The sequence below is a fragment of the Tyto alba genome, unplaced genomic scaffold (assembly GCF_018691265.1).
Source record: "Tyto alba isolate M040663 unplaced genomic scaffold, T.alba_DEE_v4.0 Super-Scaffold_18, whole genome shotgun sequence".
In the NCBI taxonomy this organism is placed as follows: Eukaryota; Metazoa; Chordata; class Aves; order Strigiformes; family Tytonidae; genus Tyto; species Tyto alba.
In genome coordinates, this window is record NW_024881280.1 from 31676822 (window position 1) to 31786244 (window position 109423).

Consider the following 109423-nt stretch of genomic DNA (forward strand, 5'->3'; position numbering starts at 1 on the left):
CCTCCACCTGGACTCTATTTCCATTACCTGACTGCCAACTGTCCCAACACATATAGGAGTTCCATGTCTTGAAGAGGTCTACCCTTCTATGTAATTTTTTAAAAATTGTATAACAAATCCAGGTACATACACCCTCACTCTTTTATGTATTTATTTATTTGGGAAAACAATCTAAACAAATCAGATGGGGGGCAAGTTTGATGAACAGCATTCTTTAAACTTCAGCACTTTGTGTAGTGGCTACTTCTGCACCATTTGCACCAAGCCTATGAAGTGGGATTCTTGTTCAGCATGGTGGCCTGACAGGAAAAAACAGAGAGGGAGAGAAGCACCCTAAACCAGAGGAAAGAACTCATGCCACCATTTAGACAGAAGAGGCCTCAAGACTTGCCAAGGAGCTGTCATAACAGCTGCCATAAAAGGGGGGCCTTGTGGCAAGGGGTACCAGATATGGTGCCAAGGCAGACAAGCTCTCCAAAGAACACAGCTGCTTTGTGTTTACATTCAATGTTTTAGCTAAAGCCCGCCTTATACTGTCTTTTGGTATTGTTAGATCAATAATCATAGAATCATCATAGAATGGCATGGGTTAGAAGGGACCTTAAAGATCACCTAGTTCCAACCCCCCTTCCACAGGCAGGGCCCCCTTCCCCCAGCCCAGGGTGCTCCCAGCCCCGTCCAACCTGGCCTTGAACCCTTCCAGGGAGGGGGCAGCCACAGCTGCTCTGGGAAACCTGGGCCAGTGCCCCACCAACCTCACAGTAAAGAATTTCTTCCTTATATCTCATCTAAATCTGCCCTCTTTCAGTTTAAAACCGTTACCCCTCATCCTATCACTACACTCCCTTATCCAGAGTCCCTCCCCCCCTCTCCTGTCCCCCCTTTAAGTACTGGGAGGCCGCTCAAAGGTCTCCCCAGAGCCTTCTCTTCTCCAGGCTGAACCCCCTCAACTCTCTCAGCCTGGCCTCATAAGGGAGATGCTTCAGCCCCCTCATCATCTTCGTGGCCTCCTCTGGACCCGACCCAACAGCTCCGTGTCCTTCTTACGTTGGGGGCCCCAGAGCTGGACACAGCACTGCAGGTGGGGTCCCACAAGAGAGGAAGAATCCCCTCCCTCGACCTTCTGGCCACACTTCTCTTGATGCAGCCCAGGATGCCGTTGGCTTTCCGGGCTGCGAGCGCACGTTGCTGGCTCACAGTCAGGTTTCCATCCGCTACTACCCCCAAGTCCTTCTCCGCAGGGCTGCTCTCAATCCGCTCATCGCCCAGCCTGTATTTGTGCTTGGGATTGCCCTGACCCATGGGCAGGACCTTGCACTTGGCCTTGTTGAATAGGTTTGTATTGCTTGAAAGTCGCACTCTTCAAAAGAAATTCAGTTGGGCACAATTCTCCCTAACAGCATAAAAATTCTAATACTATAAATTCATAAATGCATATGCCTTTTATGACATGGGGCTTATTTAGATTATCATTGTTCACTGGGTAACATAGCTTCCTGCCCCAAAATCCCACCCTGCAATCCTGGATCCCTGATGAACAAGAAAGTTTAGTACAAGCAGGCACCTTATATGTCAAAAAAGTCAACTTGATAGTCTTTCCTGACTCCATTCCCCAGCCTTCACTAAAATGCTCTCCCTTATTTTCACATACAAAGTGCAAAGCACAGCAGCATTTCTAATGCACAGCAAATCTTGCTTAGATACCTCCATTCTTGTTATTATACCTCCACCATTTTTTAAAATCTCACAAACACAGATGCTGGAGTCATTTTATAGCCACTGGGGACTAAAGAGTTCTCTCTAGAAAGAGGTTTCATAAGCCAGAGTAGTAGAAGTTAGCCCAGGTGTACTGAGGGCAAAATCAATAGTGGTTTCAGGTGAAATTTTGGCTACCCTGCTATAAAGTAAGAAGCTGCCAGAGGGATTGACCACAATTTGTAGGATCGCATCAGAAGATGTTGGGGCCTGGATTGGGGTGGGGGAGAACAAGACGTAGTAGGCAAGTGTGTCTTGTCAAAGGATCTCACCTACTCAATTTTGAAAGAATTCGAAGCTGTGTTCTTTGTTAATAACCTCCACTGGCTATCAGTGCCAACAGACCCAAAGGGATGGTTTACCATCACTCCATTATTCTCCACACAGCTGGGGAAAGGAGAGCTTCCAGGTGTCACAGACTTTTCTACAGTGACAAAACTCTCATGTTGCGGGCTAATATTGGTGCTTTGGGAGTCACATTTGTGCAGATTTCCAGAGGACTGGCACCTACAACTGCTATTCTGCTGTCCTTTCTGATCCTCCCAGGTTAGCCTGGCTGTTCTCACCAGTGCTGGCTGACCAAGTCTCTAAGCATTTTCACTGTGTGAAGCCACTCCAGAAAAATATCAAGCTGCCTGATTTTAATTTCATCCTCCACCACTATGGTGGTTATCAAGCTAAAGATTTTTCCACTGCTTGGGAGGCTGTTTTGCCAGAGCACTTAGCAGTAGCAGTCCGAAAATGTGCAACAACCCGAGAATTATACTCTGGCTAATGAAAAAGAGGTGACAGAAGATGAAAAAGAATTGGAATTGTAACCTCTGCTTCAACACCCACATGACCATAGGCTTTAGTTTGTATCACAATCCATTGTAACATCATCATTAATGCACTGAATTTGCTGGTGAAATATTTCAGCTGGTGGCAGTTACCCAGAACACCATGAACATATTGCAAACAAGCTCTGCACTAACTATGTAGAGGCACCATTTTGCAAGAGAGGAACTCTAAGTCCTATTACACAAAGTAGTATTGAAAGACACGTTCAGTGAGATATCGAGACTAGATACGTTTTAATGTGGAGAAGGTGTTGGCTTGGATGCACTTAAAATTGTTATAGGCTCATAACAGCATATTTACCTTCTTAGTACCTTCATACTGTCATGACTATGTTTACATTCTGTTGGTGAAAGACAAACAGAACATACATTTGTCTGGAAAAGCAGACTTATCATCTCTGTAAGAATGCCAACAGATGCGGTAATAAGTGTGCTAAGATGGAGATATTTAAATATTCACCTGGAACTTTAGGACAGAACATGACGTAACCGTTACTGCTTGAAATTTCCCTTCATATAGGTATGATAAGAGCAGCTGCTTACAAACTGTACAGTAAGAAAAAAACACGTAATACTTCTTAGTTTAAAGATTTGCAAATACTGCTTAATGCGCTTTTCTTAAATGAAATGCAAACACTCACTAATAAATTAATGAAATTCTCTCTTTCAGGGTAACCATCAACTGCTGTTAACATCTCCATTCAAACACCCGAGTCATTCTAGGTCTCCGTGCTGATCTCTGGTACAAGCCTCTAGCACAGGCTTCAGAAAAAGTGAAACTCGGGTAAAGGGCTAGGTGAGTACTTAAAAGCTTCACAGCTACAGTGAACTGGCTTTTATCTTCCACCGAAGACTGTAACAACAGGAGCCCTCCATACAGAAAAGGATGAAGATTTACTTTCAGTTGATTAAATTGAGATGAAAGCCGCCCCCAGCCGCTGGCCTCTCACTTGAGCTGAGCACTCTCAGCGCACACCTGAATGAGTAACAAGGTGCTCTCCAGGTCTGATGCCAGGGTTAACCATCAGGTGCTTTTGTCACTCAGCCCACCTCTGACAATGACTTTCCATTGCCTTGGATGAGTCTGTCATTCACCCAGGCTTAGAGTCTCTTTCTGTAGGGACTATAAAGGAATATGAAGAGACCAAAAAAGAGGAGAACTGTAAGGGATACCTGCTGTATCAGGCAGGCAGCTCAACAGGCAACTGAAACATGAAGCTTATTACTAGAGGAGCATAAGCTATTAGTTTTGGTTAGACTAAATAAATACTGACAATAAATGGGACTGACCGTGTGAGATCTTGAAGCACCAGTCACTCTCAATTGCCCAACACAATCCTTTCCATTATTTACATCCAAAACCTAAACTGTGGGGTTCAAGAACAAGCAAAGAATATGTTGAACACTTATGAAAATAAAACCACATAAGATTATGGTTGAGAGACAAACCAGTGTGCAAAATCTTCAAGCAATAAAATGTTATGAAGTAGCTAAAGACTAGGTGATTGAAGTATTCTAGAGAATTAGAAATAATAAAGCTTTAAAGAACAAAATGAGTTTTAAGTGATAGAAAGAGGAAGATATTGATACTTTAGTAGGAAAGTGGGCGTTGTGGTTTTTTATAATGTATGCAAACATTTCTGTGACTAAGAACCGATCAACCCTCACATTATATGGTTGGATGTTTTACATGTATGCCTCTTGCAGTACATTTTAGAAGTTGGTAACTATGAGCCAATTCCTAACCTCTAACAGGACACATGGAAGAGGTTCCTAAAAGACAGACACACGTGTACAGAAACTTTTTTTTTTTTTTTAATTAAAGCTTAGATTCAGCAAATCTCAAAAAAATACCCTCTACCACTCCCAAACCTCCATCTTGACCTAGGCAAAAAAGCTGGGATCCTTTGGGAAAGGGGGAAAAGGCCTAATCTTAACTGTGTTCTTTTTGTGTTTGTTTAGTAAAAGAAAGTTATGGTTCAGGAAAGTCTAAATATAGATATTCCCTGCTGTGCACAGTTCACAGTCTAAGCAAGATAAGCACAGCCTGGGAATCTCAGAAGAGATCAAAATCTCTTTAAAGTCATTCTATGGTATTATTGACTTGCTTCACAAAGGCACCACAGAAAGACAGATAATTAGTGGAAATTTAAAAGAAAAAAAGTGAGTATGTCATTGCAACCTCCTCTCATGTGGATAGAGCTGTCACTCCCTCAGGTGGTCAGATGTTTCTCTTGGAATATCTATATGGAAGGAAGGAGGAACAGTGCATTGCTCTAATGAGTGACCTTCAGAGAGGATTTTTTTTTTTACTTTTTTTTTTTTCCTGAAATGGTTGAAAAGTAACTGTTTTAGGCCAAGTGACCAGAGCCAGCATTTCTGGCCTGCAGACCCCTGGTTGTGAATCTGTTTTTCTTTTTAACGTGGGTGAATTTTCAGTTAACTTGTTTACATAACAAACGTGTTGGCCGCAGCAAACTCAGCATGGAAATTCAATAACTGTTCCTTTCTGGCAGTATGAGCAGACTTTAGCTGAAATCATGGAAAAGCAGATTTCTCAGAAGTTGTGGCATCCACAACTTCACTGGATAACCTGTTCCAGTGTCTCACTGCCATCACAGTAAAGAATTTCTTCCTTATCTCATCTAAACCTGCCCTCTTTCAGTTTAAAACCGTTACCCCTCATCCTATCACTACACTCCCTGATCCAGAGTCCTCCCCCACCTCTCCTGTGCCCCCTTTAAGCCCTGGGAAGCCGCTCTCAGGGTCTTCCCAGAGCCTTCTCTTCCCCAGGCTGAACCCCCCCCAACTCTCTCAGCCTGGCCTCATAAGGGAGGTGCTTCAGCCCCCTCATCATCTTCGTGGCCTCCTCTGGACCCGACCCAACAGCTCCGTGTCCTTCTTACGTTGGGGGCCCCAGAGCTGGACACAGCACTGCAGGGGGGGTCCCACAAGAGAGGAAGAATCCCCTCCCTCGACATGCTGGCCACACTTCTCTTGATGCAGCCCAGGACACGGTTGGCTTTCCGGGCTGCGAGTGCACGTTGCTGGCTCACAGTCAGGTTTCCATCCACTGGTACCCCCCAAGTCCTTCTCTGCAGGGCTGCTCTCAATCCGCTCATCGCCCAGCCTGTATTTGTGCTTGGGATTGCCCTGACCCATGGGCAGGACCTTGCACTTGGCCTTGTTGAAGTTCATGAGGTTTGATGGACCCACCTCTCAAGCCTATCAAGGTCCCTCTGGGTGGCACCCCTTCCTTTCAGCATGTCAGCTGCACTGCACAGCTTGGTGTCATCGGCAAATCTGCTGAGGGTGCACTCAGTCCCACTGTCCATGTCCCCAGCAAAGATGTTAAACAGCACTGACCCCGACACTGAGCCCTGAGGAATGCCACCTGAACATCAAGCTGTTGACCCCGACTCTCTGAGTGTGACCATGCAGCCAATTCCATAACAACCGAGTGGTCCATCCATCAAACCCATGCCTCTCCAATTTAGAGACAAGGGTGCCACGTGGGACAGTGTCAAAAGCTTTGTACATGAAGCTTATATTCAGCAGTAACTAATGAACAAGATGCATCACTGTAATGAAGTTTAAAAGTTCAGTCTAAAATGCAAATGCCCTCCACTATAAAAGACTGTTCTTCAGAGGCAGTCTGACAAAGGGTAATAATGTGTAATTCTACCTTTGGCAGATGTTGACCATGGATGTTTTGGAGAATGAGATAGCTATTCCATTTGTCAATATCAAAAAGCTTGTTAGAAAGATGATAAATATTTCTAGAACCAAGAACAAAGTATGGCCAGTATTTAGAGAATCTGGATAACATGATTGCCTGAAGCTTAACTCAGATGTGCCTGCTGCTAGAGAAAGGATTTCAGGAACAGAGAATTAAGATCAAGGTAATTTAAGGTCCCAACATTTCAAAGTATAAGAAGCAAGTCAAAGAAGGAAAAGATCACCATGGATTACACACAGCTCACTGAATACCTCCGCTTCATGTGGTCAGTGTAGCCAAAACAAGCAAACATAATATTTCATTCCAAATGAGAATATTAAAAAGTGGTTTACGTGCTCCCAAAATACTGAATGTGCTAACCCTCGTAAGAAAACAGATGTTTCCAACACAGAACTTCAAAGAAAGCCAACAGTAAAAGCAAAATAACCACCTGAGAAAAAGAGAATCAGAAGACTGTAGCTTTACCTTCAGAAGAAAGAAACGTTATAAAATACAAAATAAGTATTCATAAAACATAAAATAAAGCATGTGAAATTGAAGCTAAGGGGAACCAATCTTTCTGACTCACAACAATTCATAAGATAAGAAACCGATCAAGTTATTACACGACAGGATACTATGAAATTCACTGTAACTACATGTAGTAAACACAACCACTACAAGCTGCAAAAACACTGGGCATTCATTCACTCACTGATAAAAATTCACATGAGCACGATAAATGTTGTTTTGAGAAAAAGAAGCTAAAGGCATTCCCTTTTCCCAATACGCCCCCTTAGTTTTTTGTGTGTGTTAGTGAAGATTCACTGAAAACCTTTTATCTTCTGTGTTTCTTTAGAAAGAGTTCTAACTCTTCTTGTAATACATAGGGGAGTTTGCCCATCTGGAGCTGAGGGCAGATGTCATGTGAAGCTTGGGTTTCCACGTGTGTTTTCTTTCTCCAGTCAAAGCAGTGGTTCTTCAGTTTGCTCTTCTGTGCCCTACATTTTAAGTTCAAGGAAGAGACGGGAGCCTATCAGGGTCTGAAGAAGGGCTTCCTTTCTGTCAGTTGTCTTCCTTCTCCATAAGCCAGCCAGTGAGCATTCTCAAGGAGCACTGTGCTTCATCCCTCACTCCTCAGAAGCTTAGCCCTACCATAAAACTAGTCTAACCCTCTTGGCTTATGGTTAGGTATGATCTTCATAGGACTAAGCACATGGGCTCATGCCCTGTTCTCTTCCTTTATGCCAGTTTTAATCCCTGGAACACGAACACATACGGACTCTGTAGGGATCCCAGATCTCTAGCCAAGAGTTTGTTTTAGAGTTAGGATCAAGAAGAAAAAAATCTGGGAACATGGTGTTCTTGGTGAACCAAAAATCAGTGTCCTACAAAGTGGAAGGTAAATGCCATCTTGAGAGAAATGTTTCTGTAGTTAGATGCTCACTTCGTCATTACTTGTCAATAATGAGAACCTACCTATGACTACGTTAAATCAGTATCCAACCAAAGAACACATGGTGCCTTCTGTCCTCCAGCTTCTGCTTTTCTACCTTTGCTTTTTAGCCAAAACCTAAGACTAGTGAAGACCTTCCTTTAACACTAAATTATGAAAACTTTGTTTAATCAAAAGATTACAACTAACCCTTCTGTTCCCTATTGTCAGCCCTCATTTGTCCTATGTACTTTGTCAGGACCGTGACTGCCCTAATAGGACTTAGCAGCCCTAACAAGCCTCACCTGCCCCTACCCATGGGCTTGGGAGCCCCACTTAAGGTGATCCCTGGACCTTCAGTCCCCACCTGAACTATGTTGTAGCAGTATGGCTCTCCAGCTCAGCCGTGACAGTGTCTAGCCATGTTCATCTGGATCTGGACTTACAGGCTGACTTCAGTCTTCCATTATCAATACGGACCTACCTGGCAATCACTAGGCTATGTCTGACCCCAGCTATCCTCACTGGACCTGACCCTAACCTGTGGGCTGCCTTCCCAGCTTGACCTTGGATCTGCCTCATTTGCCTGATGATCTGGACTCTTGGCTGAACCTGATGTGCCCTGCTTGCTTTGCTCTGGTACTGTGGGACTGGGTTCTGGCAGCACGGCTCTGCCCTATCAGCTGTGTTACCATGCTTGGCTCCTGCCCTCTGTGGAGTAGCCAGCCCTCCCTGCTCCTGATGCTCTTCTGTTTTACCTTCAAAATAAACCTGGCATTTCTATACCTAGTTTCACAATCCCTACAATAACTCATGTCAAAACAAAGTGAAATGCTCATTTATTTTTTTTAACGCTACAAAATCCCATTATTAACTCTCTAATTCTAGGCCTGAACATTAAATGGTAATTCTTTTTGATTCAACAGACTTCTATCTTCTCCTCCTCTTTGCAACCTGAATATTACTCTTTTGAGTCTTACCAGGCATATGCCCCCATATCAATACGGATAGTATGAGTTGTTTGGCCTTATTGTTACCAGCCCTGATGATCGGAATTTAGCTTGAAACCCTTGTGAATCTAAGAACAGATGCTTCTTGTTCCACTAATTTTGATATTACTTCCCCCCCCCAAAGGCTGATGTTAAAAAAAAAAAAAACAACAAACAACAAACCAACCAACCCCTGAGCTATTTGCTGTGTCCCTTCCTATGCTGTCCCAAAGGTTAAGTATAACACTGAATTTATGCAAACTGAGATCTAGTCCAAAGATACTACAAGTCACGCTGTCTGGTGTTATGACTTAGCTTTCAAAGACAGCTTGTGTTTGCTACAAGAACTCCATAAATTTTTAAAATCTTTCTCTTCATAACCATAACTTCAGGCCTATGATTAACACAGAAGAAAAGACCCATAAATTAAGCAAGTTAAATCTTAAACCATCCTCCCTCTCCAACTCAAACCCTGAAGAGGACAGACTTGTTAAGTAGGAATAAGCCCCGAATTTCACTTCTTTTTCTTCAGAATCTTAAGTGCAACTGCAGACTTAACATGTATCAACTGCCAAGCCATATATTCACACAGTCACATTAATTCTGACTGAAACCCTTCTCTTTGACATCTAGATTGGCATTTTCAAGGAAACAGGCTCCATTTCTCATCATTACCTTTAGCCCCAATATAAGAAGATGCAATAAAGCAATACTTGAATAGAAGGTTTGTAGGCTATACAGAAGCTACATTCACTTCTAGATCAACTGGGACCTCACCACTTGTAAGGAGAAAAAGAATGGCATTTAGTCAAAAGCAGTGTCCCAGGGATAAGTAGCTGTAGGTAGTTATTCATACCTACATCTTTCATCAGAAGTACACTAACAATTTATTTCAACTTAATGAAAGAAGCATGATGAATTCCTCATTCAACTGATGTCAAGTGCAAAACTTCTGAACTGGGAGTCGGGGTTTCACCTGGCCTGCAAAAGGTTGGCTTTGCCTGTGGTGTTGAGCACCATCTAGTGTCCTCACAGTGGTCAAGGAGCTACACTTTGAGCCCTTAGTTAAACGAGCCAAAGCAAGGGGAAAAACAAACCAACCAACCAACCATGGCTTAAGGTGAAGTTGCTCTGTGCCAGGGAACTTATTTCTGACTGTTGTGGGCTCTCAACAGTGTCATTTTTCTCGAATGACATCAGCAGCACCGTGTGTTTAGTTATCAGCAGTCCTGAATGTAATCCAAAACTCTAGTTTATAATATTTTTTCACTGAAACACCAAGCATAGCAGGATAAGGTACCATAAATTTAATTTTGCAGCAGCTTTTATATACTGCCTCACAAGCACCTACTACATCTCCCAAGAAAAATGGCAGCAAATCCGGTATGTATATTTATTTACACTCAAACAAAATATCTCACTGCTTTAGCATCTTTCATTTATTATCTGACATCCCTTTTAAAATTCTCTCAGCCTTCTTTTTAACTACAGTTTGATGTGTGTCAATTGTGGTCACCAGTCCTTCTCTGTAACTTTAGAGGACGGAATTCAGTGCTGACTGACAAGGAGTTGGTTATTCCCCCTAGTAATAGAGTTAATGGTCAAGGTTTTGATAAATCAAATGCATTTGAAATCTATTTTGCTCATAGTTGATTCAATTTGTTAAGCAATTCAGTAAGAAATTACAGGAACTCCCACAGTAGTTTTCTCATAAGTTCACGATACAAGTTAGTAATTGATTTTACATATAACGCTATGCAGTTAGTGAAGTATTTTGACTAGCACGGGAAGTACATGTTAAACAGTTACTGAAGTGAGACAAATGTTGAAACACCTTCCGCACAAGCAAACTTTCCAAACATCACCGTGGTGCACTTCAGTGAACTGTACACATCTGAACAAATCAGATTCGCTTGGTCAATTTGGATGATCTTTTGGCTTCTTTGAAGGCTTTTTTCCCGGTATCCTATTTCCCAATGATTTAATTCGAAAGAAATATGCCAGTAAGACGTATCTATGAATGAATATGTAGTTTTTAAAGTACACCTGTGCCAGCTGTTGGACACTGCTGCACAACAGAACAGCCTCCACCGGCGTTTCCCTCACCGCACCTGGCTAACGCCGCCACCTGCCACAGCGCAACCCTTGGAGCTTCCCTTCTCCTCGAGGGCCCGCGCAATTCAAACCAGCGGCCTCGCAGGGACGGCGCGGTTACAGGCGGCCGCCGCGCCAGGGGCCGGCCGCTCCTCCGCCGCCACACGAGGCAGCGCTAGCGCTCCAACCGCGGCGGCTCGGGGCCGGCGGTAACCGGGAGGTGACTAAGGGGTGCGGGCAGCGTCCGGCGGCCGCCGCCATTTTCGGCGAGGCCAAGCGCGCCGCGGAGGCGCGCGGGCCCGGGCCAAGATGGCCGCCGGCCAACCCGCCCCGTCCCGTCCCATCCCGCCCCGGCGCGGCTGCGGCCGGAGCGCGCACCGGAAGCGGTTCTCCCCATGCCGGAAGCGCCGCGGTTCCGGGAGTGGCGGCCGGGCGGCGATGGCGGCGGGCCGGCAGCGGCGCGGCGGGCCGGCGGGGCCCTCCGCTTCCCGGCGCGGCGGCGCGGGCTGAGGGGAGCGGGCCGCCTGCCGCCGCCCTCCCGCTCCCTCCTTCTCCGCCGGAGGAAGGTAAGGGGCTGCCGGCGTCGGTGAGGGAGCCGCAGCGGCGCGGGGTCCGAGCGCGGCGGGGGTCGCCAGCGGGCGGCTGGCGCGGGAGAGCCCCGCAGCACCCGCGGAATGCGGGGTGACAGCCCTGATAACCAGCGCGGGTCTCTCCGAAAGCTACAAGGGAAAAATAGTGCCTCGAAACGGAAAATAATGATGACAAAACTCCAGGCGCTCCCTCTGCCTCTTTCGGCGTGACCCAGAGCCGAGGCTCCTCTCCTGGCCGCTGCTGCCTAACAAGGGAAGGAGGAGAAACAGCTGATGTTTTACCATCTTAAATCTGCTGCAGTTTTAGTAGTGTTTGTGCCTTCGGTACGTGCATTCCTTCTGAAGATACATTTTCTCTGAAGGTGACTACTTGTTAGTCGTCTCTAAAATGCTTAACTACTAGAAAAAAAAAAAACAAAACAAACCAAAAAAAAAAAACGGGCAGGGACTTAGCCATTAGGTAAACATGGACTCTGGAATTTAAGTTTTTACCCGGTGGGTGAAAAGCTTTTTACACGTTTTTCTCGGCTGCCCCCCTAAAAGTGTTAACTCGGTGTATTAAAGGGAAGCATACCGTTAAGTTATATAGACGGATAAGCTAAACAGCAAATTGCTGTCACGGGCGTAAGTTATGGCATTGCCAGGTATTTACTGTCACTGTATGTTTCACCCTTTTAGCCACCATAAATGGAGCAGTGTGAGGGCCAGAACAACTTCTCCAGGGCTACCCTGATCAGAGTCTGTAGGGTCAGCATTGGGGATATCTTTCAGCTACGGAAAACCAGAAAGGCTTTCCAGGTTGCTTACCAGACAGAATAGGCTAGCTTCAAGAAAGGGCATTTAGAAAGGTGTAGTGATTTTTTAAATCAATTATGGTAAACTCTCTTATAAGAGGGTATTAATATACTCTTATATTAATAATTATTGTTATGTATGCACAAATCATCCTTAAAAAAGCATTTCTGCCAGGTATTTTTAAAGCCTGATATATTTTCTTAAAAGTGCACTGATTTTATTCCTCTTAAAAATTGATTTTACTCCTCTTAAAAAGGTAGGAAAGGTAAAACCCTGACAGGCTGAAAAAGCATATTTGTTAGGAGAACTCTCTAACCAGCTGCAGTGAAGCAGTGGTTCTCCCTGCCCAGCCCAAGTGCTATTTTGAGGGAAGGTGGTGATGACTTCTTGGTTTGAGTGGACGTACTTCGTCTAGAGGGTTTGTGACTGGTTTGGAGAGTGTTTCAAGTCACCTCACCCATTCCGCTGGCCAGAGATCTTAAAGCAGCTGATATCAAGCCCAGTAGTGTCTGGTGCTTCAGTAATTTGTGCTTCTTCTGAAAACTACCAGTTGACTGGTGTCTGGTTCTGCACAGAGTCAGTTAACCCCAGTACAGGCGTTCAGTTCCTCTCCTCCAGAAGGCACACTGCAGCTGTTCACACAGGTAGAGCAGAAGTACAGTTAGGTGCAAGTAATGTGCTTATAGTATCTTCATGTGTGCAAATGGGTACGAGTACATACCTTCTCATGTTCAAATTGAAAACATCCTTTTATGTGGTTCATAGATGGGCATACAGCTGGAGCTAAATAAAGCTGGATGTTGCTGTACTGCAAACAAGCAGTGATGTTCCTGTTACTGGCTAGCTGGAAACACGTTTGTCTTGCAGATGTCAAAGAACTTTACGAACTTTCTGTACTTATAGAAAGTCTCATAGTATCCCCACCCTGCGGCTAGAGGCGCTGAGGGCAGATGGGGTAACTAACTCACCCAATTCATGACTTCTGTTTTATTCACTCAGTACTTGACTTTGACCTGGTATAACTTGATAGCTAGCAGCCCCTAAACTAGCCACAGCCATCGATCGAGCATTGTATGTAATTACCATTAGCCTGTTGCTGGCATAGTAATATGATTTTCTCTGACGTAGAGAGAACTTCAGAAATTGATGTGTGTGCTGTTTTACTAGTGCGTAATGAAAAGTTGTACAAAAACCAAGCTTCATCTATGTCTCCTCTTTCTTCAAGCTGTACTGAATGTACATGTTGTCTTTTGTTCCAGGTGCAGAGCATGGAGAATGATGAACTTCCGCCAGAGGATGGGATGGATTGGTGTGGGGTTGTACTTGTTAGCAAGTGCTGCAGCTTTTTATTACGTCTTTGAAATCAATGAGACTTACAACAAACTAGCACTGGAGCACATTCAGCAACACCCCAAGGAACCACAGGAAGGAACCACATGGACGCACTCCTTAAAAGTACGACTGCTATCCTTGCCTTTTTGGCTGTGGACTATAATATTTTTAATACCATATTTACAGATGTTCTTGTTCCTCTATTCCTGTACAAGAGCTGACCCCAAAACTGTTGGGTATTGCATCATTCCTATCTGCTTGGCTGTAATTTGCAATCGTCATCAAACATTTGTGAAGGCCTCTAATCAGATCAGTAGATTACAACTGATTGACACTTAGATCAATTTCTAGTTTCCATAGCTGTTTTGAAGCAATTGCATATGCCTGATCTAATCACAAGACTGAAGTTCTGAGTGAAGGCTGGAAAGAGCCTTTTCTTCCAAACCGTTAAACAATGAAGAGAGTGACTGTTTTCTATTTAAAAAAAAAAAAAAAAAAAAAAAAAAGTAACTACAAAGGTTTTTAAATATGGGTCTATCAGAATGGCCAGAGTGGGAGAGCCCTGTGTGACACTTGATGGAAGTATTCCTCATTTTGCCTTAATGATGCAAAATTGCAACACTCCATCTGAAACGTCCTGTGGGGAAATAAGTTTCTGGTCCATGACTTTACTCCTCTGTGCAAAAAAGTGATTTCATATGTTTTCCCTTGGAGTAAAATCAAGATGATACTTTTGTGGTAAATGTAAGAGAAAAAAATCAGAACATGATTATAAAAGCTGCACTTAACACAATTCTTTGCTTTTTCTTTTTTTAAGTAATTAATATCTACATCAGTGATGGTTTTTAATGATTTTTTTTTTTAAATAAATAAATTTAGTTATAGGAAGCAAAGAATAAAGTTTGTGCGAACCTTTAAAGGGACAAAGGTACTTTTTTTCTGTGGCAGCATACTGTCTTTCAGTGACCACAACAGTACCATGCTGTAGGAGTGAGGAGTGGCAAAGGCCTGGAGGCTGGTGCTTTAAATTCTTTTCCTATGATGTCAAAAGCAGATTATGCTGTCATTGGCCTCTAGTCTGCACAAAACTTCATTTGTGTTTCCTTTTCCTATCTGTGGAAATCTCTGATAAAATTACAAGTGATTGGAATTTACTACCGTTCTAAGTTCACTCCTGACATGATGCAAACCCGTGTTCTGGAAGCACTGATGTACTAGGAACAACTTTGAATTTGGGAAAGTAACTGGTATTAGGTTGGGGGGATGATACAGACAAGGTTGTAAGACAGAGACAACTGTGTTTCTTCCAGAAGTTAGAAGTAAGGCACCTTCTTATTATTGCAATGAATGCAGATTTCTTCAGTCATACTGAAATTCCACTGAGATTTCTTACCATAGTTTCAACTTCTGTTTTTCAGTGGTATTTTGGCATAGCATTTAATTCTAACTTCTAGATTGTGTGTTTTGAATAATATCGAATCTGTCCTTTCTTCTTGTCCTTTTTTTTATTTCTTCTTAGAATAACTACATTTTTGAGCCAGCTGTGATGGAAATAACCTTCCAAAGGTGAAAACGGTGCAAAATACACTCTTCAAAACCAGTAGGCCCAAACCAATTATTAACTGAAGTCCTCGATGGGAATTTCAATCCTATGTGATTGTCAGTACCTAATCATCACAAATGCTAATCCATTTCTGACTACTTTAAGGGAATCTTGGAGAATATCTGCTTGCTCTTGCTTTGGAAAGAGAACACTCTTTTCAGTGTTGGTATGTTTAAGGATGGTAGTTACAACACCTTAAACTTTCTGTTTGCATTTGGAGATATTTTGAGACACTGGTTTCACATGCCAGCGTTGGTGCTAGCACCTGGAAACAATGTAGCCTTCACAAGAAAGTTTTTCTAAGTGCAATATAAAAAGGAGGAAGCTGCCATCTCTAATATTGTGGAGTAAGAATAAACTCTTGAGTTCTAGTATCTTGGGGAGTCAGAGCTTTTAAGTTGTGTTGTTTCCTAACTTTAAAAATCACCATCCTATTTATCTATAAAATAAAAACTTTTCAATGTTTATAAACAGAAGTCTGTTAATGCAGATATATATCAATACCTTTATTTTTTTTTTTTTTTTTGCATATGTCTGTTTAGGTAGCAGTGCTAGCAGTCAGCTGCTGTAGTTTACTCTCCAGTTCTCCCTTCAGTGTGTTTGTTTGGTTGATCTTTGTTGTCCTTTTACGCTCTGTGCCCTAATTACTTGTCTGTAGCCTGAAGTTTTGGGGCTGGATGGATGAAACTGGATCCCTTTGTGTAACAGGGAGATACCTCTGGCTGGACTGAGTTGTTAACTTGATGCCGTACTTCTTAAAATGAGCAGTTATGTTGTGTCTAGATGGAGTTATTTAAAGAAGAACGACATAAGAGGAAGCATCAAAAATAGAAAATTACAGGGAGAACTGCTTAAGCTTCTGTTGTGCAAGCATGTGGCTGTTAGCAAATTCATCACTGATGCAGTGAGCCAAGCTGTTGGGATGTGGAGCACGTGCTGGGCGCAGCGGTGACTTGCAGAACGGAGGTTTGCGTGTGTAGACTTTTCCATCAGAAGCCTGGTTTTGGATTAAAGCTGTTGACAAGCATGAGCTTTACAGATAACTACAGAAAGACACACAATCTAATTCAAGCAAATGCTGTGTCTGTAACGATTTGAGCTTGCGTGGAAGGCAGCAATGGAGAGAATTAGTATAAACTATTAACGTAGTGTGTAGGAATACCAGACAACAGGAGTAGGAGAGGAGGAAAGCTAGCTCTGCTGGTGCTTGGCACCAGTGGATCATCAACAGGTGAAGTTTCACTCACAGAGTAAGTAAAGGAAAGTCTCTAAAAATTAGTGACTACATTGTTTTTTACTGTAGTCTTTTAAAAGTAGTGAAATAACTTTAAGCTTGATTATCCTGGAGATTTGTAGATAGTGTCAAGGCTAATTAGTTCTCCGTCACAGAAGATAACTGCCTGTAACACAAACTGATGTAACCTACCAGCTTTTGGGATAATGAAGCTCAAAGAAGTTTTACAAGCTCTTCAAAGACTACAGTACTTCTCAATTACTTCTTGATTGTAAATGACAGATAACAGTGCAGTCTGTTTCTACATAAATGGCATTAATAAAAGATGCAAGACTAGCTTATATTAGAACTTGCTCATGCAAATCTGTTTAGTTCTTTTCACTGAGTGGGCAGGAAAGATGAATTGCTACAACTTCCACTTAGGGGTGGGAAAGCTACTTTTACCGATACTCTTGCTGAATTCATCTCTGTGCTACCTAACCTGGATTTCTTTTTATTGTGTTTGTGTCACAAGAGAAAGCTTCGTCAGACTGCTTGAGCATCACTCTTGTGCAGTCCGAGTGTTAGTTTCATTAGCTGCTTGACCTTCACCTGACAGTCCCTTCCTGTCTCAGGAAAATGTCTGCCACATTTTTTTAACTGCTGCTGAGCCTGTTCGCTTCCTCCTGCGGGAGAGCAGGTCTGATGAAGAGCGTAACGTCAGGCTGCAGCCCTTCAAACTTGGACAGAAGTAAGTTTCAGTAAAATGTGTTCCTTATGAAGCATATTTCTTCCAGCAGTGAAGTAGAACTGCAAGCTTGATTTCTTTTTTAATTAAAAACATGAGGATTGACTTATCCTTGGAAGAAAGTTTATGGAGGATACCTGTTAACTCCCCTTATTTTCTCTTGCCTGGTCCCTTGTCTTCTTGGAAGGATGCTCTCATTATTCTATTAGTTTCGAAAAAAAGCTGCTTTTCGTGTGCCAGTCTTGGATGAGAACCTCTTTTCTACGTATGACATAATGTGTGAAAGCAGTTTAATAACTTCATCAGATAGATCATTTGTAAGAACTGATTCATCTTAGCTCTCCTTAAAGCTAGCCCTGTGGTACAGGTTTCTTCTGGGAAGAAAGAACATGCTACATCCATAAGAAGGTACTTCTGCTCAACTCTCAGTCCTCAAAGCCCACGACTAGCCCAGTAAATTTTGGCCAGTGGATGTGCCCAAAACCACTGCTCAGTTGTTTACACTGCTGAGTGTTAACCTAGTTACCATATATTAAACCCCATGGTATGTCCTAACTGCCAGATCACTGTGTATTTTAGAGAGAACGTGATATTTGTAGTAACTTGTTTATAAATTAACTTTTAAGCTAGAGTGAGTGGGAATTACACAGGTGAATGGGTGAATCTCATTCAAACCCTTTTAATAAAAATTATGAGAGTGAATCTCTCTTTTAGGAACTAGGAAGGCTCTTGCACTTTTAGACAATGCCCTGAGTATCAGCTATAATGGGTTGTCCCCTTGTCCTCACAGAACCATCTGAGTGCCTCATAAATCATACTTGTGATTTTAAACTTCTTGTTTTAAAACACAGAACGCTGCAACCTGTTAAATTCCGGTGTGAATTTAACCTCAAAGTTGTTTGAACCAGCAAATTCAGTATTTCAAGGCAGTAACAATAGACTATGTCACATAATCTCAGTCTATGTGAAGGAGAATTGCTTTGACATTTTTGCTGTTCTGTTTTGCAACTAGTAAAAGTAGTTGTTCCATCTAAATACTACCAAGAATGTAATTCAGTATCTCTCCAGCTTTTTTAATTCGTTAGAAACATAGCAGCATTCTCCCCCTTCACTGGTAAGGAAAATGCATATAGTCCCCTCTGGCTAGTAAAACCAAGTTCTATTAGTAAGACAGATATACAAACTATACTAAGCAGTGCAGATGTGGTGAATTGGGCTTGTTCTGTGCCAGCCTGATGTGGTTAAAGTACAGAAGCACTAGCGTATCTCTGAGAAGAAGAGTATGCCATCTTTCTTCTGTCGAGGCTTATCTACTCTATCTACAACGCAGGGGCCACAGTTGATTATGGCATGCATAAAAATTCATTCTCTAGGACAGCTTTGTAAAAGTCATTGCGAACTTTTGCTGTGTTCTCCACAGACATAAACCTGAGGTTTTTCTGTCTTCAGAAAAATTTGGAGCCTCTCCCACAGCCATGGAAAAACTTGTATGCTTCTCTGACTTGGTTGCTTGGAAAAAGGGTGCCACAACCAGTGAGCAACAGCATCTGGTTCCCTCTGTTTTTTTCCCAGTTGTTTGGCTAGAAGGACAGCACAGGAAGCAGTCCTGGGGGAGAAAGGGGCTCTGCAGAAGGGGTCGAGAAGACAGCTGTAGGGTACGTCCTAAAACAGATATGGAGAGGGGGAAAGGAAAAAGAATAAAAGACCCATCACACTAAAGCTTTCTGTGCCTGGTTACCTTGCAGCAACTCAGAAAAATAAAGTTCTCTGTTGAGTTAGGGCACTAGTTACAAGCCAACCTACAGTTTATAATTGTGTAAGGCCTCATGAAACTCCAGTACCCTTTTCATTGTTTACAAGTTTTTGTGGAAACAATAAGGATTATAAATGATTCTTTAAAGGCCACTTGAGTGGTTGTTCTTAACCCAGTGCTCACTGACACCTCCTGAAGCTCGGGTGCAGCAGTCAGTGTGTCCAGGCTGACAGAGAAATGTCTCCTGTTACTGGCGTATTACCTGCATTTACTCCTACACTAATAAAGTTAGGATTTGTTGCTTTAGACCGGAGGTTTACAGCCCATGGTGTTCCAGTGGACTAATTACACAAAATTTATATATAAAGGCCACAAATTCATCCTTGACGTTAAATGTTTTTTAGCCATCCCACAGTTCACACCATTGTTGGTGTGTTTAGGGACTATAGTCTGGAGGACTCGGGGAGGGAAGAAAGAAAGAAAAAAACCAAAACGCTGCTCTACAGATGTAGCTCTACAACGAGCTTCCAAAGCTGCAGAACAGAGCTCATAACAGATGTCATCACTTTAGCACCAGTCATATGAAGGGGCCCTTCTGATATATCAGGCTCAGTTTTTTGTACCGAGTCTTGCCTTTGATAAGCCACTTCCTTCAGTGCCACTTCCTTCAATAAATTATCTACCCTAAAACACTTTAACCATTTTATCACTTTAAGATTTTGCAGCCTGACGAGAATTAATTTGTGTAATATTCTCTTACCCTAGGTCCTCAGCAACTGAAGTTCCCTAGTCTTCAGAGTTGGTCTTTTCTCCTCAGTTATGCCTCTGTCATATCTGCTAACAGAATAACGGCTGTGTGAATTTCTTAGAAGAAGAGGAGATAAAGATGTTTAAAATAAGTTTACTGGACCTCTTTTTTTCCAACACCGCCCCTACCCCCTATTTCAAACAAATGCAGAGCATTTTGTGCTCATAAAAATTCATTATTTATTCTGATACTTTGTCCTCCACACACAAGTCTCAAGATTTGCTCAGTTTCCATAATACATAAACCTATGCCAGATGAACACATGAAAAGGGGGGGAAACAAGCTTTTCACCCTATTAAATGTTATTTAATTTTTTGCTAGAGAAGACTCTCAAGCTCCACAGTAAACACTATGCACTGGCTACCAAGAACATTTTATGCCTGTTCACAGAAGCATGCATCAAACAAAAACTGGGAATTCAAGTAACATATGGGAAGCATGTTACTTAATGACATTCTACATGCCGCATTATCAGAACAAGCAACCTTAGCAGAAAGATTGGGTTACGCTGATTTATAGCCAAGAACTGTTACACACAGTGTACTCCTAGGTGCTATTCGAGTATTTATACATTCTTCCTCTCTAAAATAAACTACAGCAACCAGCTGTGGCAGGTGCACCCACCCTGACAAAGATGGGGCTTCCTGGCTGCTGAGACATGGTGAGCACTGATTCCTTTTTCATGCCCTCGTTCTCAGGTCGTTACAGTAACCGGGGCCCTCGGCCCATTTGGGCTGGGACTGACCGGATTGAATTTGGCTCGGGTATAAATGGAGCCCCCCGGGGAGGCATTTTGAGCCAGCCCTCTTCGGCTGCGGTCGAGGACTCTCCCCTTGGGTCAGGATACCACCCAAGGAAACTTGTCAGGGTTGAGAGCCCTCACTTTTAGGTGAGTGAATGTGCGTTTTGGATTGTCATTAAATCTTAGGAATTCCTTGAATTGACTATGCAGTAATAGTTTTCCTCTCGTGGACATTCGAATCTGTTATTATTGACTGCTGGAGTGCCAGCTGATAGTACATAGATTTTAAATAGCTGTCCTGTTTGAAAGCCTCTGCAACACCAGGGTAGAACCCTACTACGTTTCCCCCAGTTTCTGCACAAGTTTTGTTTATAGAAAGCGTCTCAAAAAATCACTCTGCTCTTATTTTTAGGAAATGTTAGGAGTTCTGCATAGGCAGAATATTAAGCTGTGATGTTCACTTTATTTGACTTAGCTACCAAATGAGCCTAAAAATCAACCTGGATAAAACTCAATGATGGATGAAAGCGTATGTTGCCTAGTGCCAGAGAGGAAAAAAAAAAACCCCACATTTGGAGAAAACAGGCTTTTAATTGTGGAATACTGAAGATAATTATCACACAGACTCATCACTTTCTTGGCAGTCACAAAAACAGAGAATTTTTTTGAAACCAAGATTCCCAACTCTTTCAATCTACTTTGCCTATGACCTTTTCCAGGAACGTAATTGATTGATGGGTGACTAAAAGAAACCTTTTAGATGATAGGCAAAAATAATCTTCTGTTGTAGGATTGTACAGGAATGGACACAGTCCTACTGGTGTTTTTTTTTTTTATTTTGAATATAGTGGTCTTCTACTGCTTTCCATACAAATAAAAGTTGTCTTGTACCATTTTAAGATCCTATCTCCCAGAGTAACTTTCCAGATTTTTTGACTCTGAAAGTTTAAGTCACACGAAGAACTATTACGACTTGGGAAAGGTCACTGAAAACGTACCAGTCAGAAGGCTTGTGAGCACACTTTTATATTTGTCGTTTACTCAGCGGAACACTGGTGCCCTGTAAGCGACGCGCTGCTAACACCCAGGCGCGTCCTGTCATTAAGGCTCCGCATTAAAGCGGCGTCGGGACCGACGTTTCACTTCTCGAACCGGAGCAGAAGCTCCGCAGGCGCCGCCCGGGTCCGAGCGGGCCGAGCCCCGGCCCGGGGCGCGCACAGCCCGGCCGGCCCCGCCTGAGCCCGGTGTGTAACGGCACCGTCAGGGCCGCTGAACTCTCGTCCGCTTTGGAGGCGGGTCATCGGCGCTCGCCTTCGCGTCCAGGTTGTTTTCGTCTTCGCCTTCATCGTCCTCCTCCCCGTCCTCCTCCTCCTCGTCGTCGCTGTCGGCATTCCCTGTCAGGGTTGAAGCGGGGCGCGGCTGAGCGGCCCGGGCGCCTCCCTGAGGGCGCGGCCCGGGCGCCTCCCTGAGGGCGCGGCCCGGGCGCCTCCCTGAGGGCGCGGCCCGGGCGCCTCCCTGAGGGCGCGGCCCGGGCGCCTCCCTGAGGGCTCGGCCCGGGCGCCTCCCTGAGGGCGCGGCCCGGGCGCCTCCCTGAGGGCGCGGCCCGGGCGCCTCCCTGAGGGCGCGGCCCGGGCGCCTCCCTGAGGGCTCGGCCCGGGCGCCTCCCTGAGGGCTCGGCCCGGGCGCCTCCCTGAGGGCTCGGCCCGGGCGCCTCCCTGAGGGCTCGGCCCGGGCGCCTCCCTGAGGGCTCGGCCCGGGCGCCTCCCTGAGGGCTCGGCCCGGGCGCCTCCCTGAGGGCTCGGCCCGGGCGCCTCCCTGAGGGCTCGGCCCGCCCCCCCCCCCCCCGCCGCCGCCGCCGCCACTCACCGCGCGGCCGCCCGCCGCCCGCCGCCTCCCGCTCCTCCTGCACCAGCGGCGCCAGCAGCTCCACCACCCGCTCCTGCAGCTCGGCCAGCGCCCGCCGCAGCCCGCGCAGCTGCGCGCCCTCGCCCTCCTCGGCCGGGTACGGCACCCGCACCGACCGCGTCTGCCCGTCGCGCCCGCGCAGCTCCGCCACCAGCTCCATGGCGCCGCCGCCGCCCCTCCCCCTCCCGCCCCATAGGGACGCGCGGGCCGCGGTCACGTGAGGCGCGCGGTTCCGCTTCCGCTGGGGCGCCCCCTGGCGCGTGCTCCCCGCCGCGGCGCGCTCGCGGCCTCGCGTACCCGGCCATGGAGGCGGCGGCGGCGGCGGAGGGCGCGGAGCCGGCGGGAGGAGGAGGAGGAGGAGGAGGAGGAGGAGGAGGAGGATGCGGCGGCGCGGAGGAGCCCGTGGTCTCCTTGGCGGAGGTGCTGGCGGAGAACGAGGAGCTGGAGAAGGAGGCGCGGGCCGTGCTGGGGGGCAGCGACCACGAGCGCTGCAGCTACTCGCAGGTGGGGGCGGGGGCGGGGCCGGGCGGGCGGGGGAGGGGGGGGGCGGGGCCGACCGGGACCCCCCCCTCCCCACCCCCCCAACAAACCCCCGGCATCCCCTATAGCCCGCTCCGGTGTTCCCCCCCCCCCCCCCCTCCCCACTCGCAGGGCGCGGTGAAGAGGCAGGCGCTGTACGCCTGCAGCACCTGCACGCCGCCCGGGGCGGAGCCGGCGGGGATCTGCTTGGCCTGCAGCTACGAGTGCCACGGCACCCACCGCCTCTTCGAGCTCTACACCAAGAGGTGCGGCGGCGGCGGCGGGAAGCGCGCGTGCGCCGGCGCGGCGCGAGGCCCCGCACGCGCCCTGGGGCCGGCCGGTCTCTCCCGGGCCGACGGGCGTGAGGGGAAGGGAAGGGAGGGCGGCCGGGGGAGCGTCCCGGTGCCGGCACCCGGACAGAACGCACCGCTCCCCGCCACGCAGCTGCGGGCGGGTCCACCTCAGCGTGCCCCCCGATTTACGGAGAAGCCTCGGGTGCCTGACCAGGAGGCTCGATGGCCGTCGGGGGCCCAGCCTTCGGGAGCGAACCCGTTCACGCTCCAGCCCTGCCAGCACACGCGCTCCTGGTTCCCGGTGCGGTAGTTGCAGCGCCCGGGGCAAGCTGTGCCTGCCGCGGTCTCCCAGCCCAGCGCTGTTGCAGACGACGGTTGGCAGAGATCCGCTGAGAGGAGCGTGTGGGAGGGTAAGGCTGCGAGACCCTTTGGCCGGTTCTGACCGATGCTGTCGCTTAAATAGCTGCAAGAGTATTTTTCTGGCTCCTAGTAAAGTGCTGGGAATTGTTACGAACGGAAAAAAAAAACCATGTATTTTCAGTTAATAAAAACCCTGAAGTGCTCTGTTTTTCTTTCCAGGAACTTCCGCTGTGACTGTGGAAACAGCAAGTTCAAAAATCTGCAGTGCAAGTTGCTCCCAGTAAGTTCAGACGTAGATTTCATGCATACGGAATCCAAATAACAGTTTGGGGAGGTTGGTGCCTTGCCTCAGCCGGTGCTGACTCATGCGATGCCTCTGCTTTTCCCAGCAAGTTAAACTAAGTGGGAGTATTACAACAGGAGATAAACCTGTTGAGGGACCAAAGGGAAATGTTGCGAGGAGACAGAATGTTTGATCCTTGTCACTCATGAATGCAGCAGTTTGGCATCCATGATGAGTGTAATGCCAGAAACCTCTCCTGGTGCCTGCACTGATACATCTCATTAGCTTTAAGCTGTCTTCAGGAGAACCTTTTGGGCTGCAGTTTTGCACTTGCATTAAGGAAATGTAAGGTTGTGCTGCTGTCAAAGAGACTGTTCCCTCCCCTTCTTTGTGGTGCCTTAATCTTTATTGATAGGTTGTCACCAGAACCTACTGGCGGGGTAGTTTTTTGCTCTGCTAAGCCCCCAGTGCTTTCATATTTGGTGGACATTTGGGGCTGGTCAAGCAGTTGGTAATCTTCTGGGAAGCAGTGACGGGAAGCTGCTTGGCTTGCCTGCAGTGCTGCTCCCATTCCAAATGTAGAAACAGCAAGTGCTTTTGTGGATGCCCGTTTTGTTCTGGCAGAATTGGGATGGGTCCAGAGCTAGTCAGCCTAAGGCTACAGTCCAGTGATCCCTGCGGAGACACCTGTGACAATTTTAAGATGTTCCTGTTTCTGACTCGATGAAATGGATCACGTGGTTGTTCCTCCTCCTTCAGTTTGGTGCAAAATCAGTTTATACAGGTTAGGTGACCTTCAGCAGCCGTCCGTTAATCTGGCTGACTTCAAGGATGCCGGGTGCGCGCGTCGCCCGTTCTTCCTTCGTCAGAACAGTAGCAGTAGAAAGCTTTTTGTAGTAATATCACACATTGTCACAGCTGTTTCTGCAGGGGCCATTGGTGGCTTTAGGCTGCAGCTGTGTGCCGTTCCGAAGCCCTCTGGCTGCAGCTGTATTTCTCTAATGGCATTACCTGTAATTGAATTTCAGTCAGCACGTGTCGTAATTTAGATAATCCTCTCCTGTAGCGTGAGGCTTATATGACATGAATCGAGTGGAAGCTCAGCGGTAAGATTAAACAAAGCTGGGTTTGGAACACGGTTTGGATCTTTAAAAAAAGATGGAGGGCAAGGCACACAATAAATCTACAGACGTTGCTATAATGGCAGCAGGCAGGCGTGGTTGCTGATCAAAACTCTTACATCCTTTTAGATGAGCAGTAGCTTAACAAAAACCACAGTTGCCATCTGTTACAGAGGTGGAAAGACTTTTTTTCCCCTTTCCTTTTGAACTTCAGTATTGCCTGCACAGCCTGCCTGCTGCTCTCAGTGTAGCCTAGGTGTCTGCATAACAGCTTTCTTTTTGGATCATCAAGCTGGTGACTGTAATGATTGCTTTCAGGAGTTAAAGTGGAACAGGAATTGGGTTTTTCTAGATTATAAGTCTTTTCTGTCTTTTGTTTTTCACCACATTGGCTATTGAGACATTTTTTTTTTCCTTTCCTCCCAGGAAAAGGGAAAGGTGAATTCAGGAAACAAGTATAATGACAATTTCTATGGATTATACTGTACTTGTAAAAGACCTTACCCTGATCCTGAAGATGAGGTAAATACAAAACCCAGTAGTTATCATATATGCAAATGGTATTTATGCAAAATATTGTGCAAAGGGTGGTCGCTGAGCTACTTTGCAGGGAAGATCCCACTTTAAGAAATCTTAAGTTCTATATTGCTTTTGGTTGTCATGTGCTGTATAAAGTAATTGTTCTATGATTTTATTTATTTATTTATTTATTTAATGGAAGAATATGGCTTAAAGACAGATGAGGAAGACAAACCATCATTTGGACAAAATGCTGCTGCTGCAGTCTTCCCTGCTTTCCTCTCTAAAGTTACAGAGTTCCCTTAGGGGGTGGGTTTCTCATCACCTTGAGAAGTGTGGCAAGGGCAGAATAAACACATTGCACATGTTAGGAGAGATCAGAATCTGCTGCCTCCTGCCTGCAGCAGTGCTGGGCCAGGGCTCCTGGGATGGGGAGAGTCTGTCCTGTAGCACCGGCAGTCAGAACACTTTTTCTCTCTCTGAAGTGTTAAAATACACCACTTGGTTTGCACAGGCACGCTTTTGTTTGCAGTGATAGAAATTAAGTGTTTCAAAGAATAAGAAACTCACAAGTCTTTCAAATACCAAGAAGTGTTTCGTAAACTCACCTCTCTGAAGTTCAGAGAAAGCTAAACATTTCTAAAGAAATCATTAATGATTGTTTCATAACAAAGCAGTTTGTACTGTACTGCGTTGTGAATAGTTAGGATTCTGGCATTGCTGCATGAACCTGATGGCATAATGAATACCAGTGTCTTTCTTTTGCCAGGCTGCCAGTTCATACTTTTCTGTTTATGGGAAAAAAGTTACCAATGGTGTTTTAACTTTTATCAGCTCTTTTGTGTGAGAATGTCTTGCTCTACTGGGAAAACCAGTTTTGTAATAATAAATGGGAATTTCCACAGTCTTGATACGACAAATTACATATGCTGTGGAACTTCAGGGAAGCAAACTGACTAATGAAGCAGTAACCACTTACTAGTGGCAGCTCCCTGTAGGTGGGTGGAGAGGGAGGTGCAATTCGCTTGAGCAGGATTTGCATACCGCTGCAGTCTGAGGCTTGTGAAAGAGTCTGGAGGTTGCTATTAATGCTAATAATATGACTGTTCATCTAGGTTCCAGATGAGATGATCCAATGCATAGTTTGTGAAGACTGGTTCCATGGAAGGGTAAGGAAACTATAAGTAGCAGAATTGCCATTTGCATAGAAATAAGTCAGTGTCGGTTAAGATTGTGCGGTTATTCTTATTTGGGAAGGTTTTCTGTAGTTCTCAAAATATTATTACCTGAGTTCTGAGGTATTTCTTTTCATCCTGTGCAAAGGAATATGAGAAGTTTAATCTTGTATACTTCTGTCCACTCCAATCCCCAAAAACCTAGGAAGAGTTTTACCTTTTTGAAGGTTACCACTGCAGAGTAAAAGAACAACTTTATAACTGTCTCTTTAATTGGAAAATTCTAATCAGTACAGTTGGTGAGAAAAAGGTTCTTACTGAGGCACATCATCATCAACTGCCTTCATTCAAAAAAATGCTTTTTAAACTGTAACTCCTTTAAGTAGCAAGGGAAGGATCTGTGCTGTTGGTTCCTGACTACGAACTTTGGGGAAATCTTTTAAAAGCAGCTCAGCACTTCAGCGAGTGCCCTACCTAATGTGTAAGCATTAAGGATTCAGCCTCTTGTGCCTTGAAGGGCATGGGTGAAATTCCATGTTTGAAGTTACAGGATCAAAGAATTAAAAAAAAAAAATTGGCTTCAATTATGGCTTCTGTAGATAAACTATAGATTCTTTTGGATAAACATACGGATGAAGAATATGGTGCTGCATACTGTGAGCTTTGCAGGAATGGTTTTCAAAAGAAAGCCGCTAAGTGCTTTTAATTGCCTAAATAGTTCTCACTGTTTTCTGGAGAGCTTTGGGGCCTAATTCTTCCCAAGTTCAGTATGTGATCAATATGAAGACTTATGCTCTCTTACGTGTAAGGAAGCAAACATAAAAAGTTATTTAAGAGAGTTTAAATGTGCCGTGTGCAAGAGGTATGTTTAGGACCATTTCGAAATGAGATGAAGATTGGACTGAGATTTCTGGGTATGTAGAAGGCGTAAAAGGCTGTAGATATAGAGAGAATTACTTCATTTTTGTCCCTGGAATTTTTATCAGCTCTTTCCAGTCTTTAAATTATACTGATAATTATTGTAGAAAGTTAGCAGGAGTGCATGCTTGTGCTGAAAATGCGATGGGAGTTGATGTTTTACTTCCTCTAAACCTAGAGTTGAGTCTGTTAATTTGCAGCAGGTGCTTCACTGCTGCGTGCTTGTTTCTTTTCAATAGCATCTTGGTGCAATTCCCCCTGAAAGTGGAGACTTCCACGAAATGGTGTGCCAAGCCTGCATGAATCACTGCCATTTCCTATGGGCTTACGCATCACAGTTAGCAGGTAAAGAAAATTAACATATCCGAGCCAATATTGCGTTAGCATGTATTTCTCATACAGGGTTGATTAATGACATAATACTGTTAAAGTGGTTGGAGAAATGACATTATATTGGACAGTCGCCTGCAGCAGTGGGACATGCAGGGCTGCAGTAACTGTTCTGTAAAAAAAAAAAAATGCAGTTCTCATTCCTAAACCTTAATTCTGTGGTGCTCGCTCTTTTATTTATTTTCTTAAAGAAGTACTTAGCACGTAGATAGCCGAAAATTTAATACTTGTCTCAAGGAACTTAATTTCTAAACTGGATCAGGGAACTGAAGAGCCATCCTAAGGGAAGCAGCGAGGCAAACAGCTGAGTGCAGGAGGCTCTGAGCAGCAGTGAGTGAATGATCGAGTGACCTGAAACGAATGTGTACGACCTTAATCTGAGCAGAGCTGGGGCTGTGCTCAGGACACGTGTCCCCTGTGGTTCACCAGGCCTCTGTCTGCTCCCTCCTCTGCAGGATCAGAAGGGGAGATGACTTGGTTTCTGGGGAAAGACCTGGTTTCACATAGTCTCCTAAATGTTGCTTATATCAACTGGTGATTGATCTCTTACGTGCCAGAAATTTCAGTGGTAATTTTCAGGGTTCCAAGCTGGCCTACCCGGAGTTCTCTTTCCTCTAATGTAAATACAGTAGAGAATGGGGGTTTTTTGTTTGGTTTTGGTTTTCTTCCTTCTAACCAGCTATGTTTTTAACAAGTTAGAAACTTGTTCTAAATAAGGAAGTGGTTAATGTCGTTAATCTGTCGTGGAGTTTCTGGTGTGTGTGTGTGTCTGGGGAAAATGAAGGACTCTGCCACAAAGTCAGCAAAAAAAGTACTCAACAGCTGCTGAACCCATGATGGGTGTCAAGGACAGTCATCTTAGTACAGAACTAACTCAAATTGGGATGCCCTTTTCCCTCTCCCAGGGCTTAGATTTTGGGAAGCAGAGTATTTTAGGAGTATGAGAGGTGAAGAAGACTGTGGTGAAAGAGGGACTGGTTTCTTTGTACACCTGGCTCACTGTGTCTTTGGGCAGTGGTAGAGTCTATCCAGGGCCCAGCAGTGCGAGGGGTGTGTCTGGGTGCTCTTTGACACTGGGCTGTGAAGCAGAGAGGGGGCCTGTGGTAGCCTGCACCTTGTCTGGCACAGTATCTTCACTTAGGTGGGTATGTATCTTCCAGTTCCTGCTCTGACCAAAGTGAACTCTCTTGAAGATGAAGGGGTTGTGCTGAAGGTTGAGGAAAGTGAAGAGCCGAAAAAAGAAATAAAAAAAGAAAGTGGAGTGGAACACCAAGAAACGAAGGAGGAGAAGCAAATGGAACGGTTTAATGAACCATCCACTAGCTTTGGGTCTGCCTGTCCAGAGGTAAAACGTACCTTCTGTTCTGTCCTGTACATCTTTGTAGTGATGGTAGGTGAAGTGAAGCCCACCTCTTCCTGTATAGGTTCAGCGAAGAGGTAAATGCTTTCAGCCCGTTTCCGTGTGGCTCCTCGGTCACTGACCCTTCAGACGCGCGCTCTCTGGAGCGCGGCGGGGGCTGTGGGACCTGCTTGTAGAAGTGGGTGACAGGGGTGTAACATCTGTTTGCAGAGAGGTTATATCCATCCCTTCCTGTGTCAGCCACCTGGACTTTACACTAAGGAAACTTCTGAGTTTGTTCTGGTGCAGAGGTATGCTGCATTCGCACGATAGTCCAGCTGGGATCTCTTAAATATTTATGGCTATTGCAGTCGGTTTCTACAGAAATTTCCAGTGGAAACTGCTAAAACCACATCAGAATCCTCATGTGGCTGAAACGGTAATATGGTTGTTTATAAGAATAAATGTGTCTGAGACAAAAGAAAAAGCTTGCAGAGGGAATGTGACATGCTGGAAAGAATGGAGTGTGTTCGAAGTGACGTGGTAGAGCACTGAACACTCATTTTAATTCAGGTAGTGACCAAGAAGGAGGAGCCAGTCTGCAAGCTGAAAGAACTCCAGAGCAAGCGATTTTCCAGAAGAGATAGTGCCACCTTTTGGCCATCGAACTGGAGAAGCAAATTATGCACCTGTGAAGACTGTCTGGTATGTTTTTTCTCTCTTCATTACCATCACTGACGTGGGGGAGGCAGGGAGGAGCTCCCAGAGAATCCCTGAAGAGAAGCTTATAGATAAAATCTGTGTAAATGTTCTTGCTCTGCATATAAACACCCCAAAAAAACCCTCTACCCCACATAAAGAAACAGACTGAATCTTTTGGAATTAATACAGGACAAAGGAGCTTCTAAACATTTGTACGTTCTTTGCTGCTTAAATCCAGCATTGCTTTGGAAGTCATTATGGGGAGGTTTCTGAAACGCTGGATACAAAATTTACATTATTGTCTTGATTGTTATTATTTGTGATACTGAACACAGCAAAGATTGGGGGAGAGCATCTCCATCGCAGAAGTTTTGCAACGTAAAAGTAAATTTTACTTTATTCTCCAGAAAATGTATTCCGAGCTTGAAGTCCAGTTCCTGACAGATGAATGTGACACCGTCTTGGCTTACGAAAATAAAGGTACCAGTGACCAAGAAACAGAGAGGAGAGATCCTTTAATGGACACCCTGAACAGCATGAACAGAGTCCAGCAAGTAGAGCTCATCTGTGGTAAATACAACGTCGTTTTTACAATCTGCTTTAACACCTTGACTGAACAGTTGCCCCTCAGAGATTAGTACCAGGTCTTGCAGTGTGGTGTGTCACTGTTTTTGAAGTAGCACGCAGATGACGGTACAACAGACCACACACCTCGGTCGGGATCGCTTCTAGAGAAGTTTGGCCTCTCTGGCCTGTTGTTACGGCGTTAGTAACTCACATCAAGGAACTAGTTGGTGGGGGAATTTTTCCTCTAGTTAACATCTTGGATACTGGATTGCTAGTCATGTCTTGTGACGTGAATATTTAAACGCTTGGGGATCACCTGAGCAGATATTCAGAGGCATAGGCTGGTCTGCTAAGTTATTAGGCTTCTCATGTCTACCTGGACTTCCCTTTGTTTTTATTATTATTGTTCATTACTTGTCCCAACCTAGATTTGTCTCAAGTAAACCTAACAAAGAAGAAGAGGAAGTAGAACAAGTTGTCTTCTTGAACCAGGGTTAAACTAAAGCTGGATATCTTCTTGTGTTTTTTTTTTTTTTTTTTCCCTTGCCTTTGTTTCTCCATCCAGAATACAATGATTTAAAGACAGAACTGACTGACTATCTCAGGAGATTTGCAGATGAGGGAACGGTAAGGCGCAACTGGCAGAATTTGTTTGCCAGAAAATGTGTTTTAAAGTGCTGTTGAAGGCGGGTTGGGCGTTGAATACTATGCTGCTGTGTTAGAATATTTTTTTCTGGTCTCTTGGAGTTGCTGGTACTGCAGTAGAAATTAGAACCCCCCAATTTCATTGGAATTTAAAAGTTGTGTTTCCTGATGACATTGTTGAGAGATACCAGGGACCTTAGAGAAATCTGAAGTACTGAGAGCAGTTATTAAATTTAAATGAAACTTCTGTTGCTCTAGGAAAAGTATGCAGGAAACAAAGCTCTTAACCTTTATGGGTTTTGGTAGATTGAATTTAAGCCCTTAGGAGAGTAAGGACCGACTAAATATTGGCAAACAAGTCTTGTCCGTTGTTTTCCTGAAGGCATTTGCGTGCTGTCATTAATCAACTTAAGCATTTTGTTGGCTTGTTTGCTAAATGGCCTTGCTTAGATACATTGTAAGGAGTCGGAAGTGAGCCAGTAAAAATGGCGCTTTGTGTTAATTTTTCTGATGATCCAAATGGTCAAACCCAGCAAAAATACCCTCAGGAGCTTTGCTGCATGTGCCTGTTCTGCCTCCGGGGAGCTCGTTTCTCTGTGTGCTCTTGTCACAGAGCCCGGGCATTAATCATCTCACACGGGAGAGCCGTTGTGCTGGCTGGGGCGGGGAGATTTCAGGATACTTGCTTTTATACGCGTCGTGTATTACATGTGGGAGGCATGCAAGAAAAAAAAAAAACCCAAAGGGTGGTTTAATTGAATTCTGGTACCACAACTTGGGTTTCATATGGCTTCCCCCCAGGTGGTTAAAAGAGAAGACATTCAGCACTTCTTTGAAGAATTTCAGTCACGGAAAAGACGACGGACTAACCGGATGCAGTACTACTGTAGTTAGATCGCGAGGGCTTGGGTCTGAAAGGAACCGGGAGACAACAGTCACTGGCAAACCGAAGAGGCTTCTCCTCGAAATCCAACTGTCCAAGAACCATCTTCACTCTGTCTCATACTTCCTTTATTTAAGTAGCCACTAAATCGTGTTCTTAAGAGGCATTTAGAGGGATTTCGGCACCGCTCGCCTTCGGTCCTTACTCTCCTAAGGGCTTAAGGAGGCTGGCCGGGGCTCCGGGGGAGGCTGGCTGCCCACCGGAGCCGCCTGCCGCCGCTCTTCCTGCGGGAACAAGGGACGGGGCCGTTTGCTCCCCCCATCCGAGCGCCCGGTCGCTGCCCGGCCCCACGCCCCGGGGAGCAATGAGAAATCAGAGGTCATTAGGCTTGATGCGACAGAACTGTGCGCTCTGGTTTTATAAAATGCAAACCCTTTGGTTTTTAATATTGTACAGTGATGTTTTACATGCAAAAAAACTTGTCACGTGAACTTTATCCGCTCACTAGAATATAAACAAGAGCCAGGAGGAGGTGCGAAAGTACAAATGAAGCGTTGGTGGGTTTGTTACAGGACTTCTAATGCGCTTTGATTTTTAAAAACTAGCCTACTGCAAATTATTGTACTTCAGCAGTGTTCCTGAAACCACTGCAGCAGCCTGGCGTTTTGCTACAGTATGGAATGTGTGATCTTTTTATAATCACTGTGATAATCGTGGAAGAGGAGCTCTGTCACTGACTTTGAAGAATCTGCACTTAGCTACAATTAAATAATGACTTTTCCTGACTTTGGAGGCTAATATAGTTTTTAGGTTTTTTTACCCACAAACCCTAACACCTCCTACTTTAAGAGTTTTAATTTTTAACTAACTCCTTGACGTAGTTGGAAGCTTTCTTTACCATGGGGTAAGACCCTGCTTCCATGTTAATGACTTTTAAGAAAATCAGACCTTCATCTATCATTCTCCCTATTCCTTGTTTCTGACCCCTTTATTTACAACAGCTCATTCTAGCGTAGAGGCTCAGTTCATGGGTTTGTTTCATGCACAAGGATTAGCTGCTTTTAAATTGAACCCTGGGTAGTGTGCGTGCTTTTTTTGTAGCAAATGTTACGGGGAGTGTAACTGCATATCCAGCTCAGATATCTAAAAATTAAAGAACTCTTCAACCTGAACTGTCTGGGTTGTTTGAAATGGCGCTGGAGGGGTTTGTTTCCACCCAGGCTCGGGCCAACCACAGCCGGGACCTGTTGGCCCTGGGGCCACCATCCACCTTGCGGGGGCCACAACCCCAGGGCAGGTTTGGGCAGGAGCAGGGGGTCCCCTCTGTCCCTGAAGCAGGCGGGGGGGGGGGGGGGGACACTGCCCCAGGCTCCGGCTCCGAGCTCAGCCCTGTGCTCCCCAGCAGAGCAGGACCCCGGGCCCAGGAACCAGCAGCAACATTGCCGAGAGGGGAGAGGACAGGTGGGGGAAGGTTTGTGAACCAACTGTGGGATTTCCAGGAGCGGGAGTTACTGCAGGGGCGGCGCTGGGCCTCATGGGCCTGGGCCTGCAGCCTGGGGGTTACTGAGGGAGGCAGCCGGTTCCGGGCCCAGCCCGTTCGTGGGCCCAGACTGTTCATGGGCTCAGCCCAGTTGTAGGCCCAGCAGGCTCCTAGGCCCAGCCCGTTTGTAGGCCCAGCAGGCTCCTAGGCCCAGCCCCTTTGTAGGCCCAGCAGGCTCGTAGGCCCAGCCCCTTTGTAGGCCCAGTAGGCTCGTAGGCCCAGCCCCTTTGTAGGCCCAGCAGGCTCCTAGGCCCAGCCCCTTTGTAGGCCCAGCCCCTTTGTAGGCCCAGCAGGCTCCTAGGCCCAGCCCCTTTGTAGGCCCAGCAGGCTCCTAGGCCCAGCCCCTTTGTAGGCCCAGCAGGCTCCTAGGCCCAGCCCCTTTGTAGGCCCACCAGGCTCCTAGGCCCAGCCCCTTTGTAGGCCCAGCAGGCTCCTAGGCCCAGCCCCTTTGTAGGCCCAGCAGGCTCCTAGGCCCAGCCCCTTTGTAGGCCCAGCAGGCTCCTAGGCCCAGCCCGCTCGCAGGCCCGGCCCCCAAGTGTCCCCCCTGGCCTAAGGCAGGTGTGCTTCCTTCCCCAAGGCTGCTCCCGCCCAGGGGCAGCCTCAGAAGGCGGCTGTTGCGCTGCGAACAGAAAGCCAGCAACGATAAATTAAAGTTGTCTACTTCAGGAAGTTGCTCCGAAAACTCATCTTGCGGGCTGTGGGAACGAAGGTGTCAACAATTAACATTTAAGCCCATACAATGCTCCCTCTCCCCACCCCAGCCCCACTTTGTGTCAGGACATAAACCACGGAATTTTGCTGTTGTACCAAGTGAGACCAGCCAAGCTTTCCCGCTGCCGGATAGACACTTCTAAACTCACGTCCTCTCTCAGAAGTGGGGAAGCGCTTGTTTCTGTGAGGATTCTGCTGGCACAGGGTAATGGCAACTGGAGAAAAGGCGGGCTGGGTACTTGTTGGAGAATGGCTCAGAGACAAGGGTCCTGAGCCCACCGAGCAATTGTATGATCAGAGCCTGCTCTAGCTGCTGATGCTGGGCCTCACTAGGGTTTGCCTGCAGCTGCTGATACAGGAGGAATGTCAAGGACGCTTCAGCCCTGTGTACCGTGGTGTGTCGAAAACAGGTTAAGGGGAATTAGGAATAGTGGTCTGAGAAACCTACTGTTATGGTAACGGTGGTCTGAGAAACATTGTGTTAAGGTACCGTCGTGTATTGAAAACAAGTCAACAGGAATCAGAAATAGTAGCATGAGAAACTTAGCTTACAGCACAAGCTTCTCATAACACTAACTGCAAGTAGGTGGACTGTGCGAATACGACCTTTAGAGCTTAAGCCAATCAGCTAGTGACTAGTAGGCATAATAATTATCATTGTCTGTATAAATATATGTACCCTGGACCAATAAACACACACATTGATTGATGCTCTATCTCCCACCCTGAACCCGTCTCGGCGTGTCGTTCGTCCGCGGCTCCGCAGGTACTTACCCAGTGCCCTCGTCCAGCCGCTCCGCAAGCACCTCCGCGCTGAAGGGCCCAGTCCCACGTCCTTGGCTACGAGCAAACCCTCCTGCCTTTACCGGGGAATGGTCTCGGCCCGTTAAGCTCCAGCCAGAGGAACTCGCTGAACCATTTCACTGAAGTGCTCTTCCTTTTTAACAAGCTGCTCGAACGGTGCCCTTAATCCTGAATTCCTCCTTTCACACTGGTTTGCATCATATCCTTGATGTTCAATTTGGCATTATTGTGCACCTTGGCTTGTTTTGGTTTTTTTTTTTTGGCCTCCAGAAAGAACAACCCTTGTCAGGTTTTAAGAGCCTTGACTGTTAGAGGGCACCTCCATGTTTGTACTAACCACGCTGTTCCGGGCGGCTGGGGAGGAGGACAGCTGCTACTTGGAAAAAGCCACGCAAGCACTTTCTATACAAGCCATTTATTTGAAATGCCAACTATACGTAGGATAAAGTCAGTGTTACATGCTTCTCAGCAACAGTAGAAAAATAGAACCAGTGAAAACCTTTTTACAACTGTAATGGTACTCAAAAGAGAAATGTATTGTTTTACAATGCATCACACAAGACTAGAATTCAAGTTTGGAGGTACCTAAATAAAAATACTATTTTTTTTTTTTTTTAAAAAACACTATGTACAATTGAAGCGTAAACAAGTTTTACAAAGTACTGGTTATGCAGGTTGTAGAAAAAACACTTGCATAGGACATGAAGTCAGTTTAAGAAAGTTTTCTGAGCCTTTAGCACTGAAGGCACTTGACTTTATACCAATAACAACACGAGGACAAGAAACAAAACCGGAACGTTGCTGAAGGCAGGGCCACCTTCCGGCAGTACAGGTAATTACAGAAAGCCCAAATACGGTTTTACAATTTTCTCTCTCAGCTGTTCCCTGCATTTGGCAGAGCTCAGCACCACCTCTACCACAGAAGCATGTAATTACTAGATGAAAGAACACCGCCTCAAACAGCACGAGTATTCTTCCCAAAAAACAAACAGAACCACCCACAAAAAAAAAAAAAAAAAAAAAAAAACAACAAAAAAACCCAACAAACCGAAACAAAAACCACAAACCCAAAAAAGCCCCCACCAAGCCCAAACCAAAGAAACCCATAAGACAAACATTTTGGACATTCCGGGACCAAAACCCAAGGCTTACTTACAAGTACAGGTGGCGACAGCCTTAACTTTCAGAAATCAAACTCCTCAAGAACAGGAAAAATACAACAAGAAACTGCCAATCAGCACAGCAGTTATTAATACACAACTACAGTAACTCCGTGGAACAACAAAACATTTCAAAGGAAGAATCTGTTTCAGAAATTAAGTTATTCATCCATATATTATTAAGAGGAGGGGGTCAGGGAAAGGGCAATAATAGGTTTTTGCATGTTGCTCACTAAATGAAAGTCTGAGCTCTCTAATAGAACAAGGAGCACAAGTCTTCCTCATTCAAGAAAACATCATGTTCATACTTCTATCCTCAAGCAAAATATAGTCAGTAATCTGTTATCTCCATCAAATTTACAGGAGGAAAAGATGTTGATTTCCAGCCTAATCAGAAAGTGCTTCATGTAAACAAGGAGCTTCTGCACCAAAGTTTCAGTAGACAGAGAACAAGAAGTAGCAGGTAGCCCAGGTACGGGTTCTGTGAGTGAGATGGAGTATGAACACTGGCTTCTGAATAAAGCTTCCATGGAGAACAAGGATGGTCTCTCTCCCCTCCCCTTGCACATCCAACTAAGTAGGAAATCCTACACTGGAGTACAAAAACACAGTTCCAGCAATTTGACAAATCCTTCTTTCCCACCTCGGAATCAGCTGCTGTTTGCCGCTACCTTCTTCCCAACTCAAAATATGCAAGTGAAAACGCAGATTGTCTACATGGCCTGATTGTCTTTGTGGCCTCAGGAGGACTTGTCTTTTCCTTGCACTAACTTCTGAACACTTTATTCTCTTTTTTAATACTGCTCAGCTTCTGAGACTTCAGAAGCAATTTTGTATTCTAAAACGCAGACCTGTTCCCCCCAGAGGCATTTCTCACCAGCTTATTCCAAAGCCAAAGCGTTTCATGAATTTCCCTCAAGCCATAGCCTCGAAACTTCTCAGTCTTCATCAGCCACACCCCCACAAATTTCAAGCTTAAAAAGTTAAATCTGTAGATTTCAGCCCCATCTCTGCCCAGGCACACGGTGCCACAACAAACTATGGTAACTAAAATAGTTTTCTCAAAGTACGTCTATTAATTTTAGGTAAAAATAAATTATTCAGAATAGTAAGTCTGAGGACAGCTAGGACTTTTTAGTAATTAACCTACCAACATACACATGACACAGATGCAGGGAGTTTCGGGGGGTTTGTGTGTGATGGATTTAACGCTACTAGTGCTGGTGAGCGCGAGACCCGAGGGTCTGGTTAGAGCCACGCAGTCACAGCGCTGTGCTCCCATCGTCAGGGGAAACTCAATGAACCTCAGTCCCTAACCTGCAGCAGCACCGTCCCCCCCACTGACACCTCCTTGCATCTAACCACGTTCTACACCGCAGCCCCGCAGAAATACCAAATATTGGTGATGAGGCCAGGAGCAGCAGGTGTCTTGACTGTGGTCAAAAAAAAAAAAAAAAAAAGGCTGACCGAGGGAAGAAAAAAAAACCATCACCAGCACAAAACCATCTCCCCTCACCCACAAGACATCACCTGTGCAGTTTAGCTGAGTTTCTCCTCCAATCCTACACCGCACCTTCTCATGGCCACATCTCAAAACGGAGTATCTGCAGAGCTTTCACAGAAGCAGGAGGCCTACAGATGCGTGTGCAGGCGACACTGGGATTATTGGTTCAAACACCCATATCTCCGTTTACCTAGAAGCTATTTGGTAGCTTGGAAATGGAATATTCAGATTATTTCAATAACGCTGTGGTGGTGTTACCAGGCCTTGCACACTTGAACGAAACAGGCTAGGTAGGGATCTGCCATCAACTGAAACTAAAAGTCAAGTTGCAGCAAGGTTTCTGTTTAAATAGCGTTAGGCATTTTGAACTGCAGGAAACAACTCAACTGAACCTTGAAGTAGGCCTCAGGTCACACTTGGGATTACAGTTTTCTACTACGGGGAAATTCTTCATTATAGAAACCGCATTTAAAAAAAAAATAAAAATAAAAAACAAACAAACAAAAGAAAAAACAACAAAAAAAACCCCAAACAGGCCTCTAGCAGCCATCAGCACACCGCGGTGGCATCAGATCCCTACCCTGAACGCAATGAGTCCGTGGTAAAAACTGCATGGGAAGTGCTTAATGAGAACCGTCACCCACGGTGCGTCGCTCACCCCGGCCCAGATCCCTGCCAGGCCCTCTTCACATCCCGTCACGAGGCGAATCTCCTTTCTGTGCTTTAAAAAAAAAAAAAAAAAGCAAAGTCCGGTAAACCGGGAGGGTAATTGAAGAGCGCTAAAGCTTCGCGCGTTTCGTGATGCCTGAGCAGTGACTCTTCGCTTTGATTTCGCTCACAGGACGGCGGCAGTTTGGGACCCGGGAACGTTTCGGATCGGGTGAGGAACGCTGAGCGCCGGCACCCAGAGCGAAGCCCTTTTCCAGTCGGAGGAGGCAAAGCAAGGAGCGGGCACCGCGGCACCTCCGCTGGGCACGAGCCCTCTCAAGCCAAGGGTTCCCCTTCGGGCAGCAGCAAAGACACTCTGCCTCGTCTTCCTGACGCTCCGGGATTTAGCAGGAATCCTCAACTCTGGTCTTCACGTACCCCCACGTACGGGTAGCTGGAAGAACAAGTTACTGCGAGAATTTGTACAGTATTTCTAGATTTATTTCCGCACGGGCAAATGAACAATTCCAGCCTGTTTAATAAGTGCTTCTGGGTGATCATAGAGTTCTCCACGGTCACAGCTGAACCAGAAAGCAAACAGGATCAGACTGTCAGATCCCAGTGAATCTCACTGGGATTTGGACGCCTAAATATCCCCCCTGGACTCAAAAAAGCCCAGTATAATTCTTGAAGTGGGCTTTTTATGTAACGAGAAGACCAGCTGCCAGAACTTTTCAAACAAAACATTAGACTGGAGTCTTGCTGTAGTTGTAAAAATCAGGAAGATTTCAGATCTAAATGAAGAAAGAAAAAAAAAAAAAAAAAAAAAAAGGCCTAACTAAAAATGTAGTATTTTCATGTGCTGTTCTTTGGAATTCCTATAATTAAAAAATAAATGCATTGTTACTGTCTTCATAAGAAAATACATTTCATAATGTGCAACCCAATGCACATAGGGAGTTGGCAGGTGAAAGGGAGAATGCAAAAGTATGAAAATACAGTCCTTTAAATGTGACAATAAAGTTTAACATATTAGTACAAAATTAATACACTAAAATAGATGTACAGGTGCAAAAGGCTACCAGGTTGCAGAAAAAAGGTACCAGCTTTTTTTTTTTTTTTTTTTTTTTTTTTTTTTTTAAAAAAAAAAAAAAGGCTGAATTAAATTTGCTCCAAAAAAAAAAGGTCTCACAAAATAAACCCAGAAGCAGCATTGAAAACGAACCGGTAACATGCTGTCTCTAATAAAGCAATGTATGTACAAAAGAGGTGAGCGAAGCTGAACTTATCTGCTGGCATGAATGAACGTGTCTGACAGAAGTCAGGCCGAAAGTCGCAAGGAAGGGGGTGTTTAACAACTCTTAGGCACAGAGAAATAGCGGAGGCTGCTTTCACAGGGCAGACTTTTTATACAGGAAGTCTGGTTTGTTTGGAGACCTCCTTCCCCTGCTTACTGCATCTTCCCTTTCCAACTCGGCATTCCTCTGTGCCCCGTGTTCCAGCGGCTCGGCATCTGCCGCTCTCCTGCCGGGCCTCTCCTCTTGCATGTCGGAGGCGTACGCAGGGAGCGAAGGTCTGTTGGAGGTTAGCCCATAGGTTAAATCGGTTTCCATTTTTGTTCTCCCCCTGATGTGAACGGGGCCGTTACCAGCGTTTTCCTGGGTCGCCAACGCCAAGTCCAGTCGCTGGGGAGGTTGTTCTAAGACATCGAGGTGTATCGGCTCGTTCTTTTGCCTGTGTTGGTGCCCGTTCTGGGAGAGCAGGTATTCCCTCCTAGAATCCTCTTGCTTTTTAGGAGATAGCTGAGAAGGTAGATAGGCTGGCTTTAAGCCACTTGGTGATGCCTTATTGTGGCTATACAAATCCGGGCCAAAATATATGCCTTGTGAGGGCGAAGGGCTGTGCCTGTTGGGTGCTGGAGTAGAGGGTCTGCAGGCAGCATTAGAGAAGTCGTAGAAGTCGGGATATTCCTGCTGATTTTCTCGAGCCTCTATTTTTGGCTCTATTGCATGTTTCTTTCGAGAAGTGGGCATGTGTCTGGTCTGAATACATGAAATGTGCTGGGGTGGACCGGGCCCCACCTCTGTAACCGTCTGGCTTAATTCTGTGTCGACCGTGAGCTCCGGTAACCTTCGGTCTTTTAAAGACATCGCTGACACACCCATGGCGATATCTGGCATCAGTTCATTTAGCAAGGGCTGAGTGCACTGGAAAAGAAAATAAATTGGTTCGTGGAAACAAAGCAAAAGCTGAACACAAACCGTATTTAGGACAGGTTCCGCAGTTCAAAATGGTATTTTCCTAAGCTAGTTTTACCTAGACCAACCAAGTTTCCAACACTGCTCAAAGAACACACGTATTCTCCTACCTTCACCTTCCTGCTAGCTAAAGATAACTCCTCTCCTTCACGAAGCTGTTGTGCCACAGGAACAGTGGCTTCTTAAACGCATCTTGTCTTGAACACGCAGCAAATGACGCCGTACTGTTAAACTCTCAAAAGGTAAGCTTGCTTCGAGCCACTTGCAATTATCAAACAAGGCAAGTGCAGAATTTAACAAATGGTTTGTTACAGCGCACAGTTCCAGCGCAGGGAAGCCATGAAGCATGGATTTCGTCTCTACGGATGAAACCCTTCTGCTTGCATTTCATATTTGAAAGTAAATTAATTTACTTTATACACGCCTATAAGCAAAACCTGCAATGACACAAGCATATTACAGCCTTCCAGACAGAAGAATTAAAATTTCTACTTGTAGTTGTCATTTCTAAAAGCAATTTTTGTAATCATTGATTACTAGTAACCCACAAATTGCAGAAAGAATACAGAACAAAAGTATCACCCATATTAAGACTACGCTTCTCCTCGTGTTTTTTATAGAAACATTCTAGCAGAATCATTTCTAATATGAAAAAGATCACTATTTGGTTTCCTTAGTAAACTCAGTATTGATCAAGAGAGACAGACATGATACAAAACCCATCCTGCAACAAACGATGGCAAACAATTCTAATTTGAAGTTAAACATTTTAACCTAAACAGGAGTGCAATATATTTAGGACAGATGCTAAAGGGAAAAAAAAAAAAAAAAAAGAAAAAATCCATCTTTCTATTTAGAACTCCAGATCAAACCTGCATCTAAAGAGCAGGGTTCCCCTATGGCAACTGTGCACCAAACCAGTTTTTTCACTGCAGAAATAAATTACCAACTTTTTTATTTAGCCTTTTATGTACTTCTCAAAGCTCTGTCTTTGTGCAGTTCCTTACAGTTCGTTGCATCATGTTGTAGTCCAGCAACTACAGTGATCGTCTTTAAATGCTCCAGTGAACCCCTTGGTATTTGAATTACCAATTTCTGCTTGCCTATTAATTTTTAAATCTTTTTTACAGCTGTAAGGCCGCCTTCACATTCTCCACAGGTTCCCTTCAGAGGCATTTGTTTGCTTCAGCACTACTTACCTGCGAATAGCCAAAATACCATCACTGTTTCCACCCGCCCACCACAGCATGCAGGCCACTACTGAAGCTGACTCACGCTTTGTTTTACCGCAGAGTGAACTGCGCTGTTTCAGATTTACGAGCCCCACTCGCCCCTCCAAAATGTTCCTGCCCCTGGAACATTCATTCTCCCAGGGAACGTCTTTGGGATGCAGAAAGCCGACAGCCAGCTTGGTAGAGAACACTCCTCCTACCCAGTGAAGATGCCCCTTTATTTAACAAAGCCGAGTTACTTCATCAGAAGAATTCTCTCCGGCTCCTCTCTCTCTAAGCCGTTTTGAGTGGCCAGGGGTAAGGAGAAGAAATCATGCTACTTACTACTTGTTTCTCAGCTGCCATCACTGCCGCTGCTGCGGCCACCGTTTGCCTCCCCAGACCTGTCGTGGTGTTCGTGCAGTCAGGAGGTGCCGCCTTCGCACTGGGCAGGTAGACAGGCGGGACGGCTTTGGGAGCAGTTCGGGAGTGAAACAGCGAGTGATTGCACGGGTAAGAAAAGGAACGGGAGGGATGTTGAGTTGGCACCCTTTGCTTCCAGCCCACTTTGAACTGGTTATGAATAGGAGTTGCTGGTGGGTGGTAGGGAGGCGGAGGAGGGGGCAAGGGTGGATGGAAGGCCACAAAAGAGTCCAGTTCTGTAAACATGGTTTCTGCAGTGGGAGTGCTGTTAACACGACACCGTCCAGACTGTCTCATTGTCAGGAGTGGGCTTTCATCCCCAAATCGCTCGTCAGGAAAGAATTTGTGAGGATTCTGCAGAGGGAAAACCCAGCATGTAAAAAAAAAAAAAAAAAAAAAATGAAGTAGGAAGTCATCTACAAAAATCTCCTAAACTAACACGCATTGGAACTAGAAATCTGCTAGTACTGTAACAGGCTCGGTGTGCCACCTAAAACCTCACTGACACTCGAGGTGATTACAGCTACCACAGAATAAAGATTTTTTTTTTAAAAACAAGACAAGAAGCATCAGATTCACTGTGCGAATAAGCTGACTAACAAATGCATTTGCTTTTACAGCAGCGTACAAACAGCAGTGGGATTTCCAATTTCCCAGACCTGGTATGTACTATGCAGATCTACCGTATTCCTTCGGACTTCTTCTCCTCTCTGATTCAAGAATAAAACATAATCTAGATTTCTAGTTATGGCTTGACTACTGTCATCAACTGCCTTTTTGGCAGAGTGTTTCTGTTCCCCAAACCTGTGGCAGTGAGAGCACCCTGAATGGCAACAACCCTTGAGAAAAATATTTATACATTGCGCTTATGCATCTACAAAATCACACACGTCAGATGCAGCAGGCTCACTGCAGTTTGCACCCGGACAGTTCTAAAGTCATGCAGACATTTCAAAGCATTTTTGCACCTGCATGTGCACACGCAAAGCAGCTCTCTCGCTGCAGACGACACATCCACAAGCAGGACAGAATCAAAGCATTTGTGCTCTTCCACAGCAATTTTTCCTACCTGCAGGAGTTCAGCAGCAGCGTCAGAAAGTCCAAACTCCCGCAGCACGCGAATCTGAATCTCGTAACTGACGGTGGCGCCTTCTCCACAGTTAAGAGCGTACGCTCTCTGCACCTGCTCAGTATGGCGCAGCTCCTGCAGCCGTTTGATCATCTCTTTTACAACGAGGAGATTGGGAACTGGAGGGGTAACAGAGAACGGAATGGGGATAATACAGATTACTTTTTGAACCGTGAGTCAATAAGTTCGATTGCAATGGTTAGATTTAATTCTGAAGGGGGGAAAAAAAAAAAATAAATCTAACATCAGGCTGACTTGGCTGTTTATTTTATTTTTTTTTTTTTAAGCAGCATTCTGCCAAGAACAGTTCAATGTACACATGTTTCTTGGAGCGTCATTAAGTCACATGGAATATCACATATATACAAATGGTAGAGACATAGGCCATATTTCCAGCTTCTACTAGAACGACCCACAAATACAGCCTTCTTTGTAAACCCCTTATGATGCAGGAATTTCATGAGTTGAGGTGGGGGCAGGATATCTTAAATAACAACAGAATGTTCCCTCATGAATTCTGTGGACCAAGAACTCATTGATTTTTTTTTTTTTTTTTTTTGGCATATACTTCATACTTCTAGCAGAATTCTATAATCACAAGACCATAATACTAGTATGTAACTACAGAAAGAGCATTCTGAAAAAAATTACACAAACTGTAAGCCAACATAAACCTGTTAAAATTATGTTGTTTTATGCAGCCATATTGAAATAATTTTACAAAAAACCTTTCCAAAAGGAAATCATGTATAATTTGGGGTATTTATCCTGTTCCAAAACATTCTCATGCCACTTCTTGCTGCTGTTTGACAATGAGTGATATTTCTCTGTGGTCTTTCTGTCTTCAGGAAAATGTGCATAAGAGAAGACAAATCCAGATCTCTGAATACGTTAAGTCCTGGCATCTGATCCTTTACCAGCTTTACAAGTGTTTTATATATTACCATGACCAGATGTCCATAATGAAAGCTCATAAAAATTAAACGGATCAGACAGCAAGAACAGTGTGAAAAAAAGACATTTGCACTACAGAGAAGAAAACCCAGTGCTGTGCAACTACAACTGGTCCCAATTTTGCCAAGTTTACATTGGTACATGAAGGATAAGTGTAAGTAGTGCAAAAATATTCTTCCCTGCCCATTGAGTTCCCGTACGAGGAACAAAAACCAAACCAAACCAAAAATTCTATACACAAGGCTTGGAAATAAGTCCTCCACACTACCCTCCACACACTGCAATTGTTCTGAAGAATCCTGGTTTAGCAGCCAGATGTTTAGCTACAACCAGCAGTTTGCTAACACTGAAGAAAAAAAAAAAAAAAAAAAAGAGATTTTAGAGAAGTTCTCCAAACTAGTAGCCATAAAAATGATCTACATTTTTCATTAATAAGTTACCTTCTCAAACCCAGGTTTGTAACTATTATTCATGTGAAACACATGGAGGAGAGGTTACATATATAAACCCCACAATTTCCTCAAGTCAGCTGCAGGATTTCTAATTCAAACTGAAACTGGAAAATACCCAAGGAAACCCAACTACCTGCACAATCTAGCCTCAAAGCAGAACAAACCTCAGCAGAGGTTGAACTCATTTTGCAATGGTGTTGCAAGAAAAGCACTAAGACAGGCTGCCCACAGCATTTCTGCAGATACAGCCCACAGGCAGTGGGTACAAGGAAGATGTAGGCGACAGATGGAGAATACCTAAGCTGTAAAGAAATCCCTGTTCTAAGAGCCTTGCCTAAGGGGCATGGAGGTGACGTTGCCTAGCTCTCCCTCCAGCAGCTCCTGTGCTCCAGCTATGCTTTGGGATGGATTCCTGTACAAGTTCTAGGTTTGGTACGTGCCTGAATCTTCTCAGATTAATTGGGCTCTGTCTACCCTTCCGAGCCCAGGGTGTTGGGCAAAACAATCAATTCTTTTACTTAATTACAGAACTAAGCACAGCAGGGAGTTCCCAGGACACACCACCTGTGCTTCAAGTCATGGCCAGACTCAGAGTTCATATCTATGCTCAAATCAAAGGGCTGGCAATAATTCCTACACTGTACAGAATCAAGCTGTAGTGGAGTTTCAGACTGGGCAACACGATGTCTCATGTTTCCCAACAGAGCCAGATTTTTTCAGAACACGAGAGCTTTTGCCAAACACTGGAGACCTTTGAGAACCTGTTTCCTTTCTCAACCTCTTTGGAAACTAAGATGGAGCAGAGTGTTACCTTTGTCACATCTTATGATGAAATACTTTACGTTCAATTCAGTGGTTATATGCTTTTCTGTAAATGGGGAAAAAAAAGTCTGAGTACAGTAATGTACTGCTGAGATGCCACAGCTGTAAGTTTCTAAATAAACAACTTGTACTTTTGTCAAATAACAGAAGTTTTCAGAAGCTCCTTTTAGGCTTTATCAAGTCTCTTCTCAAATCACAAGAAACCAACAGGTCAAAATCCCTTCACAAACCTTCCGAGAAAACTTACTGCAGTGTTTAACTAAACAGTATTTCAAATCTTCCTAACACCTCAACTTAAGTTCTCTCGCAGCAATTTAAACCTATTATTTTTGTCCTGGCTCTAGCATTGGTAAGAACAGTTTATCTACTTCTTTCAACACAGTTGACTGAAGGGAGACATAACTGATATACAAAGAGCTTATAAAATGGGGAACGGGGAGTGGTGGAGGGAGGAAGGTGACTTTTCCTGGTGGCACGTCATCTTTATTGCTTTTCTACAGACTCCTGAACTGATCCGTATCTACTGAAATACGATACTTGGATCTAAAAACGGATGCCAAAAGTTTATGCAAGTTTAACGAAAGACTGCTTGAGCTCGTGCATTTAAAATTACCAACTGAACAGAAACACCATCCACCGCAGGACATCTCTGGGCTGCAGATAGTTGAAGAACACACAGAATTTTACAGGCAATTATTTTATGTGCTTTTTCTGCTACACCTTCCTGATGCATTCACTTCTGGCGACCGCCGGAATGAGGATACTAGACAAGACAGGCAAATCCTTAACCGGACCCAGCATGGCCATTTAAAGGGCTCAACACAACGCCCCACCCAAGACCAAAATTACTTCACGTGCCTTGTGGCATGTTTCTTTTCCTATTTTAGCATGACAGTTGCTCTTTGTGGAATTGTATAATATTGCCTTTCAGGTTTTTCTCCACAGTTTCCCTCAGCCACCCTCTGTGCCCACCGCTGGCTACACCTCCATAAGCACAACGTTTCCCACCTTCTTCACTGCATTTAAACTTAACCTTGGCCACTTAGCTGTCTAATCCCGTCCTCCAAAACATCCACTGACTCTACCCAACTTGTCATTAGCTGCAAGTTTTGCCAGTGTATTCTCCATGCACGGTGAGTATTCCCACACTGACGGGGGAAAGGTGGGAAGAGCTAGATGCTTTGGGCATCCCACCAGATACCTTCTTCCAGTTTGACACCAGAATGTCAAGTGTGTAAATGACAAAATATACTACAGCAGTTTTATGACTATATTTCCCTGGCTTGCCTATGGGGAATGTTACACCAAGTATCCTGAAGTCAAGACAGGCCATATCTACTTCCACCTATAAAAACTTACTCTGCCACACAAAGAATGAAGTTGGTTTGTCTTCAAAGGCTAAAGTGGATTTGGTAAACTGAAAAAAGGTGTGTTTTGAGTGCCTGCTTCCAATATTTTTCTGGCAAGCTGAGTTAAGCTGACTGCCCTACGAGTTATGCTCCCCTACTTTTTGTTTTTACAAGAAATCAGTATTTTGTCATTTCCCAGCCTTCGGGATCTTACCCATCTTATACAACTGTCTGCAGAAAACTGAGAACCACTCTGAGAACACAGCGCCAGGCTCCAACAAGTGTTCCACAGTAAGTTTAACCAGTCCAAGGTTTTTCTAATTGCTCAGCTGAGGCAGGCTAAAATACAAGTGGCTTACTTTCCAACTAGCTACTAAGCCATCAAAAAATAGTTAATGTCTTCAGGGTAGACCGAAGGAAAAGGGACTACTGCTGGGTGGGAAGCAGCCCAAATGGTGCAGTACTGCTCTCCAAGGCAATCATATTATTCAAGAATTCACATTCACCCTCCCCAGCCCCGAGCCCCCACCCACTCACACAAGAGCAATCAGCACTGCAAAGGACCTTGCAGCCTTACCTGGGATCTCATTGGCTATAACTGAAGGAGGACTGGACTGGTTAGTGCTAACTTGCTGGTGGGTAATCATATGACAGCACTGCGGCACCGCGTTGTTTACCATGTAAAGGGTGTCGGGCACATTGGACATTCGGACCATCCGCAAACGAACCAGATCGGTTTGTTCCACCATCATCTCATCCAGCACTGACTGCAACGACAGCCACCAGAGCCCTCATGAAGGCACTGCGTACACACACCCACGGGACCCGCTGCAAGCACAGGCTCGAGGCCACAAGCCTAGCAACGCCTACAACTTTAACTTTTCCAGGTCCCAAATAACATCTGGCTTTTCCCGCAACGTTTTCTATTCCATTGTTCAGCCGTGATCAGAGTTGAGTTTCAGAACTAAGAGCAGGCAGGTGAATAAAGTTTGGGAAGGTTGCTTTGTTCATTTTGTACCTGTCAGATCAGAAGTAACCTTCTCGAGGCCAGACCCTCTCGGCTCTGCCTCAGACAATTACTGCCTACAGGTCTCAACTCTGTGCCACTGAGTAGAAGGCACTAATCTGAAAATGAAACATTTCCCTCAGATGTCTTAAAGAACAGAAAGCGATTTATGCATACCTTTTAAAGATTCTCATTTAATGTTAAATTAATTTATTTCAAAAAGTGGGACGCTAATGAGTAAAAAAAAGAAAACAAAAACCAAAAAAACAGAAATCACTCATCTGCAATTTTTGCATTTCACAATAATTAAACAATGAATAGGAGTATAGTTACCAGATAATAAGTATGAGAGTTCTCCCTCTAAGGTTAAACAGCTAATTATGCTTTTAAAAATATTAGCAGCATAATATGAGACTAATAGAAACAAACAGGATTCCTGACAAGGGGGAAAAAAATTTAGAATGCACTTTTTACTGTTACTACTAAAGCACTCCCATCCCATATACCTGGAAACTAAAAGAGTCAAAGCTTTTATCACATGTTCTTGAACACATTTTTGTTAGTTTTAACAATGCAAGATACAAAGGCAAGATTTTAACTGGCTAGCCTTCCTTTGCTGCTTTAGTGCCACCTGGTGCTCCCTAACCTCTGTGCCCAAAATACAAAGTAGTTTTGTTTCTCCCCTCCCCCTAAAATAGGATATCAACAGTAACTTACACCCTTAGAAAAATATTTTCTCTCTTAGGCACAGGGTGGAAGCTCTGAATTCACCCGAGTAGCGGGCAGAGTCTGGTAAGTGATGTGGATGTGCACAGCTTCACTTAATCCTCTTGTTCTGCAGTCACCTGCACTGCTGGGACTCACGAGCTCTCGACTAAGTCAGAGCTGCCTTAAGTCGTGGCATTAGTTAGCGACCTAGAAGGCTCCCATCCTGTCAACCAGCACATGGCATGTTTCTGCCCCACACAGACACATCTCCACCCTGTCACCAAACATCACCATCAGAGGTGCTACGAGATCTTCAGTCTGATAGTCCTCATGCAAGATATTAAACAGGGAAGCTACTGCCTGAGTGGGACACAAAGGACTTCAGTCAAATCAGACACAAGATATTTATTCCATTTTGCGGAGGATCGAAAGAATTTTGGGACATATTCAGATTCAAACAAGAAGATGAAATATCAAGAGTCCTCTGCCGAGTGGAATAGTAGTTCTCCACCCAGCTCTAGTGGGAGCTGGGGAGCCTGAAAGACCTGGCACCAACGTTGCTGACTAGCTGCAAACTGGGACTCTCAGGCTCTCACCTTGCCATCCGCCTGCCAGGAGGGCTGCCGAGGAGCTGGGCCGGCAAACTGGCTGGAAACCAGGGAGGTTTCCCTCAGAACGCTGCTTTGTTTCCGGTGGAATTTCATCAAGATCTGTCTCGCAAACATTTCAATTTCGACAAAAAAAAATTTTGTTGAAATTTTTCTGACCAGTTCTAGAGACTTGAGCCTGATGATCAATCTTGTAAGTCTTGTTAAATTGAAAATGTTAGTATTTTAGGCCAGTACATGCAAAGAGAGACAAAACATACCAAAATCTTTCCCTGTTTACAGAACCCCCTGATGACTCCAGTTTAACAATATTCAGGTGGTGTTAATGATCATTACCTTAGCCTCCTCCACATACGGCGAGAACAGTCTTGGCCGCACATAGATTCCAGCATTTTTTTGTCGCAGCCAGGCATTTGACTTTCCACCTTCTGATGTTGGTAGCATGTCTGAAGGAGGAGTACTAATCAGGCCCCTCTTCATCTTTAAGAATCAAGAGAGAGTTTTATGTTTTTTTTAAATCTGGGAAAAACTTGCAAGAAATGCATTTCTTACGCTGAATTCCTTACACCACTGATTTTTCCTTAGCCTTCCGACAGATTTAAAGAATAGAAAATGTCACCAGAAAAAGTTATACACGTGTTGCTCTAAGTGAGAATATTTTAGGAGATAATCCTTTAAAAAAACAAAAAAACAAAAAAACCCCCAAAACAACAACAACAAAAAAACCAAACCAACAAAAAAAAAAAGCCAAACCACAAACCTGAACATTGTAGAATCTGAAGTACAAAGAACCTAGAGATAGTATTTGTATGAGACTACTGACTTACTGCATCACTCAGTACTTCACTATTCATGGGTAAAATGTGCTCGATGCGGACAAAAGGTAAAAGTGGAGACAGGATCTCTCTCAGCTCCTCAATGTCAAGATCTCTCCTCTTCACACCTCTTTTGTTCACACTGTGAGCAGTACCACTGAGTAAATTAGGCTCTGTGGGAAGGAACAAGAAATATTAAGTTTACATCAAAAAGTGTAAATAGGAAAGCAAGAGTTACAGGGCTTATAGGAAGTTCTAGAAAGGGAAAGAAAATTCTCACTTTAAATCAACAGTGCTTATCAGCATTGTTCGACAAAACTATTTCACACCTTAAAATCTGATATGAAGCATCCATAGAGACAGGTTCAGTTTATAGGAGCATGGGTCATTTGCATAGCTGTAAGCCAGGGCAAAAAAAAAATACAGTGTTTGGGGTAAATGTTTATATAGCTCTATCAAGAGCTACACTATGAAAACATGAGTATCTTGTACCCTGCTAGCAGTTCCCCCAAGGACTCTCTTCTGCAGCAACTCTCCCTTTCCCCAGCAGTTTTCAGAAACTTACTTTCTTCAAATTAAGGCCTAAGTGTCCACTGGGATAAATTATTCTAGCCTCCTTCTGTAACCCACCTTGTTAACAGCTGTGTTGGGCCCATTCAAATTGCTGTCACGGTCACAGGATACCTGTGTGTGCCAAGAGTGGGTATCTTCCTAGAGGTTGCAAGTTGAGAACTTACAGCAAACCCAGGTCATACTCCCTCCCCAGTTAACTACCAGCACTTGTATTTTAGGTGTTCTGCCCAATCTGAATTTCACTAGCGTCACAAAGAGGAAATCTGTCTAACATAACCATCTTCCCTTTAGTTCAGACAGCCCAAGTTTTGGCCACAGCCTGTTACAGTTTCTGAGTCTTTCTGGTATTGGACACTGTCACGTATTCAGAGCTGCAAAATCAGGAGGGTCACTGAGGAGTTTAGACCAAATTACTAGACTAAATTTGGCCCGAATCTGACAGAATTTGGCATAGGTCCGATTTCTGCTTTTGCTTATCATGTTATCTGATGATCCCAGGCATGAGAACTGAGCCGTTTACCTACTGAACTCCACAGACCAGGAAGCTGCATAATTACTTGAAACGAGCAGCTTCTCCCCCAGCCCATGTCTGTTAGTGTTTAGCTGGCTCCATTATGTTCCGGTGTGCCTTAAAACAAACACTTAGAAAATCTGTTTTTGAATACAGAAGGTTAATACTTACTTGGGTCACTAAAAGCACATATTTTAATTTACTTTTTGTTGCATTTCATACAACATGTCCATGACACAGCAGTCATACTGCAAGCAGTAACAGTGGATTTCAAAACCGTGGCCAGCGCGCCAAAGACAGCAGGCACACCAGCACTGCTCTGTTTCCACACAGGCACGTTCCTCCCTTTCTGTTTCTCTCGTCCTACTATCTGATCGACTCTTCACAGTGGGGATGAACTGCTAGCTACTTGCATTTATTTAGGAAATATATATTTAACTACTTCCCATATCCAACACATGTGAGATTGCCCTTCAAGTTACCACCATAGCAATAATATGCATCCGAGATAATAAAAATACATTTGCGACTACTTTAGGAAAAACACCGATGCCACTTGATGGCTTGTTTCTCACCACCACAGATTTCTGTGGGAGGAACACACTCAAACTGAAGTGAAAGGTTGACACAGTAAACTAAGAATAACACTACTGTGAGAAGCCTGCGTGAGCACAGGAAAGTAAAAAAATACTGCAGGGGTTTTTTATTTGATGAATTAGTTACAAGAAAAATAATTCTGAGACAACAGGAAGTCAACCAGACACAAAAATCAACCGTAGAGGTTGGAAAGATCTTGAAATTTCATCCTGCCACAACCACCACACCCCCCCAGGCAGGGGAGAGCAGGTTGCCCACGACGACATCCAGCTGGGTTCTGAACACCTCTAAGGATGGATACCCCACGGCTGTTCTGGGCAACCCGGTCCAGCATCTGATCACCTTCACAGTTTCTTGTGTTTAAACAGAATTTCCTGTATTTCAGTTAATGCCTCGTTTCCTTTCATCCTGTCCTGGGTGCCAAGAGAAGAGTGTGGCTCTATTTTCCCTGCTTCCTGCTATTTTATAGAGTTTGCTAAAATCTCCCTTAAGCCTTTTCTTCTCGAGGCTAAACAATCCCAGCTCCCTCAGAATGCCTGCGTTCTCATTTTTTTAGAGACCAAAAGCTGCCTTTATTTATTTTTGACCATACTATGAACAAAAGTAGATTATTTTTCCTTAAGTTACAAATTACCCACAAAAAAGAACTTACATACGTTTTAGTTTGGTTTAGCACTGTGTGGCTTAAAGGATCCTTACCTCGATCTGCTATTCTCTTCATCAACTGGTGTTCTCCCCATTTAATCAGATATTTAAGAATATCTTGTTCACTTGCCTGGTAGAAAGAGAAAGTCAGCAATCTGTATATGCTTAGTTTAATGTCACACACACAGAATTAAAAAAAAAAAAAAAAAAAAAAAATCACATACACAGGTCTTTTACAGCTATAAAGAAACACAACTGTACCAAGAACAAAATATTTGTACTTTATGATCTGCTAAACCACTCCTCCAAATATTTTAAGGTAGTACTACTGGTACATTGCCACTATGATTTCTAGATCCATATCACTTGCTGAATCCCTAGGAAGAGGGAAAAAAAATTTCCACAGAAGGAAAAGATTGGTCAAGCATGAAAATTTACAGGTGATAAATTTGAATGATCAAAGTTAATTAAAAGGGGCAATTCTAACACTGGATGTTTTGATCTCTTGTTTGACATTACAAATTTAGCATCTGCCGAGCTCAGAAAGCTATGAAAATAATCAAATCAACTAAATTATAATCTCGGTGAAGAGAAAGATTTTCAGTAATACTATAAACAAAACAATTTTGCTTTGTTCCTATCTATATACATGTGCTAACCACTCAAGAGTTTTAGAGAAAAAAAATCGGGTACTGAAAAACTGAAATTTATCTACATCATTTCTTAAAACCTAGGGTAGCAAATTTAGTCATAATACACACTCTCATGGAAGATAAACAGTACTGTTACTGTTATTATTGAAGTGTTTAAAGTAAACAACATTTCTTTTTTTTACAAAGACACTTTAAATAATCTCTAGCACTTTATACTTTAAAAAAAAAAAAGTAAGGTAAAATTGGAATGAATATAATTTTTTGAAAAAAAGAATCCATCATCTTTAAGGTATAAAAGACTGGGCATCATTATAAAGTTATCTCCCCTGAAGAGAAATGGCAGCAAAAATCCACAAGCCTTCTATTAGTCAGTATGGTTTCCTCTCCCTAAAACCACATAGTTACTGAAGAAAAACCGCAAAAAAAAAAAAAATTCTGCAATACTTCTCAGGAAAGATATTTTTGTGTTTCCCCCGAAAAAAATAAATTAAGCCTTCTGAACAACTACTAATTTATTAGCTCCCACTGCCCCCAACTAGGATGTACATTGTTACAGCAAAACTACTACCACCACGTAATTTTACAAAACACTTAAACATGCAAGTCAAATGTTAGGTTCACAAACGCTTCATTTAATGTAATTTGCAGCCATTTCTAAACTATTATTAGGCTTCTAAGAAATAGCATATACTACCAGTTTGGGTCGTGTTACAATCCAAGAACAAAAGAGTTTTCTTAATCACTACTTCAATGTCATTTTCTCCATTTTATAAAAAGAATGCTTAGTGTGCATACAAGCCCACTCTTGCCTACAATTTAAAATGAGCTTCTCCCCAGTGCTTCTAGTGATGGTATAACACACCCTGCTTCGAGCAGGACCGGCTGTATTTTACGCTGCAGGTTACCTGTAAATAGTCAGACTGGATAGCTGTGAGCAGGTGGTCCTTGCTCAGTTCATAGAAGACATCTGAAGTCATGACCTGGGTGAACTCCTCACAGAGGAAATGCAGCGCTTGCCGATGTACCCACTTGGAACCGTACGGCTGAGAGCTCCACTTCAGAATGGCAATTAAGGTGTCTAGTGAGATGCTCTCAGCAATAATATCTTCACAGCCTAGGAAACAAAAGCAAAAAATCGATGATGTTGTTACAAAGGCACTCTGATCCCGAAGGAATAATACGCACGGCTAAATCTGTAATAAAGAGTTATATGACCCCTGGTGAGAGCAAAAACAAAAGCGCCCTACAGACCAAAGCTGCAAATGGGGTTAAATGCTGACTGAAAGTATAATAACTTTAATTGTGGTTTAGGATTCCAACTATACAGTCATTTACCCTTTAAAATCCCATGAAACATCACGCCTGCTGGCATGCCTAGATGAACAACTGGAAAACTAGTTCAGCCCTACTAGAACCTCCTTTCATTAGCTGACTGTTGAACGCCTTTTAAAGTCGTAGATTTGAATCTGAGTCATTACGCTTTGCAGCAGATCAGTAGGAGCCTGTAACTTCTACTAACAGGGGTGGGATTTTTGCCCGTATCACGTCTGCACGTGGACCCTCCTCAGAAAGACCATGCAGAGGAGCAGAAACAAAAGCTGTCACGTACTGTCAGCACTCGGCACGGAACGAGGGCAGCGAAGCATCACGCTCCGAGTCCCGGGGAAGGCAGGAGGCAGCGGGTGGTTGCTCAGGGCCACCACCGTGGCCTTGGTATCAAGCGAGGCACGGAGGGTGCCAGGACAGGGAGCACCTCCTTTGACAGGGAAGCACAAAGTGAAGCATCCGAGAAGCAGATATTCTGACTCCTGGCAAGTCTGCTACAGTTTTTTCGTACCCACCGCGGCATTGGGATTTACTCTTTCACAGAGCACTTGTCTTCTAAAGAAGAGAAGAGGGGGGGATATTTAAGTCTCTTAAGGGAGATGGAGCAGATTTGGGAGAAATGAGGTGAGGCATACTGTGGGAGGGCTGAAAACATGGCTACTTGGGGTTACTGAGTTAAGGCAGTACCACAGAGCCGGTAACTTCAAGTCTCCAACAGCACTTATTTCACTCGTACATCTGGTTTACATATACACAGAATACTATTTCTGTTTGTACTATAAAGATAGCAATTTAAAGGGGAAAAAAAAAAAAATCCTATTCTAGAATTACACATTCCAGTCTCAACCCGCTACAGCCACAAAATTACAACTGTGTTTATGCCCATGAGAGATGCCTGGACAGTTCAGAGCAGAATGCTTACACTGCAATTATTTTACTTTTTACACATCATCCTTTTTCTCTTAGTTTCAAGCATATTTAAAAACTGAACTTTGACAGTTGTTTAGAGAACTGCAACTCATTACTGAGCTCCTGGACTAAGCTGAGTAAGAAAGCGTTTACCACGGTAATCTTAATGTTTGTCAAGACAAAGATCAAAGAGGATCTCCTGATGCTATACATTTTTGAACTGGTTGCATACATGTAAGACATTATCAGCAAGTAATAGAATTCAAAGAAAATCTTACTTTTCTACACAGGTCAGCATACAGAATATAAGCATTGACTCCATTCCCTGTTGCAACTAATAATGTGAAGGATTAAGTAGCAACAAGTGAACACGCCACTTCAAGCAGAAAGGTATCTGTCAAAGGAACTACTACTTAGGAGCAAAGTCAGTGAAAAGGGAAACTTTACCTTACTGTTTAAAATGAAGATACTAAGAAGCAACAATTTAAACATAAGGCAGGTTGCAAATTTACCTGTCCTAGTAAACACATGTATTACTACTTAATACTAATTTAAAAGCCAGCATGGTAATTATGAGAACAATATTCCACCGCTGACATTTTCTAAATTTAAGCATATATAAAAAAAAAATACAGTGAATATAATACAGTCAGTGCTCAATGAGAATTTTTGCAGCAAACTGCAGGAATATGTTTGAATGTATATATAGTTTTGGAAACAGTTTTTATTTTCTATAGGAATTTATGAGAATGCTTGTCCCCACAACAGTAATAAATTTTACACCAGTTCATACTTAAACCAAAATCCCCTCAGCAAGCACGTCGATGATTTTTCACATGCTCAATTCACCTGAGGAAAGGAAGGCCATATATCAATGCAGCCGCTGACAGAAGGGCTTGCAAAAGCACACACGTTTTTGAACCATGCATTAAAGGCAGAATTACACTATTCATCCCAGGTTAGACTCTTCATTTGCTTTTGACAAAGGGGCAAGCCTTGAGTCATGTTTCAACACATCTGCTTTGTCCTTTATTGCTACTGAAGTAATATGGCACTTCTCAGAGCTACCTTACCGTTACGTTACATATTATTATTAGCACTACAGGTAAGAAGAGGTACCACACTGACTCCAACCTGCACGGTGAGGAGTAGCCTAAAGTGAGCAGTGAATATGCAGCAAAGATTGGTTGGAGGCACTTGGAACATCAGCCTGATCATCACGGGTACAGGTGAGAGCAGAGGAGGAGAACTGCTCTGAAATACACTCCTTGGGTTTTGGTACACTGCTAGATGGGGGAATTCCCTGGAAACCTGAAGGATAAACCTCACTCGGAAGTTTTAAAAAATTCTAGTCGAGAATCTGAAAAAGTGTTTAAAAAAAAGAGAACCAAACCTACCTTAAAAAAAGCTCAAAATACTTCAGCATATCTTAGAAATCGGAGCAAATGAAGTCTGAAGCTTTCCACTTCAGGATCCATTTTTACTTATATTAGTTAATGCTTGACACTGTATTTAACTTTGTCGTGTGAGTCCCTCTTATCTTCCCTTTTGGGGCTCAAAAAAGGAAAATGTTAAGTTAGCAGCAAACCTGGCATGGTGAATGAAAGCTCAACTGTGACTAGTTGCAGTATGCTTAAAAGAAGAGTTTGCTTCACCGAATAAGAAACACGGTGGTTTGAAACAATTCTTTAGGGTCACCTGTTGTGTTGCACCAAGTCTCACCCTGCTAAATCCCAATACAACTTCGTGAACGTGATTATTCTGTTTGCACGCAAGCTGATCTCAGCAGATGATTACATCCCCCTGAAGTCTAAAGATTACATGTAAGGACTGCTCCATTTCAAAGGCAGTAAGTAAACCAGAAACCAGTCACGAAGAAACTCAAACCGTAAGAGCAAAGAGACTTATCTCAAAGTGAATGCCATCCACAGTATTTCATCTAACATTTATTTTTGAAACAATAAGGATACCTGCCCTCTGCAAAGACAGAAAACTATATTTCTGTGAGAAACGCAGTTCCAAAGATCTGAGCAACACTGATTTATAGGAATAGAACATCAGCTCAGTCTCAATTCTTCCGTCAAATCCAATTATTGTACAACTACTAATAACATGACATCATCAGGTGAAAAGCTCATTTAGGATGCCTAGCAAATGAAACAATCCTCTTCCCCAAGTAATTTTATCAATGGGTCAGAACTGTGGGATTATTAAAAGTATTCTGAAGTAAGCATGAGGTAATAAAGTGTTTTCTGAACATCTAAATAAATTGGGGCAACCCACTTCTAGCTATGGAAGGACTCCAATTTCTTTTTCTCTTTGGCACAAGATTTTTTTGCTTTAACAATCAGCCACTTGGCAAAAAATGCAGTCATCTAATAGCCACAATATTGTTCTTCACAGTGGAATAAATGCATTTTTCTCCTATGAATACTATTTTAGAATATTCAGGCAGCAACAGCCTTTCCAAGATCCATTTGCAGTGCCCTAAGTGCTCTACCACAAGCTTCTCTGTGCGTTAGTATCTTTCAGATATTCAACTGGGAGTCTAAATAAGTGAGATGACTGTGACATTTTGGACAAATGAGGCTATTTCATGCACTCCTTTTGCTGGATACCAGTAAGTCCTGCCTACAAACCAGTCTTTTCTTCTTCCCCAGTTCTCTCTCAAATGCAGTTCCATAGCCCTTCCAAACAGAAATAGCTGGAGTCCACGTTTAGTATGCTAGCTAATAGCTTGGGATTTTATCAAGACAGTTAACAGAACTGCTAAAGACAAATTAAGTGCCTTCAACAGTCAGCAAAAGTGGAATTAATCAGTTTTCACTACAAAATTGTTAGTTTGATTTAACTCATTCTGCGGCAGAGACCTTTCCCCTAAGCTTTTGCAAACCAGGGGAGCCAAAAAAAAAAAAAAAAAAAAAAAAAGGAGTAAGAATTCATCTTGACACTGAACTGGAGACTAGAAGCTATTCAATGTTTTCTTAAGTTTGCTGCACTAGGCGAGATCATGCTGACAATCAGTGACCATACTTTTTGGAAGTGGTGGTACGTAGAGAACAGTTCAGAGGCATGACTTGGAGCTGGTCTGGGCTGCAGCACGTTTGGAAGTTCCACGAGCATCCTTGCCGGTCTAACCAAGCTTCTGACAGGAAGAGAAAGGAAGGGAGGAAGACAACATTTGTTCAGCCCCCTTCCCGTGTCTTACAGACCCAACGCTGCAAACACATCCTGTACGTGCTAAGGATCTTTGGGAAGGCAGCCCGCACTCACAGGCTGTGGGAGCACTCATGGAAGCTAACCGCCTTGTACAGCGGTATTAAACCAGACTGTCATCGTCTCACACTCCACATCTCCTGCTCTCCTGTCACACTGGTGCTTGGGTGGCCCCTCAATGAATGAATCGATTTCTGTCAATCCTGCTTACAGCAACATTAGATCCCCAATAGCATAAACCCTACTGACAGCACAGAGAACAAGAAACAAAGGGGACTAATGCAGGAGGCAGGGCAGCGGTACCACTTCTGACAGCCAAACAATCTGTCAGATCCAAATGACCTCATACAGCTTGAGAGACATGGCAACAGGAATTTAGGTTCTCCACAGCAGGAGGCAAAATACCGGTTACAGAAACAGTAAAAGCAAATCAGAAGACTCACATAGTACAAACAGGAAAATACATCTTTTCAACGGGTTATCATATAAGAAGCAACCGCAACAACCGCTAATTCCCTATAACCATATTGTGAACAAGGGATCTTGTTCGACATCTGTCTTCTGGATGCAGGCTGACTTTCCCAGTTATTAACATCTATTGCCTCCTGACAGCACCATATTCTCGGGTCTTACAGGTTTCTAGCATCTTGAAGTGCTTTTCTTTTCCTTCTCTCGGAATGGTTTAAAAAAAAAAAATAAAAATCTTTTAAAGGAGATTAAGTTAATAGTTAACTGATGCCAAAGCCTGTAACTTGCAGGTGCATTATTTTCCACAGTTTAGAACTCTGAAGCGCACAAGTTTTGGTTATGTGAAGGTACAAAACTATATTGCAGAAAAGAAAACAAGACCTAAGTAGCACTGGAGATAAAGAAGGGCTCAACGGGCATTAGTAGTGGTCAAACGCTGCTGAAGTCTACTGGTAAGTTCAGTGTCTATTAAACTATTTTTAATTCCTCTGCTGATTGTTCTAAGCACAACAAATTAAAACGTTCATGCAGTCCTATCCTTGAAAGGCTGAATTTAAAGGAAGTATATTATGGCAGTGTTAAAGTATATAGTATTTTTTGCTTTATTCAAATACAACACTGATGACTCTACAGTACTTCAGATTAACTGTCAAAGCAAAAATAAAATACGATATGAAGGTTAGGGTCAGGCAGCATTTTGTGTTATGCTAACCATCCTTCCACAGTGAAAACTCAATTACATCAAATCCAATGCAGCATATTAGCCAGCCATTTGAAATATTAGGGAACAGACAAAAGAAATGCAACTTGTGTTATTTAAAAATATTTTCATTTACAATATGGTAGTTATAAAGCTCTTAAGCTTACTAAGACATTAAAAGCTGGATTTTTGAAGTTGTAAGTTTAGCCAGAAACGTAAGGTAATTATTACACGTTTAAAGCATTCAATATTTGCAGCAAGAGCTCTTGAATTTTTTCTCTCCCAAATGATGAAAATTAATCTACTCTTCTGCTTGTGCCACATACAAAATACATGAATTTAGGAAGCCTGAAATTTCATCTATGTCTTTGGCTTCTTGCAGCCATCAGTTGGTAATGGCCCGTGACTGGGCTTCAGCGCTCCTTGTGAAGCACGTTCAGCAGCAGCGGCAGGCAGCATAGCTGATCCAGCTTAAACAGAAAACAATTGTGAGTCAGAAACAAAAAGCCGCTAACTCAACCAGAACAAATCAGAGGAAAGAACTTAACATGGGAACAATGAAGGGCTGAGGGAGGAAGAGCTGTTGTTTGGAGGGACCGCCACCAGCCACCGCTGTTCAGTATTTAAGCCGTATACTTCCTAGAACACAGATGGCTGAAAGAAAAACCTGAAAACGCTAACCAGATCTGTTTCTCTGCAAACTGTAACAGCGCAAACAAACTGAACGCACCCAGTTGCACAGCTCAGTCCAATTCTTTATCCTTGCATCTAACCATGGAAAATTGCTCTCAGGAAGAAGATGCTTTCCACTTCCTGTTTTCTACAGTCTTCGTACTGCTCAGGTTTTATATTCATTTCAGGCTTGAGTACAAGTGGAATCATTGTAAGCAGACAACAGGTCAGATTTACGTTCATATTTACTGAATCATACCCAATTTATTTTAAAGTTCCAAGTGCCAGACTAGTTGCTTTAAGCATTCCTACTGCTCTAATCTTCCCACAGTACATTTGTGTGTATTTAATACTGCTACTGTGGGCTTCCTGGCATTTCAGTATTTCAGTCCTGCTGAGATCAAGGGTACTTTTGATGTCAGGCCATATCTGCCTTTAGATCAAAGGGTGCAGTACTGAATATGGCTTTAAAATAAAGTTTCTCAGTTCTTATTCTTGTCAAAGGTAAAATCAACACTTAAAAATAAAAGGAAAGCAAAAGGTCTGAAATTAAGGGGTTTTTTGTCAATTTTACTTCAGAAAACTTTTTGAAATCAGCAGGCAGAAAAGATTCCCAGGCAAAACTATCTAATAGGTTCCCAGTATCTAAAAACCTATAACAGAAAAAAACCCCGTACCACCACCTCAGTGAAACTATTAATAACAGTAAACAACAGGGCCAAGGGGCAGAAGAGGATTAATATATTTAATATAGCCATCTAATAAAATTAAGATACCTGCAGTCAGACTCTGAAACAGCAGTGGATGTGACAGCACAGTAGGACTGGAAGGGGGATTATTTTAACAACGTGTGATGAGCAGGACTAGGGAACTGATCTGGTTTTAATAACTGTGCTACAAAAGAGAAAGGGACAAGTGATTTTTAAACCATATCTTTGTGAGTCAATGTGTTAAAACGATTGCACCAGTACTGTTGACAGAGAGCAGCAAGGTAGCATGAAGACACAAAAGCAGGAGCAGAGTGCAGAAATATGCAGGCAGAGCACAGAAACATTCCACTAAGGGATGTGCTTGAACATCCTGGAGAGGGCTCTAATAATCCTCACGGCCTCTGTGAAAGCAGGGAAGAGCTTCGCTTTCTGATAGTTAGCAAATACTGCAGCACCCCTCATAGCAGCCTCAGTCCTATTAGGTACAAATGGGTTTCAGTATGATCAGCTCTATGGATGAGATATGCTTGCCGATTAGTTCATTTATTCAAATTAGTTAATTAAAAGATCCACTTCAGTTTCTCTTAGAAGATGTGACATTCATTAGTTGAAACAAATCAAGCTGAAGGCAGAATAAATTCTAAATAAAGTAATCTTACTTTACTTGGACAGTAAAAACTCATAGCATGTATCCATACTATCGCTGACTTCATTACAGGGAAACCATCTATTAAAATACAACAGTCAGAAAAAGGAGTATCACTGTGTTAGGAATGGGAAGATTTCCAAGGAAAGAGTCAAAGCTAAATCATCTGCTGAAATTGAAGAAAAATTACAACATCTGGATACTTAGAAAGGTCCCTGAAGACAAATCAAACTAAAATCTGTTGAAAATAAAAAGTTGATCAGAAGTTTTAAAAATACATCAACTTCATTTGACACTCAGTTACAAACACCCAGCCAAAACTGAGTAAAAGCAAGCAAAATGAGTTGGAAAGAATATCCAGGCTTACATAAAGTGAGCCCAAAATATTTTCCAGGAAACCAAGGAGATAAGCTTTAGTAAGTTTGCAATTGGCTAGCATGAGTGAACTGAATCAAAAAACTTGAGCCAGGGGGTGTGGAAATCTAGAGAGGAAACTTAAGACGTTAGCTGCTGCAAAAGCTAACTGATGGGATCGGTCAGAACTTGGGCAAAACTCGACACCTGCAGCATAACAGAGCTAAAAAGTCCTATCAGAGGACCGAGCTAAGAGATTTCAAGAGAACTACCTGCTCAGTGGTCTCCAACCTACACAATGCTGTGATTTCCTGCACCACTCTGCATAACATCTAGAAGTTGTAACAGTGTCCAGCACAGAAGTATGCTAGTTATGAAATCGGGGAATGGGAAGGACACTACTGAAACTAAGATCTCTCATCTACCTCTTGCTAGGTACTACAGTAAGGGAGGACAAGGTGTTACTGTTAAGTGTCAAAACAAGAATGGTCGTCACGACTAAAACATGTTGTTAAGTGATTTGTTAGTCAAGTGCAGACATATAGTTTTCCCTGATCAAATAATCTTCCTTTTAATTTTGATTATAAGATTATACCAGAACAATTCTTCAGTGGCAGCACGGTACCAATGACCTAAACATGAAATCAGCAAAGTAAGTATGAAACTATTAGATACTGACAGCACCAGCATATATGGATTTTCTAGAGAATGCTTACTGCTGTCTCCTGTAGCTAGGGAACACAGCACCAATTTATAAAATCCTAATTAGTTCAAGTTAACATCTAGAATTTCAGTAGCTGAAGGGGTGCCAAACTCACATTTGGTAGTATTGGATAATATAACAAATTTCAACCCTTGCCTGATTTTACTGCATTTCTCCCATGTGTATAACAACTTCCCCACTCCCCACTTTTGTGGTCAGCCACAGATTTACCAGGAAAAGAAGCAAAGACCTCTGAAGGCCACTGCATCCCTCTACCTCCTCCCAAAGATCACCCCAAAACCACTACAGCTCTGGTTCATCCAGAGGGGCACCAAGACCGAGCGTGCGCTGCTGCACTCACTGGTTCCAGCCACCCGAGCGTGCTGCCAAGGTGCTGCAAGCCCAGTGCAGCTCCTGTTTCGGCCTTTCTTCTTCTTCCCCTAGAGATAGTGTTGGGGGAAAACCTCCAGGGAAAAGTTAAGATCTTGTCACCGCTGACTCAAAAAATATATAGTCCAGAGTCTGTAGTGCATTACTGAAAAAGAGTGCTGGTTTAGGACACACTGATACAAGCATGCTCAACTTAAAGCAAGCAGAAATAATGAAACTCAGCATCAAATAAAACATCAGTTCTGGTTTTCAGCATTTACTAACACTTAAAAAATAAAATCCATTTTCCTATCTATAGGTCTGCCTGTGTTTCCCTGTGAAGTCCTCTATCATTGCTTATCCGCTTTGATACAACTCACACTGCTTCATCAGAGCACCTCCAGTCACAGTTGTTCCAGTTCAGGTTTCCAATCTGAGGGAAAGAATTATACCCTGCTCACTTATGAAACAGGGCATAATTATCCAGTGTCTTACTGAGGGCTTCATTCACAGTTTAATTCCCTCATTAGTATTCCCTGGGCACACTAAATCCTTTTAGCACTTGTATATGTACATGCACCAAAACTGAGAAACTGTATACTTAGATCACCTTTTTAATTTCAACTCATTTTCCTTTCTTGCTTTCAGCTGACCTAGGGAGTTGTCTCAAGTACTTGCAAATATTGTATAGGAATTAATGTAACACTGTAGTTAACTGCAGTGAAACTTCTTGCCACTTCTGCATTCCATTCAACATTAAGCTTCTAGGTGTACTTAGAGTGGAACAACAAAAATACAAAAGATGCAGAAATACTGGAGAGGGTCCAAAGGAGTGCCACAAAGATGATCAAAGGGCTGGAGAAGCTAGCCTGTGAGGAAAGACTGAAGGAGTTAGGTCTTTTCTCCCCAGAAGAGAGAAGGCTTGGGGGACCTCACCACAGTATTCCAGTACTTAAAGGGCAGCTACAAACAGGACGGAGGATTTCTCTTCACAAGGAGCCACATGGAGAGAACAAGAGGCAGAAGGTACATGTTGCACCAGGAGACATCTCAATGTAAGACATCTTTTACAGTGAGAACAATCATTCACTGGAACAACCTCCCCAAGGACACAGTAAAGTCCCCATCACTGGGGGGTTTCAAGATGCGATTGGAGAAGGTACTAGATAATCTCATCTTGGCTCCCTTTCCCACCAGAGGTTGGGCCAGATGATCTTTCAAGGCCCCTTCCAACCTGGGATCCTCTACGATCCAATAATTCTGAGGCTAAGCACACCTCATATGCTGCTACAGGAATGCAAGTCTCAGAAAACTCATCTCCTCTGTTTTCTACCAGTTTTATTGCGGTAGGATCATTTCAATTTTCAGCATCATCTGAAAATTAGTTTCCTAACAACAACCTCTATGGAAGATAAAACAGTTCTGATTAGTTTCCCATATCTTCATCGCTCACAGTTTGATATAACTATTAGGAGAACCCGTTATAAGTATGATCTCTTCCTGCAGTGCTTGAATCTGCATTTTCCTGCCCACTCTTTAAGAAGTTTCCTATTTTACTGAAGTCTACTTGATAGTTTATACTATAAAGATTTCAATCTTGTCAAATTTCACTGGATAGCTAGAAGTTACAGATATACAGATCTACTGTAAAAAGTTATTTTCTTAACAAAATAAACTAGCATAAATCATGTTGGTGATCTCAGCAAATTCCATTCTCAATTCCTCAGCTCAAAAGTAAAATTTTCATCCCCCACCAGCAAGGCCTGAGGCAATTGCTGCATCCCATTATATGGCCAGTATTATATCCCAGTATAATATGACCACTAAATAGCTCAAACACCAACAGATGAAAGAGCAAGCAAAGCTCCTGCCACCACAAGAGGTATTATTAGTTCACTGGTCAGTGCTCTGACACCTCAGACTGCAATAACCCTGGCCAGCCTCCATGTGCAGGAAGTATGTTATCGAGATTTGAGTGATCTTCAGGAATAACGGACAGACCTCAAACTTTCTAAACTTTAAGTCTGAAAATACTGACCGCCCCTGCCTTCAGTTCTGTACATCAAGAGGTGGATACTAAAGACCTAGGACTGGTGCAGTTAAGCCATTTAAATTTACCTTCCAACAGCAAGATTGCAGGCTTGGCATACCCACTTTGATTTAAGAAATAATCGTTCAAGTTTACAGTTTTTTTAACATATAGAGTCACTTCATAACAAGTCTAAATATTTCCTCCTCTCAACAAGGCTCCTCCCCCTGCTTACACCCAAGAAGATGTATTACAGATGAAATTAGATAAAGATTATAAATATCAAGACCAGTTATACATATTTGACAAACAGCACGCTTCAAGAATGACATTCAATACAGTTAAAAGCTCTCACATGGCATTTCTTCTGTCCCTAGAAAACACAGATGCATTCTCTACAACTCACAAATGGAAAATAAATTCCTTTTCTTAAAGGAATTGTCAGCCACTGATAGCAAGACTCAATAGGCATACTGACACTGCAAAATAGCTAAAAACCCATTCTAATAAGGTTATATATTCTACAGCAAGGACAGTATTACATACCTTGTGCAAGCATGTTAAACTCCAAGAACAGTGCTATGTGATAAAGCTCCATAGCTTCTTCAGCCCTAGTCATGCTTAGTTTTCCTGCTACAAGAGCCTGAACTTCACTTAAACTGCCCACTGAAGGGCTAGAGTGCAAAACTGAGAGGTCCACCACATCTGTATACATACAGTTCAAAATGACCTTAGCATATTTTTTTGGTATGATAGATTCATCCAATATAATTCTAGTTGGAGTTCGTAGAGTTCGGTCTGTGATTTCTTCACCAGTTCGTATCCTCCTCTGCAGCAAGTGACGAAAAAATGGAGACCGTGATGAAATAATTGCTTTGTGAGCTCTGAGCTCTTCATCTAGACAGTTCTGACTTCCGCCAAAAGTTTCAACTAAGTCAGAGTTGGATGAAAAGCTAAGAACCACATCGTAGTAGCACATGTAATCAAACAGTGCGCGCATGTCCACATCTAAAGAATTTGGCGTTCCAAATTCTTCACTAAGCTGCACAAGGATATCAACATTTTGGAATCTCGAATCCTCCATTCCAAACTCGCCCGTATAAAGGTAGTGTAACAAAGCAGAGAACATAGGCATATCTATGCCGGCTGTGTTGATGTCCATTATTATTTCTGCCCCATACTCTGGTGAGGAAGAAAGCAGCGTCTTAAAAAACGGACATCTTGCCGCCAATATCGCACGATGCACAGGAAAACAAGTTTCTTGAAATATTAAGTCTACATCAGTACAATATTTGTACTGATAAAGTTCAGCCATGTCTTTTTGTAGCGTCCTGGCTTCTGGTCTTGCCAAATTAGCTTGTAGATAAAGTTCCTTTAAGGCTGACGTCCCTTCATATTCTTCCACTAATGCGTTAACATCTCTGACATCCCAGCCTGAGAGGAGTTCACGCATCTGCTTGGCATGATCAGCAGATCGGCTGGATTTCCGACGCTTAATGAATTTCTTTTTGAGGGTAGCAAGGCCAGAGGTTTTCTTTTTCTTGTCTTGAGGTTTCTCATGGCCATGGTCAAGGCTATACAGCTTTGACTCACAGCCATAACCTTGATGAGAGTAGGATGATGTCCCTGAGGGCAAAAAGGAAAATTGAACACGTTTATTCTTTAATTTTTAAAGGAAGGTCCTAAACATTCCATCAGTGCCTCTGCAAGTTACAGTTTTCCCTTCTCCTCAGACTGGATAGTTCAGCAAGTTGGAAACATGACTGAAGTCTTCTCTAGCCATTAACAACAAGAAAAAAATTTTTTTTTTTTTTTTTTGCATCTACAAGGTTTATTCTTCCCCCTCCATCCCCCCCCAAAATATACTCAATTTTAAGATCCAAGCAGTGCCCTCTGATGTAGCTCTGTAGCACATGGCACACTTCCCATAGCAGGAGGAGAACACTGTGGTCATGTTACAAGTGTCATTATATTCATTATAGGAAGTGAAAAATACAGGCTTTTAAAAAATTTCTATGACCTCAGTGAAATGGTAGCACCTCCCACTTTCAAAGCATTTTTCAAATTCTATTCTTCTGGCATTAAATGTCATTTCAACAAGAAAAGCACACCTGGCATCAGATAGTTATCACAGTCACAAGAAAAAAGGAAAAAAAAGAACACAGTACCAAAACATTTGGGGAAATTGAGGACAATGAATTCATTTTCAATGCAAATTTAACAAAAAAGTAGAAATCCTGTCATATGATAACCAAGTAATGCCAGCAGCAGAACACATAAAATGGGCTCCTTTCCACAGAACTATAGATGCTAATTTGTGCATACACCCTACTTAAAAGAATATGGGAAATATAAGTTTTACTGTGTTATTAAAAATGTCCTTTGGACAGAGCATTATACAATTAAAGTACACATATATAATTATTTTTTCCCCTCAAAATTCATTTATAGGGAAGTTATGAACCAAACCTGTCATGAAATGAAAAATGGCTTCCCCTCAACACTATCTGTTACATACCTGACTTGTTCTGTTAAATGAACTTCTGCTGATTGACACTTTGAGCCTAGCTGCACATACGCTAACACCGATAGCAATTTAGTAAGAAAAAGAAGATTTAGTCTTCGTTTCTAGAAGCAATGGAAAACCAAAGTAATGTTTTAGTAAAAAAGTAGCTAAAACCTAAAGTTTAAACAGAAGCACGACTCTCACATTAAAGGGTTATTTTCTAATTTAACTTTACATAATTTTCACTCTAAGCCAGGTGGTGAAAAACCTCTGACATGACAGGAAAAGGAGAAAAAAAAAATAATGTACACAAACCCAACTAGTACTTCCAGACAAAAGAAGAAACCAGAACAAAACATTTCTAAATGGGATACTGATTAATAACAATCACAGGTTCATGGGAAATAGTATTTCTCCAGTTTCTGTTATAAATAGCTAACGTTTCCATTTGTATACTTCTGTAGCTTCACTACTTGTTGCCTTTTTTGGATCTTTAAGTTCAAAGTATATCCAATCACTAGAGTTTGTGGGGCCTTTTATCACTTGTTCTAACATTGCTCTCTTTCAGTTCTATTTGTTTCAGGTAGATTTGATGTGATGTTACTCTGACAGCGATGTTAGGGGCCAGTCTGTCAAAACACAGTGCTTTTAGTTACCATTTTATTTCAGGTAAGTATTTCTTGACCTTTGAAAGACAGGAGCAACTCAAAGTTGTATTGAGAGCACAGCAACTGCAGCAATCTAAGATTGCCTCAATAATTCTAAGTAACCTTATACACTGGCTTTTATACCAAGCTAATTAAAACTCCCCCAAATCATGCAATACAATGGTTTTACAATTCACTTACTAGTGAAAGCTTTGGGAAGGAACTTTGCTTTCTTTGAGGAAAGACCTCCAACACCATTTCATCCATGCTACATTAATCAGGCAACATGCTATTAATGATATTGAAATTTCAAGACATTAAAAAAATATATCAATTTAAATGAAGAGAACAGCAGCAACTCAAGACAACTTCAACAAAGAGGCGATGCTGCAAAATCCACCATAAAAATTGCTTCCACATGCTATTCTAGGTATTACAAAAGAAAAGCAGATTCAGCCTCCTGCTGATAAGAGTCAAGCCTAAAATTTCTGCTCTGTTTAAAGAGTATCAGTTACATTTCACAATAAAAGTATAACTACACTTTGGTCACTCTATAATGACAGCGTGTTCCAAGAGAACATGCCAGCTCATTTCTATTTGAAGTATTTTGGATTCTAATGGCAAATTTGAGTATGCAGAATATTCTCTTACATTCCGCTAAAGAAAAACTAGGACACCACAAGTGTCAGGTTTTTTTCTTCCCTGAAGGCTGCCATGAGGTATTACTTGCACTGAATCACCATAAGATGCTAAAACACCTTTCAAATCTTTGCGTTCCCAGAGCTATTGACAAGATTTACCTTCAGAAGTACTGCAAACAGTGGTATTAACCCTAACAAATAGATAAGACATTGCTATAGAAGTGCCACCACAGAACTGCTTTTTGCCAGAGGCAGAAGTAGAGATGCACCAGCATAGCCCTGCTGGGTTCGTAACAGCTGGTGGCTCTGTGTCCCTCAAAGAAAGAATTTTGAAGAGACCCTTTTGACCTGCCTGTATGCCTTCTTAAGGCAGCAGCATTGGAAGCAGGAAACAAATTTATTCCCCACTTCTACACTAAAAGGCACCAATCTATTAAATGCTGTTAAAAAGCAATAGCTACTTCATGCCCCTAGACCACATCTAGCTTTGAACAGATAAATATTTACAAGGAACAGATGACTGCCAAGAGAAACTACTCGGGCACTTGACAATGATGGGATCTGTCTAGTCCTCTGCATGCCTACACATTTTAAAATCTAATTATAGAGCTCTACTTAAAAATAAACATCTTGAACAGATGTACCACCCTAGAAAATGGTGCGAAATCCTCCTCCTGAATACTGTAGACAAAAGCAGCAAGGAGATGACTAGTTCAGCCTTTGCTAAAACAAAAGTATTTTCTACTGTAAGAGCACTGTATTATTTTTACTGATCTATCTCCTTGTCATAAACTGTAAGCAAATTCAGCAGTAATTCAACTAACAACAGGAGCTTATCCTATGAAACTACTGTCCTTTGCCAGATCAGTTCTGAGCTTCTAATGTTCATCCGACATTTACAATATAACATGGTGAACCGCTTTAATAGTAAAGCAGCATATCTGAAACAAACCCGTATTCCCAGGAACCGGATTCAGGCCTAAAGCAACTAATATATATATTACGCAGCTATTATAACTCTAGTCCCCGTATTTCCAGTTCTACTTTGGGGCAGTAAATAGATCTAATGCCTTCTACATTTAAAAAAAAAAAAAAAAAACAAACCCACAAAACAAAACAAAAAAACCCACACATACACAACCAAAAAGTAACAGTTGATTTAACATTAAAGCATCATTATTCTGACAAGTGATGAAAACATCATCTATCAATTTTAGGATACATCTCTCTTCTACTGAGACAGCTACACAAACCAATCATCCAAACAAGAATCAAGATGAGAAAGAGCCAAACTCCACAAAGCGGAAGAAGAGATGTACACCTGACATAGATTGCACACTTACTCTATTAGCACACTCGAGTAAATGCCACTATAATATCAGATTTCAGGAAGAATTTTAACCAGAACACTCATTTGCCTAAGATGAGACAGCCACAGACTTTTAGACCTTCCTCAAATAAGTCTCAACCACAATTTTCAATAGGTAAGGGGGATCAGTAGATTTATGGTGACATACTATATAGCGGGTTTCTATTTTGAATTTAATAAGGAAGAGCATCAACAACACCTTCCACATACCAAGTAGAAAGTTCCTGGGGAATTTAAGGAAGCCTTTGGAACTCCCCCCTCAAACCTGCTCAAAAGGTGTTTCAGCAGGCAGATCTGCCTGCTTTCAAGTCTATAAGGGCTTCTCTTCATTTAATATAGTGGCAGATAAAAAAACCACCAAGATATATAACAACTTTTTGGCGGTGATTTTTAGAAAGTGTATGCATGTGTATATATATATACACGTATAAAACTGGGACAAACCTTTTACTGCTGTTACTTATAATGTACTGAAAATACATAAAGCCTTAAGAGGGACTTTACAGCAAGGATATCCAATATGTTAGTACTAAAAGTTTTTCCATGACATGGTATGACAGCACGTGCAGAATTTTTAGCCCAGAGCACAGGTCTTCATATGTAACAGCTTGTGGGCCATCCTCTACTCAGATCTCCAAAAGTTAGGAGTATCACAAAAACTAAGACGAAAGAGAAAAATTACAAAGGAAGTAAATTTTTTCTCTGCTAAGGATAGCACTGTGCTTCTCAGTGGTGGTTAAGAAAAGAAGTAACACTGAATATCAGTAACTACTTACCCAGTGTTGCAAGCCAAGGCATAAAGGAGGAAAGTGTTTATAAAGTATTTATATTATTTACCGCTAAGATTGTTTTTCAGACTGTCAGGGTTGGGGGTTTTTTAAGCAAGATTTAGCTTCTCAAAAACTGCATTCTTTCAGATTCATCACATAACTATTTATTATTCATAGTGTGACAGTACTTAGATCTACAGTGAGGTCTTTTTGCACTACACTGAAAAGCACATAAAGGTAATACCTGCCCCAGTTACGACTGGGATAAAAAAAATAATTTCTTAAGGGCACTTCAACACTCACATTTCCTGTTAAGCAAGGTCCTTGCATGCAAATAATACTGCTCAGACAAAAATACCCCCGTTCCCCATTTACAGGAACAGGACAGGAGAAAAAGCTGTCTTCAAGACTGCATGTTACTTTAACCAGTTTATTATCAGAGACATCCCTTCTAGCAATAAGGAAGTCATTCACTCAGATGCAACACCAATACTACAATGAATACTGATGATCAAGAATTTATATGCTCTAATGAAGTTTCACAGAAAATCTGAGGAAGGAGAGTAGAAAGCAGTGGACAGTATTAACAGACAGCAACTGCTTTTGAACTGGGAAAACCAGCATGAATGCTTTAATTATAAAAAACCCCTCCACTTTCTTTAAATAACCTGGCATCCTTTTACTAGCAAATGGCAGATCAACACATTGCATACACAGGCCAAACAGATACTGGGCAGTAACAAATTTCATGCACGATTGAGCTTGAATGGATTCAAACTGGTGACCTAGAAAATAAAAACTCTGCATAACGTTGCTGCAAGCAAATCAAATCCAGTGCATACACAATCCAGTAAATCATTTAAGTGAGTGACAAGATAACTGAAAAAAGTTACCTATGAACGTCTGCTGTGCCTGTGAACTTCCCCCTACCCTTGGGGAACACGAGTGAGGGTAGTTAGATGCATTAGCACCCATTTTCTTCAGTCACTCAGGCATTCCGCTTGCTGGCTCTTCAATACATAATCCCATAATCCTTTATAAATCTTCAATCCCAGGTCCAGCATTCTGTTCCTCCATTTCTGAAGAACAAAAACACCAATAAATTACCTGATTTTTCAGTAGGTATGATGGGATTTAGATAAAATAAAGTCAGCCTCCAGCGCATAGTATTTTCGTAAATTAAAACCTCAGACATTTCCAAGACAGCTTTTTATTTGAAGGATTAAACAGAGATCAAACATATATATTTTTTTCCCCAAATAATTTGTAATTTTCCAAACCATTCACAAATTACTATGATAAATTGCAACAAGGAACAGGATGGCTTTCGAACTTTTAGCTAAGAAAACTTCAAGTAGGAATCAGTCTAGTCCAGGTATGCTCCTTTAAACTACACCAACAAGGACTTTTTATACAAGCAGATATATTTACACATTGTTATAAGAATCCTAAATTGAATTATATGGACTGAGAAAGCAGCATAAGCCTCATCACTGCTTTCAGCTGCGTTTTGATTTCATATAATTTACATCCTTCTCATTCAATACTACTTTGCAAGTTTAGACTAATACCTAGAAGTAGGTTTATAATAGTAAAAATAAGGTGTCTAAGCATTCATCTACTATTTTATTAAGCATTTGAAAATGTTTTAGAAGGACGGTTCTGAGGAAATTTGAACAAGAATTCATTGCTAAGTGTACAACAAGAACATTTTTTCCTATATTAACAGAATTTATTCCTGTATTAACAGCGTTAAATATTAATACCACAAAATTAAAGTTACCACAACGAAGAACTGCCTGTCAACTGAACACACGTGCCCCCATCCAAAACATATGCACAGATATGAAAGAGATATACAAAGTCTATATTAAGAATTTTTTAGACTCCATTCAACATTGTGAGTGTAGCTAAAGTCTACTGCGTTGTCACAGGTGTACCTAGATCTGCTATATGCTCCCAGCTTTATCTCCTTTGCCAGTACACTTCTGCCGTGTTAAATTGGACAAGTAAGTGCATGTGTTTCAAGGAAGCTGCATCACTGCTCCAGTCTCTTCTCCCTGCTTTGATAATCTGTTTATTTCTGGCATGAGGAGTTCAGAAGAGGGAGTTCCTATGACACTGGGGAGGTGAGATACGATTCTAAGTGGAGAGGGACACCTGGCCTCTTAGCCACAAACGCAGTATGTAAAGCACATCCTGGGGAGCAGAAGGTGAGACACAGGCCTGCAAGGAGAAGGCTGCAAATTGCTGTAGGCACGGGGGTGGGGGTAACAAGTGCCCCAGGATTCAGGGGCTGGCTACATGAGAAGGAAGATTCGAGAAGGGTTTGGAAACCTGGCTTATAGATACGGGTATGAGAAAAGGTGAGACACAGGCATGGGACTGAAGCATTGTGGAAGTGTGACAGAGTGCATGAATGCCAACCATCTGATGCCTTAGAAGATTCCTAAAATCAGGCCTTTTGACATTTGCGGTCTATGCAATCACATGTTTTCAAAAAGGAACCACAACACTCACCCTAGGTATGAGGTACAGGGAGAATCACTGCCCTAGAGAGCGCGTGGCCCAGGTCTGCCTCACACAGCTGAATTCTGCTAAGGCAGGAGACCCAGCCAGAACAACACTGCAGCTTTCCTGGAATTATATAAACCAACTTGAGCCAATCTATAGGCTTGCAAATGCAGAAAGGGGGAGCTCCCACACCTGCCCTCCCTAGCTAGGTGGCAGTGCCTCCTCAAATGCATATATCCTGCTGATTTTCTTGCACTTGTCTCTACAAAGATTCAGCTTGCTACACATCAGGAAACAGAAAAATCAAATACCTTCCTAGAGGAATAGTGAGCCTGCTCAGGATGAACTTAGAACCAGAGCACATGCAAAATGGGCAACATCACACTAGCAAACCTCCTCAGCAAACACAAGCTGTTGGATCAATTCATGTAGCCAATGCATGTACTCGTTTTCTTCCGGGTGCAGAAATGTTTGCTATTCTAAGATAACCAAATCCATAAGGATGCAGACCTCTTCTCCATACATGAAAACCTCCACTGATTTAAGAGAAAACACTTAGAAAATAATTTCATTAGGACAGCGACACTCCAAGTGATTTGTATACCCACACAGAACATGTTGCTTAAATGTGCCATCCATTTCCAGATGGAAGTAGTTACATTTAACACAAGCTTTGTGGAGGTAAGAGTCACCTTTCAGTTTAAATACCAACCCTCTCAACAAAGAGAGGCCAGCATCCTGAGTAGATATCCCAACAAATTCCCTTTTCTCAGCTAAAATTGGATTTGATTCACATGGACCAAGTCCTGGAATAATGCCAGTGCTATTCCACTTTCCTCTTCTGCACTCAGCTGTGCTGTGGTAACTTGTCTATTAGGTGTCTACCAATACTTTTCAGTTCTTCCTCATGCAGAAAAAGATCCCAGGAGCTAAGTAAAAGAGGAAAAAAAAAAATAGTGGGTGGGTCTGGTTTCTTTTTGCTAGCAAGCACTGAATATACATAACCAAGTCTCAAGTTTGGAGTTAATACCTTTCACTTGGCAACAAGCATGCTGTAGAAGATGGAAGGAATGTGATCAAGGAATATATGCAACTGTTCAATACCATTAGCATCCAATGCTTGAATGTGCAAAATGGGATTTAAATTAACTGAAAAATGTAAACACAATTAAAAGTTCCTAAAATATCTGATATATAGAATAATTTTATTGAGAGCCCTACCACAACTTGGGCTTACTTACACGTTAAGCCCAAGTGGGTATCAAGCAGAATGAACTCACTCACTACACTTAAAATATGCAACTTAAGTAATACAGGACAGTGTAAAAACAGTGTCATATTAAAGCTGTACACATAAATTATATATTAGATAAATGTATATATTGATATAAGTAAACCCAAACATGCCAGGTTTCAATTTAAGCTGGCAGTAGCGAACTCTGTCCTAGAGGAAGCCTTGCTGCCTTCTCTTCATTCTCATATCTACTTTCTCCTACCTTGTTAGTTCTGGCCCAGATATTCCATGAACCAGATAAACTGACCCATGTTAAAACTAAACTTTTTGTCTAGGTTGAACAGTATCAGCTAGCCAATTGGTTTGTTATAGTGTCACTTGAATACTCCCACCAACACATGTGGAAAACAAAGAGGAACACAGAAACAAGCTGCTAGAGCCAGGATTGCATCTTTTGACAGCAAGGTGTACTTGAACCACTCATGGATTTAGATGCTTTATTTTCTTTTGCTAGTGTCCACTTCAGCCTCTACACTAAACCTAGCCTACCCGCACGGAAGTCAGTCTTACATGTAACCTGCCGAGTCTAGTACAAATGTAAATACACCTCAGTTACCACATAAAACGCCAAATCAAGAATGCCATTCCCTGTGGTGAAAGAGGCTGTAGGAGATGAACAGAAAATGAAGAAACAACTCCAAGCCACAATGAGATCTTTAGCTGCAAAAGGAAAGGAAGATTTCGTCTTTCCTTGCAGAAGTTATCCTGCATACTGAAAGCTTCCCTATTTCAGCTTAGCTGAAGAATTTTAATCTAATTTTAGCCTCAGAATATAGTCAGGGAATTTTGTTTGGTTTAAGAACTATCATCAGGTGAACTTTTTCTTGCCTTTCTGTTAGGAGTTTATATTCATCCATGCAAGCATTATCAAAAGGAAACTAAATTCAACAATCTGCTGACCTACTGAAACAGGATCTCTTGTTGAGATCAGGGACAAACACAGATGTGCGTTATGTATGTATACACGTACACAGAAAAGAAGTTAAACTATGTCAAAACCTGTTTAAAAAAAGCCAGCACTGCAGAAATATTGTATGAAGTGTGTTATATGAAACCGGGAAGTTTTAAAAGACAAAATTACCATCCCAAATGCTACAAAAAAGCACAGAAGTGACTTTCAGATGATACTGATACTCAGACTGGAGTAAAACTTAAAATAAACACAAATCTAGTTAGAAGTTTCAGTACCTGAAATAAGTTCCTCAGTCTTCTCAATGACTGTCACACTGAACCTAAAATCCTACGAACCTAAGACGACTTGCATCTGAGGTGTCTGGGCTCACAGCCAGGAACTCCTGGATCGGGAATTTTGATTTAACAAAAAGTCTGTGTACAGAATGGGCTTTGAGTAACAGTGACACTTTGTTTATAGTCATTAGTACAAAGGTTTCATAAAATTTTCTGTAGTCTACTGGGATCCAATTAATATAAAGGGCAAGGTGGGGAGTGTTACAACATGTTTTACAACCAAAAACATTTGACTTTTTCCCTGCTTAAACTTGAAGAGCTTTTTCTATTTCTTCTGGAGTTGTTGACATAGGATTATTAAATAGCATAATACTAAAACCAAAGTAGGAAATCGTATCAATTACATGCACATACTTGTACCAACATGATCTTTCAGATTTTACATTTTACTTAACACATTTTAAGTTTACTATGAGTAAATGACAACACAAGTATCACAAGCATACCTTATTCTCATTTGCTTAGATTTTTATCTGGACCAAAAGTGCTATGCTATTTTGCCCAGTTTCAAGTAACAAGGAAGTAGAACTGTAATGCAAGATGATACAACACCACCCAGCAGAAAATTGGTATGCTGGGGGGGGGGAAGGAAAAAAATATATCAACTTTTAAAAGTAACACCACCAGTGAGGAAATACTTCAACTAAATTTTAGCAAGGACAAACTTATTTTCATCGAGATTAGGTAGATAAATAACTAAAAGAGAAAGAACTTGTGAGAACGGATCCCTGTCACTGTCCCCAAGGTACATCCCACCAGCTTGCCCTAACAACCTGAGCCTGCCTTCAGCAGAGCAGTGGTCTGGTGATCAGGAGAGAGCCCCGAGTCATCACAAAGGTATTGAGGAACCAACCCATGTTCAGCAGAATGGTTCTACACCGGGACACTCCAGCCCTGGCCATACCAGCTGTTACACAGTGTCACTACTGGAATTACCAGACAGCAACATCCAAAGGGACAAGCACTTAAAAATTAAGAGAAAGTTCCTTGTGGTTGGAGTTCCAACTGGTTGTTCAGATGTGCATTTACCATCTACCTCATTTTCTTACTATCCTACTGAAGGGGGTTCTCCAAGGAAGAAAAGCTGACAGGAACTGAATATTACCTGTCCTGACCTTCCTCTTATTCTATGGACGAGACACCCAAGAGAGGTACAAGCACACTCACAGATTTTGCTGAGGCTAGAAGTCTCCAATCTCAAGAGAACACACACTAAAGGACTGAATGCATATGGGACAGCGTATCTTAAAGAAACTGTGTAATTGGTAAGCAATTAACTGTTTAAATGAAACAACTGAAATTTTGAAGGACCAGCTGATTCTATAGCCTGACACAGACGCAAATCAAAAGTCTCTTTTGACTCTTTTAAAATCCAGCCAAGCAATCAACCTTTATCATTATTCAAAATTACCTGGATGATAGAGTAGTAAGATGTAGCTGATACAGCTGAAAGATTCTTGTTTGGATTAGTACCGTACAAAAATGAGGAACAGATAATGTTCTTCATGATTTGGGTTTATGAATCTGTGTTATTTCAGGATTTACTGCATTGGAAAAAAGAAAATCCAATAAACGAAATACCAGAACTTAAGCCACATCAACAGTTACAAGCACAAGAGGGCAAGAAAAAGCAGATATAACTAGATTACAAAAGTGACTGCATTGCTTAGTGTTTTACTGAGAATGATGTGTTCCAGCTATCACAAAGAGCCCTTTCTTAAAGTTAAGCATGAATTTTAAAGCACTTTCTCTTTCAAGAAGTAGTACATTTCTCCATTAAAAAGTTCTTTAAAAAGAGTTCTTTAAAAGGGAGGCGGCAAAAACCCCACAGTAGTCCTGGCTTTTATTTCTACATCTGTTGAGAATTGCAGGACTGAGTTTGGGGGGGCAGGGGGAGAGTCCTGTACCAATTTTCAGCATGTCCTCTGAGGAACCAGAGTGAAAGTTAAAAGAACTATCTTCAACTAGATGACAAAGGTGTATAGGCTTAAAGATACAAACCCTTCAGAAAATAAAAACATTGAGAAGCATTAGAAGCATTCTGGCAGTTGAAAAAACACAGAACGTATAGGAAAAACCCCTCTTTTCAATGGTGTTTTTGCAAATAGTGGTCAAAGTAGGATTTCTGATGATCAGCAAAGCAATTCAGAGTATGATGTGAATGTGTCACATCCCTGAAGCAATTAAGCAATGTCATCAGCAAGGAGCAACGGGTCAAACCACTAACAGCACTGTGGAGGCATGGCACATCGACACATTTATATTCCCCCAAATACAAAAAAAGTTTCAGCACCTAAAAATACCCAAACACACAAAGCACACACAGACTAACTGAATTACATCAGTATAATCCTGCACTGAATAGGAAGTTCCCCCCAAGCAACTTAAATGTTTTCATATACTGGCAAATGAATCTTGATCTCTGTACATAACTGATCCTTCCAGCTGGTTGCAAGCATCCAATACTTCACCAGAAAGTCTATTCCGATCAATGATACTCACATGAAAGCCTTAACTAATGTTCCTGAAGTTGAATTCAAAACATTTCTTCTAGAAAAATCGGCAAGAACTGATTTGTTGCCCTCTAGGACTCTGTTGAAATGAAATGACAGCATGTATTCTTCAATGACTTTCTATTTTTTTAGAAGTTCACTTGAAAGGAACATTATCTGATTCAGACACACAACTTCATTAAGTCTACTTTATAAGCAAAAAATCAGAGAAATCCTATCCACCAAATCTTTATCAATATCACTGAACAGAGTAATTAGGTTTGAACATATCTATTTGGACGGAAAATAAGGATAATTCATTTTAGTCAATCTAGAATCATTGCAAGATACTCTGACACACTGATACACTTTGAGGAGTCTAAAGGTTTTTCAAAAGGCCTCTTCCAAGCAAACAAAAAAGCACTTTATCTTTTAAGAAAGCGAATCCTATTTGGTATAATAAATTTGTGAACACATCAGTGGGTTCAGACAGAAAAAGGAACCTCCAAACTGCATGCAAAGTACCTCCAAAAGAGATCAGACCTTTTTTTAAAGTAGTCTGCTCTTTTCTCTCTATCAAAGTTCTGGCCAACACTCAATTGTCTTGTCAGGCAGCAACTTAACTCAGTCAAATTTCAGCTAAACGCAGGTTCAGATACTGGGATCAAATACCAGTCTGGTAAGATGACTGTCTTCCTCTGTCTCCAGATGCTGCCTGTCCTTTATTGCAGCAGTGTCTTCAGTCATCTGCTCCTTTCTTCCCCCCATGGAAAAGGCAGGAGGAAAGCAAAAGAAAATTTTCCACATGAAGCTATCCCACCTTTACACAGCGTGCTTAACAGACTTCCTATTCAAGTACTTGTTATTTATCAACAGGACTGCTGCTTTTTGTGGAGCAGGGCAGGTAGTCTTTCCTCCCTGCAATTTTCACAATTCGTATTTTATCCTATTTTCTTTGAGTGCCCTCCAAAGATCCCCATTTCTTTAAGAAAGAGAATTCCTCCTCTTGCTTGAGCTGTGACCCAACCACAGCACAAGATGCTGTTTTCAATTAGCAAGTCTACTAAGACAGGAAAATCTTGGCTCAAACCCAACCATATGGAAGATTCATCTCTGGATTTTAGTTCTGCTGCCTTCTCATATTGAGTACCATCTCACTGGGGTACACCCTACAGTCTTCTTGTACTGGAGACACTTTTTTTCTTCAAGCTCAATTATTTCACAGAAAGCCATTTACTCTGAATGAGGATCTGAGAGCTTCCTGTACACACCAGTGCTTCTAAATTCACTGTACAACTACATTCACCACACTTTGCAGAACATGTTTCCTCTTAAAGTATATTAAAGTTAGTAATAAGGCAAACCCAGACACCATGCTCTGTACCCACACTAAGTAAGCAGCACCCGCCCTCTCTTGTGACTTGCTATTTTCAATTCACCTACAAAAAAGCATCCTTTTGATCACCCAGTTTTAATCTCCTTATTAATTTCCACAGCCTTAAGAGGAACAGTAGTCTCTGGTGATGATACTGCTTGGGGTTTTCCCAACAATGGCTCTAGTAACCCAATGTCAAAGCAGACTAAAAATCTTGGACCCACGTGCTGATTGGCCTTCCCATATGAGTGAATTCTGTTCATAGATCAGTTTACTGATGACCTCTATCATCTTATTTTGGCTGCAATCAACTCTTCATCCTACCAGCCAGCCACTGTATCAGTAACCGCATCATCTTGTGGTATTTCTGTTGCTGGGACCCATTACCAACATCATTCCTCATTACTACACTGTTTCTGCATAATCTTCTTCCTTTCTGCACAAGCCTCTGAGGTGCTTGGCGATAGAACAATGTGCATCTCATATACTTACACTGAAAACCACCTGCCTGTGGCTAAAAATAAAAGCTATTACCTATATTGCCGTATATTCAAAACATTTTTTCTATATTCCCCCTCCCTAATACACCACCTTTCTTTTCGTCCTGCACACCATCGTCCCCATGGATTCTTTTGTCATCACACAACAGGACATTTCACCCACACAGCCTTTTCTCTTCAATATAACAAGTTTCAAGTATCAGTTGCTAGCATCATCTCTTACATGTTTAAGGCTAATGGATTCGCCTATTTACAATAGAAAAATTGGAAGGTAAAACAGAAAGGCCTTGTAAAGAACTCAAAAGGTAATCTAGTGCAGTCCATGAGACGTATCAGGAATTTTATTAAAGAAACGTTGATTTTCCTCATTCAAGAAAGCATTAAATCACAGCCATAAAACGGACACATTTCAGCTACAGTTTATAAATAGAATTTCTACAATAATAGTCACAAGCTGTGACAAGTCTTGGATCCAACCAAAACACAGTTCCAATCTGGATTCAAAGCGCATTATTTGGTGTATGCAAAACCAAGCTGGTTCACCAACACTGTGGTTCCACACACATTTCTTCAGCAGCAGTGCTCACCTCAGCTACTACCACCCTCTTCCCAAAGCCCCTCCATTGTGTCAGCAACCAAATCAAGGTATTCTCTTCTGCAAGGTTTTTCTCTCCATTGTAATTAACTCCCTGCACCAGTTTACCAAATAAATGACCCAAGGAATGTCACCAGGGAAAGGAAGGACAGCAAGGCCACTTGCTCCCTCCAGTCAAACACAACACGCAGTTTGACTAATACTCAGCTGGCAGAGCATAAACATTCCCAGGCCCACGCATTCACTCCTACAGTAGAGTTGTCCCCTGTCATTCTAGCAGACATTTGGGAAGACACCCAAGTCCTATCGGGGACCTGACTGGACAGGGTTTGTTTTTAGCTGATCAGCTGATGTGGCTGCAACAGCATTGCCTCTGTATTCATTGACTCAACTACCACTTTCAATGTAACATCTTCATGTAAGTGGGTGGCTACAAGATCACTCTTGCAGTATGACATTTCTCCTACATAGCTCTTAAAAATTAACAGTAGGGAAAAAGATTACCTTCAAGTGGTCAGCAAAGCAAGGGCAGTCCTAGCAGACAGGCAATTTACAGAGCAATAACTATCACTAGGATTCACCACAGCAGTGCTCACTGTATCCAGTTAGCTGAACTGCTGTTTCTTCTTTGGTCTGTACTTCTTTCGCTCTGTATTTGTGCAGTTTGTTCTTCCCTTCAACTAGGCCTTGGTTAACAACCCTTCAGAGAGCAACCATTATTACTGAAGAGGTCCATAGTGGTGGTTGCTTTTCTGAAGGCTTGGAAGATATTACATTTGCAGTGACAGAATATATGCATCTAGGTATTAGTCATATGGGGGAAAAAAAAAATAAATATTAAAACGCACATAGGCTTGGCTTTGTATACTTCCCTCAACCCAGTAAATTCTTCCACCGATGTGGGGAAGCTAACTGTGTACACAGGACGCCCTGTCAGCTCTTCACAGGTCCATCAGTGATCTGACACTACTACTGAAGTTAAACAGGGAGCTGCACCTTCTCCTCACCCTGCTGCTCCAACCATGGGGTTTTCCTGCCCCCCCCCCACACTACATACAGAGATTGCATGCCCACAGAACAAATAATTTCAGATGGCTGATTCATCACCCCACTGCTGGAGGCAGTGACAGACAGGAAAAAGGGAATTCTTGCAGGTTCAGTCATCCTTTTCAATCTCTCTGAGCTCAGGTTCACCCTCAACGAGGCACCCTCACCTAGCCCCAGACACGCAGGCAGAGTCCTCCTCCACAGCTGCCGTTTGCGAGGCTCAGGTTTCAGTGCTGACACTACCTTTTCCCCTTGTCTCCTAACATTCACTCACTCCCAGGTCTACTCTGCTCATTGAAGCATGCAGCAACGTAAAAATCAAACTGAAAAATTCATCGTCCACAGTATTTCTAAAACAACTGACGCATTCAAGAACTTGTAAACTGGTTCCAGACTGCTGCCACCCTGAGCAAATATGAAATTCCTGGTCAATGCCACAGGCTGTTTTCCTTTTATTTAGATGCTTTTAATGTACAAAACCACAACTAACATGGTGATTTTACACCTGTTTGTATAAATCTTGCTATATACCAAGATTTTTAACAGTTATTTAAAAACTTGCACATTTAAAAGATTTCTCCTTTGGTTGGGCTCTTCTATATGGTCAATTTAAATTCATTACCTTCAGCAGAAAATTTTAAGAGCCACACTGACTTCAACAAGTAGCATTTATACCACAATATCTGATGCCAAGAAATCTTTCTATGCCACACACTTCAAAGATTTCAGCCGTTCTGAAGATGGATTTTTTAGTACTCGCACGACAGCATGTACGATAGCAAATTACACTAGTTTTGCAATGCTTCCCCTCGTGAGCAAATTTCAGTTACTTCCACAAAACTACCAGAACCCTCAAAAGTTACACCAGCAACTTTAGATTCAGTAATTATCTTCAGTAATATCTTCATTCAGATTCCATGCAAGTGTAGAGAGAACTAAATGCTCACAAACTTTGAAGTATGTCCTCACCAAAAGTACAGAAATCAATTTCAAATGAAACAGGAAATATACTTTCTCAATGATAAAAGCAATCAATGAAGGAAGGAAAGTCTTAGTCAGAAATCCAGTCTAGTAGTTAGTCTACAATTAAGTTGGAGCTTTGTTTACATTTTTCCCTTGGCAAGAGAAGGAAGTTATGTCTTCCAGATTTCCTGCAACAAGCTCTCTCTGCATTACTAAAGCATTTCTTTTTTGTCCTGTAACATGAACACACAAGTTCCACAGAATAGTCAAAGTAGCATCACACGTTGACATAACATGTTGTTCCTAAAACTGGAGGCATCAAACATTTACATGTTTAATTTAATTAATTCAGCGATATATACACATACCTTGTGTATGCAGACTTTTTAAGACTGCAGTTATGAGAGCTTGTGGGGTGGTTTTTGTTTAACTATTTGCTAAAGCAAATCTGCCCTTTGAGCAGGCTGATGACATGCCTTAACTCTTCCTTCTCTACAAGATTTGAAGCTTTTCAGCTTCCCCAGAACATCCCAAAAAATACAAATAAAAGTTTTAGAAGGAAAGCAAAAGTCTGTTGGATTGTACTAATTAGACGAGATAATCCATTAAAACAACCCATTGCTCAATCTCATTTTAGATCAAGTTTTGTTCATCTTTCTCTCTTATAAAACTGTCCCTGATAGTACTAGTCAAAGCAAGGGCAAAATGCAGAGAGGGCAGACTTCGCCAGCACATGCTATACTTACTAAACCTCTTTTAATTCTTCCATTATTGGAGAAGTTCATCGATATTTGGAAAAGTCAACACTGCCACCAAAAAAGCAGTCTCACCTTCCTCTCCACTCAGATGATCATCCCCACTGAACTCTCCATTCTCTATCTGCACATTCATATTCAATGAACAAGAACAGTTTCTAGCTGGATCAGTTTTCAGATTAACAAAAATAAAAGTTTCATTTTCATTTAAAGTAAACAAGTTAACTTGTATATGTGGGGGGGAAAAAAAAAAAAAAGGCAAGTTCCATTTCCTTCCAAATTTAAAACAAGGATGAAACTCAGATTCACAAGTTGTTTAAATAAGCACTCTCATTACTATTGAAAATCACTAGCTCTTAATACAATCCAGACTTAATGCAGGTTAAAAAAATGTCACTCCTGTGCCTGGGTTTTATTTAATTCTCCAGAAAAACAAGTTGGTAGCTAAAAACAGAATGAGGGGAGAAGGGAAGAAGGAGAAAAGGAAGTAGAGCCCTAAAATGGTGTGGGGGGGAAGTATTTAGGTTTGTACTAATCTGTTAATCCAAATTGCCAAATTTTGAGCCAATAATCAACTGAGGAACTGTGCAGTAACAAAATTACTTTAGATATTCTCAGCAGAGAAACTCAAACGTCTTGAGAAACTTAGAGCAAGACAAAACAAATTTTATTTTCCTTAAAACGGAAGAGCACCAAGTAGTACGGGCAGATCTTTCGGAAAGTTTGCTTTAGGACTGTACTTCTGAGTGACATCATTTTCAGAAGCTTTGTAATTTAAGCCTTAAAACCAACTTCAAATAGTAAACATCCAGGTTCCAGCATCAAAGATATCGGTTAAATGCAGTTAAAGACAAGCAGCTTTGATTCAGTGCAGAAATACATACAAGGGTCACTTTAACATGGGTTAACAACTCTTCAGGTTTGTGGCTACAACTACAAAGTACTATTAAAGAGGAGATAATCTTTTGCTGTATGATCCATACTATGCTAGAAGGATATTTTGGCATTTTAAGTTCAAATGTGCATTTCTAGAAGTGTTTAATAAAGGACTAAACCCTCCAGAGATTTTCATGACTAAGTAAGAAGTAGGAGGTACTTTCTGATCCAAATAATGTATTTATATATATATATAAAGAGAAAATGAGTCTCGTAAGTATTATCTTTGGCTATACAAATAAGGTCAGCCAAGTTGGGATTTGAGAATCTGAGGAAGTAAACACACACTGCTATTCAAAATTTAGATGAACTAAATACCTAAATCACTCACAAAAAATTGCAGAGGAGATGAAGAACTTTGTACCTCAGGAGGGTGGAGGGACTTGCAATGACACTGACCAGCAACTCCTCACACTGTTATACACATTCCTTTGTAGGAATTGCAGTGCTTACATCCAACTCACCAGTAACAACTGTTGCCTCTCAGGAGCTGAAAAGCCCTGACACAGCTAAGACTCTTCCTCATTCAGTACCAAGGCCATCACTACCCTGATTAATACAAAGCTTCCTGCCTCCAGTGTGCATTTTGTCAACTCAGCATTCCTCTACCGTGCTAGTGTCTGAAGTACAATAAACGACCCATTTCGAAGACTTCCTAGAAATACCTCAGTACAGGCTGACAAAGGTATCTTCAACCTAAAATGTCAGCATAAGCAATCTGACTGTGTTTCAGTGAGCTGCAGTCACTACTAAAATGACTTTAAAGAAATCCATGAACCTATTAACAATACCTTCTCTGCCTGCATTCTAGAAATTTTATATGGATTTCTTTTCACTTAGACATCTGAAATTGAGATGCCCATTACAGGATAAGCCAAGGTACAGGACATCAGCCCTTAATGCATTCCCATGTTTGATTAATCTGTGATTGCAATTTTTTTTTTTAAGTGAGTAATACAAAATTTCACTATGTGTATATGCCTACACTCCTCCCTTCTCCAAAATGAAATCTTCTGATCATTCAGTTAAATATCACAAGCAGCTTCACAGGTTGTTAACCTTCTATGTATTTTAAGAAACAGACATCTGGGTACATGAAAGAAAACCTCTAAATACCTCCCCTTGTACAAAGTACTTCAGCACAACGTTATACTAAACACTACAGAATTTATATAGATAAGCACTATAATTATCACAACAGCAGAAAGGCATTAACCAGGACTTGCATCCTCCTCGATGAAGTCAAAGATCACGAAATCCACAGCAAACTCAGTTTCTCAGGTCAAATACTCAAGGAACCACTTCCCCCTCACCTTTACATTAAGAGTCACCATGAGAACAAAGCTAAAGCAAGAGAAGATCAAAAAAGCTGAAAGAGTTAAGGCAGCGCCAGTCCAGAAAAATATTGCCTCATTGCATTCTGATTGGATTTGTTATTTCAGAAGGCATTTTATCCAGCTCTTAAGCAGCATTTCCAAGACTGGGCTCAGGAGAAAGAATACAAAAAACAGCTTTTGTCACTCAGTGATTATTTTTAAAGCAATTAGAATAACCTACCCATCACAGAAGTGTTTTAAATACTTCACTAGCAGTACAGGGATCTGGGGTAGCAGCTGATGATAAGCAAAGCAGCATTCCAATTTCTCACTAACGCTATGTGATCTACCGGGTCACTCAAAAAATACTTTAATCTGCATACAAATAGCTATTATTTTTCTAAGGGTTGATGACTTCACAAGACTTCGGTATTCTTGCTTTTTGTATTCCAAACTTTGATTCAAATTTCAGTGCTGGACTGTAAGAAAGAACAGTCTTCTCCGACCCAAGCTAAAGTGTGAAACACACATGCAAGCACACACAGATACCTTTTGCAGCTCTACTGATTACACAGTTTCTGCAAGTACTGGGTCACAAAATTACAAGCCCAACTAGAAGATCAAGAAGCAGTCATTTATTAAATTGCTGTTCCAATCAACTCCTTTGATTTTAGCCAGTTACCATCAGTAGAAATGTAACATGGCTTGACAGTTATCCTGAAACAGAGTTTTAACAGATCTTGGACAAGGCTTCCAAATTAGACAGGGATCTTGAATACCATTAACTACACTGATCTATCTCTAAAGGACTTCCACTGGGTAACACTGAAAACGTGTGTTCCACTAGGTGAACACCGAAGTGATGAAGAATGTCAGGAAGAAGAGAGTAATCTTAAAAGTTGCAAGTTAGCATACTGAAATAATTCTACATCAAAGAGAACAGAGTAGAAATAAAAAGGTTCTTAAAGAAGATGGGAAATGGAAGCAAAATCAGCACTAGAAAGAGATTATTTAAAAAAAAATTAAATTCTACCCTTTACAATCTACTATAGTGGACTGAAACCAGGATATGATAGGTAAGAAAAGCAAAGAAAAAAAATCCACTCTTTCTAATACAGGAAGAACCGAACATACAATGAATTTTGAGTGTCATACAGAACCTAACGGTATGACCACTGAATTCAGACAAGATTTGAGGACAAACATCAAATAGTATTTACAAAATTATCAGACATTTATACAGATAACAGCAAGTGTTAAAATGGCAAGTTTGAAAAATAAGGCAAGATCTCTAAAAGATATTTCTGAAACTTAAACTGATTTAGAAAGATGTTACTCTCAAATGTGACACACAACTTACTGAAAGTTTCTTCTTCTTAATCAGCTTTGACTACTATTAATAACAGGGTAATTCCTATTCTTCATTTAGAGAAGTAGTTTAACCCACTGATGACAGAAAATCCCCAATAGGCTGAATATGTGCCTGCAAGCCTACCAGTTGTTATAGTACACATTCAGTAGTGTTTGGTGCAACCTTGCACAACACTTACACCAAATGGAGCAATCAAATCAGATTTTAAATTAACAAAATATATAGTTACATATGTACTTCAACCCAACACACTTTAGGCAACACAGTCCCACCCCCTGATCCTCTTCACCTACCTGACCTTACCTCTACACTGTGCCAGCAAACAAACTTTCCACAGCAAGGTGATGACCCAGATCAGCGACCTTATCTGAAGTTATTTTGTGTTTTAGTGGTTCATTTTTCAGACAGATCAATTTCCTGCAATGCTCCAGAATTAAACTGTTTAAACAGCTCTACCAACACAGCTGAGGAGACCGTGCAGGAAGCAGGAAAAAGCAGCTGTGGACTGCAAGTGTTTAAGCCAATTTTGTCAGTAAGCATCTATCACAAACCTCACGGGCATCGTTACAGAGCAAGAAAGTTACCTGACATAGTCCCAAGGACAGAGAAATGAGAGACTTCAGATCCCCTTTAGTTTCAGGTGAACCTCTGACATGATCTGATCTATTTGCTTGAGCACTGGAAACTAAAGCACCACAGACAGAGAATAAGATGAAAGCAACATGGTAAAACTTTACAGAACTTCAGACAGAAAGACATGAAGTGTTGCATATGTCATCACTGATATTCAACTCCTTCCTATCCATTTTTCCTCTTGCCCCTTTCTACTCTCCCCAACACACAATTTTCACTGTTTCTACATAAAACACACCAGGATTTCAGATCTCCTAGCATCCGTTCATTATACAGAAGGCATCATTACAATTGGCATCCTTCTTGGGAGAGATGCAGGACAGACCGGTTTGACACAAAATGCAAGACTAGCATCAAACTTCCTATCTGCAGTCCCTTCTTGTTACAGTTCAGGCATACCAGTAAGCCAACATACGAAAGAGCATTCTAAAAATTTACAATAGCTTCTGTCCAAAGATTTAAAGATATATTGACAAGGCTTATTTTTCAAAGAACCTGGGTAATGAAACAGATCAATAAGTACATGACTCAATGGAAGCTCATCTAACACTCACTCCTGAACAAGGACTCCCAGTCTCCACTGCATGCACAGTAAAGTTTGTGCACGAGCTTCCCAGACTTGTGTGAAAAAATGGTACAAGCCATTGATCTGGCAATAGAAATTAACACTCATGTAAATATGTTCAGGAAAAACAGAAAAAAAAAAAATAGCGTTAAGGCTGGAACTTGCAGTTTTCTATAAAGATTTGCTGTAAAAGCAGTCAGATTCTCATTAACTTTATTAAGAACATAGTTATTTCTTCTTAAGAGCAATCTCACATTTTATCTATAGATCTTCTGTTTGATTAATGTGAACTGCATGCAGTCCATGCGAGATGTCCATAGGATGTTTTGATTCATCTTACTTTTCGTCTCTGAAAAGCAGCCAGCCATGATTACCTTGGTCATCGCTGTGTGGCCAAGACAACAGAATACACTCCCCTTTTCTTCCACGTGCTCCATTATATCAAAACCAAACTAGCATCAGGGGCATAGGAGGGGCAGGGCTAGTGTCACACCTCTTCCTGTGGCCATATGACCACAAGATACCACAACACCAAAGCAGCCTGCAAAGCAGGACAGAGGAAGACACTGCCCAAGCCTAGAATTCATCCCCTACAAGCCTCTAGGTCAGTTGTCACCAGTGACAGCTGTAAACCTGACATCACGTATGCAGCAACCTGAAAGGTGGCTTTCAAAATGAAGACTCAGTGCTTTGTTAGTCTATTCATCAAGCTCAGTCAGCCTCACTGAATTAAATACAGTTGGCTGCAAAGACAGGATATTCTACTGTAATTTAAGAATAAGCAATATATCTTCACAGCACAAAGTTTTGAGCTTCTTAGACAAGCTTGAAAACCAAGAGGGGAAAAATTTTTTTTTTTTAATCACTATGACAAGTCCATGCAAGTCTTCCAGAAGAGCTTATAAAAGTAATTCTATTCTTTCATGTATGACTCTTTGCAAATCTGTCAGTGCCAGCTATAAGCATTACACCACTACTGTATCTATGACTCAGCAAGGGAATCTGGACATATGAAGAAAATTCACTTACACTAGTAAACGGAAAGAATTTAAAAAAAAAAAAAAAAAAGGCCAGCAATTACAGTGCCACAGAAAACGATCCAAAATAACTCATGTCTGTGCTCCTTGTATGTTTGAGCATACAAAACTAAATCGGAACGTCAAACCAACTTATATATTGGCTAAAGTTTGAAAGCAAGTAAAACAATGCTTGGTGCAGCTGAGCCAAAATACAAAGGATTCAATAGGTTTTCTAATCTCAAAAAAAACCCTCCTCACGCTGGCTGTACATTCTACAGAAAATACTGAATTCTATTTACAATATTACCTGTATGTAGTCCAACTCTGTAAGCCTAACTTTAAATCTGAACAAAAAACTGAGAGCAATTGGCAGCTTCATGTTGTAACTTAAGATACAAGCTTTATTTGCTAAGACAGTCATCTGAAGTTTACATACAAACATGAACAGATAGTAATGTTTACACAACATTATTTGGCTCAGTTATGCTTTGGTCCATCAACTAACACTAGTTAGAATTAAGTTAATTCAACAAGGGAGAAAACATCACAAGCTGCACCTTTCCAATCCACTATCTTCATCCAGATATTCTACAAAATAAGCACTCAGATCTTGCCTTTCAAACACCACAGTCCACTGAGTCTGTACATTACTAAAAGACACTTGTTCCACATCCTCAAAAATAATTCCTACAGAATTAGTTTTGTTCTGTTGGCAGCAGACTCTTAGTTGACAACAGGGGGAGGAGAGAAAGGAGGAAGAAATATTCCTGTTGATTTCTCAAGTAAAAGGTTCAACTAGAGAGAGATCTAAACTCACTGGATCTAAAAAAGTATTCCCCTTCCTGCACCTCCCCATGTAATGAATCATACTGATACAGAACTAGGATGAAACTGGTCCACAGTTTACATTTGATACAATAAAGGCTAATCTTAGAAGACTAATCGTCCTCCCTAACATCTTTCAGACAAAGAGAGTAAAGCTGTAATTCATCAAGCTTCTCAGTACCTCAAAAAAAAGTTATGACCACTAAACATTTTTTTATGTGAGTTCTATTTTCATTTTCTCCATTTCTAAATGAAAAGAGAGCACGCAATATGTGGTAAAACCTGAGGTGACCACAACCCAGTGGTGTATCTGCCAAACGCTGTAGATTTGTGTATTATGTTACGCTGGTTTGGAGCAAAGCCTCAAGTGATGCTACATTCCCTAAGCTAAACTATCAGCCAAATAAAGTATCATTGTATCAACACGTATTTTATTATTGTACTATCGGATTTTATGTTAGCGCTTGACGTGTGTCACCTTTCACCCAACGGCCTCCAACGGGATGGCAGGGGAGAGCAAGTAGAAGCACAAACCAACGGCAAAGCACTATCCCACTAGCAGGAGGAATATTCCAGAGGCACAAGCACGTACAGAACCTATAAAGCTCTCCAGCAACAGCACTGTAACACCTGTGCGGTGCGGGGCCAGACGACCCCCCCCCCATCCCAAGGCCACAGGCGCTGCCCGGGGACCGGCGGGCCGGCCGGGAGCCCCGCAGCCCCGTGAACTCGCTCTCGCACCGGCCGGACCCACGGTAAGCGCGGCAGCAGCGGGGACACGAACCCCGCACCGGTTCCTCCGTGAGGCGAACCCAACGAACTCCCCGAGGGCTCCGCGGGGCCACGCCGCCCCGGGGAGGGGGGAGGCGAGGCGGGACGCAGGGGTGAGAAGGAGGCAGAGGCGAGGCCGGCGCCGCGGAGCGGGGACCACTCGCGGGCTCGGCCCGCCCGGTCCCGGGAGCTGCCCGAGGGGAAGGGCCGCTCCCCGCGGCGGGAGGCCTGGCGGGGGGGGGGGGGGGGGGGGGGGGAGCGGGGGCCTGCACCCCAGCCCCGCCGTAGCCGCGGAGCCAGCGGCGGGGCGGCGGGCTGGCAGCCGGGGGTGCGGGCGCAGCCTGCCCGCAGCCGGCGCGGGGCACCGCCAGCCCGGCGGGGCGCGCACCCGGCCCCAGCTCAGGGAACCCCGCCGCGGGGGCGTCGGCGGTCTCGCCCCCTCCTACTCGCCGCCGTAACACCGAGCCCGGCCCTCCCTCTCCCTCTCTGTCCCAGCCGGCGCTCATCGCGCAGCTCCCCGCGGCGCCTCACCTCCGGCAGCCGCTCGCCGCCGCCACCATCACCATCATCATCCTCCTGCCCGCTCAGCACGACCCCCTCCCTCCCAGCCCCGCTCCGGCCGCCGCCATTTTGATCCGGAGCCCCAGCCTCGGCCGGGCAGGGGGAGCGGGCACGGCGCCTGCGCAGAGGCGCTGCGGCGCCTGGGACACGTGGTCCGCGGGGCGGGGAGGGCGGGCTGCGCCTGAGGGGGCGGCCGGCATGGCGGGGGGCGGCGGTGGAGAAGGGTGGGTCTGGGCGGCTGTGCCGCCCCTCCGTACCTTCCTCTGTCGCTGCTGTGGTGTGAGAGGAGGGCGGCGACGCGGGATGGCACCCGTGCCAAAGAGGAGCTCACTCCTCGGGGCTGGGGGCCGTCGGCAAAGCGACCAGGCGGCGTTCCTCTCGGAGCCTTCGTGGTTTCCAGTCAGTCCCGGCTGTCGGGGGGGTCTCGGCCGCCAACCAGCAAAATGGAGGGTGGGCAGCACGGGCGGGCAGGGTGCCGTGAGGGGACCCGGCGGACAGCGGCGCCGGCCCGCAGGCTTGGAGTTCTGAGGGAGAGCTGAGGCCGCGACCTGTGGAGCCCGCAGGCCCGGCGTGCCCCTGCCACCGGCCCCCTTCCCACACACGCGTGTTCTGCCGGCTTGGCGTGACAGATCTCACAATCTCGTTACACCTAAGTACAGCCGTGTCTGCAGTATAAGTGGTTTGTCAGCACGCGTTCTTTGTCCTTGAGAGTTCCTTAAGCTGCTTATATTAAGCAAATGCTTAGCTCCTCGCTTTGCCAAACCGCTGTGAGCTTGTTACAGATGCCACAGTCAGATTGCAGTTTTATTCATGCTAGGAATATATACTGTTCACCTGGAAATAAACCATCACCTTCCCCATTTATGAGAACCCCTCTCAGCATCGGAAATTAGTGTTTCACACATCTGGGTGAAAGTAAGTGCCAGCAGTAAAAATGCTTGCAGCTTTTCCCACTGTTGCTGGTACCATCCTGCTACATTTTCTTCGAAGAAAGGTTCATCTAGATAGAGTCAGGATCAGAACGCACCAGCCACCATGTCTATAAGATCACTGTTTCCTAAATCAGAGAAAGTGACCAAAAATAAAAGTTTTATTAGAACAATAAAACCACTTAAGTAAACCAAACTACTTGTGCCCTCTAAAAGAACTAAACATCGTGTGTCTATATACGAGAAGGCCTGAGAAAAGAGTTTCATGCACAGGCCAAAAATCTGATGAATTCACAAGCAAGCAGGAAGCCACGTCCGTGATCATTCTTGTTTGGTAAAGGCAAACTATGACTGACTGCATTCCCTCCTGGCTTTGCTGACAGTCCATTTCTGCAGGGAAGCCTTCCTCCCACTTGGCATCACCTTGTCCTCCAACCACCTCTGTAATTAACTCGCCTGAATGCAGCAGACCTCCCTAACTACCACTTGGCATAACCTCCCACGGTGCTGAGCAGCTTACCAAGAAGCTAGGAAAAAACAACCTCTAATATATTTACCCGTGCTGTAGACTGCTTTCTTACTAGTTTCAGCCTAAAAACGGAGGAGAAACGGAGTTAGTTAGGATGATGGACAGTATCTTGTACTGCTGGAGGGTTTAACCACCTTAATTATATGGTCTCCAATATCTATAATATCTGAGAGACCCACATCCTTTGACTTCCATATCCACACAGTACCAGAGCGAGATGAGGGAATTTTTATAATTGCAGTTTAATAGATAAAGTTCACACTGTCAGGGTTACGCTTGTATTTGTTCAAGGGAGACTGTGCTCTGTAAATGTTATGCCTTTGCAAGCTGTTGTTGCTGTTGTCAGGAGAGCAAATAAAACTGACTGGCAGGCAGAACTCAGCTCCTTTGAGCTATTGCCTGCTAGAGCTTTTCCATCTTCTATTTCTGCCTCTTTTCTTGTGTCTGCCCTAATCTGCTTTCCATTCCCTGCTATTAGGAACCACGATCGTGGAATACCACATACACAGTTTCAGCTTAGTTCTATTTTGCCCTGGGTTTCTGTAGAAGTGTGGTATGTATGATCATATCGCTTGCCTGTGCAGATATGGTTTTAGGTTTATGACCTCTGTGCTAAAAAATTTTTAACTCATTGATCCATTTCTCATTTCCATCCTTGTAGATGCTGAAACTACAGAAAAGGCTTTGTTTGTCTTAACCGTCAAAGTCAAGCAACCAACAGACACAAATCTACAGGAAACTAAACTGCAGTAGTTTTAATGTGGATGGAATTGTTAAATGTACCTGTTAGGAGAAACTGTTTCAGCCGAGGTGCTTAAATATCAACAGTGTGAGACAACCTCTGCCTCTATATGTCATTCATGATTTGTAACATCATTGTTACAATTTGAGCAGTGTCTTGCTGAGACCAGCATAGAAATAAGAACCAGTTGAAGTGAAATAAGTAAGGTTCAGGTTACAGAGCTTTTAGACTGAAGGGAAATAGGAGGCCAGCTTGATTTTCAGGTGACAGGAACTAGTTATGAATTTGTTGCCGAAGATCTGTAAGCAGGTGAAAAAAATCCATTCTTCCCTCCAGCAAGCCTGGCTCATAATCTTACAGGTACTGAAAACAAGAAGGGAAGGACAATAAGTCTTGCAGGCTGTTTGCTTGCTTCGTTAGTGTTTTTTTTTATATTATAATTTCATAAACTGGAATGTAGTCAAAATGGATGGTTAGATCGAAGTGCTAAGATCCTGCTCTGCAATAATCATCCTTTTAGTAGCTAAAATAAACCTTCTTTCTTATGACTCAGAGACAAACAGTGTGTTGGGTAACAACTTGGGGAGACATCTGACAGGTTGGAAGCGAGGAAGGCTACCATGTGTTCTTGCTTTAGACTTTTTAAAGCATAAGGGTCACTGCAGTACAGTGTCATTATCTCCAGGGATTGTGTGGTCTCATGGGCTAAACAGGTGGGAAGTGCGCCAAAAATAAGCTGACGAGACCCTTCTGCCACATGGGACCCTGGTGCAGGAGACAGGTTATAAAACACTGAGTTACAAACCTTGCTGTGGAGGAGTGGGAATTGGAAGCTAGTTGCATTCTATGCAGGTGAATATGTGTTCTGAGATGAGAGGATAGGAGATTCACACCATCTGACAAACACCTCCGCAGCATGTGCACACACATCACTTCCCCGATCACCTATTTATAATCCTCACAGCACGCTCTCAGAAATAAATTGATCTTCCAGTTTTAGCAGGATTGAGATATGTTTGGTTTGATTGATTTAAAAAAGATCACTCGATGTCCTAATGAGCAAAATCTTACATATGCCTTAAACATTGTAGTGTCATCTCCTCTTTAGAAGAAACAAAGTGCAGAATGTGCTGTCTGAGCCACACAACAGTTCTCAGAACCTCTGCTCATACAGAATGATGTAATGCTTTATTGCTTTTTCAGAGTCTTCTGTGAAATACTCACTGATGATAATCACTATACATACACATTGCGTTTGATCTCCAAATTCAAGAGTGTTAGTAGGAAAAATTGATTATGTGCCACTGCTTATTAAAAATAAAACCAATGCAGATGTCTATTGTAGTTCATTTACCCTTCATTTGCGCTGGGAAGCTCAAGCTTTGAAATGCCCTCTGGATATTTATCAGAGTTTATTGAAGAGAAAATACACTTGGGGAAAAAAAACCCCAAACCAGTTCACTTCCATTGAGTCATTTTTTGCTCATGATTAATATCTTAGACTTTTGGATGTTTCATTTGGTTTTCATTCCAAATGTGGATTATTTATTATTATTAATTGTGTATTCATATCGCTGTGTTGTGCGGAGGCTTTAACCAAAACTGGGGTCCTGCTATGCTGGATGGTATGCCAAACTCAGACTACAGTATACGCTCTAGAAAATTTACAGATTAACTAGAAGGTGTGGTCATGCAAAGCACAGAAAGACTGCAAACCAGTGAGAAAACTGGATGTGCGTAATTTTTGGTGGGAGTAGGGGTCACACCACACATTGTGGAAGGTACCTCTGAGTGCCTACTGCAGAAATAATGTCAGCTGCCTTACTTAGAGAATGTGATTCTGTTTTGCTCGTAAGCAACATCTTTTTATGCATGACATCTGAAGTGTGACTTTCCAGCTTTACAGATGAAATCCTTAAAGTCCAGTTTATCCTGACTTTTTTTTTAGTGTGTTTCAGTTCAACTTGATGGCACTCAGGGCAGTAAAACACAGCTAAAGAAAAGCCTAGAATAGTTTAAAGTGTTATCTGCTTATTGGTAAATAATCCACAAAAACTGAATCCTCAGGGGCTGAAAAAATAGATTAGAGACTGATGCTTATTATGCTAAACAGGCTTAATTTTCACCAGTGATAATTATGAGATTCTGCAAATATATAGATCTGGACTATTACTAGGTCTTTAATTTTATTCCTTGTCGGTTGTCTTTCTTATTATCTGAGCTCTTCTCACTACCTAAACCTACTTTAAAATTTTATGGAAGGGTATTTGCCATACTCATATACACATTCCTTGCTATATAGCACCTGACAGCCCCTCAAAGAATAGACTGAAGTTGATATGCAAGCCACAATAATTGTGTGTCCTGGGTTGAGTCAGTGGTGGAGTTTTTTGGTGGCAGGGGAGGGGGCTATCGGGGCGGCCCCCTGTGAGAAGCTTCTCGAAACTCCCCCAGCTCCACGTCAGCTCCACTTCTGTTTGGGAAACGAAGCCCACCAGCTGCGCCTCTGCGATAACGTATTTAAGAAGGGACGTGGTGACGGGCAGTGGGACTGGTGAGGAGGAGTTGCTGAAGCTGCGTGAACACCAAGGTCAGTGGAGGAACGGAGGAAGAAAGGAGGGGGGAGGTGTGCCGGAGCAGAGACCCTCCTGTATCCTGTGGGGAGACGGCAGGGCGGCCCCCCCTGCCACCCATGGAGATCTACGGTGGAGCAGACACTGATTTATGGCCTGTGGCTCCTGCTTGGTATAATCAAGGTGCTGTGCCCGAAGAAGGCCGGGGTCTCATGGGAAAAGGCAGCCCCCCTGCTGTAATTCAGTGCTGGGAGGATTGCAGCATGCGGGGGAGTCCCACGCTGGAGCAGCTCGGGAAGGGCTGCAGCCGTGGGAGGGAATCCAGTCGGAGGAAGTTAGTGACCCGTGACGGAGCAGTGTGGGGAACGCTGCGGCCCGTGGGAGGGACTCACGTCAGACAAAGTTTGTGGAGGACTGTCTCCTGTGAGAGGGGGACCACGATGGAGCAGGAGGAACAAGTTCCAGAAACTCCCCTCACTGAAGATAAGGGAAGTGGCAGCACTGCCTGCACCCCCCATTCCCTGCCCCTGCGCCACTGGGGGAGGAGATAGAGATATCGGGAGCAGAGCTGAGCCCGGGAAGAAGGGAGGGGTGGGGGGAAGGTGTTCCCAAGATGTGGCAATGCTTCTCACTGTCCTACTGTGTTATGTGTTGTTAGTGTCTGTAATAAATGTATGTTCTTTTTTTCCTTCCCCTAACGAGTCTGCCTTTTGCTTGTGACCATAAAGGGGAATTTTTCCCCATCCCAGTCCTATCTCAAACCCCAAGCCTGGCTCTCTGTCCCTTCTCATTGCCAGAGGGGAAGGGAGAGAGAGCCGCTGTGGGGTGGTTGGCTGCCAATCAGGCCTAAACCACAATATTGTGTTTCTGTAGTCAGTGATGGCAGGGCAAGAGATGTGCTTCCTTGCGTGATATAGGCAGCACGGTGGCACAGCAATAACAGCAATATGCTCTTTCTGCCCTGATTTTGCTCTTTCCTTGAGTCACCAGATCTTCATGCAGAGATGAGGAAAGCCCTGTGTTCCGGCAAGAGAGCAGAGGAAGGGAGGTGAGGGTAGAGGGTTTTGTTTTCTGCTAGCAGGAGAGGAGGAGGCCGCCCTGGGACAGCTGTGGTGGGGACTGCCATGGAACTAGCTGCTGTGGGATCTCTGCTGGTTCCATGACAAAGCAAATTCCCCATCAGCATGTGTGGGGGAAAGCTAAGGGGCACACAGCCATTCGGCACTTCTGGGAGGCCTGGTGATTTTGGTGAGGTGAAATAGGAAGGAACAAAGTGCAGACTTTGGAGGTGCTAAAGAGGGCTGGCCCAGGGCAGGTAACAGAAAATACATCAGGGGCCTTTGAAGAAGCCTGAGGAAAAAAAGTGACATTAGACTCCCATGTTAAGGTGGGGAGGCCTGGGGACAGACGTCTGTTTGTGGGACAGCCCAGCACCTCAAGAAATTAAGTCAAGGTTGGAGGTGATCTATGCCAGGAGGCTAAACCTTAAGAAATTAACTGCCTGTGAAGGCTGACAATGCTGGGCAGCCCGCAGCCATTACATTTAGACAAACTTACACTGGGAAACACAATGAAAATCTCAGATCTGAGCACACAAAATTAATTGTTTCACCTGTGTGACCTTTACGTAGTTAACTTGTGCCCATGCACAGTGAAAATCTCTCACTCTGATCACCAAGGCATATTCTAAAAGGAATATGACCTCCTTGTAAATCAAATGTCACTCAGATTAACCTTTAGTTGCGTCCTTAAAAGGGTTTTGTTATGTGTACGGTCTGTTCGTTGTTACTGAGAGCACTGTGTCCTGGATGCTTTTGGCGAGGGTATAATCACCCACCCTGTGGGTGCATTCCTTGGTAACTGCTCTTTGTAATTTGTCAGCGGTAGAGAAAGATGCCAAAACCAAACCAGTGCTGCTGATGGCAATTGCTTGCCGTGGCTGTGGATGCCTGCACTGCTGATCTTTCTCTGTGAGACCCGTTTCTGTGAGAAATGTGCACCGTGTAAGACGGTCGCAGCATGAGCAGTTACTCGGTATATTGATCTCTCCTCACAGTTCAGTATGGCACTATGCCTACTTTGCTGCACGCTTCAACCTCTCAACCTCTGCTTGAAATGCAGTTACTAACTTCCTAATGCCTTTTCTGTGGCGTCTGAATGCTTCACAAACACTAATGAATTTAAAAAAAAAAAAAAAAACAACAAACCCCACATTTTTTATATCCGCCCTGTAGATTACAATGTATGGCACAGAATTATTCAGATGGAGAATCTGCTTGCTGGGGGCCTCAGACAAGGTACACGGGCTCATATGGGTGCTTGCCAGTATTACACTTACTTGCTGTGTTCAGTGCGTGTTTCCTGCTCAGTTCAGTTGCAGCTGTGAGTCTGCCCTTTTGCAAATCTGGCACCAAGATGTCCAGTCAAGCAGTCAGAATGTGAAGAGCAAACAGCTAACCACAACTTGCGAAAAGTTGAAGTGATCAGCTGATTATTACATTGTAATTCTTTGGCAAGGGCAAGGTTGCATTCCTGGGACAGCACTTAGCTATGAGAAGTTCTTTCTCTTCCTGGAATTTCTCGTCTCATGCCATCTGCACCTTCCAAGTTCTGCAGCATGCTGAGCAAAGGTCAACATATGGACAATGTTTTTTTTTTTAATGTACATCCCTGATTTATACCCAGAAAAGGTCTATCCTATAAATTATCTATTTGGTTAGACCCTGCTATGACCCAGCTGGATCTGGATGTCATAAAGTGCAGTTACTGATGTTAAAAATAGTTATCCATTGGAACCTAGAAACAGCTTTTGAAGTTACACAGCATCAGGTGAATTTGTAGCACCGACTGGAATGTGCCTGTTTGGTTAATGTATGGATAAACTAACTAACAACTGATTAGGAAGTTCATGCTGGAAAGATGATAGTAGATGATCAGTTGGAGAATACGTGATACAAGAACTGATGACATGCATATAAAATATGTTCTTTGTATTCAAGTTGCTGAACTGGCAATCCTCTTGAGATGTTGCTTGATCAATGGTGGATGAATCTTGCAAAGTTATTACTGCTACTTGCTCTACTGCCTTAATAAAGAAACCTGGATGATGAAGTTGTTGTCAAGCTGAGTAGTGTCTGGACAAGACCGAGTGAGTCTGGTTTCTGAAAGAGGTAGGGTTAGAAACAAATTAAAGCAATCAGTCATTGTCAGTGAAAGAATAATGGTAACAACCCCTTCGGATGCTGGAAGTTTTTGGAGTGCCAAGTGAGTGCAACAGGCAGAGTAGCCAGCGGTCAGAGGGAGAGGCAACCTGGAAAGAAGCAGTCGGTATGATAGAGCTCTCCTAACCTCCCTAAAGAGAGGTGAGCACTGTAAAGGATTGCTCTCAATTAGCAAAATTTTCCTGCTCTCAAATCTAAATCTCCCTTACTGCAATTTAATTTCACTACTTTTTGTCCTGTCAATAGCAGACACAGGGAACAGATTATTCTCTTTGTCTTTGCAACTGCTTTTATAGGACAAGTCTGGAAGACAGTCACCTCCTCTGCTTCTCTTTTTGGACTAAAAAGTTCCAATTTCTTCAGTGTTTCCCTGTGGATGTCTCTTGTGGTTCTTGATCATTCTCTCTCCAACATTTCTTTGTTGTCTTTGTGATTGGTTCACATCTTTCTTGAAGTACAGGTCCCAAACTGGAAGCTAGATTGCAGCACAGGTTTTACCAGTAGCATGTGCTGTAGGGGACTCCTTCAAATACCTCACAGACGATGCTTTTGTGTGTGTCTCCCAATACAAGCACCTTTTTCTTCAGCAGTGTAATGCTGACCCAGGTTTAAGTTATAATTTAGCGCATCTCTGACATTGACTTCTACGAAATGATTCAGTAAGAAAATTTTTTGTCTTTTGTGCTATTGGTTATGCTGGGTGCAGAATATTCTGTCCTTTGTTATTTGTCTAAATTTCTCCTCATTTATGCTGAATTGCCTATGACTGAGAGAAGCTGGCTTCTTGTTACACACATCTCCTTTCTTCGCTTTGCGTTATTCTGCAATTCTGCAGCTGTGCCATTCATGTTTTTCTACAGAAGTACTAATTTTCTGAGACTCCTTTTCCCCTTGGGCATATTTTCCTTAGGATCTGTGAGTTTACTGAATTTCATAGAAAGCATAGTTCATTATCTTTATTTTACTGTTCTGCCTCGCTCCCTTCATGAAAACGAGGAACACTCTTATTTCAGTCTCAGCTACCTTTCCTCTCTGCATTCTCAACCAGTTCCTCCCTACTGCTTGCAATCAAATGGAAAGTGAGCTCCCTTCTATCTCTATTCTGAATAAACCCATTACCAATGCCTTCCAAGACATTTTTGCTGGACAGGCTGTTCCGTATCTTTTTTTTCCTAACGTATGTGCAGATAGCAAAGTCTCCATTATTTCCAAATCTAGAGCTTCGGGTGATTCTGCTAGCTGCTCTCAAAAAGCCTTGCCTGCATGATCTGCCCTCTTCAGTGTCCCTGTGACACCACCCTTGTGCATTTCCTTCTTTGTCATTACCCATATGTTAATATTACGGGAACATGGATTATCCCACTCTTGGCTGTGCAAATTCAGTTGCAACCGAGTTATTGTATTTAAGATTTCCAGCATTTCTTATTTATTTTCTGTGCTTCTTGCATTAATATACAGATGTTCAGGGAATTCACTCATCGTCCTTCACGACCTCCTTGTGACCCTTATGAACACAAAGCAAAGATACCGTTCCCCCTTCTTGACAAGGTGGACTGAACAACTACCCAGTAATTTGTAGAACAGTGTTTCAGAGAACCCAGGTCCTTCTACTGCTACCATTTATACAGAGAAACGCTCATTTCTAGGTTGTGTTTCTCACTTTCTTGCCCTTAATTCATAACTGGAAGAAGAAACAAGAGTACAGGCTGAATCCCCTGCTGCCTCGCACTCCCTCTTTGCACCTTGCAGTTGCTTCTGATCCCTTCAGGCTCTCTCCTAGGAGTATCGTTGGCACTCACATGGATGAGGAGCATGAGGAAATAATCAGTGAACTGGAGGGGATTCCTCATCTGTTTCCAGGAGTCCGAATGCACTTTACTTGGAACAGCAGGACAGATTATTGTATGGGTCTGCCCAGGTCAGGAGAGGTTGATGTCACTTTTTGTTTCCTCCATGGAGGCTGTGTGTCTTAGGTCTTCTGGAGCATGTGGCTTTCCTTCCTTCACCCTCAGTGCTAGATCCTTGCTTGCTGCCTGGACCCTGGATCTCTGACTCTAAAAGCTGCTGACTTCTTGGAAGAGCAGCTTATTCACTCCTAGCTGCTGATGCTTCTGTAGACTACTCCAGCTGGTCCGCTTTCCTCCTTTGCAGGCTGACCTTAATAAATGGTTTGAGAAGAAATATAAGTTAATTAGAAGCTCCTGTCCTGAGGTACTCTCAGACTATGCATGAAGACCCAAGTCCTGGAAAGGAGGAAGCTCTGAAGCATGGACCGAGGATTTTTTTCCTTAGAAAGCCTCTGACTGAGAGGTGCAGGAGAGACCAGCGTTGGCTGTACCACAGCTGGTACTGACCCATGTTTTTCTTCCTGGCAGTAGTGGTGCTGATCATGCCAGGGAGACCTGCAATTCCACGCTGAGCCACGGCGCATTGGAGGGATAAATGGAATGTCATTAACAGGTTTTGGTTAATAAGTAACAGTTAATGAAAACCTGTGACTCCTACTGTGAGATCCAAGATGACGTTAAGAGTGTTAGCGGTTTCCTCTTAGGAGAGAAAAAGGAGGAAAAATGAATGGAAAATCATACAAATATTGACATTCAGATTCTGATGAGCCTTTTAAATATGAAGGTGAGATCTGAGGAGGTCACGTATGAACTTTTATACACTGTAGTGGGGTCCTATTATTTTCATGGGATAACTGCTGGGGATGAGGGACTGTATCCCCAGGTCACCACAACCAAGGATTAGAATTTGCTGCCCTGGCCCACCATACATATAGAATGTGTAGTATGCATATATACCATGCAAAGCATTCAAGCTAACAGCAGTTACAGCAATTACCTGAATAAGATGGTTGCCTTGGGAGCCCCTTTTAAATAGAAGTAGGTTTAAGCTGTGTCAGACGTAGTTCTATGTTGACTGACGATTCAAGGGTCTTTGGATACAGAGCGTAGGTGCAGATCTTAACAGATAAAGTCAACCCTGAATGCAGTAAACTGGAATGGATAGAACATCACAGTGGTTTAAATTAATAATTTGTTGAAAGTCTGGTTTTGCTTATGTTTCAGGCTTTTGACTCTGCCTCCCTTTTTGCCTTTGAAGTTAACGTTCATTGTACACTGATCCTTGTTTTCTCCCAAGCACTTTCATCCTCTGCCTCAGGCCATCCCATGTACATGGGAGGAGATCTGTGCAAAAGGTTTTTTCAAATCCCTCCTTAAAATCAACTTCTGCTATGAATCGTATGAGCAATTGTACGCTGCTACCGCTTGTTGTGTTGCATATGGCATTTGCCTTGTTACTCCTCGCTTTTCCCACCACATGTGCATTTATTTTTGGCTCGAGCTCTGCCCTCTAAAAATAAAGGAGCCTGATGTGCCAGAAGGTGTTGCCTCGGTAAGCCCAGCTTTGCTTCTGTAGACCTTTGCAGCTGCCTGGGGATGTGAAAGCAGAAGCTGCTTGTGAAAGTCATGTCTCAGGGTGAAGATAGGCCTTTAAGGCTTCGTTGGGACTGTCAGTCAATCAATTCCTTTTATGACATTAGAGAACAAAAATGAATTGATGTCAGATCCTGGTAATTTTCTCCCTTGGTGTCTGATTCACTCTGTACTTCTTTTTCTAAAGAGTTGTTTTATTTGGTCTGTTCAGACTATAGTGTAGCTCATGCAGTGGTTTGTAGATAAATGTATGGAGAGCATATAGTCTTGTGGCATAACATCTATTGGCAGTCCATACTCTGCTGAATTAAAACTGTGCTCTGGAGAGACCAAGCCAGGATTAGGCACTGAGCAAAAGTATTTAGCAAGGTGTTGGACATTTCCATAACTAACATCGTCTCTACCAGCTCAGTAAGGTCTGCATGTCCTTGCTGCACAGCAGAGACATGCCCTTAGGTTCCTACGGGCAGAATTCACTTTCAGTCTGTAATTCTCTGTGAGCAAACACTGGACATAAAAATGAGCATTGCAGGCAGAAGATAAAGATGTCAGAGACCACCCACTGAAATGAATGACCTGGCTCTGGACTAGACCCCGGGATTACATTGTCCTCCAGGGCTGAACATGGCAATTACTTTGCGATGCCTACCCACAACAGAAGAAAAAGCCAAAAGATTATCTGTTCTTGGAACCTGATGAAAAAAGAACAGTAAGTGCAGCAATTTTAAAAGCAGGCACAGTGCGTTTATCCAAATTGGACGAATCAGGGTACTAAGACTTGCTTGCTTTTGCAGGAATGCCTCCAGCTAATGACTACCAGCCATTGGGATCAGTTTTGTGCCTTGTACAAAACACAACGTGTTGAACAATCATACCACAGGCCGTCTCCTCCCTCTGTCTGGGTTGGCCCACTGCCACTGTCTTCAGTTGTACAGTGCCAGCTCATACCAGCTGGGACTCTAAACTATCATTTGCTTATTCATCAGATTCCAAGGGAAAAGTATAAATAGTACTTAGCTCTCTTACTGCTCCCTACAGAAAAATGGAGGAGTCTCATCTTCATTTAAACAGAAGGGAAAAGTCAAATATTGTTAAAGTTTTGAAGATTTGGTGTCTCAAGGAAAGGGGCAAGAAGCTTATCTTGTCCCACTAAAACTGATAGGAACGTTATCACTGGCTGGTGGATGTGGGATGAACCCTCAAATTGAAATAAAGGCCCTTTATGAAAGCAGAATAGTTTTCAGAGGAATTCAGCGTCTCATTGCTTCTACCAGTGTTAGCAATACATTGATTATTTTTGTGATTGTAACTAAAGGTAGCAGCCAGTTTGGGTCCTTCCTACATACAGAAATATCCATTGAAAGAACTTGCAGAATGCTTGGCCTTTCTCAAAAGCAATTGCTTTGTACTGAAACAGCTGTGGCCAGAAACAGAAAGCAGCGTCCTCTGCGGTTACAGCTGCGCTGCCCGGGGAGCCACATTCACTCTTTGGTCGGTGAGACTGCCCGCCCGGTCCCCAGCGCGTCCAAGAGCAGTCTGGCAGCACTGTACCATTCAGAGGCTCAGACTCTGAACTGGGACTTTGCCAGCCTTTCTGCTGTTCCAGGATAGCTGGAGGAATTCTATCCTAGAGTCACATCAAGTAATCTCTGTATTCCAGCTCTTCCACCAGTTGACTGTATCATTCAAGCTCACAGAACGAAAATGTTTTATGCTGTATACATCAGTCAAAAAGCAGAGTAGAGAATATCTCTCGTCCCAGGTTGCAAGCAAGTTTTGAGTTGTTTTTCATGCTATCTACTGAGGTGGATAAAAATCTTATCTTTCAGGAAAACAAAACCAGAGCAAAGTCACTGCATACCTGTCCCTGGTTTGAGTGAGTGGCGAAGGTTTCTGGTAGCAGGGGAGGGGGCAGTGGCCCCCTGTGAGAAGCTTCTTGAGGCTCCCCCGGCTCCAAGTCAGAGCTACCTTTGCACCAAGGCCGAGCCAGTTAGTTGCGCCTCTGTGAGAACTATTTAAGAAGAGGACTTTGGGAGGAGGAGTTGGAGTGGTGAGGAGGAGTTGCGAGCACTGGTGGAGCAGATGCCGACCTGCAGCCTGTGGAGCAGCCCACATCAGAGCAGGTGAGAGCACCTGAAGGAGCCTGGGATTCCCGAGCCTTTTGTTTCATTTTCTCCTTCCCAGAACTGGGGAGGAAGGGGGAAGTGAGCAGCTGTGTGGTGCTCACTTGCCCTCTGAGCTCAAGCCAGGCAACATCCAACCAGCTGTAGGTAACTTTGAGCCTGCTGTGTATTGCGCAATGATTTAGTGCCATCTACAGTGTCAAATGAGTCTTGAAGACCAAAAGCTGAGTTTTAAATTACAAGCAAAGAAAAACAGCATGAACAAAAAATTACCTTATGATTTAAAAAAAAAAAAACAAACCAAAACAAAAAAACCACGACGTGATAAAAAGCCAGAAGAACTTAAATTAAAAGCTTGGTATGTATTAAAATAACAACAGAAGATTTAATGTTGTTCAGTAAGGCTTGTGCTTTTGAATATACTTGATTCTAACATGGATCAGTGTATTCAGATATTATGGGATTATTTTTCTCAGCTTGTTTATTTTTGCTATTGTTGATCAAACTGAGCTTGAAGTAAATGACAAATTAGAAAGTCACCTGGTGCCCTTCTTAATAGGGTTTACTCAACAGCATACCAAACCTTCGCTGGGTCCTCCGGTGTCTTTGGTACAACTTACCTAGACTGCAGGAGGAGAGGATCAGGCCTCTGTTAAGCAAATTCCATTTCGTGGAGTTTTCCTTGTTAGTGCAGTGTGCAGTCATTCAACACCTAGAAGCATGTTGCCCTTTTTGAAGTGCTGTGCTCTTGACAAAAGCACATGAACACTTTATTGCCCTTAACTTGTCCACCTAGTTCTCTCCATTATCTCTTATGTGCTCTGTTCAGGCAGTAAATCAAAAGAAGGTTTTTTTCCACATAATGATAAACTGAATCATTCACTTCTTTCTCCCCTCGTGCAGTCTCGCAGTGAGAGGGCTGAGACTAGTTGCTCTTCAGCCTTTATATATCATAAAATACAATTAGGGGTGGAGAATGAGTTTCTGACAACTGGGTGCGGACTCATCCTAAACTCTTACACAAATTGGCAGTCGGGCTCTGACTGATTGCCAGAGCAGCTTCCCAATTTCTGCAGTACCCGCGTGCCCGAGTGGAACCTCTAACAGTGATCTCTGAGAGACACTGATAGAGAATGACTTCTCCATTTGCCATTAATGATATTTCTAAAATTAAATGGATTTGAGAATAGGAACTGAAGCAGCAGGCTCCGATCTCAAGATTCCTCACAACCTTCCTCACTGCTCTCCTTTCTTTCTTTTCTTCTTCTCTGCCTGTATTCCTCCTCAGTATTTATAAGTCTTTGCAATTAGAACCATTGTTTTCTTATGTCAGTGATACTATATTTATTTTTCTTAGGATAATACACTGATGAAATCAAGAACGTATTTCCTCCTTGTGTATGCACACTATGTGGAGCAGGCTTATTAAATGTTGCAGCAATACGTGCAGTGATACAATGCACCAGCCTTTCTTTCTTGTAGTTTCATAAGTAATTAGAAATACAAATTTTCATGTATTAGTAGGAACATTGCTAGGTCCACGCAGAGTCCACACCAGCCGCGAAAGCCTCATTGATTTTCTGAGCCTGGCGGCAGTCAGGCACAGATCCATCCCCTCCAACGCCAGTGCTCAGCCAAGGTATCTGTGTTAGGAGCACAGTCACTCTTCAAGTCAGTAGGGGAAGAAAGGCATCTGCACGGGAGATTCAGATCATAGGTGCACATGGGTAGGAAGGGAGGATCTATACAATGAAGACATCAAAAACAACGCTAGAGGGAATCTGTGGTATCCATACTCCTCAGTAAAATCTGGGGGATGAATTCACTGGAGCCTGGAGTTGAGAGAAAGGACACTTTCCCTCCCGCTCCTCCACCCAGCCCCCCTCTGAATAAAAACAGTTTTGGAATTATGAACAAGAAATTCCTTTATCTGTTCAAGAACACAACAATTATTCAGCTGCTTTTCTTAAAAAGAGGATTATGAAGTACCCGCCTTATTTTCTCTTTTTTTTTTTTTTTTAATGCACAGGAACAACCTATAGGATATCAAATGCTGGGTAAATGCTCAAGTCAAACGGATGCCTATAGTTAACTTGCAAATGGTTTGTTTATTCAAAATGTAAAGATGACTTGAGTGTTACCAAGCCTACTTTGGCAATGCTCTTGAGCAACATGCATTCTGGATTATAAACATGCAGCATCCGATTCCTGCGTTTGGTTCCTTCCTCTCATATACTCTAGTCATTCAGGAGCAATTTCGATGAAGTAAATGAGTTTTTCCACTTTAAAATCGGAGTGAGGCTCAGCTCTGCAGTCCCCAGGTGGCAGTGTTTGCTCTGTAAAGACACAAAAAAACCAGGTCGTGGCTCAAAGAGAGCCAGGATACCCTGGGTGTCCGGGTACTGTGCTCATGTTTAGGGTTATGCTGGGACCCAGTTTGGCCAAGTCCCATTGCTGCTCTCAGAAAAACTACTCCCAGACTCCTTTTTTCCCAAAAGTACTTCTAAGAGCTTGTGCAGCTTCACCAAGCGTTTTGGTAAGGTTCAGAATGAAAAGGTCATGAATTTTTGTTAAAACACATTTAGGTTGTGTCTATTCTAGAAACAGACATTAGCATAACTTCCTTTTGTGAATTGGAAAGTATGTTGTTCTGTATCTGGAGAAGTGCCTAAGAGGAGGATCACCACGGAATCCTCCATATTTTACTATGGTTGATCTGCAATTTATGGAAAAATAGAATATTCCTGATATCAGGTGCATTTATAAATATCAAGTGTACTTAAATTTATTGAAGGCAGGTTTTTTAATGTGTCCAAGCAGCAGAAATAGAATTGATTTTCTTCCAAATATAAGACCCATGGTGAGACAGTTACATGAGAAATTTGCCCTACTCTAATCTTTCTCATTAAAAGAAAAAAAACCCCAACAACCCACTTTCCAAAAAACCAAGGTAATTGTGGTTATTTCTTTTTCAAATTAGATACTTAAATTTCGCCATAGGTCTACTGGTTAAATACTACCATCAGTACAACTGTCCTAAATTTACATAGCTGTAATACTGCTGTTTTGAATTCCTCTGTATCTTGATGCATCTTTAATCTTTTATGACAGCGATAGTTCAGAAACTAGTTCACTCTGACTGAAATGTTTTCCTCTGTGAAAAAGAAAAGATAATCAGAAATAGTCTTCCAAAGATAATATGAAGGGTTTTATTTCTGGGAGTATTATTATAGATAGACTAGAAAAAAAAAAAAAAAAAAAAGTGGTTAAAGTTCTCTCTGCAGTGATATCATTGAAGCCATTTTATCAGGACTGAAGAAACTGCAGATTTGTAGATTAGTGATAATAAGTGATAATTTTCAGAGACGTTGCAATATGTGTTCTAGTTCTGTACGCTCCATTCTCTTTAAAATAAGGATTTCAATGTCTATGTCCAAGGAAGGTTAACAGTTCTCTGTGCAGCAGGCTTGGTTTCCTCAGGTGACATTCTGAAACCAGGTACCATGGAAAATATGGCCCAGCATTAACTTCCTGTACACTCGCTTCAACTTCTTAAATAAAATAAACAAGTGGCCTCGTGCTGAACTAAAACTGCTGAAACATCCTTATACTGTTATCCACAATCTTCCCCCAGGAACAGATGAGGGAGAAAATGAACTACAACATCAGAGGGTCGTTGCTGTCTCTGTGTCCATTAATTGAAAGTGCTTTGCTCTGGCGCTGATGGGGATATTATAACCCGGGTAGAGAATCTGCCTTCTCATCTAAGATGTGAGGAAATTGTTATGTTAAGTCTCTGAGAATTAGTATGGAAGGGCGACAGGTCAAGTGAAACATTACAACTAAGGGGAACATCTAATCAGGAACACAAGGATATATTGCAGGACGCTGTCACGCTTAGCCTTGAGAGACAAATATATGGCAGGATGCTATCAT

At 42.8% G+C, this 109423-nt stretch overlaps 4 protein-coding genes across 7 annotated transcripts; 2 read left to right on the forward strand and 2 right to left on the reverse strand.

Annotated features, from left to right (window-relative positions):
• Positions 1–11300: 11300 nt before the first annotated feature.
• Positions 11301–15035, forward strand: TMEM251 (transmembrane protein 251). 2 transcript variants are annotated; one of them, XM_042790758.1, is made up of 2 exons: positions 11301–11396; positions 13475–15035. In XM_042790758.1, exon 2 carries the CDS (start codon positions 13491–13493, stop codon positions 13884–13886), a length of 396 nt encoding a protein of 131 aa, XP_042646692.1. In that variant the 5' UTR covers positions 11301–11396; positions 13475–13490; the 3' UTR covers positions 13887–15035. The 2 variants fall into 2 exon arrangements, with proteins under 2 accessions (XP_042646692.1, XP_032866404.1); XM_033010513.2 differs by lacking the exon at positions 11301–11396 and adding an exon at positions 11413–11744.
• Positions 15036–20985: 5950 nt separating this feature from the next.
• On the reverse strand, positions 20986–22479 carry GON7 (GON7 subunit of KEOPS complex). The gene is made up of 2 exons (XM_042790759.1): positions 22281–22479; positions 20986–21808 (listed from the first exon to the last, which is right to left on the reverse strand). Exons 1-2 carry the CDS (start codon positions 22477–22479, stop codon positions 21675–21677), a joined length of 333 nt encoding a protein of 110 aa, XP_042646693.1. The 3' UTR covers positions 20986–21674.
• Positions 22480–22500: 21 nt separating this feature from the next.
• UBR7 (ubiquitin protein ligase E3 component n-recognin 7) lies at positions 22501–33205 on the forward strand. 2 transcript variants are annotated; one of them, XM_042790756.1, is made up of 11 exons: positions 22501–22823; positions 22971–23104; positions 23711–23771; positions 25322–25417; positions 26530–26583; positions 27747–27852; positions 29058–29242; positions 29810–29941; positions 30346–30508; positions 31071–31132; positions 31952–33205. In XM_042790756.1, exons 1-11 carry the CDS (start codon positions 22623–22625, stop codon positions 32042–32044), a joined length of 1287 nt encoding a protein of 428 aa, XP_042646690.1. In that variant the 5' UTR covers positions 22501–22622; the 3' UTR covers positions 32045–33205. The 2 variants fall into 2 exon arrangements, with proteins under 2 accessions (XP_042646690.1, XP_042646691.1); XM_042790757.1 differs by having other exon boundaries at positions 29091–29242.
• Positions 33206–39535: 6330 nt separating this feature from the next.
• On the reverse strand, positions 39536–92015 carry BTBD7 (BTB domain containing 7). 2 transcript variants are annotated; one of them, XM_042791084.1, is made up of 12 exons: positions 91901–92015; positions 72043–72228; positions 65763–66842; positions 54020–54228; positions 52516–52591; positions 50148–50308; positions 49657–49800; positions 49309–49422; positions 47576–47765; positions 43362–43540; positions 42215–42646; positions 39536–40607 (listed from the first exon to the last, which is right to left on the reverse strand). In XM_042791084.1, exons 2-12 carry the CDS (start codon positions 72122–72124, stop codon positions 39792–39794), a joined length of 3483 nt encoding a protein of 1160 aa, XP_042647018.1. In that variant the 5' UTR covers positions 72125–72228; positions 91901–92015; the 3' UTR covers positions 39536–39791. The 2 variants fall into 2 exon arrangements, with proteins under 2 accessions (XP_042647018.1, XP_042647019.1); XM_042791085.1 differs by lacking the exon at positions 49309–49422.
• Between the last annotated feature and the right edge of the window lie 17408 nt (positions 92016–109423).

Bases quoted from the DNA above. Each gene is read 5' to 3' on its own strand.
- TMEM251 (XM_042790758.1), top strand. From the start codon at position 13,491: ATGATGAACTTCCGCCAGAGGATGGGATGGATTGGTGTGGGGTTGTAC.
- GON7 (XM_042790759.1), bottom strand. From the start codon at position 22,479: ATGGAGCTGGTGGCGGAGCTGCGCGGGCGCGACGGGCAGACGCGGTCG. The intron at 21,809-22,280 runs GTGAGTGGCGGC...CAACCCTGACAG, and splicing joins GGGCGGCGGGCGGCCGCGCG to GGAATGCCGACAGCGACGAC.
- UBR7 (XM_042790756.1), top strand. From the start codon at position 22,623: ATGGAGGCGGCGGCGGCGGCGGAGGGCGCGGAGCCGGCGGGAGGAGGA. The intron at 22,824-22,970 runs GTGGGGGCGGGG...CCCCACTCGCAG, and splicing joins AGCGCTGCAGCTACTCGCAG to GGCGCGGTGAAGAGGCAGGC. The intron at 23,105-23,710 runs GTGCGGCGGCGG...TTTTCTTTCCAG, and splicing joins TTCGAGCTCTACACCAAGAG to GAACTTCCGCTGTGACTGTG.
- BTBD7 (XM_042791084.1), bottom strand. From the start codon at position 72,124: ATGGGTGCTAATGCATCTAACTACCCTCACTCGTGTTCCCCAAGGGTA. The intron at 47,766-49,308 runs GTGAGAGCCTGA...CTGTCGTTGCAG, and splicing joins CCTGGCAGGCGGATGGCAAG to TCAGTGCTGGATGAGATGAT. The intron at 43,541-47,575 runs GTAAGGCTGCAA...TTACCCCTCCAG, and splicing joins TATAGCCAATGAGATCCCAG to TTCCCAATCTCCTCGTTGTA.